This window comes from Perognathus longimembris, chromosome 12 (genome assembly GCF_023159225.1).
Source record: "Perognathus longimembris pacificus isolate PPM17 chromosome 12, ASM2315922v1, whole genome shotgun sequence".
NCBI classification, from domain to species: domain Eukaryota; kingdom Metazoa; phylum Chordata; class Mammalia; order Rodentia; family Heteromyidae; genus Perognathus; species Perognathus longimembris.
This window is the reverse complement of record NC_063172.1, coordinates 45,597,792-45,741,970: the sequence shown is the minus strand read 5'-3', so window position 1 is coordinate 45,741,970 and position 144,179 is coordinate 45,597,792. Positions and strand designations below refer to the sequence as shown.

At 36.2% G+C, this 144,179-nt stretch overlaps 2 protein-coding genes across 3 annotated transcripts; one reads left to right on the top strand and one right to left on the bottom strand.

The window, feature by feature from the left end:
- The first annotated feature begins 25,542 nt into the window (after positions 1 to 25,542).
- On the top strand, positions 25,543 to 58,268 carry Zc2hc1a (zinc finger C2HC-type containing 1A). 2 transcript variants are annotated; one of them, XM_048358914.1, is made up of 10 exons: positions 25,543 to 25,597; positions 31,626 to 31,699; positions 34,562 to 34,678; positions 38,767 to 38,908; positions 40,487 to 40,635; positions 43,535 to 43,634; positions 44,240 to 44,339; positions 50,392 to 50,508; positions 53,190 to 53,297; positions 56,042 to 58,268. In XM_048358914.1, exons 1-10 carry the CDS (start codon positions 25,582 to 25,584, stop codon positions 56,205 to 56,207), a joined length of 1,089 nt encoding a protein of 362 aa, XP_048214871.1. In that variant the 5' UTR covers positions 25,543 to 25,581; the 3' UTR covers positions 56,208 to 58,268. The 2 variants fall into 2 exon arrangements, with proteins under 2 accessions (XP_048214871.1, XP_048214873.1); XM_048358916.1 differs by lacking the exon at positions 50,392 to 50,508 and having other exon boundaries at positions 25,546 to 25,597.
- A 3,278-nt stretch (positions 58,269 to 61,546) lies between these two features.
- On the bottom strand, positions 61,547 to 92,640 carry Il7 (interleukin 7). The gene is made up of 5 exons (XM_048358748.1): positions 92,204 to 92,640; positions 86,607 to 86,752; positions 66,542 to 66,622; positions 65,366 to 65,500; positions 61,547 to 62,285 (listed from the first exon to the last, which is right to left on the bottom strand). The coding sequence occupies exons 1-5, from the start codon at positions 92,211 to 92,213 to the stop codon at positions 62,178 to 62,180; spliced, it is 480 nt and encodes a 159-aa protein (XP_048214705.1). The 5' UTR covers positions 92,214 to 92,640; the 3' UTR covers positions 61,547 to 62,177.
- Between the last annotated feature and the right edge of the window lie 51,539 nt (positions 92,641 to 144,179).

Sequence of the window (144,179 nt, the reverse complement as noted above, 5' to 3'; positions counted from 1 at the left end):
AGCCTGAAACTGAGTGGTAAGTGTTTGACAATATGCTAAAGGCAACAGATGAAAGTAGGTGATGACTTTTTTCTCAGTATTAAGAATTCAAGGGCTGGGAATTAAAAAAAAAAAAAAAAAGAATTCAAGAGCTAATCAAGCCAAAGAGCTGTCAGAAGAAAAATGAGATTCAGAAGAGTCTCTCTGGCAAAGTAGTTGTGATATTATTCATTTATCCCTATTATGTATCCATGGCTGACATCTTTCTTACATTTTTGTGCATTAAAATGCATTTATCAAGTAAATTCAAATTTAATGTTGTTAATATTGATTGTGTGGACATAATTAAAAAGTAGAAATTAATTAAAACATATCTAAATTTCACTTGACTTGAAAAAATAAGATTGAGACAGGGGAAAAATGAGGGAGAAGGTAACAAGTTGGATAAGAAATGCACTTACCTTAAATATGAAACTGGATAAGCCCTCGGTACTTCACTTTGACAATAAAGAAGAAAAAAAACGACTGAATTACCAAGTCTTCGGATATAATCTATCTCGACTAAAAATAATCTAAATGTATTATATACTCAGCAAAGTTTGGCCTGCCATTTGCTACAAGTAAAATTGCTTTACATCACTGTTTTAATTCTTTGCTCTGAGAACAGTGCCTTGTATATCCAGACCATACAAGAATATTTTTAGTGAATCTGACTTTGCAAAGAAAATACTTACAATTGAGAAAAGAAAACAAAGCCATCTGTTCCTCCATTCATGGTTCCATCTGACAACATCCTAATGCAGCTTTCTCTCCTTGATTTGTCTTCCTCCACCCAGCCCACTTGCCTGTTCTCTCAGTTTCTCACTTGAGCACAGTTGCTTTCAATATGTCTCTGTATTCTTCTCCTATTCATGCATCATTATTTCTCCTTATTTGATCTCTTCTTCACCACTCTTACAGTCCTCAAGAATACTTTGTTACTTGCCTTCTTCTTCCCAATTTCAGCTTCCTTCCTCAATCTTTCTGCTTTGCACTTTCTGCACACTCAGTACATTATTTTTTTATTTTTTTGTTTTTTTGTTTTGTTTTGTTTTTGGACAGTCCTGGGGCTTGGACTCAGGGCCTGAGCACTGTCCCTGGCTTCTTTTTGCTCAAGGCTAGCACTCTGCCACTTGAGCCACAGCGCCACTTCTGGCCATTTTCTGTATATGTGGTGCTGGGGAATCGAACCCAGGGCCTCATGTATATGAGGCAGGCACTCTTGTCACTAGGCCATATCCCCAGCCCCCTAGTACATTATTTTTATTCTTAACTAATACTTAAAATTATCTATGAGAAAGAAAAGGGAAAGGAGTTATATTCATAAGGGTTAGAAAAACAACTCAAATTTAAGTTTGTTAAAGTATGGCAATAATCCTTACGCAGAGAAGAACTGAGGTATAAGGCAAAGTGGGAGAGAGCAAATCTTTAAGTTACAAGGGTAGGAAGAGAAATCTTCACCTCTATTATTACAAATTTTCACTGAGGCACTCATCAAGTATAGCAGTTGTAGATGATAGATAACACCTACCATTACCTACAACCACCACAATTCAGAACTTATGTAAGTTCCCACCTTGATTTCTCATTTTGTCCAGTCAGTGGAACTCCACTGATAATTATAGTAAATACAGGGAATACTTGTCAATTATTTACTCAATGTTTAAATTAGTTTATAACAACAATAAAATGAAAAGTATTCCTCTAAGCCAAATCTATACAACTGATGTTGTTTTGTTGTTGTTGTTGTTGTTTTTGCCAGTCTTGGGGCTTGGACTCAAGGCCTGAGCACTGTCCCTGGCTTCTTTTTGCTCAAGGCTAGCACTCTGCCACTTGAGCCACAGGGCAACTTCTGGCCTTTTCTGTCGGGAGTGGAGCCAGCAGTTATTCTCACTTTGATCTCTGGCTGTGTTGCTATCACAAGGATATGCTAAGTGCAAGGACATTTGTTTACTAGTATCTCTGCCCCTACCTGGAATTGCTTTAATATGTCTGCTGGAGTACATTCCTATGTTAATGAATCTCATCCTGTGTTTGCTGCCATCAAATGTTGTGAACTTCAATGCCTCTTTGTGTTCTTGAATTTTAGCAACCCTGTGCTATTCCCTGCTTCCAAAACTGCATATAAGCTGGAAGTTAAGAATAAACCTGGCTGCAGTCTTGAGTCACAATCTTAAGTTGCAGACCTCCCGACCCCATCTTTGCCTCTTGTCTTTTTTCTCTTGTCTTGTATTTTTTCTTTTCTCTAATCCTCACCCCCCTCATTCAGGATTCCCTTTTCACTGTCAGTTGGCTCCGGCAGAGTGGCGCCTGAACAGGGACCTGTACACTTGGAACAAGGGCAGAGGACCCCGCTCAGGTAAGGACTTCTGATCACTTGGGAAGGAGAGCAGGAGAGAGAGAGAGATAGTCGGGAGTAAGAAATTATGGGACTAAATAAAGGCTGCATGCTATATGTGCAGGCCTCCAAAGGCATGCTTCATGCCTTGGGCAGTGAAAGTAGGCCAAAGTCACTTAGAACGTTTCTTTCACTTTATTGAGGAAGCATGCTCTCAGTTCCTGGAGGAAGGAACCAATAACTTAGACACCTGGCAGAAAATTGGAAAAAAGATTCAGGAACATTATGACGCAAATGGCCCTTAGAAAACCCCAGTGGATGCTATTATTCTTTGGTATCTAGTCTGAGATTGTTTAGATCCTAGACATGAATGGATTAGATTCAATCAGTCGATCAGAGAAACTGAACAGGGACCTGATGAATGTTGCCCAGCCACGGGAGCATATACAGCTGTCTGGGAAGAGAAGAGAAAATTAATAAGATCTGAACCCACTGGGCTAGATATTAAGGAGGACTCGGCTCAGATGCTGAGGAAAAATTATGCAATGAGCCTAAAGATAGATTGACCCATGTTGAGAATATGTTTAAATCAGTTATAGCCCTATTGTCACAGCTTCATCCAGAACAACAAACTCCTTTAAAGGTAGATACTGGTGAGCCACCACTGACAGTCCTGGAAGACTTACAGCTATCCTAGGTGCAGGCTGCTCGGAGAGGAGGGACCTGAGGCTAGGGAAATGCTAACACCACCGAGGTAATTTCTCCTGACCAAGCGCTCTACTTCCATCCACCACGACAACAACAGATTTGAAACCCCAACCAGGGTGAGTGACCATTACCAGGGGCTTGGATCAGAATTTCCAAATCTCTGCTCCAAGTTCCGAGCCCCACTCCCAAGGAAGGCCACCGGGCCGCCGACATTAAGCCACTGGACTAGGTCAAGGGGAACAGCAATTGTGGGTGTTTGGAGTCAACTGATCTCTAGTTCAGCTCTGCTGGTCACTCATCAAGTGGGAGACAGTCTAAATTACTTCAGAAAAGCTGCTCAATCTTGAGCCCAAACTTAGATATTTGGAATATTTTGCAGGACTTACCTAACTTCTATGAGTTCTCAGGCAGATGAAGTTCTCTCTGTCACTTTTTCTGCCTCTCTCTAAACTCGGCCTGCCTGCCTGTAACATAGGATGGGCTGGTGCTAGCTTCCAAAGGTACCAATATTTGTTTAACATCTGCTTAGAAAGACTCAAAGAAAGGTTTTCTATTCTTATTGATGTTAGGTTTGGAGACTCAGTTAAATTTTGCTTGTTTGGCTAAATCCTAAATTTTCTCTACCATAGAGCACATAGTCAACAATAGGATTGTTGGAGTGGAAGCCTGCCCATCCCCCAGGTAATAGGCATGCCAAATTCCTGGAGGCTGGGCAGGGACTTGGAGTCTCCAGCTCCTGGTAACCCTGCCCCCACTCTGAACTCTCTGTAACCGTGGCCTTGCATTTCAAAGGTGCCTTACAATTCAAATGCTGGAAGATGAAGGTGTCCTGCTGTGAGCTTGCTGTCTGTGTTCTGTTCATGTCCCCTCTCTCTTAAGCTCCCCATGGGAGCTGAAATGGTTTCTCAAAATGTGGCTTCTTGGATAATCTGTGAAAATTTTTGTTTGCTGGAAAAGTTTTGGGTTTTTTTGTTTACTATTTAACCACGTGGTTCTAGAATATAGGCAAAATAATATCATTTGCCACTGGAAGTCCAGAAAACTTACATGGCCAATTAAAGAACAAAGCTTGTGCACACTGTCTGTATGTGTATGTCTGTCTGTCTGTGTCTATCTGTTGGTAAAACTTAAAAACAAAACAAAAAACAGGTTTTAAACCCAAACTGATCATGTTTGGGTGCAAGCAAATGTGTCTAAGAAACACTCCAAAAGGTTCTAGTCAAGTGTATATCTAACCCTGACAATTCTTTGATATAGACTAAGATTTGGCTTCTCCATTTTTTTTTCTGTTTTTCCTTATGCTCTCATAAACTCTTTAAGATCAAGGGTCCAGAGTCATTTTGGAACAACTGCACAAATGTGACTATTAACCTAAATTTTCCTGACCCAAAATTAACATTTTGCTTTATAGGATGCAGGTTGACATGTGTGCTAGCTGAGTGGACCTGGCAGTGTGTGGCTACAGGAAGCTGCCTCCACAGTCGGCTCCCAAACTGCCTGGTTTGCTCAGGCTACCTAGGAGTCCTGTGAGAATTTTGACAGGCCCAGGCTGTCAAAGGCTACTACTCTGGCTCTGCCTGCCCCAAGATTAGAGTTGGGCCTATCATGACAGAGTTGCAACCGAGACTTATTCCAAGGTTAAAAGCATCAGAGTTGTGTTTGGCGACCACAGGGTTGCATTGGGGTAGCATTGGTGTCTTCTACCTCCATGACTCAGAAACTGTCCTGGCTGCTACAGGGAGCAGACTTGATTGGCCTTCAATCTGTGTGGATTTTGTGACTAGGAAGATGGTTAAAGGCCCAAGCCTTCTAAAATCTGTTTAAAAATGCCTTTAACCAGTCTGTGTAGAAATTTACAGGCAACCAGCAGGAAGTGTGACAGCCTGTCCAGAGGACTCTCTGAGATGCTACTACAGCCTTACCCAGATGCAAGCCATCTCTCCTGCTGGCCTGCTAATTTGGGATGGAAGACACAGGCACTTCAGATCCACTAAAGCTGAGACTTTTATTGTTATTCATTTGTTTTTGCTTTCACATGCCAGTAAGGTAAGGTTAAATAATATGATTTGATTTAATGGCACATGGATCTCATTCAGTCTGCTGTTCTCTAAGTGTTACAACAAAACTCTGGCAACTAGTTTTTGGTCAATTCTTAACAACTTACAGGTAAACTCTACTCCTTTTGTTCTCCTGTTGCTTCATTTGGAAACAAAAAGGGCTTTTATGGCTAACACTCCTTGGATTACAGTTCGAAGCCAGCCAAGATAGAGAAAAATAAAAATCCCTCTTGGTCATATTTGAGGTCCTTATTATTTTACTAGTCAGAAATTACAGATTAAGACTTCTCATTTGCATACTTTTCATGATTTTCAAAAAATTTCTGGGAGATATTAATTGGCTTCACCCTTCTCTTAAATTATCCACAGCTGAATTAAAACCCTTATTTTATCAATTAAAGGGGGACCCTGACCCTACATCTCCCAGACAAATGACAACTGAAGCAGCTAAAGCCTTAAGCATAGTAAATTCTGCCATTTCTTCCCAACATGTAAATTATATTGATTACTCAGCCCCTTGGGAAGCATATATTTTAACTACACCTCATTCTCCAACAGCAGTCCTCTGGCAGAAGGGACCCCTTTTATGGCTTTCCTTGACTGCTACTCCCTCAAAAGTGTTAACTCCTTATTATAAATTGGTGGCCAACTTAGTCCATATGTGCCATGTGGAAACTTGTATCTTGGACGAGATCCACAGGTTATTTATGTACCCTATACTTTACAACAGCAAGAATGGCTTTATATTCATTGTGACTCCTGGGCCATTGCTTGGGACAATTTTATGGGCACAATTTCACATCATTGTCCCTCCAACAAATTACTTTACTTTGCCTATTCTTACATTGAGGGAAATGCTGTTACGGATGAGGCTACTCGAATTTTTCTCACTCAAATTGACTTAGCAAAGCAATCACATGCTGCCCACCATCAAAACAGTTGTGCCTTACGTCAGCATTTTCATATCATTCATGAGGCGGCTTGTCAAATTGTAAAAACTTGTCCCAACTGTACTACCTTCCTACCTGTGCCCTCCAATGGCATTAACCCTCGAGGCTTAGTGGCCAACCATGTTTGGCAAATGGATGTTACCCACATTCCCACTTTTGGACGGCTCCGCTATGTCCATGTTACCATAGACACTTACTCTAATTTTATTATGGCTATTCCTCTTATTGGGGAAGCTAGCAAACAATGTATCTCCCATGCCTTATGCTGCTTTGCTACTATGGGACTTCCTAAACATATTAAAACTGATAATGGTCCAGGATATGTTGGATGAGCTTTTCAAACTTTTTGCAAATCTTACCCAATTGTTCACTCTACAGGAATTCCCTCTAATCTTCAAGGTCAAGAAATTGTTGAACGGGCCAACGTTTTGTTAAAACATCAAATTTCTAAATTAAAAGGGGGGGGCATTATACCCCCTCTCTCCTGTTATTATTCTTTCCCATGCTTTATTCATACTAAATTTTTAAAATTTGGACTGTAATGGCCTTTCCGAAGCACAGCGGTCTGGGAAAAGAGAGAACAAAGAGCTTTTGCCCAAGTTGAGTGGAAAGATCCTTTAACAGGTGCTTGGCACAGGCCCGATCAAATATTGACATGGGGTTGAGGACATGTTTGTGTTTTTTCACAGGATGAAAATGATGCCCGCTGGCTACCTGAGGGTTGCGTTCAGATTGTGGAAGCTCATCAGAATAGTACAAGCGCTGACCCACTGGGCTTACGTGCCAGATCCACTGATTGTGCACCCTGCGACTTGGGAAGGAGCTGAAGTGATCATCCATGCCAACAGATTAGCATACGGTACAACTGCAGATTCTTTTGTCCAACACCTTAAAATGGGAGACTTTGCAGCTTCTGGCGTTGGAATCCCTTTATGCTTTACAACTGACTCCAACAGTTATATTCCAGGCTGTACTGTAATGCAATCCATAAATCATAGAATTTGGATTACTGATAATAGTCAAGTATATAATATATGAATGACTCATTACCTACTGGGTTCCCTGTATATGCTAATTCTACACCATCCTTCATGATACCTCGCTGCATCAACTCTTCTAAAATTGTAGAATCCACAAGGGAACTGCACCCCATAAACTGTAGACATGAACATCCTTTTATTATCAATATTTAAGGAACTAATTCTCAGCTGATGGACTGGTCTGGAGCCAATCTCACCAACAAGTACAACCCAGGTATGTGGTGGATGAATGGACACACTCAACACCATGTCTGGATGTTAGTGGCTTCCCTAAATAATATCTCCTGGCGCACTTCTTCTTCTTTTTATTTTTTTTTCAAATTTTTATTAGCAAACTGATGGACAGAGAGGTTACAGTTTCAAACGTTAGACATTGGATACATTTCTTGTCCTGTTTGTTACCTTGTCCCTCATACCCCCCTCCATCCTCCCCCTTTCCCTTTCCCCCCCTGAGGTGTTCAGTTCACTTACACCAAACAGTTTTGCAAGTATTGCTTTTGTAGTTGTTTGTCTTTTTTTACCCTGTGTCTCTCAATTTTGGTATTCCCTTTCAATTTCCTACTTCTAATACCAGTATACACGGTTTCCAATATACTCAGATAAGATTACAGAGATAGTTTAGGTAAAACCACAGGAAGGTGATAAGAGAACATCATCAATAATAGAAGCTACAGATACACATGGGACGTTGAAAGTAGTAACAACTGTGATATAACAATCGTTTCCATAACATGGAGTTTATTTCACTTAGCATCATCTTACGTGATCATAAGGGTAGAGCTATTGGGCTCTTGTGATGCTCTGCTATGACTTGCCTAAACCTGTACTAATTATTCCCAATAAGGGAGACCATAGAGTCCATGTTTCTTTGGGTCTGGCTCACTTCACTTAGTTTAATTTTTTCCAAGTCCTTCCATTTCCTTACAAATGGGGCAATGTCATTCTTTCTGATAGAAACATAAAATTCTATTGTGTATATGTACCACATTTTCCTGATCCATTCTTCTACTGAGGGGCATCTGGGTTGGTTCCAGATCCTACCTATGACAAATTGTGCTGCAATGAACATTGTTGTGTTGGTGGCATTACTGTGATTTTGTTTGTGGTCTTTTGGATAGATACCCAAAAGTGGGGCTGCTAGGTTAAAAGGGAGTTCTATATTTAGCCTTCTGAGGAATCTCCATACTGCTTGCCAGAGTGGCTGAAACAGTTTATATTTCCACCAACAATGAAGTAGCGTTCCCTTTTGGCCACATCCCCTCCAACAGCTGATGTTGTTAGTTTTCTTGATATAGGACATTCTTACTGGGGTGAGATGGAATCTCAATGTTGTTTTGATTTGCATTTATTTTATGGCCAGTGACGTAGAGCACTTTTCCATATGTCTCTTGGCCATCCTCATTTCCTCATCAGAGAAGTCTCTTTGCAAGTCTTTATCCCACTTGATGAGGGTGCTATTGGTTTTTTGCGGTTTTGTTTTGGAAGAGGGTAATTTTTTTAGTTCTGCATATATTTTAGAGATGAGGCCTTTGTCCATTGAAGGGCTGGTAAAGATCTTCTCCCAGTCTGTGGGCTTTCTGTTTATCTTGCGAGCTATGTCCTTTGCGGTGCAGAAGCTCTGCAGTTTGATGCAGTCCCATTTGTCCAACCTTTCTTTGATTTGTAGCCTTTCTGGGTCATTGTTAAGAAAGTTCCGTCATGTGCCAACGAGCCCAAGTGTTTCTCCTACTCCTTCCTTTAGTGTTTTCAGGTGTCTGTTTTGATTTTGAGGTCTTTTATCCATTTGGAATTGATTTTGGTGCAGGGTGATATATAAGGATCTAGTTTTAGTTTGTTGCATGTGTTGAGCCAGTTTTGCCAGCACTGTTTGTTAAAGAGGCTATCTTTCTTCCAAACTATTGTTTTAGCTCCTTTATCAAAGATTAAGTAGGCGTAGTTTTGTGGGTTCATTTCTGGGTATTCAATTCTGTTCCATTTGTCTTCAGGCCTGTTCCGGTGCCAATACCAAGCTGTTTTTATTACTACAGCTTTATAATACAGCTTGAAGTTGGGTATTATAAGTCCTCTAGCACTCTTCTTTCTGCTTAAAATTGTTTTTGTTCTCTTATGCCTTTTATTGTTCCATATGTATTTCTGGATTGCTTCCTCTATTTCATTAAAAAATGGTGTTGGGATATTAATGGGTATTGCATTGAATTTGTAGATAGCCTTGGCAATATTGCCATTTTGATTATATTAATCCTCCAATCCAGGAGCATGGGAGGTTTTTCCATTTCCTTAGTTCTGACTTAATTTCATTTTTCAAGGTTTTAAAGTTCTCCTCAAAGAGTTCTTTCACTTCTTTGGTTAAGGTTATTCCTAGGTATTTTATGTTTTGGGGGCCTATTGCAAAAGGAGTTGCTTTCCTGATTTCAGCCTCGGTCTTCGGGTCGTTAGCATAGAGAAAGGCCGTTGTTTTTTGAGGGTTTATTTTATATCCTGCAACTTTGCCAAAGTTTTGGATCAGCTCTAGTAGCTTGGGGGTAGAGTCTATGGGATTCTTTAGGTATAGGATCATGTCATCTGCGAAGAGAGAAAGTTTAACTTCATCTTTTCCTATTTGGATCCCCTTTATATTTTCTTCTTGCCTAATTTCTCTGACTAGGAATTCTAGTACTATGTTGAAGAGCAGGGGAGAGAGTGGACATCCCTGCCTTGTTCCTGATTTTAAAGGGAATGGCTTTAGTTTTTCACCATTTAGAGTTATGCTTGCTGTTGGTTTGTCATAAACTGCCTTGATTATATTCTGGAATGTTCCCTGGAATCCCAGTTTTTCCAGGGCATAAATGGGTGCTGGATTTTATGAAACGCTTTTTCCGCATCCAGAGATAAAACCATGTGGTTCTTTACCTTGCTCCGTTTTTTGTGGTGGATTACATAAATTGACTTGCGTATATTAAACCAACTTTGCATCACTGGGATGAATCCAGTTTGATCGTGGTGTATGATGTTTTTGATGACCTGTTGAAGTCAATTGGCCAGAATTTTGTTGAGAATTTTTGCATCTATGTTCATCAGTGAAATCAGTCTATAGTCCTCTTTCTGTGATGAGTCCCTGCCTGGTTTTGGGATGAGGGTTATACTGGCTTCATAGAATGAGTCTGGTAGGGAACGTTCTCTTTCAATTTCATAGAAGAGTTTGAGAAATATTGGTGTGAGTTCTGTTTTGAAGGCCTTGTAGAATTCTGCACGAATCCATCTGGACCTGGGCTTTTTTTGGATGGGAGATCATTTATTGCCATTTCTATTTCAATACTGGATATGGGTCTGTTTAGAAGGTTTAAATCTTCATGCTTAAGTTTGGTGATATGAATTTTTTCTAGGAAATCATCCATTTCTTCCAATTTCTCGAGTTTGTTGACATAAAGGTTTGCAAAGTAGTCCCTTATTGTTTTCTGAATTTCGGTTTTTTCTCTGGTGATGTTACCTGTTTCATCTCTTATCTTGTTTATTTGAGTGTGCTGCCTTTGTTTTTTGGTCAGGTTTGCCAGAGGTCTGTCTATCTTGTTGATTTTTTCAAAGAACCAACTCTTTGTTTTGTTGATTCTTTCAGTGTTTTTTTCGTCTCTAATTGATTTATTTCTGATTTGATTTTAATTATTTGCTTCCGTCTATTGACTTGGGGTTTGGCTTGCTGTTCTCTCTCAAGGAAATTAATGTGCTTCCTTAAGTTGTTGAGTTGCTGTTTCTCCAGTTTGTTGATGTAAGCACTCAGAGATATAAATTTTCCTCAGAGTACTACCTTTGCTGTGTCCCAAAGGAGCTGATACTTTGTGTCCTCAACTTGGTTGAATTCCATAAACATTTCAATTTCCGTTTTAATTTCTTCAGTGACCCAGTGATGGTTCAGCAGTGCGTTGTTTAGTCTCCATGAATTGTAGGATTTTCTGTGGTGGCTGGTTGAGTTGAGCTCTAATTTTATTCCATTGTGGTCTGAGAGAATGCAGGCAATGGTTTTGATATGTCTGAATTTGTACAGATTTTCTTTGTGCCCTAACATGTGGTCTATTTTGGAGAAGGTTCCACGTGCTGTGGAGAAGAATGTGTATTTTGTTGTTGCTGGGTGGAATATTCTGTAGATGTTGGTTAAGTCTAGTTGGTCTATGCAATTATTTAGTTATGTGGTTTCTTTGTTCAGTTTTTGGCGTGTTGATCTGTCCAGAGGTGACAGTGGAGTGTTAAAGTCCCCAACTATCAATGTGTTTGGGTCTTTGAGTGTTTTTAGAGTCAGTAGTGTTTGTTTGATGATGTTGGGTGCTCCTGCATTTGGTGTGTAGATATTTAGAATGGTTATAACTTCCTGAGGAGAGATCCCTTTACTAGTATGTAGTAAACTTCTTTGTCTCTTCTTACTTTTTTTAATTTGAAGTCAATTTTGTCTGATACTAGGATTGCAACTCCAGCCTGCTTATGGGGGCCATTTGCTTGATAGATTTGTTTCCAACCTTTCACTTTTAGAAGATGTTTACTTTTGCTGGATAGATGTGTCTCTTAGAGGCAGAAGAAAGATGGATCTTGATTTTTGATCCAACTTATGAGCCTATGTCGTTTGACTGGAGAATTAAGTCCATTAATGTTGAGAGTTAGGATTGAGAGATAATTGTTTATTCCTGTCATTATCACTATCTTGTTTAAAGCTGTGTCTTCCCATTTCTTGATCTGATGTTTACTATTTAGGGTTCATTTCTCTGTCTGTATTGGGATCTTGATTATTTTCCCTGTATAGTACATCTTTGAGGATTTTCTGTAACGCTGGTTTGGTGGAGATATATTGTTTCAGTTTTTCCTCACTGTGGAAGACTTATTTGACCTTCGGCTGTGAATGAGAGTTTGGCTGGGTACAGAAGTCTTGGTTGATAGTTATTTTTATTTAGTGTTTGGTATACTTCATTCCAGGCTCTCCTTGCTTTCATGGTCTCTGCTGAGAAGTCTGGGGTAATTCTGATTGCTTTTCCTTTATATGTGATTGTTTTCTTCTCCTTAACAGCTTGAGTATTTTTTCCTTGGACTCTATTGATACTGCTTTGATCACAATGTGTCAGTAGGATGTCCCATTCTGGTCTGGTTGGTTTGGGGTTCTAAATGCTTCTTGTATCTGTATAGGCCTTTCCTTCTGGATATTTGGGAAGTTCTCAGCTAATATTCTGTTAAATAGGTTGCCTATCCCATTAACTTCTTTCTCCAAGTTTTCCTCCATACCTTTTATTCTTAAATTGGGCTTCCTGATTGTGTCTTGAATCTCCTGTGGCCATCTGTTTTGTTGATTAGACTGGACTTGTATTGATTTTTTTATCTTTCTCCATAGAATCTAAGGAATCTTCAGCTCCTGAGATTCGATCCTCTGCTTCAGTTAGTCGGGACTGTAGGCTAGCTACTTGATTTTGAATCTCTTTTCCTTCTGACTGGTCTTTCCTGATGATTTCCATGTCATTTCTTAGGTCTTGTATGGACTTCTTTACTTCATTAACTTCATTACTTTGGTTTTGAGTGTTGTCTCTCAAATCTTTAAGCTGGGTAGCTATCTTTTTATTTGACTCTTGAAGTTCACTTATCTTTCTATTTGCAGATGCCATGAAATTCTCCATTAATTTTTGCTTTGCTTCCTCACGCTCTAGAATAATTGACCGAAGAGATTCAGTCTTTTCATTTATCATGTTTATCAGTAGACTTTGTAGAGCATTTTGGGGGTTCTCTTCTATGTCTTTGATTGACTGCTCTGCTTCCTGCTTGTTTTGAGTGAGGGATAAGACTTCATTGTTTGCCATCTTTCTTGTGTTCCTTCTGCCCATTTGGATTGGGAATGCCATTCTACCAATACCTGTGAGCTCCGTTTAAGACTCAAAGCAGCCCTTACCAAGCACTGTTGTGTAAATCTTACAAGTTCACGAATATATACAGATACCTTGTATACCTGTCTATAAAATTAGATTTGGTGTTCCTAAAGAATACAATTTCAATATAACAACCGATCCTGGGCCCTGTATTCAGTAGTTACTTATTTACTGTTACAACTCCATACGCAATTCGTGTTTTTATTTTAAGTTCTTTCAGTACTGGCTTTCTGTATGAATCCCTTTGATTCACTTGGATTAAGCTGGGATACCCTCTATCCAATGGAAACTGGAGGTCCAGGCAGTAAATCAGGAGGGTAAGTAGGAGTTAGTAAAAAGAATAGAGTAAAATGTATTGGGGGTGGTGTGGTGATGATTTTGGTTTAGTTTCAGTGATATGGAAATGTGGAGAAGAGTAGAATCAGTAGAAAGAACAGGGTTAAAATGATAGACAATGGAGAGTTAGCAGAAAAGAGTGGATATGTTATTCATAGGAAAGTAATTTTTAAAGAAAGAGAACGCAAAGAGAGAAATAAAGTAAAAATAGTGGAAAACAGTTGCACAAAACAGAGAAAAATTATTTAAAAAAGAATAATAATAAAAAGGAAAAAAAAAACAGAAAATGAACAACCCAAACAAAAAATAAGAAAAAAAACTTGATAAAACAAACATGGAAAAATGGAAAAAAAACGAAAAAAAAAAAACCAACCACGTTTCAGAAGTGAAAAAAAATTTTTTTTTAAAGTTTAAAAAATGTTTGAAAAGAAAAAAAACATGGAGTCCTCCTTGTTTGTGTGGTCTTTCCCCAGTCTCTGGTTTCCTTGCGATGGTCTCCAGTCTATTTTCCTGATTGGCTGGGTTTGACTTGCTTTCAGTTTGCAGGGGGTGGATGTGTTCTGACCCTTCTCCCCTGTTGGTGCAATCCTGGGTCTTTGTGGTTCGCACAGCTTGCATGTAGGCCTTGGGCGTCCTCTGTAGATGGGGAGTTGAGCAATCTCATGAACCGTGGCTCCTCTGTCTGCTGTGGTGCCACTGCCTTTAACGCCTGGCTTTGAATAGGCTGTGGACTCAGCAGGCCGGGGAGCCTCTGGCCTATTTTACCCGGCTGAGAGTTGCTTGCCTAGGGGAGGCTCCTCCCTCCTGGGCGGGGTGGCCTCCTTGGTGGAGGTGGCTATGGAATGCAGCTCTGTTTCACGCTGGGAATTGGGCTTCCTCTGAGTCAGGACCGTTTAACTGTCTCAGGAACTGTTTGTTCCCCCGTCTTGTGTTTCGGTGCCTCTGGGAGCTGCTTGCCACTTTCGCTTTAAATTTAGAAATTCCGGTGGGCAGGGCACCTCTGGCTAAGCCGAGGCCCAGGACTTGCCTCCCGCCTGGGGGGGGTGTTCTCCTGGGCAGAGCTGGATCTCCCTGGTCGGTCCCTCTTGACCTTTTTAAAGATGGCTCCTTTGACCTTGCTTTCCCCAGGCCCGCTTTAGTTCCAATCTGTTCTGACCCTATGGCACTTTGCTCTGGCAGAGGGGAAGGGCTTCCAGAAGCTGCTCTGTGGGCGCGAGTGAAAATATCTTTCGTGGGGTACTCATGCTTTCTCTATGATTTCAGGTCGTCTGTGCTCAACTTCTGTCTGGAGGATTTCTCCATGGTCTATGCTGTGTGCTTTAGCCGCGCGGAGCGTGGGTTGCTGTGCCGGGCACTGTGCTGGCACCGGCACTGGCGTGGTGGTGGGATGTCGCCTGGAGCTCAAATCTGTGTTTTCAGACGAGCGAAGTCGATTTTTCCTTCCTGGTCAGAATCCCTGTACTGTTAGAACTTACTCTAGCTCTCTTTCTAGGAGTAAAAGTTTCTATGGGGTGAGAAAACTGCGATGTCGGAGGGAGCTCAGTTAGGGCTCTGCAGCTCCTCTGCTGTCTTCCCGGAAGTCCCACTTCTTCTTCTTTAAAAAATATTATGAGTTGTCTAACACCTCCCTATGGCATTATGTATGGACCTCTTAATATTTCTATAGGAGCCATGTATTTCAATGTTACTTGTACTAACTGTTCTTTTACAAATTGCTTGTATAGTGGTTTTACTGATTCTGTAATTGTTATTAAGCAGCCTCCCTTTGTCATGCTTCCTGTGAACATATCTGAAGCTTGGTATAAAGAAACAGGTATTCAAGTGTTAAAATATTTAAAAGAGCTCATGTGCCCTAAACTATTTATAGGGCTATTGATAGCAGGCATTGTAGCCTTTATTTCCTTAGCTGCCTTTGCTGCAGCAGCTACTGTGGCTTTAACACAAAGTGTGCGGACAGCTCATTATGTTAATCAGCTTGCTCATAATACTAGGCAAGCCCTGTACTTTCAAGGCAGAATTGATGATAAGGTAGAACAAAAATTAGAAGCATTGTATGAATCTGTGTTGTCTCTGGGAGAACAAATTCGTGCTTTACAAACTTTGCAATGGGTGTGCTGTCATGCTGGGTTTGACTTTATTTGTGTGACCCTCCATAAATATAATGGGTCGAGCTATCCATGGGAACAAGTTGTAGCACATCTAAATCATATTTGGCACCATAATAATTTGTCCTTAGATCTCTTTCAACTCCATAGGCAAATAGCTGGACTAGAACAAGCTCTGCCTCTGGACTCTGAAGTGGCAGAAACAGCAAAAAAACTGTTCGAACAACTTCAACAGTATATCCCTTCCTTGACTAATGTTAAGGGGCTGCTAATGACATTGCTTGACCCAGGGATACTTTTGCTGATGGTTTTCCTATGCCTTCCTTGCATTGTATGCATATTGCAAAACTCTTTCATGAGTTTAGCCAGTCAGCTGCATAAGGTCAAGTTCTATGTGAATGAATTATCCCCTGAGAGGAACCACAGCCAGAGACGGGTTCGAGGGTGTCTCATTCTGACCAACATATGACAGGGCCTTCAGCTTTGCTCTGAAGAAGATCCCGAGGATGGGTAAGACAGGCTAGGGGTCCCACTCAACCTAAGATGGGCGGGTTCACTGCTTTAAACAAAGAAGGAGGAGATGTCGGGAGTGGAGCCAGCAGTTATTCTCACTTTGATCTCTGGCGGTGTTGCTATCACACGGATATGCTAAGTGCAAGGACAATTGTTTACTAGTATCTCTGCCCCTACCTGGAATTGCTTTAATATGTCTGCTGGAGTACATTCCTATGTTAATGAATCTCATCCTGTGTTTGCTGCCATAAAATGTTGCGAACTTCAATGCCTCTTTGTGTTCTTGCATTTTAGCAACCCTATGCTATTCCCTGCTTCAAAAACTGCATATAAGCTGGAAGTTAAGAATAAACCTGACGGCAGTCTTGAGTCACAATCTTAAGTTGCAGACCTCCCGACCCCATCTTTGCCTCTTGTCTTTTTTCTCTTGTCTTGTATTTTTCCTTTTCTTTAATCCTGGCCCCCCTCATTCAGGATTCCCTTTTCACTGTTGGCTGGCTCCAGCCCTTTTCTATATATGTGGTGCTGAGGAATTGAACCCAGGGCTTCATGTATATGAGGCAGGCACTCTTGCCACTAGGCCATATACCCAGCCCCCACAACTGACATTTTAGTTAATCACATTTACTATATTTTTCCTTGAATAAAGGCTTATGTTTTCAGTAAGGTACATTTCTCAATTGGATGAGAAAAGTAAGTTATTTAACAATATTTGAACCAGTTTCTACATATCTTAAGTGAAAAAATAAAATAAACCTTTATGTTTTTGTTTCCATATATCTAATATCTAAGGGGTATTTTTTTATAAATATTGATGAAGAAAAAAATAATAGATACCTGCCTACTAGTGGCCACGTGTTTCATTGTGTTTTAAGGAACAAAAGACTTCTAGAAAACTGCTCACTTTGAAAAGGAATGAAACAGGACTTCTGGGAAGACGTCTGAGGAGCAGCAGAGCCCTAGCTTAGCTCCCTCTGACATGGCAGTTTTCCCACTCCAGAGAAAATTTGACTCCTAGAAAGACAGCCCAAGTAGTTATAATAGTACAGGGATTCTGGCCAGGAAGGAAAAAATCTACTTTCCTGACCTGAAAAACGCAGATTTGTGCTCCAGGTGGCATTCTGCTGCCACTCCAGTGCCAGCTCTGGCAAAGCACCCTGCACTCCATTCACCTAAAGCACACAGCGATGACCAGGGAGAAATCCTGCAGATGGCGGCAGACAGACGTGGATCACAGGCTGAGCACCGACGGGCTGAAATCGCAGAGAAAGCAGAGGGAAATTTATATCTCTGAGTGCCCACACCAACAAACTGGAGAAACAGCAACTCAACAACTTAAGGAAGCACCTTAATCTCCTTGAAAGAGAACAACAAGCCAAACCCCAAGTCAATCGACAGAAGCAAATAATTAAAATCAAATCAGAATTTAACAAATTAGAGACAAGAAAACCTATCGAAAGAATCAACAAAACAAAGAGCTGGTTCTTTGAAAAAATCAACAAGATAGACAGCCCCCTAGCAAACCTGACCAAAAAACAAAAGCAGCAAACCCAAATAAACAAGATTAGAGTTGAAACAGTTAATATCGCCACAGAAACAAACAAAATTCAGAACACAATAAGGGACTATTTTGCACACCTTTATGCCAACAAATTCGAGAACCTGGAAGAAATGATTTCCTAGAAAAAACTGATATTCCCAAACTCAACCATGAAGATTTAAACCTTCTGAACAGACCCATTTCCAGTATTGAAATCGAAATGGCAATAAGTGATCTCCCATCCAAGAAAAGCCCAGGTCCAGATGGATTCACAGCAGAATTCAAAAAGGCCTTCAAAACAGAACTCACACCAATATTTCTCAAACTCTCCAATGAAATTGAAAGAAAAAGTTCACTATCAGACACATTCTATGAAGCCAGAATAACCTTCATCCCAAAACCAGGCAAGGATTCATCACAGAAGGAGAACTATAGACTCATTTGCCTGATGAACATAGATGTAAAAGTTCTCAACAAAATTCTGGCCAATCAAATTCAACAGTTCATCAAAAAAAAATCATACACCACGATCAAACTAGATTCATCCCAGGGATGCAAAGTTGGTTCCATATACACAAGTCAATTAATGTAATTCCTCACATCAACTGGAGCAAGATAAAAAAAAACACATGGTTATATCTCTGGATGTGGAAAAGGCATTCTATAAAATCCAGCATCCATTTGTTCTAAAAACCCTGGAAAAACTGGGATTCCAGGGAACACTCCTGAATATAATAAAGGCAATCTATGACAAACCAACAGCACGCGTAATTCTAAATGGTGAAAAACTAAAGTCATTCCCTTTAAAATCAGGAGCAAGACAGGGATGTCTGCTCTCTCCCCTTCTCTTCAACATAGTATTAGAATTCCTAGCCTGAGCAATTAGGGAAGAAGAAAACATAAAGGGTATGCAAATAGGAAAAGATGAAGTTAAACTTTCTCTCTTCACAGACGACATGATCTTATACCTAAAGAACCCCATTGACTCCACTTCCAAGCTACTAGAGCTGATCCAAAACTTTGGCAAAGTTGCAGGATATAAAATAAACCTTCAAAAATCAATGGAATTTCTATATGCTAATGACCCAAACGCTGAGGTTGAAATCAGGAAAGCAACTCCTTTTGCAACAGCCTCAAAAAACATAAATGACCTAGGAATAACCTTAACCAAAGAAGTGAAAGACCTCTATGATGAGAACTTTATGAACATGAAAAACAAAATTAAGGCAGAACTAAGGAAATGGAAAAACCTCTCATGCTCCTGGATTGGGAGGATTAATATAATCAAAATGGCAATATTGCCAAAGGTTATCTACAAATTCAATGCAATACCCCTTAATATCCCAATACCATTTTTTAATGAAATAGAGGAAGCAATCCAGAAATTCATATGAAACAATAAAAGACCCAGAATAGCAAAAACAATCCTTAGCAGAATGAACAGTGCTGGAGGAATTACAATACCCAACTTCAAGCTGTATTATAAAGCTATAGTAATAAAAACAGCTTGGTATTGGCACCAGAACAGGCCTGAAGACCAATGGAACAGTATATAGTATCAAAGCCCTTTGAAAATTAAAGTTGTCTAAATTATATACAAATTGTTTCAATCAATGCCAATATTTGATTATTTAGAATTTCTTACTTATAAGGACATAAACTTTATTATGTTTTAGAAAATGAGCTACAAGTGATTATTATTTTTCTTTTGTTGATCATCTTTCAGCTGCTAAGAAACACAATGTACATAGGCTCCAGAAACTAAGTATCTTAGAAACAGCAGGCAAACAAATGTTGGATTCATGTGACTGAAATGAGAGAACATGCAAAATGTAGAACTTTGTTATACACAGAAAGAAGCAAACAGAACCACATATTTTCAATGGAAAAATTGTAAATGGGCTATTCATAAAGATAAGTTTGTAAGTGGAGATATTTTATTAAATATCTGAAGGTAGATAATTGTAGCTTCATATGTATCCACAATGAAAATTACAGCTTTCTCTTTCTTAGATTGTTTGTTCTTAAGGAAAAAAGCAAGTAGTCCTTTATATTAGTAATTAGAATCTATCTATAAAGTAAATTCTCAAATGTCACTTTGCATTAAAAGGCAGCTACAAAAATAATATTATCTAACAGATGTTTTAAGAAAGGAGCCAGAGCGTTTAAAACCATGAAGAAATGTCCATATACTCATTTTGGTGAGTAGTTAATGGAGTAGTTTTCCTTCTTATACCACCAGCATCACCACCACCATGAAAGATACTAGAACAATTTTTCTTTTCTTTTTTTTTTTTTGGCCAGTCCTGGGCCTTGGACTCAGGGCCTGAGCACTGTCCCTGGCTTCTTCCCGCTCAAGGCTAGCACTCTGCCACTTGAGCCACAGCGCCACTTCTGGCCGTTTTCTGTATATGTGGTGCTGGGGAATCGAACGTAGGGCCTCGTGTATCCGAGGCAGGCACTCTTGCCACTAGCTATATCCCCAGCCACAATTTTTATTTTCTAATTCTCTTCCTTTCTAAATCATTCTCTGTTTTGCAGATTAGTCTTGACAGCAAATACACAAGTCACCTGACTCTTTTCATACTCTCAAAAAAAGTATGCCAATGGATAAAGGAGACTATTTCAATTGATTGGCTTAACAGAATTAAACTGAAAAAATTCTTGTCAATAAATCACATCACAGACAAAATTACAAAGTGTTTGACAAACTGAGAAAAAAAATTAAATAATTATAATTAGCAAAGATTTAACATCTGGGAGATAAAGAATGTGCAATTCCTTAAGAAAAATGTGGGGAACAACTGATAAAACTGGGAAATATATAAAGTGAAATTTGAATTAACAAGTGTGTAAATAAATGAACAATCCTTAACTCTCAATAGACTGGAAAAATTTGGAAGTAAGCCAGATATTAAGGAAATATAGATAGGTATGTACCTTTTGTACTTCATGTGAGTGCATACTGGTATACTGTAGAGAGCAGTCTATCATACTTACTGAAAATAAATATGATTCAGTAATCTATTCCCGGATGCAGCCCAAAGGAACTCAAGGCAAAGTTCATAAGGGGATAGACACAAAGATGCTCATTGTGGCAGCAAGCAAGTTGCAAGAGGCAGTGGATGCTCTTTAGTACAGAAGTAGGGAATGAAAATACAATATGCATACAGTAAGATATCATCCACTCAGAAGCAGCAAATAGTATTGTTTACAATAACATGAGTATATCTCTGAATGGTAAAAATTAAATTTCAAAATTAAAATTCATTAAAATATAAAGATTACTAGTAGAGTGAAACCCATAATATATTAACTATTAAGAGTCAGTCTATCTATCTTTGCTTTCTGATTGTCCTAGAACATGATGAACTATCACTTGATTATCCTGAACACTAAAACAATTTTGGCTTTATTTCAGTCTAAAAAATAAAACCAGTAAAGCCAATACAAATTTATTACTTAATCTAGAACATCGCTCAACAGCCTTTCCCCTCAAATTTTAAGCCCAATATCTAATATACTGAGGGTTGCACTATACTTCTAATCTTTACATTTTAATGAATTTCAATTTTGAAATTTAATTTCCTTTCTTATTGAGGAATATTATCATGGGAATGGTGGTTGAAGAGAACATAATGGAAAGTAGAATGGACATGAGGAAATAAGAGAAAGGGCTACCTCAGTAGATGAATGAATCAGGAAAATGTGGTACATATACACAATGGAATTTTATGCCTCTATCAGAAAGAATGACATTGCCCATTCATAAGGAAATGGAAGAACTTGGAAAAAATTATACTAAGCGAAGTGAGCCAGACCCAAAGAAACATGGACTCTATGGTTTCCCGCATTGGGAATAATTAGCACAGGTTTAGGCTAGTCACAGCAGAGGATCACAAGAGCCCAATAGCTATGCCCCTTATGAACACATAAGATGATGCTAAGTGAAATGAACTCTATGTTATGGAAACGACTGTTATATCACTGTTGTCATTACTTTCAACATGCCATGTGAAATCGTAGCTTCTTTTTTTGATGATCCTCTTGTATCCCCTTCCTGTGGTTTTACCTGCACTATCACTGTATCTCATCTGAGTACATTGGAAACTGTATATACTGGTATTAGAACTAGGGAAGTGGAAGGGAATATCAAAATCGAGAGCCAAAGGATAAAAAGACAAACGACTCCAAAAGCAATACTTGCAAAACTATTTGGTGTAAACCAGCTGAACAACTCATGGAGGGCGAAGGAAAGGGGGAGGGAGGAGGGGGAAATGAGGGAGGACGTAACAAATAGTACAAGAAAGGTACCCATGGCATATCGTATGAAACTTAACCCCTCTGTATATCACTTTGACAATAAATAATTATTACTAAACAAACAAACAAAACTCAATCTCTGACACCTTCACCATAAAGCAAGCAATGACAAAAAACTCTTTTCTGTGAAATAAAGGAAAGAAATTTACTATTTTTTTTAAATAAAAGAGAGAGAGAGAGAAAGGGCTATCACATCTATTTCACCTATTTCCTAGTTTGGCATTCTAAATCATGACAGTAAACATTTAAGAAATCCTACTTTCCTTGTTGCATGATAAGAGGATGGGAATATCTGTTTATTGTCAACTAATAATATAACTCATGAGTTGAAATAAATTGTATACAGATAAATTATATGAAAGAAGAAAATGAATTTCATCCATTTTAGTACATGACTGGTGATGAAATAAACAGGAGGTATATATGGGAATTGCTGAGAAGTAGTTGTTGGAAGTTGTTAGAGAAAAGCACCAAGAAAAGTAACTCACTAGCCAGCCATTTAGGAACCAAACAAACAAAAAATGTATGAAAGCAGACTCCTCTCTATTCAGAAGTCTGTTCTTGTACCGTGCAGAAGGTTATGACATATAATGTTTTGAGCTTAATACCTCCAAAACATGAAAATGAACATGTTTTAAAGAATTAAGATTCACAGTAGAAATGCCTATTTAGATAAGTATTAAACAACATATCTGAACACATGAGTTTACATATAAGGCAACAGGAAGACAAAGCAAGAGAATAAGAACCACATTATACACAGCAGTTTAAAAGAAAACTATTATTCATTAATGATATAAATATTGGCAATAAAACCAAATCTGAGACATCTACAATATTAATATTTTAATTCCAAAAATGAAAAATGTAATATCTTGTTTGTGGAATGATTTTAAAGACTGAATAACTGAGTATTTTACGAACAACAACTAAACATGTCTAATATAATGTAGTCTTCACTATGTCATAATTATTGTTGTTACTATTGATTTTATGTCTAGTAAGGTTTCTTAATTTCAGTTCAAGTATTGTAATTTGGAGAGTTAATTGCTTATCTTATATTTCTTCTTTATATGCTCTTTTCTCCATAATGTTCCTTTTAGAAGCTTTTCCATTTTGTTAATTTGTTTTTAATCTTCATGCATTTTACTGTTATTATAAACAGAGGGGTTTACAGTTCTATAAGCAAAATATACAGTTATATGTCAGATAAAGAGTATATCTCTTTTTGAATGTCGAGTTTTTTTTCTAACTACCATATACATAGATATATACATATATATCTCTCTATATATATGACTTTGTCTTAGCACTAAAGAGGAAAAAGGACATTCTATATACTCAGCCCAGGTTAGTGATGTCATCTATACAACTATCATCTAGCCAGTAAGGCCCAAGGGCTCACAAAGCTGAAAAGCCAGAGTAAAACCAGGGAAAGTATAGAAAGATGCTATTATTCAGACATGGATGAAATTTTCCTCACCTCACTCCATACAACAGATGTACTATATCACAACCAAAGACACATAGCAACTTTTCCATAGAAAGGTAAGAACCCCCCCCTAAAGTTTGTTACTCATTTAAACAATACTTTCATTAAGAGTTGGTGGCTTTATGAGATGCAAAGCATTAACTAACCCAGATGCCCCTCAGTAGATGAATGGATCAACAAAACGGACCATATATATATATGAATTCTACACTTTCATCAGAAAGAATGACACCACCCTATCACCTTATTTGTATGGAAATGGAAAGATTGGGGGAAAATCATACTAAGAGCAGTGAGCCAGATCCAAAGAAACATAGATTCAATGGTTTCCCTCCTTGGTAATTGTTAGGTTTTTAAAGTAGGTAGCCGATAAAGGAGAACACCACGTGGTATTCAGGCAGGATAGAAAGTTTATTACCTAAATGCTGGCCCTTGGCCAAGATGATGCATGGCCAGTGAGAAGGGGCTACCCTCCCCTACATCTCCCCTTATGTAGGGCAGGGGCAGGGTGTCTGTGGCCAGGTAGATTAGGATGTGACCTCAGGGAAGGGGGAAGTAACTGCCTCCAGGTATACTGGTTACCCAGGTAACTGGGTAGAGACTTAACCAGGTGAGGGGCATCTGTAAAGAGCCCTCCCAAGGTAGACCTTAAATTAATGATATGTATATGTCTAGGATAGTCCTAGCAGAGGATCACAATAGCTCATAGCTATGTACATACGATCATATAAGATGATGCTAAGTGAAATGAACTCCAAGATATAGAAACGAGATTTTTCATTGTTGTTGTTTCTTTTAATGTACAATGTTACATTACTTTTTTCCCCCCTGTTTTTCTTTCCTATGGTTTCTCCCAGCACAGAGTTTGATTTTGGTACCCTAGGTATTGTAGATATGATTATCTGAATTATCTGATTATCTGAATGGAAGAGAAACACCAAAATGGTGAGACAAAGGACAAAGGATGAAGCAATGCAACAGGGATACTCACAAGACAATATGCTGGAAATTAACTGTACAACTGGAGGGGAGGGGAATGAGGGGGGGAAAGAGGGAGGGAGTAATAATTTGACAAGAAATGTACTCACTAGTTTATTTTTTTTAGCTTTTTAATGCAGGTAGTTTACTATTTATTTATTTTTATTTATTGTCAAAGTGATGTACAGAGAGGTTACAGTTTCATATGTTAGGCATTGGATACATTTCTTGTACTGTTTGTTAGCTCCTTACTTTATATATGTATCTGTAACCTCTGTACATTACCTTGATAATAAAATAAAAAATAATTTATAATTTTTGAATTACATAGATTAGTGTGAAAATTAAATTTTGTTATGACCATAACACTCTTGAGTCAAAGAACAGTACTGCTTGCCATGGATAAAGCAACTTTTCCAAGAAACTTAGTTCAGGTGAAATGTGTTAGACTGCTAATGAAAATAGCTTGAGTTGTTTCAAAATTATTTTCATTTCAAGAAGGCTTTGACTCTGAATCTGGCATTTCCTTGTGCTTTGGTCTCCTTCATCAAGCATAGTTTTGATATGACTTAATTACACAGCAGGCCACATTCATTAGACACCAGACTACTTGGGTTGGAGAGTGATGAAGTCTAGGGTAAGCCAAGATTAGAGGAAAATGCTGAGAGGACAGCGTTCCTGGTTTTATGCTGAGCAAATTGTTTCCCGGGCTTTAGAACAGTCTTAGTTTCACAATCCCAGATAGAAAAAAATAATGACTTTTTTCTAGGAAAACAATCTCAGTTAACTCATGACGCTGCGTGTGTAGAGAAAGTTATGGAAAAGTTCTGGTAAAGCTTGTGACCCAAGTGGGGCTAACGGGGTGTATAGAGGGCATGGGCCTGCTTCCTATGTTTGCTTTTGGGAACACACATACTTGTGTTCACTGGTTAATAAGAAGCTTCTAAGGTGCTGGAACACTCTATAAATAGGGGGAATGACCTGGCTGCAGGCGAACAAAGGCGCAGCTGGGTGGCCGAATGCGGTCTGAAGAGACTTGGGATTCCCGGGAGGGTGATCTGCACAGCCACCAAGAACCTGAGGGAGCCTGTCGAACACCACAAGAGGCGTGGCTGCGCCGCGGAAATAACGCCCACATGCAGCCCCGCCCCATTCCGGGAGGACCAATAGAAAGCCGCGATATTAGCGGGTGGGAGGCGCGGCCGGGTTGCTACAGCCAGAGCTGGGCGGTGGCGGCGGCGGCGGCGGCGACCGCATTGGCGCGGTGGCGGGCTCCAGCAGAGCAGAGTCGCAGATTCGGAGGCGGGGGCGCAATGCAGGGGCTGGAAGGTGAGGAGCTGAAGGGATGCAGGCCGGGCTGCATGGGGCCCGGAACAATTCGGGGATCCTGGACACCAGTGTTCTAGAGAGGTGAAGGGAGATCCGGAGCGGCAGACCCCACCTAGGCCTGAGTGGGTCGGAGCCGGACAGCCCCCGGACACAGTGAAGGGTTGACTCCGAGGCTGCCCCGCCCCAGACAGGCTTAGGCTGGGCTTCCTACCCTGCTTGTGTCCGCTCTAAACCACATGACCTTCCCTTCTACTTTTTGATCCTGCCCAACTCCTGAGTTCCCTCAGTTAATCAGTCTCAGCCAGGTTCCACCTTCCCCCCTCCCCCCCTTCTTCTTCCTGCACACTGGAGTCTAGGTCGTTGCCCACGGCCTCCCCACTGCCTGTCTTTGGTCCTTCGGGATACATCTCCCATTAAGCCAGTCACTGACACATTCCCTTGGCCAGTTTCCCCTGCATAACTGTTTTCACATTTCTGCAGCATCCTCCATCGGAAAGATGCCAGAGCATCCCCTAAGGAAGTGTCTGTCACACCCAAGCTGTCCAACTGGGACAATAGGTTACCAGATGGATTGGATGGTTTATTCACGAGGACTTGCAAGGGAGAGCTAGCCTTGGTCCTTCAGCTTTGGGTTTATCCTTGTGTTCAACTATGACTCCAGATTTTGCTTTGTTCCCAAATCCTTCACTTTTCCTCCATTCTCTTAACACATTCTGTTGAGAGACTACATTAGCTTTAAAAAAAGGAATGGAAGGGAAAGAAAACTAGCATTAACAAAAGCAGTTTGAAGATTTAAATTGTGGTTTATCCTTCTGATGAAGAACAAGTGTTCAGAATTGAAAGATCTTGTTAGTATTTAACCCTTTTTTCTCATTTTTTTATATTCAGTTGAGGAAATAAAGAGCGAGGTATTGAGCTCTGTGTATTGTTGCATGACGCAAAGGAAAATATTTCAGGTTTTGTTATGAAGGAAAAGTGATAACTGGTAACTTTTTCAGTGTTCTAAACTCACCAGAAAGCAAGTGGCGATAATATGAGTTTATTTCATATATTTGCTTTGAGGTAAAGCCTTCATGTTAAGCACCTTGAGGATGGCTGATAAACAATTCCAGTAATTTGCCATCACCGGGCAACTACAGTGTCCTTTTTCCTGTGAAGATCATATTTAAGAGTCCTAGTCTGTTTGTAGTGAAAGAGGATCATCTAGGTTTCCCTTACATATCCTAAGCACTTCTCTTTAGCTTTAGCCATTTCAGTACTCCTTTCATTTTAAGTTGTGTTGACATTACTAGTGAAACTGCACTTAAGAATGTTTGGAATAATGGAACCCTATTATAATATTCATTTACGTGGATGGAGCACACATAAATTCTAAAGTGATAGGCTATAGGCATTAAGAGCTCTAGTGAGGTATCATAGTAAACAATACTGAATTTTAACGTTTATAAATAAAACAATATTATCATTAATGATTGTGTGATTGGTTGTAATGAATTAGGTTGAAATATATGAAAATTGTTCTCTTTCTGGAAAACAGCACACATTTGAATTTTGGTAGTGGCAATTGCATGCAATCTTAATAAAGGCTTTGAGAGTTTAATATTGAATGAAGAATAGAGATTTTCTTCCCTCAGGTTCTCTTCCTGTTCCCTCTGTTCCCTTTCCTCCCTTTTTTTTTTTTTTTTAATAAGCTCTATTGCATCACATTTGGCAAAGTTGAAGAAAATTGTCCATGGTTTCTCATGCTATAGAAAGGTCCTATAAAATGAAGATGCAAGAGAACACTTTAAATTTGGCAATTATAGTAATATTTTGCAGTCATCACTATTTCTTAATATTGTTAATCTCTATTTTAGCACTTTCCCTGATCTACTTCCCAAAGATGTTGTTATGATGTTCTCTTTTGACCTATTTTCTTGCTTCATTGTGTTTATCAGTACTTGACATTTTATGTATTTTCTAAATACATGACCATGAAGCAAAAGATTTGAAGGTGATTATTGAGAAAAGAAACCACTAATAATGCTCAAATTGGTAATGAAAGAAATTCAACTAAGAACTGACTTCCAGTGCTGTTTGTTCCTTTATCTGTGGGTTATATAATCCAAGACCTTTAATGGATGCCTAAAACCACAGACAGTATTGAACCTTTTATGGACTATATGTTTCGTTATACATATATACTTATAAGAAATTTTAACTTATAAACTATGCTCAGTAAGAGATTGAAAACAATAATAAAATAGCAGTTATGATCATTGTAATAAGAGTTATGAGAATGGGGTCTCTTTTGAAAGAGTCAAGACAAGTAGTTGTATTTTTAACTGTAGTTGACCATCTGTAAATTAAAGCACAGAAATCAAAAGCATGGATGATGGGAGACTCTTTCATTAACAAAATGAAAGTAATATTGAGAGAGAGGTAGAAGTCTACAGAGAAAAGTGAATTTTGTTTGCTTGTTTTGCAGGATGAGAGTATTAACTTAGGGCCTGACTGGCACTCTACTGCTTACATCTCCAATATGCTTTTTGGTGGTTACTTTTTTCCCTAGGCTAACCTTGAATCTCTATCATCTAGATCTTAGTCTATTGAGTAGCTAGCATTTATAAGTGTGAGCCTTTAAAAGTCCATAGGGGGACTTTTTAAAGCTGTTTTGTCTGAGACTATTGTTTTGAACTAGAGTACCTGTAAATGGAGTAGAGGGTGAAGGTTAGGTGTTGTAATACTTGTAAACTATGCATGAAAGGTTTGTAAAGTTAGCTGAAAAGGAAAAATCCTTTACATTTTCAAGATTAGTATCAACAAATAGGTAGATTTTGTGAAAGATCTTGGGAAGAAAGTGGTATTGTGGATAATATATACTTTAAAAGAGAATTTTTCTTGAGTTATGTAAATGGTAAATTCAGAAGGTAAAACGAGCAGTAATTAAATAGACAAGCTTACAAGGGAAGAACTGTTCCTAGGTGTTAAGATGTCCTTTCTTTGGAGACGATACTCCCCCCACTTTTTTTTTCTTATATATGCATCTTTTAAATGTTACATCTATTTAATATACGAGCAAGTTCTTTCACATTACCTATATTGTAGAATACGTAGGAATAAAATGGCAAGTCTTATTCAAGTACTGAAATCAGTATTACCCATTTACAACAGAATCAAGGGCATGCTAGATAAATTTGTTAAAGACAAATTGGCTTCTCTACAGTACTAGAATGGTAAAGTCCTTTATTGATTGGATTTTTTTCCCATCAGGTTGTTCTTTTTGCTCTCTGCTATAATCTTCACTTCATTAAGTAAGAACTTGCAATTGTGTTTTTGTATGCTTCAGATTTGCTAATAATGGCCACTTAGGAGAGGTTGGTGAGATTTGTCCTCATACATTGCAAAGTAGAATATGTTTTATTATAAGGCTATGTACATTTCAATATATAACATGTTCTCTAAAATTTTAAGGTAGATTGAGCAGATAGTTCCTCATATAATAGAATTTTTTAAAGTAATTTATCTAATTTCTTTATTTTATAGAAGAGGAATCCGTATTTAGAAAGTTTTGATGTTTTTTCTTAGCCATAATTCAGAGTCTTCAATAAAGATGTTGAGGCTTGAAGTTAGATAATACAAGCCAAATTTCAATACTTTTCTACTATGTTGTCATATTGGTTAGTCAGTATCATTATAACAAAATGTACATTTGGGCTAATACCTAAGTTATTTATCATGAGCTCTTTTTTTTTTTTGGCCAGTCCTGGAGCTTGGACTCAGGGCCTGAGCACTGTCCCTGGTTTCTTTTTGCTCAAGGCTAGCACTCTGCCACTTGAGCCATAGCGCCACTTCTGGCCGTTTTCCATATATGTGGTGCTGGGGAATCGAACCCAGGGCTTCGTGTATATGAGGCAAGCACTCTTGCCACTAGGCCATATCCCCAGCCCTATCATGAACTCCTGATTTAAGTTTTTTAGTAGATCTTGTCATCAACACAAAGACAAATACAAATTATATTTTGTGAAATACAGGACTCCTGCTCTGTGACTAATTCAAGAGGAAATTAGAAGCTGGGCTTTATCTATTTAAAGTGAAATAATGACTTTTCAAAAATATTTTTATCTTTTTAATAAGATTATTGTATTATCTTTAAGCTGTGTATTCCAGGGTAAACTGGAACTCATGGTCCTATGCCTCACCCTTCAGAGTTCTGTGATTACAGGAATAATTAATATCTTTACATTTGTTCTTTTTGTGACATTGAATTAAAGGCATTTAATACCATTACGTGGCTAGAGAGAATTGATTCATATAATTGGATTTTATCACGTTAGTTTTCTGCTGCTGTTAAGTTGGAAGATTTTTTATAAAAATGGGAGATGATTTGATTCTTAGATTGAATATTTATATCAGATAGATTATGGTAGCTTTCTGGGAGCAATGATTGTATTGTTCTGTCTTTATGCTATTATTTACATGGTATATGCTTAGTTAGCAATTACTAGGTGGTCAGTAGGCAATTGGGTCATTTTAATGTACTGAACTGACTTTCTTAATATTTATTTTTAGTGCTCTAGATTGATCTAGGTCTTCATATATACCCAAAGTGCCTTACCACTGATTTATTCAATAGCTGTAGCCCTGGTAGTTAATTTTTATAAGTAGGTACTTAAATGTACTTTAAAAGAAGTAAACTATGTGATTTCTTTTAAACATTATGTTTGATGGACTTTTAAATCACTGCTTGGTATTTAAAGTATTACATGAAACCTGTAAGCAAGTCTAAGGTCTTATTTAGCATGCAGTGTCCACTTGGACCATCTTTTAAAGACAATCTTAGTGAAATTAATGGATTCCACATGGCAGGTACATCAGCTTTCTGAATTGTTGGTGAAGTTATGTGATCCTGATAAATGAGGCTTCTCTCCTTAAGTAACCTATCCCCTGCTATTAGAGAAGGACAAATCAGGTAGATCTTAACTTTGCCATTGTAATGCCCACTGTTAAACTGCTACTGTACTGCCTCCCATTTGAGATGACAAATAGCCACTATTTGCTAGTAAATAGGACACTGGAGTAATAGACAGTGAGAAAACAAAAAAAGGTTCTTCTGTTACTATATTTGAGTGTATTCGTGTATTCTTTAATATCTATTTTGGTTCACTTGATTAGTTTTCTGCAAGCTCAACAGATGGCATAGAATGTGTATTATGGAATCTGAAGTACATTTTCATATGTTCATGTTACTTATAAAAGAAAATGTTTTTCTATTTGTCTTTCATATGGTAAAAGAATTTGAACCAATGTAAATTATTCAGGGTATGGGAAAGTGTTACAGGTTTACAGATTGCTTTTGGAAATTAAAAGTATGAAAATAAATTTAGATTTGATATTTACCAAGTAAATAAAATGGCAGATTGATTCAGCTGAGTCCTGAGAAATGTAGGTTTCTGTTTCACTTGTGGTATTTGTTATATCCAAATATACCAGATGAATGTATTAATTTTAATTTAATACTTCAATTTTCTGGTCCAGTGAATCTTAATACTGTATTATATACATAACAGTAAACAATTATACACATGGGTGTATGTAGTTAATATAACTAGGTACTCTTCTTATGTTCAGAGCCTTATACTTCCTATTATCTGGCAATAAAAAGTGCAGGATTCTTTTTTTCCTAGATTCTCTGTATCATCTCAGGAAGTCACTTAAACAATGGTAATTCTTCACAGCTATTAGGATAAATGTACCTTCTAAAGTATAGTAATTTACATCAGAGATAGCTGATAAGATGAGACATAATTAATTTATTTGAATACATCTTTACAAGAAATGTTGATTTTCCAGTTATATCAAGTTTCATAATTACCATGGCCATGTTGATCATGTTGAACCAGTCATTTTTTAATAATTTTGTTTACTTTAGTATGAAACAAGATGCTTTTTGTAAGAACTGACAACTCATCTTTGAAGCCAAGAGAAAATATTAAAATTTGAGTTTACAATTTGATCTATAGAAATTATTTATTCTTTTCTGTTTCAGATAATGGAAGTGTCCAAGTTGGAGAATTACTGCCTTGCAAGATTTGTGGAAGAACATTCTTTCCAGTAGCATTAGTGAGTAGACTGATTGCGTGCCTTTTCCTTTATGGGTTTAATGTGATTATTTAGTAATTTAGGACAGCTTTTAAGAGAAGAATTTAATGTGGAATAATGTTTGAAGGGTTTCTACATAATATTCTTGTTCAAGAGTCTCAGTTTTATCTGCAGCATTCTTCCACAGTGTTCTCTTTAGAATTTCACTGGTCTTCTGAACACCTCCATTTAAGTACTAAATTCTTTACAGTAAGGGAAAAATATTACCAGAAAAAAACACACAGATAAAAACAAACAAAACACCTCTTAAGTACATGTAACAATATATTTACAGATACAAAAGGAGAATCCAAGAATACCTAAGATGTGCTTTCAAGTCATTCAGGGAAAAAAAAAAGCAGAGAACAATGGTTAAAATGTTTGTAATTGTTGGTTAGGGTGATAAGTAAATAGGAATTCATTATACTATTCTCAAGTTTGAAAAAAATCTAAAGAAAAAGGCTTTCTTCAATTAAAAATGCTAAAATTTATTACTCTTTAGATATTTGTAACTACTTGCCTATAAATAAAAGCATTTTAATTGATCTTAATTAAAAGTAGCCAGTCAAATAATGAATAATAAAAATTCTGCTTTTGTGCCAGGTTTCAGAGGCTTATGCCTGTAATCCTAGCTATTCAAGAGGCTGAGATCTGAGGATCACAGTTCAAAGCCAGTCCATGCAGGAAATAGTCCATGGGACTCTTCTCTCCAGTTAACCACTAAAAAGCCCAAGTGGAGCTGTGTCAAATTTATAGGGCATCATCTTTAGAAAAAGCTAAGGGACAGCACCCAGACTCTGAGCTGAAGCCCCAGTATAGGCATAAGTATATGTGTGTGTGTGTGTGTGTGTGTATGTATATATACATGTATATGTATATACTTATATTAAAGTACATGAGCATATATATGGCACATTAGTATATTTAAATTTTTAAATGTTATTTAAAATTTATTAAGATGATTTATTAGTATTTATAAATGACAAGCAATGTTTTAAAAATATGAATATGCTCATTAGTATTCTGGATCCACTTGTATTGTACTCTAAATTATTTTTACTCTAAATTATTTTACTCTAAATTATTTTGTTAAAGTGAAACTTTCTGCAACTACTTATAGATAATAAAACATTTAAATTGAAAAATGATATAAAGGTCTGAGGTCAGTGGCTCATACCTGTGATCCTACCTACTCAGGAAACAGATCTGAAGATCATGATTCAAGGCCAACACTTGTAGGAAATTCTTCAAGACTTATCTTTAATTAACCACTAAAAAGCTGAAAGTGAAACTGTGGTTCAAGTGGTACCATACGAACCTTGAGCAAAAAAGCTCAGGGACATTGCCCAGGCCATGAGTTCAAGCCCCAAAACTACCTTCCCCCTTTTAAAAAAATTGATAAAAGAGAAATTAATGATTGAAAATGTTCTTAACAGAAGATACCTTCTGTTGGCCTTTTTGTAATACTTTAGAAACATCTTTCCTACAAATCTTTGAGGTTTTTTAATCATTCATTATTTTTCAAAGCTTCCAGCTGAGTTTTTACCAGCAAATTGTTTAATATTTAAGTAATGTTACTGTAAATACTATACTTTGCTTAATGATTTGGAAATAAACATCACCTATTCTTGACATATATTACTAAACTCATTAAAATAGCCATATGGGATAATACTAAACGGGTCAGCTACTAATTTCATTTTTATTACTTGAAATTTTATTCAATTATAGTTCTGTGTTTTGAAATGCAACTAGGAAGTACATAAGACAGCTGACTATTGTCAGAATACTTTCTGTATAATGTACGAGGCCTTATGATACTAAGAAAACTAAGTGTGAAGTTTCCTTTATTCACAGAAAAAGTTCCAGGGTTCTGCAAAAGAAAAGATGCATAAAAAAGGAGAAAAGATGCATTTAGTTCACAGTCATTAGTCACTATGATTCATATAATGGAGTGAGAATTGTTTTATCCAGTTAATTAATTGGACAAACAAGAGAACTTTTTTTTTTTTTTTTTTTTTTTTTGGCCAGTCCTGGGCCTTGGACTCAGGGCCTAAGCACTGTCCCTGGCTTCTTCCCACTCAAGGCTAGCACTCTGCCACTTGAGCCACAGCGCCGCTTCTGGCCGTTTTCTGTATATGTGGTGCTGGGGAATCGAACCTAGGGCCTCGTGTATCCGAGGCAGGCACTCTTGCCACTAGGCTATATCCCCAGCCCCAAGAGAACTTTATATTGTTCTTAAAATGAATGTGCAAATACTTAAAAAAAAAAAAAGGAAAACCTATAGGAGTAGAAGACTAAGTAAGAAAATTCTAGGTGAAGAAAAGTAGAACATTTGAGCTCTAGAAGGAAGAAAGGATAATACAGAGGAAGGACACAAATCTTGCCACTTTGTCTTATTAGTTTGTGTTATTTTAATCTATTAATCTTATATTGCTTTTAGTAATCCAAAGTAGTCCTATTGTATTATCTTTTGTAGCCTCATTACAATGCACTCTTCTCCATTTACATCCTTTTTCTAATATTGTTGTATAGTATTTGGTGAAGACTTGTTTTCACTCTAGTAGCTTTCACTTGGTTACATTACTTTTCTTATACTTACCAATGTGAAAATGAGAAGTATACTTAACCTGTAATAAAATTTTGAAAGAGTAGTCTTTATAATTTATAGTGAGCAAGATAATTTATAATGAAAAATGTTATTAAGAGAAAACCAACCTTATTTATTTCATGTTCAGTTTTTTTAATTAGACATATTTTTTTAACTAATGTCAGCTTAAATAGTTTTATATTCTTGCCTGTGGTAATAATAAAATTATATGCTTCATTTCTCTATTTAAACAGAAAAAACATGGACCTATTTGCCAAAAAACTGCCACTAAAAAACGGAAGACCTTTGATTCAAGCAGACAGAGAGCTGAAGGAACTGATATTCCAACAGTGAAACCTCTTAAACCTAGGGTAACTATATATTTTAAACAGTATGAACCTTGCTGTTGTAAATATTGAAAAATTAGATAATTTTCCTTAATCTTATATTAAATTATTTTTTCAGTTTTTAAACTGTTAGAAATTTATAAACTGTATTTACAGTTTAAATTGCAAAGGTGAGACCAAAGTGCTCTTTCAGATTTCATCAATTACTTAGAGGTTTGTTTACCATTGAAAAGTCAGTTGCTTAGCTATAGATTGGAACTAATTCAAACAAGCATGTTAAATTGTTACTAATTATTTTGCTATAACTTTTGATTTATTGCTATATTTTTGTTGTTGTTGGTCATGGGACTAGAACTCTGGGCCTGGGTGCTGTTCCTGAGCTCTTCATCTCAAGGCTAGACTCTACCACTTTGAGCCATAGCACCACTTCCAATTTTCTGGTGGTTAATTAGAGATAAGAGTTTCACAGACTTTCCTTTCTGGACTGGCTTTGAATAGTGATCCTCAGATCTCAGCCTCCTGAGTAGCTAGGATTACAGGTGTGAGCCACTGGGCCCTGCTTTATTAATATCTTTAACCAGTAATATAAAATCTTAAATCTACAAAAAGGGAAGCTATTATTTACACACACTTAGCATAAAACACAATGATGTTTTCTGGAGATAAGTCTTATCCATTGTTCAGTTACTGTACTGTAGTTGTTTTCTTCTTTTTGTTGTTTTACAATTAAAGCTAAACCAAAGAACTTCTCTGATAACTAGTCCTTCTCCTTTTATGAATACATCATTTAAATACTTCATTAGATACAGTTTTAAAGAGTCATTCAGTCAAGGTAAGTACCTGTTTGAAGTTTTTAGGTAAATCCCTGCTTTCAGTGCTACTAAGTTCTTCCAGTAGTATAAGATAATCCTTTTCCTATAGAGGATTTAATCTTAATAAAATTATTTGATAATTAGAAAATTAGATGCTCGAGGGTGTTTTTTTTCTTTTCTTTTTCTCTTTTCAGGCTGTGAATACTTGTAGGAAAGATGGTGAAGTTTGAGTGAGGTTCATAAACCAGTAGTTAAAGTTTTACTCAGTAGCCTACCAGATAGGTGTTTGTTAGCTTAGTTAGGTAAACTGCCTATATCTGTGGAAACTGTAATTTCTGCATATGCAAACTAGCTAAGGAATCGGACTACATGGAAGTAACCCTGGTTATACAACATACTGTGCTGTTTGAGGCAAGTTACTTTATCTATGAAGGCTTCTTTTTAACCTGTAAATGGTGATAAAGAGTTGTCAGTCACAAATAATAGTTATTCTGTTCCTTTTTTTAGGGAAAAGAGAGTTAATAGTCTTCAAAATAATAAAGTATAAACCATTGTTTCACATCAGTTTATTCCTGTACTTCCTAAAGTATGTTCCTTAGAGAAATAGTATCAGCACTATTGGGGTACTTGTTTAAATGCTGGATCTTAGGTTCCACACAGACATACTGAGTTACATTATTTTTGCATGTGTATGTGCTAGTACCAGGGCATGAAGTAGGGACTCAGCCTACATGCTCACACTAGCACTTGATCTATCCTGCCTCCAGTCCAACTTTTAGGTGATTAAAGATAGAGATTCTTGCCTTTTCTGCATGTACTAGCTTAAAACTGCAGTCCTCTAGGTCTCTGGCTCTTATGTATCTAGGATTATGGATATGAGTCACCAAGTCCCAGCTTGTCCTGAATTAGATTCTGTTTTTAATAAAATCCTTAGATGAGTCATACACATTAAACCTTAATAATGTTTTAGATGATTTGAACATTGCCTGAGACTATTGTCTATAATCCAAAATATTCCAGAGGCAGTGATTGGGAATATACTTGCCAGCCTAGGACAAAAACGTTAAGACCCTATTGGGAAAAATAAAGCCAAAACAGTATACGTGCATGGCTCAAGTGATAGAAGATCTGTCTAGCAAGCACCATGCCACTAGGTCAAACTCCAGTATTGCTATAAAATGTGCAAACTAGAGGGGCAGGGCTGACGTTGACAAAGGCCAAAAGAGGAAATGGAAAAGGAGGAACAGAAAATTGAGCTGGCCCTGCAGCAGAGGCCCATAGAAACATTCCTAATGATGAGTCTGAATGACTCATGATGAATCTAAAAGTCCATATCCTTTGTTAAAGTGCTTGTGAAACTAGGAGCAGGGAGAGCTAGCCACAGTAGCCCTACTGGACTGATTATTCTTCCTGAGACGTAGAAGAGTCAAGCAAATATCCCACAGGCAGGCCTTATTGCATGAAGTACTTTGTATCTGGTCAAACAAAGAGAAGATACATATAACCTGGAAGATTTTCTGAGCCCAAACAGTCCTTATAAGTAACTGTCACAGGAAAACCTGTCATTCAGATGTGAGTAATAAGAAACCTGTTAGGTCACATTGATTAAAAAAAATATACTATGGGGAAAAAAAAGTAGAAAAGAGCAGCAATTCTTGCCAGTAGGTGAATAATAGTTGTTATGAAATAAATGAATGATATGATCACATATTTAGCTATAAAAGAAAGAACTTTTTAAGAATTTTTCTTTTATTTTTTTAATCTTTCCACAATGTCAGAATTTACTGAGGAACAATCAATTCACAAGTTATGTCCATTTTGTTGGCATTAATTTGCCAACTACTACTGATTTTCCTCAATAACAATGAGCTAATTGTCAACAGGGCTTTAATTTTTCTTTTATATACATGAGATGTAGGTTTGTCATTTTTCTTCTCATAAAGTTTTGTTGCTCTCACAAAATAGTTGGAGAGTTAGTTGCCATGTTTTCATTTTCTCCAAGAGTTTAATGAGGTTGATGTTTCTTCTTTAAATGTCAGCAAGAGTTTGACAGTAAAAACATCTAAGCCAAGATATTTTTTTTGTGTGTGTGGGGGGAAGGTTTTTTAATGACACATACACTTTTTCTGATATTTGTTTTGGGAAGTATGTGTAAGGATACTGCTAGTTTGAGCTCATCAAATTTATAAGCAACAGTTTCTTTATAGCAATTTATTATTTTCTATGTAAACTCCTCATTATGTTTTCATACTTCGGTATTTTTATCCTATTTTCTTTAGTTTTCACCTGGCATCTAAAAAAAAAACATGTTTTCACTTTGACTTTGTTGATTGAACGTATTTTATTTAAAGCCTAAGGACATATTAAGAATAGTTGAGTAATTTAATAATATAACAAATCAACTTTATTTGTGGCATATGAACCACCATCATATTTAATGGAAATAGAATTACTATGTTATAAAAATGTTCTCTTCAGTTCTCTCCAAAGGATGTGAAGTTAAGTGGCTGTGACTTCACTTGGTTCCTGTGTTAAAAACCAAAACTTAGTTGGGTTCATATGTCACATGATGTACTTGTAAATCATACAATATAATTACAAATAATAAAAACAATTAAAGTTTTGAAAGTGAATCCATGAAAGTTCTAGAAGGAAGTGTGGGAATTTTTTCATTTTATTATCGTATATAAATTTGGGCTCAGCTAACTATCTGCAAATATAGAGATCATAAAAGTAAGCAAATGAAATTTTAAAGTAATTGTTCAAAGAAGAACTTGTAAGGTCCTTCAACAGACTTGAAGGAAGAGAGGGTATACTGTACTATAAATGAGTTTTTTTTTTTAATTGTGTTTATTTTAGAGACCAATAGTCCAACAATTTAACCAAGGTTATATACAGTTCACAAAACAGTAAAAATGATTCAGAGTGATATGAAAAGCTATTTGTTAAGTCACACCCATTATAAGAAAAATACCTAGTTACATTCACAGAAAAGGGATACTTCTTTTAGTCAGTTAAAAGCACAAAATTTGGTCGTTTTTATTAGTGACATGATAGGAAATGTGAGAAGTAGCCTCTTAGTGTACATACAAACATAACACTTATAGAAGAACATTAGTCACTATCATTCACAATTAGAATTATATTTTTAAAGTCCCATACAATAAAATCGCACAAAAATTTAATTTGGCAATATCATAGATTTTTGTTAAGGAATTTGAGTAAACAATATAGCACTACCTCACACTTCTATTAAGTTTATTCAAAAAAAAGTCTTGAATTTTTTTTCTTTGCTTATAGCCAGAACCACCAAAGAAACCATCTAACTGGAGAAGAAAACATGAAGAATTTATTGCCACCATAAGAGCAGCTAAAGGCCTTGATCAGGCACTTAAAGAGGGTGGCAAACTCCCTCCTCCTCCTCCACCTTCTTATGATCCTGGTATATGAAATATTACTTGACAGAAAATAATGATAGAATTTTTATAAATTTTAAGGCATTATAAAATTCAACCTATTATTATGGGCCTAATTAAACATGATCTTTAAGTGCTTTGGTGTAAAATGTTAGTAAGAGTCCAGGCATCACGTCATTAAGAGTATAGAAATTTATTGTTTTTTTGTCACAATCTTTTTAAAACATAATGTAAATCATTACATCATTTTAATTGAATGTTAATATTTAAGGAAATATAGTCACTAAATAGGACTCTGTTTTATTGTTATCTACTAAGTTAACAACATTAAAATTGAATTAGCATGCTATACTATGGTTTATTTGCTAACACTAGAATGATGTTTAGAAAATGTTGATGTGATCATTTTTAATATTTTATTGAGGAGAGTTTTACCAAATAATAGAAGAAAAGGCCAGATAGTAAATATTTAAGTGTTTACATGCCAGAAAGTTCCTGTTATAACTACTGACCTCTTTCATTGTTGCAATGTCATGTCATATGTAAATGAATGGATATGATTATGTCTCAGTAAAACTTTTTATCAAACACAGGCAACAGGCACACTTGACATCTATTAAAATCTATAGTTTTCCAGTCCCTATTTTAGAGTATTGTTAGTTAACTTTAATAATGTAAGTGTTTCTTGGATAATCTAGTTTAGATCTTTTTCAGACTCCACCTGTGTGTTTTTTCATATAGCTGTCTGCTTAATATTTGGAATTATGCATCTTAATGCATATTGTTAACATTTTTCATGTGTACATAAATTTTTGAGAGTATGAATTTATTAGGATAATTAGACTTCATATTTTTTAAAATCTTACATACAAAACCTCAAATTTTATTCATATAAATTTAAAGTGCATACTCCCTATCAAAAGTAAACTTATTGAAATAAATGGAGATTATTTCAACAACTGCTGAATTTTGTCTTATTTCCACAGTCCCATTTAATTCAGCTCTTTTACAGTGCTAAAAATTTGATTCTGTGTTATAAGATTTAATTTTAAAACATTTAGAAACAATATTTAATCTTACGAACTTTATCTTTTAAAGTTGAGCTTATTATGTTAATGAAGTTATTTATTACTTCCAAGTTTTGGGAACTCTGAAAGAAAATAAGAGTGTTAGAAGTCCATTAAACTATTTTTTGACTATTTTCTCTAATGAAATGAAATACATAGATGTACTCATATTTCAAATTGTATTTTAATGTATTATTTACTGCCGTATAAAATTTGTATCTATAATCAAAACATATAGTAATATACAGGTAGAAAAGGAATTATAATTTTCTTTGCCTTGTCTTTTAATTTTTTTCCCATTAATTTTCCTCAGATTTGATAGAAAGCTAGCAAAAAGCTAGGATTTTTTAATTGGACTTTTTCTTTAAAGTCTATACTAACCATAGGTAAGTCAGGGTAAATGTTACACTATTTTTTATTATCAGGTGTTATTATTTATATTATGTATTTTAAATTACTCTGTTGAAACCAGTGATTCTTTATGTCTATTTCAGGTGTTAATAATAATTAATTTGTTTCCATGTGGATCTGTTTTAGATTATATTCAGTGTCCATATTGCCAGAGGAGATTCAATGAAAATGCAGCTGATAGACACATAAATTTCTGTAAAGAACAGGCAGCACGTATTAGTAATAAGGGCAAATATTCTACTGACACCAAAGGCAAACCAGCTCCTCGGGCACAGGTAAAATATTCAATTTAAATCATTTTTGCAAATCAATTAGAAAATGTCACTGTCACATATGTACTTGTAGATTATAGTGTCTTGATTTATAAGATACTAGGTTATACTTTTCTCATCTGCTAAATTAGATACATTAATGCTAAGAAATTTAGTAAGAAATATAAATGGCTAATTGAGAAAAATTACTCAATTAAATCCACTTGAAATATACTGGAATAAGTAAGAACTTGACAGTACTAGCATTAGACTAACTAAATCTTACAAGTCTATATGTTATAGTTATCCTGTTTATAATATTATCTGATTTGTAATCCTTTTAGTTTCATAGGCAATAATTTACCTCTAAAGAGTTGGGGGTTTCTAGGTATTTTGTTGTTTATAATTCACTTGTCTGAGAACCTACTGGACACAATTTCTACTTTATAAGATTTTTTATTGCCTATCATATGGTATTTGTTTTTGGATTTTACATGCTATCTGGAAAAAAGCTTGTGTTTTACAGTTTTACAGTTTTAGTGTTTTACAGGTGCCAAATTCTTGAAATCTCAGTTCAGGATGTCTGGTACTGGCTAACTTTTCTTCTGGGTGACCCATCAGTTATTGCAAGAAATGTGTTAAAATCTTCAGCTGTGATTCTGGTCTTTTCTCTACTATAAATTATATATTAATATTTTATAATTTATATTTCATAAATATAAACAGTGCTTACATTTATATTTTGTTATATTCCCAAAATAGAAAATCTAAAAATAATATATTTATATTTAAATTATATATATGTATAATTATATAATGTATAATTTTCTCATTATCCTTTTCTGTCTGCGGCTACATTCCTTTTATAAGAATATGACAGTTTCAACTTAGGCTGTTCTCTATTCTTTAAATACATTTTTGAATAGTTTGGAGACCAGCATGTATTTGGGTCTTATGTTTATTTCTTAAATACAATTTGACAGCCACTTCTTATTGGCTGAAGTGTTTTGCCACTTACATTTAATGTAATTCTTTTTGTGTGTGTGCCATAGTAGGGCTTGAACTCAAGGCCTGGGTGCCCTAAGCTTTTTATGCTCAAGACTAGTGCTCTACCTACCACTTAAGCAGCAACTCTACTTTAGCTTTTTTGGTAGATTGATTGGAGATAAATGTCTCATACTTTCCTATCCAGGCTGGTTTTGGACTGGGTCATCAGATCTCAGCCTTCTAAGTAGCTAGGATTATGGCCATGAGCCACCAGCTCTCAGCTAGTTAGTGTAACTTTTGATAAATTGTTTAGGTCTTCCATGCTCAATTTTTCAGCTTTCGAGTTCATATGTATAATTTTTTATTCTGTTACTCTTTTTTTTTCCCTCTGTCCTGGGGCTTGGACTCAGGGTCTGAGCACTGTCACTGACTTCTTTCTGTTCAAGGCTACACTCTACCTCTTGAGCCAGAGTGCCACTTTTAGCTTTTTTTGTTTATGTGGTGCTTAAGGAATCAAACCCAAGGCTTCGTGTATGCTAGGCATGTACTCTATTGCTAAGCCACATTCTCAGCCCCTCTTCTAATATTTATTTTCTTTATTGTTTTCATGAACAACATTTTTTACTCTTTTACTTTTTAAAACATTGTCACACTAAAAATAGCATATATCTTTGAGTTATTCCTTTCCTTTTATGGGTATTTCTATTTGCCTCTCATTGTCTTTATGCTAATATATGTGTAACTCTACATGCACTATAATACACATCAAGAGTAGGGATGTCTATTATCATGTAGTCTTTGTGTTACTGCTTTTTAGAAGTCATTTTTAAAGAAATGGGAAAAATAATGTTTATGCACATATGTATATCTATACATATACTTTAAGTTTTGTACTTATGTATTCATTATTTCTAAACTGTATCATTCTCTCTTGGAATTCTAAGTTAACATCTTCTATTTCTCATTAGGCTGAAGAATTTTCTTGAGTCAACAACCTAGCTATGCTGGCAGTGTTCTATTTCTGGTTTTTAAAATGCCTATCTTTTGTTTTCATTTCTTCATTAAGATCCTCTTCTATGTTCACTTACTGTTACTGTATTTATTATATTTACCTTTATTTTTATAAGCTTCTTGGACATAGTTACAATAACTAGTTTCTTGTTATTTTCAGATTTTTCTTTACGTACAATACAATTATTATTATTTTGTAATATCTGTCTGGTAATTGTAGTATTAGATTACCTTGTTTGTTCCTGCTGCCATTTCCCCCACTCATTCATGGTTTCTATGTACTTACTTCCATGACCATTATTAATTACTGCTGTTACCCTTAAAAAAATACAGTGTATTTACTCCAGTGAAGTGCCTTCTCCCAGAGAAGTGTTATCTTCCAGGTATCTAAGAGTGCTATCAATCTAGACACATTTTAATTTCAGTTGGTGGTTTTAGTTTGTGCTAGAGAAAATCCACATACTGATCAGATGATTATTGTCTCAAATGGGATTGTCCTGACAATATCTTTTCCTCTAGGCAAACTTTCAATGCTACAAAAAATGTTATTTTACATAATCATTATATTCTTTAATACATTCTTGGGCATTTATAGGTTTTTTTGTTAATGAATTAACCCAAATAGTCCATTCAACCATTTTGTCAGAAATAATTTTTTTTCAATTTCAGTAAAAATTTTATGAATACAAACATTTTGCTTATTTTTATCCATTTATCAGTCATATTAATTGTAGTCATTAGTATTGACCTTAGTATTAACCATAGTATTAAATGATTTTATAACATGTACCCATCAGTTCCATTCTTTTCCATACTTCTTGTGAAGGTAAATTTCTATACTTGGGGTATGTGAGCCTTTCAGTTACTAATTTGTAATTCATAATCAGAAATTATAGTAATAAAATTTTTATTTTCATTATTTTAGTATAAGGCTCCTGCACTTAAAAAGTCAAATTCTCCTGGAACCTTGTCATCAGGATCATCACGATTACCACAGCCAAGTAGCACTAGCAAAACTGGTGTAGGTAATGAAATCCACAATATAAATGTTTTGGTTTCTTTTTAACTATATTGGTAGAAAAGGAAATGAATGTACTATTAAAGTAGATTAGTAATATAGATTATATTATTATTTTTTTCTGGATAGAAATGAAGTAGCTGTCAATATCTTCTATATTTAGGTATTTTATTCTTTAATACACTTCCTTAAAATTTTTACTGATGTATTATCTGTTAAGAATATTCAAATTATTTTCATCATTGCTTGACTGTAATATTTTCCTTCATTCCTACCTTTGTTTCTCATTCTTGAACTTGAAACCTGTTACCAATAGGCAAATATTTAATGGCTCTAAGAACATATTGACCATTAAAATAGGCCTTTACTTATATGTAAATTATAAGATAGAATGACCATTAAAATAGACCTTTACTTATATGTAAATTATAAGATAGAAATTAGCATGGCAATGAGTATGTTGTTCTCTTGCAACTTTTTTTAAAGAGACCCTTTTTATTTAGTTATTTTAATATATAACTCCATTATTAATGCTTTTCATGTCAAATACTCTGCTTTATGTGATTTCCTTTATTAGAGTATTTTTAAAGCTGTTGCCTTTTTTATTATAAGGTGTACCTTTAGGTAAAGTGTCTTCAGTTAACAACTCTTTGGGAAACAAACTTCAGAACCTATCTCCTTCACATAAAGCAATAGCAGCCCCTCAGGCAGGGTAAGTCTACCTTGAATAAATTATTAATGGTACATATTTCAATGATACATTTTATTTTCTCTGGCTTTTTCATGAAGCTTGATTTTTTTCTAAGTCATTTGTTTTTTTTTTAACATAATGCTATTCAAATGTACCCTAACTCCTATTGAGAGAATTAGAATATGATTATTTTAAAGAAACACTCTGGCCTAGAGTCAGTGCCTTATAATCCTAGGTACTCAGAAGAAGGCTAAGATTGCAGTTCAAAGCCATCTTGGGGAAAAAAGTCTGTGAGACTTTTATCTCCATTTAACCAGCAAAACTAACACCTAGTAACTAGGGCTGTGGCTCAAATGGGAGAACACCAACCATGAACACAAAAGTTCAAGGACATCACATAGGTTGTGGGTTCAAGCCCAAGAACTGCCTCTTCTTCTTAAAAAAAAAAAATCTGGTGGCTTTTATCAAGAACCATAAAGTATTCATAATTTTGATTGAATATTTTTATTTAGTAATATGATTACTCAACCAATTCTCAATTTGTGATTTCCTTAGATTTAAGGAAATATCTTGAAATTCAGCTACTCTGGCAAGCAGTATGGAGATTCCTCAGAAGGCTAAATATAGAACTCCCCTATGACCCAGCAGCCCCACTTTTGGGTATCTATCCAAAAGACCACAAACAAAATCACAGTAATGCCACCAGCACAACAATGTTCATCGCAGCACAATTTGTCATAGGTAGAATCTGGAACCAACCCAGATGCCCCTCAGTAGAAGAATGGATCAGGAAAATGTGGTACATATACACAATGGAATTTTATGCCTCTATCAGAAAGAATGACATTGCCTCATTTATAAGGAAATGGAAGGACTTGGAAAAAATTATACTAAGTGAAGTGAGCCAGACCCAAAGAAACATGGACTCTATGGTCTCCCTTATTGGAAATATACAAGGGTTTTATGGTAACAATAATTTATTCATCTTTGTGTATCAGTCACTGTGCTGGGCATTTTGCTGAAATTTGCTCCATACTTAGAGAATAACATTGAGAGAAGCAAAGTGATTTGCTCAAAGCCACATAACTCTTAAGAGAAGCAGTAGGCTAATTGAGATCTATTTGACTCTAAAAATTGTATGCATACTTTTTTGTAATATAAAAAGATCAGATACCTAGATTTAATATAGTAAATTATGAAAATTGACAAAGGCATATTTTACCACCATAATGATATATAAATTTTAATTAAGATGATTTTGCTGTAGAAAAAATACACAAAGCTCCATATGGAATTTTACGTACTAACTACATACTGTATACTTGGTGTGTACACTTTAATAATGTATATTTTTGATGAAATAGTTTGAGAATATTATTTTATTGTGGGAAAATATTGGTAACACTAGAAATTTTAATATAGAGGCACCTGTTAATAAACTCACTTTCCCTTCCATTTTCATAGGTTATAAATAAAGAGATTATTTGAAACCTAATGGTTTATACTAATGCATAAAGGTTTGTTAGTCATCATATATATTAGTATAATTGGCTATGGAAAGTAGTCCATGTTTTCAAATGTAGTTTATCTATAGCTCACACTAACTTTAGCTGGTATGTAGGAAATATATACAAAGAAATTGCCATATGAGATTGCCTACATTCTGTTTACCAATGCAAGCCACATAGGAAATAAGAACTAAAAGGAGTTCATTGTAATTGTGTTTATAGAGCAAAGACAAAAATAATTTAGGAGATCTGATGATTTAAGTGGTTTTTCTTATTGCTGTGCTTCCAAAAAGAAGACAGGTTCTCTGTAAAAACACAGAGTTACAGTACATCCAGGTTTTGAAAACTAAAATAATTTCATCTTCCAGTGTGAAAAACAATTTCTTCTTCTTGACTTTTTTCTTCTCTACTTAGTTGACTCATTGATAAGTTATGGGAGGTACACACATAGCATTAACTCTATAGTCTTTTTCCCCATGTTAAAGAGAATTACTCTCAATTTTAGGTTATAGTTTGTACTGCTGTTTCATTTACAGTTGAGAATTAATTTTAAAGCAATACTTTTCAACACTACTGTCACACTGATAGTGTTTCATCAGTTGACAATACTAAGTTGTAACACTTTCTGAGTAGGACATGTGAAGCTCTCTGGTATCATAAAAGAAAGGGGGTCTACTGTCTTGGAATCTGAAAACTAGATCCATGTATTCTATACCATATGTGTCTAGGAGTGTTTCAGTTTTACAAAATTCTTTGCCTCTGCTTAGACCTCCACAATTGATACTATAGAATAGAGACTACTGAACATAATACTTTTGTGAGTTGTTATATAATTATAATTTTATTCAGTCATCTCTGTTCATATTCCAGTTATTCATTTTATATAATATATTTCCTACCACTTTCTAAAGAAAGTAATGTTTGTTTCTGGTAAGTGTGATCACTATATTAACTAGAACATTATTAGAGCCATTCCTGTCTCTTTTTTTTTTTTTTTTTTTTTTTTTTGCCAGTCCTGGGGCTTGGACTCAGGGCCTGAGCACTGTCCCTGGCTTCTTTTTGCTCAAGGCTAGCACTCTGCCACTTGAGCCACAGCGCCACTTCTGGCCATTTTCTGTATATGTGGTGCTGGGGAATCGAACCCAGGGCCTCATGTGTATGAGGCAGGCACTCTTGCCACTAGGCCATATCCCCAGCCCCCATTCCTGTCTCTTTAAGGCATATATTGTTCCTTTCTTACAATTAATGAAGTTAAAAATGGAACTGGTTTAAATAGTTTAGGAAGGAGAAAGGGACCTTGATAAATGGAGTGAAATTTTATTGAAATACATAGTATACACAAGTAGAAGTACCACAGTAAAAATCCTTCCTTTCTTATAGGATAACTAATATATGCTAATAGAGAAAACAAAAGAATTGTTGAGGTATTCATTTGTTTCCTTTGATAGACTGTAATAAGATCCATTTCAGAGACCAGTATGACAGATAACAAAGTAACTACAAAATCTAGCAGAAAGCCTAGCATGTAAACATCAATAAACTTTTAACAAATAGTGAGACAAATGAACTAGTAAATTTCTCAAATGTGATCCAGTTGCCAAATCATGTGGTCCTGCTGCAAACATTTGAAGTTTGTGTGGCAACTATTTTTTTTTATTTGCATAGTTGATTCAGGATTGAGTGAAGATGGAATTAAGTTATCTGGTTAACCATGACATTGAAGGAAATTGATAAATCACTTTAGTGTCTTGTGATTGTGTAAAGCATTGTGTGGCTTAATGTGATTTATTCTAATTAGATACACTGCTAATCTGTACTGGAGTACAGATATTAACCTGTACAGCATTAACCTGTACTGGAGTCATGACACAGGAAAAATAGTCTTAGCATTTGGAAACCATTTCAGATTTTAGTAATTAAATTTTTGACAACCTGTGAGCCACAGTTAGTAGACTTCTTTTAAGAGCAAACACACCCAAAGGAGAAATTTCCCTGTACTACAGAAGATAGTATTCTTTAATTCTAGGGAAAAATTGTAAAATATGAAAAAACTAAAGTTTTAAATATTACCACATTTGAATTGTGTCAAAGTTCATCACTTGTATCTTGAGAACTTTCTAATAATTACAAGTTTAATGTATATCTCAAATAATAGTTTTCAATAGCTAAAAGGTTACCTTTAAGATTTTATTACTGTGAAAAAAATCTGTTTACTGTAAAGATTAATGTAGTCAATGAGTTGAAATGAGCAAAAAAGGTAACTTTGGCATGGGACTGAGATTCTAAGTTATCTCAAATGGGTTAATACTTACAATCAAGGGTAGATACCTGACACATTTCACTACTTTGAATACCTCAGTGTGATATAACTACAGAGGTTCACAAGATACAAATGACACTTGGTAAATTTTTTCTCCATGATGATTTTGTAAATAATCTTTTGAGTATATCTAAATTTTACTCTGCTTGATATAGTCTAATTCTTACAAATTAGAGAATGAATGACATATTTCCTAAAATAACTCATTTGTTTTGGTCAGTCATGGGATCTCATGGACTGAGCTTTTGTGCTCAAGGCTACACACTACCACTTTGAGCCATAGTTCTACTTCCTAAAGTGTGTTTCAAGTCAGGAATACATTGATAGTATTGCTACATAGTTCTTAAATGACCATTCAGCAATGATTATTTCAAAATCTTTGAAAGTATTGTATGAAATTTTGATCTTTACTGAGATTTATTAGCTTTGTTTTTGATCATTTTTTTGAAATCTATAAATTTTGGTTTTTATATATAGCAGATTGTAACAAAACATAAGTTTAAGTGCGATTAGACCTGGAATACATTTAACCTAGGAAACAATTGAATTATGTAGGACTGGAGGCATGACTCAGGGTGCCAGCCTCACAAGCAGGAGGCCTTCAGTTGAAATCTCAGTACTACATTAAATAAAAAAAAAAAGAAAAAGGAAAGGAAAAAAGAACAGAACAAAGGAAGCATTTGAATTGGGAGCAGATGAATTTCATAACCAAAGTTTGAAGTACAAATGATCACTGGAACCTGCATCTAAATTGTGTTTCCAAAATCTGAAAATATAGGCGATTCTCCTTTAATAATGTGTATAACATTTCCATTAGGTATTTACCTTAAGACATTTATAAGATTCTACATATCTCCTTTCAAAGTTGAATTTTGTTGATTCATATGTAAGCCTGTACTACTTTTTACAATAATAGAAAAGGAAATCTGTTTTGAAAATTTAGTTTTGTAGTTTAAACTTTTATTTTGTTTGTGATGTTGGAGATCAAAACCAAGTCTAGGCAAAATTTTTCTTAATATTAATTTTAGTACCTTTCTCAATAAAGTTTTATACCTTATTCACAGAGCACATAGGCTTTTCAAAGATAACCACTATTTGAGAAAAATAATGCTTAATTCAAACTAGTAATTAAAATTACAAATAGATGACTTTTCTAGTAATTTTTCACAAAGTAAAAGGAAATAAAACCTTTCAGTCCCAAACATTTTAGAAACTGTTTGATGAATATTTAATAAATACAATTTTAAATATTTAATCACTGTATAAGTGCCATCTCCTGTTGAATAATCCTACTAGTCATTAGAAATAATTAACAATTAATAACATTTCTTCACTTTCAAGAAAATGCCTGTTAATATAGAGGCTACTGAAAGAACAGAATGTATGATCTAGGAAGATGAACAAACTCTTTTGGACACTGACTTCCATAAAAACAAGCATCAGTTCTGCCTTGTCGCTATGTTCCCAGAAATTAGCACAGTGTCTGACACGTGGTGGTACTCAGGATTTATTTAGTTACTGAATGAGTAAAGAATGAGAAAATACCTTTTTAAAAGAATGTAGTTTAATGTTAAGCAGTGATATAGTATTGAATAGTCATTTAAGACAGTTCTTGTTCCTTCATTTCCTCTATTCCCTGGTGATAAGGTTATATATGGTTCAATGCTTTGGTTGATACTGAACAAAGAAATATACTACATACCTGCAGTTTTTTCTGGTACCCTCTAGATGGAGCTGTGTAAATCAGTAAAAGAATTCACATGGCATGGTTAACATGTACATAAGATTTTTTTTTTTGAATGGATATTCACATTACTTTCACATGGGTAATATTTTAGTTTTTTCCTACATAAGTTTCAAATATAAATTCACTATTAGACAGGTAGCATAAAGATACAAACATTATTCACCCAATTCTTATTTTATATTTAGAATTTAAAAGTTATCAGGAAGACAAAATAACAGGGAGGAAAAAAATGACAAAGGTTCTGTGGCATTTGTTTAGATCTGCATCCGAATTGACAATGTAGCCTGAAGTTAGAATTTACAGATGTAATAATAGCCCTTTCATGAATTCTAAGAGTTCTTTTTGATGTTAGTTCTTACTCTGTCAGTCAGATAACTAAGGGATTTGGGTGGATTTATGAACAATCAATGTCTTTTTCTAAACAAGAAAAAAAAGTCTTTATGTAAAAAACAAGCAGTAGCAATCTCCTTATGGGTACACCTTTATATATTTTAATAGTAAGATGGACAAGTTAGGCCCTCCACTTCGAACTGGAAGACATGTGCAAAGGTTGTATGACAGTGATACAAAGTCAGACAGTGCCTTCAAAAGACATGAGTTATTACCCATTTACAAGTAAGTATTTGTAACGCAGCTTGGTTAATCTTTTTCAAATACTTAAAGGTTTTATATCACAGAATACTGTTAACTTTTAGCTTCCTATGCTTACAAAATATCTTAGCTTAATCATCTGTAAGCCAAAAACTAGAGAATACCTGACATAGGAAAGATTATAATTCCACAATTAAGCATCCCTTAATTATTTGATCTATAGCAAGCACATAGAAGAGGATGATACCTTTCAGACTCTGTCCAGGAAATAAAAAGTTTTCTTATTTTTATTTTTTATTATCTTTAAGTAGTTGTACAGAGGAGTTTCAGTTCAACATGTCAGTTCATGAGTATATGCATCTTGATCAATGTTTCCCTTCCAGAAAAATGTTTTAAGAATTGATAAAGTGTTCCCAATCTCTTAATAATGGTTCTTGACCAACTCTACTACATAGCAGATGTTACTAAAAGCAAATAATAGACATGTAGTATCACATTTTTATGTAAATAACTTTGTTTTCATCTAATCATAATTATGTTAAGCAACCTGATGTGATATGCTAAAAGTAGTTATGTGTATTCATGGGTGTTCATATCATCTATATACAACTGGTGAGATTTCTCTAATAGAATGATCTAAAGCCTAAAAGAAAAGAAAAATATTTTGAATGCCATTGTATGACTGATTTTTCTTTTAGAACTTAAACTCTAAGAAATATACATATGCATTTTGTATAATCTTGTGATACAAAAGTAGAATAGAGTAAACTTCATGAATGGACTTGAAATACAATTTGAAGGAGACTAGGGCATGTCATCCATACACAAAAGTGATCTTTTGTTTGTAGAATTAACTACTCAATGCAAACACTGTGAATTGAATATTAAATATGAAATGTGTAGCACAAACCATGAAGTTTAAGTACTAATAATGTTGCAATAAGTTTCTCCAATGTGGATTGGTAGTGCATATCTAATACCTATACTCCCTGCAACTCTATTGGTTGGGTTAGGAAGATCACTCTTGGCAATATATTGAGAACCCATCTTTAGTTTCTTAAATGGTTACTATAAAGGTGAGGCTCAGAAGGGTTACATTTACATAAGCCAGGTAGTGACTACTTTTTTTTCCATCTCGTCCCTACCCATAAGTTGTGTAGTTCATTGACCACAGTGTCTAATGAGTGCCACTGCTGCATTTGTTCACCCTTTGTTCCTCCATTTCTGTGCCTCCTTACCCTCTCAAAGAAAAATATAAGCAATCAAACAAAAGGAAAAAAAACAAAAACAACAACAAAGGAAAAAAAAACTTTTAAAACTCATCTTTAAAAAGTTTATACTTTTAAATGACAATAGTATCTAAGATTTGAGGGACAATTATATGTAATACCTAGAATTATACTTGCCATCTAATGAATATTTGAACAAGCTAGTTACTGTCTGCTTGTATTTTGGAAGTAGTTATTTAAACTTGTAAGAGAGCCTCCTCAACATTTTGTTTTAATGGGAAGAATTTCAAAATGAATTTCTGAATTTTGCAGTGCACTAGCTCTGTCACCTTAGGTAAGTTACTCAAGGTCAACCAAAGTAACTTGCATTTACTAACAATACTGTGATAATAAATGTCAATTAAAATAATTACATACGTTACACATTAAATTCATAAGTTAATCATTTTTGAAGGTCTTCCAGTTAAAAGTCCCTCAAAACACAGTTGTATTCTGTTATTACCATCCTAGATAGATGGTATGTGGTCCTAAAGAAATATTACCTAATCTTTTTTCTCTAATTCATCTCATCTGTTAAAAGAAACTATTCCTTCCTGTTTCTTAGGACTGTTAGGAAGAAATGAATTCAAATGTACAAAGTATTTAGAAATGTATTTGGTATTTAGTTTTAAGTGGTAGCTTATAGTAGTGGCAGTAACAGTAGTTAACAGTATTATCAACAATACTAAATATTGACAAAAATTTATATTGCATAAACTTTCTGTAAGTGATAATTTTATTAATCAGGTAATTCATATTCAGAGAAGTTGACTACAGTCACAGACCACAGTAGCAGTTAGGAGTTGAATCTAAATGTATATGAATCCCAAATCTTTAAATTCAAGTGCACTGTCATTATTCAGCTTTCTCAGTTGCTCTGGTTCCTGAGGTTTCTCTATAGGAATTCAGTGCTGATTCAACCTAAAGTCTCCCTGATACCAGATAGCCTAGGCTGTGCTAACAGGGAAATAAATCTTTAAACAAAGAATTATGCTAACTTTAGTTACTTTTTCCAAGAATTTTCCTAAATTGATTATCCTCTAAAGTGGGTTGGTAATATTTCTTTATGAAATTTATTTATTTATTTATTACCACATACCATATGCCTAGGATGGTAATAACAGAATACATCTGTGTTTTGAGGGACTTTTAACTGGAAGACCTTCAAAAAATGATTACCTTATGAATTTAATGTGAAACATATGTAACTTTTAATTGACATTTATTGTCAGAGTATTGTTAGTAAATCCAAGTACCTTTGGTTTACCTTGAGTATTAATGTCTACCACTTGTTTTCAGATTTAAAATAGTTTGGACTTTAATCTTTTGTACTCTACAGCCTCTAATTGCTTTTTTATTACACAAATAGGTAATTCAAGAAATAAATATATTTGATAGTTTTTCACCATGTCTCCCCTATTGCCTTCTCTCTTCTAGATCTAACATCAAACCTCGAAATTCTACACCACCTAGTTTGGCAAGAAATTCTGTGTCAGGTGTGCTTATGAGCAAAAGAAAAACATATACTGATAGCTCCATATCCAGGTATGTTTAGTTCTACCATCCTGATCACCGAAATTAAAAAGAGTATTCCAAGTCTTCTATGAAAAAAATAAGTAATCAGCTAAATTTACAATCTATTTTTTTTTGCTATCTGACTTAATATGGTTTATAAGTTGTACTATACAGAAGGAATGTTGGAAAATAAGTATTATTTCCTTATAGCTTGGAGTTATAGCATATTTTAAAAGCTTTAAACAGTTTAACAGTGCTACAAAATACTCCAAGGAGTATAATTTATAATCATTGAAGTTTTAGTATTATGTAAAATATTTCTTAATATTGGTATATTGGTATTGTGTTCATTTCCTGGGATGCGTATGCTGTGGTATTTAAATCTATTTTGAAGTAGTCTTATATTTGTTTATTCATTTGTTGGTGGTACTCAGGGCCTTGTCCTGCAAAAGCTGTACCACTTGAGCCACAACCCCAGCTGAAGTAATTCTTGTATATTTCACTGACAGTAAAGCTTGGCACTCTTTTTTGATTCGTGTTATGACGTAATACTTTGTAGTTCATATGAATTTACTGTAGTATGTAACAATTTGCTTTTTGGTTCAGAAAATTGTAGCAATTCTACAGTCTGTCAGAGAGAATATGAATTATACAAAAGGAATGACTGACATTTAGTTACTTGAATCTCTAACTTTTAAGTCCATAGTGCTTTTTTCATAGAAAATCCAGTGATACTTTATCAACTCTAACCTATCTGAATGAAAAAATATATCCAGATCTGAGTGCCCTTAGTGTTTTTAGTTCTACCTTTGTAGAAAGAACTATTATATATGTACATGTGTGTATGTATATATATATATGTATATGTACATATAAATATATATATTTATATGTGTGTGTCTATATATACATATACATACATATACATACATAGATATATATATATATACTTTTTTTTTTTTGGTCGGTCATGGGGCTTGAATGCTGGGCCTAGGCACTGTCCTTGAGCTCTTCATCTTAAGTCTAGCACTCTACCAATTTGAGCCATGCACCATTTACAGTTTTCTAGTGGTTAATTGGAGATATGAGTCTCACAGACTTTTCTGCTTGGTATGGCTTTGAACAGTGATCTTCAGAGCTCAGCTTCCTGAGTAGCTAGGATTACAGGCATGAGCCATCGGCACCCAGCTCAGTAATGTAATTTTTATCAGCTTATGATTTAAAATTTTCTTTCATGGCAATATTTAAAGTGAATGACATTTCTCAGAGTAGTGCCCAAGAGGGATTGTAAGGATGTCTTAAGATTTACCAAGTAGCTGTTTTCCCAATGAAATAATGAAAAAATAGTGTCTTTAGTAGTCTGAATTTCTTGACTGTCTGGCTTCTGTGATAAAACCCTTAGAAGCTCAAGAGTTTGGTTTAAACTTTGTTTGGATATGCAGTTCTTCAACCATGTATTTTACTATCACTGCTGTGTTTTGTTAATATCATGTTGCTTGGGCATGTAAGAACTTACTATTTATTTGACTCATACTAATTTAATATAATTCAATAATAAAATCAAAGTGGAAAAGGAGGGAGAACTGGAACCTTCATCTGTAGTCTTTGTTCTAGTCTGTCTGTCTGTCTGTCTCTTTTATCTCTGTCTCTCCCCCTTCTCCCCTTCTCCCCCTTTCCTTTTCATTCATGTGTGTATGTGTTTGTGTGTGTGTCCATGCTACTCCTGGGCTTGAACTCAGGGCCTGGGCACTGTCCACAAGTCTTTTTCCACTAGGCTAGTGCTCTACCACTTGAGCCACAGCTTCACTTTCAGGTTTATGGTGGTTAATTGGAGGTAAGAGTCTCACAGACTTTGCTGGCTGGGTTAAATTGCACTTTATTTTTTTTTTTTGTTTATTTAAAATTTTGGGGCTTGAGTTTTTCTTCTCTATGATAGTGCTCTACCACTTTGAGCCACAGCTCCACTGCCAGTTTTCTGATGTTTAATTGGATGTAAGAGTCTCACTGACTTTCCTTTGGTTTCTAGCTGAGTTCCTCAGATCTCATTCTACTGAGTAGCTGCCATTACAGACATGAGCCACCACCAGTCACAGCTGTGAACCACAATTTTTATATCTCCTCCTAAATACCTGGGATTACATGCAAGAGCTACTGGTGCCCAGCTCTAGTCTTCCTTAATAAGATGGTTTTTCAGGATATTGTAAATTTTCTTACTTTTCCCATTGTGTAGTAAACACCTATACATAGAACAGTATAGAAAGTGTGACTACATTTGGTCATTGCCATTTGTTCTAGTGGGTACAGATGTAATGTCAGAACGTTTGGAATTTATAGTGTTTCCAGCAAGTTGGGTTTTTTTTTGTTGTTGTTGTTGGTGGTGGTGGTGGTTTGCTTTCTTTCTGAAGGGGGAACAGGGGAAGGGGGCTGGTATTAGGGCTTAAACTTGGGTCCTCACATACTTGGTTGGCTTCCTTCTGAAGACTAAAAGACTAGTAGTACCTCTTAAGATATATCTCCACTTCTGGCTTTTTTTCCAGTTAATTAGAGAAAAGAGTCTCATGGACTCTGCCCAGGCTGGCTTTGAGCTACAATCCTCTGATCTTGCCTCCTGATTAGCTAGGATCACAGGTGTCATCTAACCACCAGTGCCAGGTGACCTTTTTTTGGTGAAACTAGAAGAATATTTTAGTTATTTTTATTATGACCTGTCCTTCAGTAATTGTGGTTAATTAACTACTGATGTGAATCTTTTTTTCCATCTTGTGCTTCTTCAGGCCAGATGGAGACCATGCATCTTCACTTAATGGCGGAAACATCAAAAGCACTGAAGGAAATTCATCTGGACTCTTACCTAAATTCTGCCATGAGTGTGGGACAAAGTACCCTGTAGAATGGGCAAAGTTCTGCTGTGAATGTGGCATTCGAAGAATGATTCTGTGAACAGAATCCCCAAAGAACAAAAGCCAGCTTCAGAGTTTTATAATTATTGCTGCTTGGACAGCTAGAGCACTTCCTCTAGTTATTTTGTGCTGAAACTGTTCAAAATACCTTTCTCCCATAATTTTTGAAGCATAATTCTTTGGTTGTAGATATATGTATATATGTTGTGCATAATAAATACCTAATATCCCAAGCTGTGCAATTCAAGAAAATACACACTTAAGCTATCAGAAAATAATTTCAACTAATTAACCTGGGTATTATTTCTCTTGTGTTATTAAAGCACATTCACTATACCTCTATAAATACACTTGGCCCTTCAAGCTTAAGGATAATCACACGTCAAGCAAAACATAGGATACACATTATTATTGTTCGTGCATGTCTTCAAATAGAAGGATCCTTGCACTACTCTGGATTTTGTAATTGAAGAGAATGTTTTAGTTATTATCAGTTGATAAGGTTTCCTACTCCTGTTGAACTCTTGTTCCACAGCTATGTTTATAATATACCTTAAGTTTATGTTATTCCAAACTTTGTATGTTTCCCTCACTCGGTGAAGTAATTATGGAATTATTTTTCAGAAACACAAGACTAAAATTACAAATGTATCTTATAACTGATTTTTTTCATTTCTTTGTTAGTTGAACATACATTCTTCTCCACATCCATTTTGGTTCCTATATGTTACTGTTTCTCTCTTTCATAATCTATCTGAAGATTACATTGACTTTATTATAACATATTTTGCAAAAAATATACACAAAAATTCTATTTTCTGTTCAACTTGTTGACTGAAATAATCTTGATCATTGTCACTTTTAGTGTAACATAAAGTTTCTTGCATGTTTCTTTGATGGCTTATCCTACCATAGTAATTCTGTAGTAGTTTATCAGACTTAAATTAGCTTTATCTTATTATAAAGATTACAAGCAAAATTTTTATGTTATATATTTCCTAAAAGATTTATGTTACATATTTTCTAGCTTCTTGTTTGTGATTGTGACTTCTATAAGCATCAGTGTAGAAATTTGTTGCTTGGAATTTTATTTCTCTGAAATGTACTTTGTTTTATTTTGTTAGTTTGGGCAGGAGTTATAAATCTAGTGGTATTATAACCATTTTACATAGAATTTTCTACTGTTTTTTAAAATTATTTTTTCTTAGTTATCCTGTTCATACATACTGACAAGATAATTCAGCAATTCAAATAAATTACAATGAGTTTAGAAGACTAATGTACATAATATATTTCCATTTAAATAACTTCTTTTTATCCTATTTGTTGTCAATCACATAAGAAAGAACTTTTGTGTGTAAGTGCACTAATAATGGGCTTGAACTCAGAGATCATCTCCTTGTTCTGCCCACTTAAACTCCTGGCTGCTGTTCAACCACTGGAGCCACTTCTCCTGTTTGGCATTTTGCTGATTAATTGGAGATGGAATTTTACAGTTTTCAGCCCTCCTAAGTAGCTAGAGTTATAACTAGAACTTTCATTCTTGTTTTATGTAGGAATGAACACTATCCTTTCAAGCATTTCCTCAACACATCGTAATCTTTTTCTGCTCAAAAGAGTAAGTAGATAAATCGTTTAAATAAGACAAATTGACATGATTCTTTCTCTGAATTTTACAGTAGCAAGCAAATGTTAGTGTGTACTACATGAAAATGGCTTGGTAAGGAATCATCTAATCCTAGAGCCCAGAGATTATTAAAGGCAGTAGTAAATATATTTACATCTTATGAAACATTATCACAATGTATTTAAATGCATTTTCTATTACATAATTTACTCACTTTGCTTTGTTGTGCAATAGTTCTTAAATAATCTTCCTATGTATCATCTATTTCCATTTGTATTTATTTACACATGTATTTGTTGATGTGATTGAAGTTTTAAAAATGATTGTAAGCTTAAAATGTAAAAGTGATTTCTAGATTATTCTGAACATTTTTAGCCCGAAAAAGTAGGATTATTGTGACTTGTTTTGTCCCTTATTATGTTTTTTATTACAAATACCTTCAATTTAAGCCAATAAAGACATGAAGACTAAAAATTCTTATTTATTAAAATCTTTTATACATACAGAGATAGGAACACACTCGAATGTTAATAAGATATTTGAAGTAAAAATGTCTTTTCAGAATGAAAACATGTCTTTGGGTTTGTATGCCATCAGGTTTTTAATTTTTGTTTCATTGAATTTTTTTACAACTTTAATCTTAAATGTTTTTCTTACAAGTTTTTGTTTTAGCCATAGAATCATTTTCTTCACACCCAATAAAATGTAGAAATTGAAAGTAGTAACGTTGTTGATTGGGAACATCAGTATTTCTAGGTAAGCTATGGTTTAATGTCAGATTTCTGTTTACTGTTAACATGAAATAACTTAGCCCATGTTTTGAGTTTTTATAAAGAACTTCTTTGTGTTGAAAACATAAACTATACATGTTTCATTTGTACTAGGTTTTACATAGTAGGAGTAAGAGGGAAGAGAATGAAAATATAGAAGAAATGCAGATACAAGTTAGTGTAGGTCCTTGGTATTTATTTGCCTTAGAGATCTAAGTATTTTCTATGCTTAATATTCTTAGTACAGTAAGTTAATTTTCTAACTAATTATGTTATTGAATAGAGCCATGACATGATTGCCACACATAATATTTTCATTTAAAAATATTTCACTTAAATTTTCAGGATGTTCATTGTGTTAAGTACAATTACTTAGTTTATGTGTGAATTGTTTTTGCCACGAGAGGGCGCTTTAGGATAATTGAATATTAATAGTCTTTAAAATAGCTACTTTAAATAATTTTATTATTTTAAATAGTTATTTTAGTAATGCTGCTGTAAATTTTTTTGATAATTTAATATTACTAGTCTTTTAAAAACTATATGTTTATTATCTTAAATAACTACTTAAATAGGTATTTTACCAATACAATTATAAACTTTTGGCTAGCTTATTACATTGATTTCAGAGAGGAAGCTTTCATTGTTACCTTTCCACACATTTACAGTGTATTCTGATCAATTCTTGACATGACATTTGAGATATTTACAAAAGTAATTTTATATTGTGATTTTAGTCATCTATGTTATTGATATTTTAGAAATATAACTCAGTCTGGTGATAACTTAACAGAAATATTTAATATTTATATCTCCCAGTGTTTTATTAGCAAACTTGAAGTGATATCACTAAACCATATTACCAAATACCTGAATATCACTTTAACATTTTATCTAGCTTATATACCAGTTCTGTTAGTAATGTTCTTTTTTTAAACCAAGTTCTTTCCTGATCCCCAATTATCTAGGCTAACACATGAAGTATCCTCTACTTAAGTGGGAGTCAGTAAATAATGGGTTTTTCTAACCAGTAAGTAAGATACATAAACTTTATACTTATAAATCCTGCTATTTCATATGTAGTTATGATAAAACATTTAGGATTGGCAACTCTATGTACACCTATTTTTTTTATCTTGTGCTTTAATAGTTCCAATAGTTTCCATAGATTACAAATGTTTTACAACAAAATTTAGAAATAGAGTTGGGGTGGGGGAGGGAAGTGGGAGAAAATGAGGGATGGTAACTCTTACTTATGTAACTAACCCTTCTGTACATCACCTTTATAATATAATTTTTTTTTTTTGCCAGTCCTGGGCCTTGGACTCAGGGCCTGAGCACTGTCCGTCCCTAGCTTCTTCCCGCTCAAGGCTAGCACTCTGCCACTTGAGCCACAGCGCCGCTTCTGGCCGTTTTCTGTATATATGGTGCTGGGGAATCGAACCTAGGGCCTCGTGTATCCGAGGCAGGCACTCTTGCCACTAGGCTATATCCCCAGCCCCCTATAATATAAATTTTTTTTAAAACAAAGAGTCATTCATAATCTCAGCAACTCAAAGGCAGAAAAATTAGAGAGTCACATTTTGAGGCCAGCTCAGGTGAAAAGTTAGGGAGACCTCATCTTAACTGATGAAAAGCTGGTGGTGGCAGTACACTTGTCATCCCAGGAAGCATAAAACAGTAAGATCCAATCATTCCTATGTATATTTTCAGCTTCCTGTCCCCCCCAAATAAGACAAAAGAGATGGGACATGATTTAAGTGGTAGAGTACATGTCTAGCAACTACAGCCCTTATACAATTAAAAACATTAGCAATCAGAAAATTTCACATTTTAAAACATTGTTCAGACTTTTTTCTTTTTTTTCTATTGTTATTATAAGTGTTAGATTACCATTTCTTAAGTCAGGAAGTAAGTACATTTCTTTTGGGGCAATGTCACAATACAGGACTCTAGTCATTCACATGTGGGAATACTCTTAGGGGAGGGACCTAAAGATGCAATGCCTCCATACCCTGAGCATGTAAAATAATATGTGTCAAAATGAATTCTAGGATATGGAAACAGGTTTTGTTTTTTTTTTTCTTTTCTTCTTAGAAATTCCATATTTTGGGGATCTCAGACCTACATCGTCATAACATTTTTATGTTGTGTGCACCTATCACATTATTCTTTGAGTAAATGCTTAAAGTAGAACTATTATTTGGGAATTACATGAATTTAATAAGATAATACAGTTAATCTTTACTAATTAGGTATCATATGTCTAGTTTTTTCCATAAACAATAGACAAAAAACATTATTTGAGGAAGGTAAACAGTTGAAAAATTTATTTAGATTATGATTTAAAGTAAGGTACAAAGATAAATCTGACATGTATAATACATGAGACCTATAATAAAGCAATGTACAACTAATTAGAAATTTTAACATCATCTAGAGTTACCACGAAAGTCACAGACACTAAGGAGAAAGGAATTGAGATGCAGATTGAAGTTACACCAGAATTTGGAAGTTTTCCAGGAAGTAAGAACTTAATTTTGAGAAGGCTACTTATAAAGAAAGCCTATTTGACATTCAGAACAGAGTATGTGTTTAGGGACCTGATTTCATGTTGATTCTTGTTAATAAAGTATGAGAAATCATATATTTAATAAAAATTGAACACCAAATGGCTGAGTATTAAAATTTTTCTTGTGATTAATTAAGTGAATCTCATAGTGTTCACACATAGGTCATTTATTGTCAAAGGAGAAATGTTATTGAAAGTAGGCAACTTGTTTGTAGTTTTACATGAAAATATTTTTAATATACAGATGCTTTGTCAAAATTAAACATATACAATCCATTAATTAAAAGGCTAACATATACTATCTCTTAGAAATATACTTCCAAATTTGAAAAGTCATTGTTTTATTATACATAAATGATAAAAGTAAGTACTGTTTAGCATTCTTAAATCAAGTATATTACTATTTTAAAAAATTTTTATTTTACATACTTTATCTTTTGTGAAAGGCACTGTGGTACAATTCACATTTGCTTACATCTCTTGATCTTTCTCTTATGTATCTTGTTTTTTATGTTACTTCTTTAAAGCATTTGACTAATTCTTGTGAACATTTTTCTGTACATCACTATTAACCCTAAAATATCTGTAGTGCAGAAGGTGGCAATTTCTACTCTTACTCCAAGTACTTGGATTGCAGTGGGCAAAAATATTACCTTCATAATAAAACTTATAATTTTGAGTGCTTTTATCCTTTTTATATACTTTATAGATTTTTATAGCTTCTGAAATATTGGAAGACGTTTAAGAAGTAGTATTGTAAATGATACCTTATGAGAATTGTTTTACAAAATCTGTATGGTTAAACCAAGTGCTATATATTCACATACATACAAAACAGTTGTTGACTGCAGCTAATCATTTTCCATTGTTTATGTTCATTTATAACAGTGTAGGTTTCTCATTTACTCAAATCATCTATTCTATGACACATGCAGCAGCTTATAGAGGGTTTCTTCTCCAACAACTGCAAAGGCAAATTGACTCTTGAAGAATGGAACTTCAGGACATAGACTCTGTATTGCCACTCCATAGTTTTCATTGTTATTTAATGTTCATCAAAATTTTATTCCAACAAGTTTTTATCTCTTCTAATAGTGTCTTAAGGAAACACGGGTCATTCTTTTTTTTGTCCTTTTTACCTTTTTCTTCCTGGAGAAATAAATTGTAATTGTTTCAATTTTATATTTTTAATAACACACTGTAAGGTGTTCAATCTTTAATTTCCACCATAATAGGGTATATTGAAATTTTCATCTAAAGAAGCTAGAAAAAAAAATATGCCATTTTACAGCTCAAGATTTCTGATCACATTTGTGACAACTGACCTTTGGGAAATTGAAGGTGGGTTTAAGACTAAGCTGTATTTTCACACTCCTATGACAGTGGACATAATGCCATTTAAACATGTTTAAGTAGATTTTTTAGACTATCCAGTTGGATATTTTAATATGGAAAAATCAACTTTTAGTAGAAGCTATAGTTAATATCTAAGTATTTAGATTATTTTGGAAAAAAATAGCTGATTGAACTTGTGCCCTAATGTCCAGACCAGACTTTGGCAGATATCTACCTCATAAACTAGTGTTTCCAAGCATCTGATAAGAACTTTTTAAAGAAATAAACTGAACAATTCTAGAAAGCATAGAAAGGAATCGTGGCACAGGCCTACAAGGGAATAACCCTGTAAAGGCTACTGCATTTCTCTGAAAGGGTAAGGCAGTTTCCCATTTAGATAACAAGCACTTGAGTATTTTCTAAGCCAGGTATTACATGTAGCACTTTACAAATATTACTGAATTTTTCTTTTCCCTTTGAAATTCATTAACAGATGAGGAAACTAAGCCACCAAAAGGATAGAAAAGTGCCAAGGTCATATATCAAATAACTACAGTGGCTAATCTGTACTCCATCTGTCCTGTTTGTATTTTAGCCACAAATTCAGATCTTTTTGTTACTATATTTAGTATATATGTTTTAACTAATATCAAACATAAGGCAACACACTTTGAAGATGTTAAAAATTTAATGTTCTTCTCAGTGAGTGTCGTGAAGCCTTTTTTAAGGTATGAATTTAAATTGGCTTGACCAAGTAGATGATCTTAACTAACAAATATGCTTGGCCTTCTGTGTCCACTCAGATTTAAACAACCACAAAATGAAACACTGAGAAAAAACAATTTCTATATATGTTTGATCTATATGTGCTTTAGGTGTTGTTTCCTAAGCAAAACAATATGCAACTCCTTGCAAAGCATATTATATTAGATATTATTAACCTACAGAACATGTAAAAATATAAGGTTGTGTAGTTATACATAGTTTACATGCAGATAGTATATCATTTTATATAAAAGGCTTGCGCATTTACAGAGTTAGGAACTTTGGGGAAATCCTGTACTCAGTCCATCATGTATTACAGAAGACAGTGTTATAGACATGTGAAAAAATCCCAAAGCCTTGATTTTAGCTCTGTAGTTGTGGAAACATTCTATTATCTTTTTTCTAAACTCTCCAAATTTTCTTTGTCAAAATCATTAAGTGTGTTTATATTGCTTCAAATTCAGGTCTCCTAACCTGAATGATATGTAAACTCACTCTACTTCTCTAAGAAGAGTACAGAATTTCCACCAACCAGCATAATAATAAACAAAATGAAGAAGAGCCATCATTCTCATGAACCAAGGTGCTCATCTTTTCAAGACCTACTCTAGTTAATTCATCTTTTTAATGTTGAATTAGATTCAATTAGGTAGTCTACCTTTACAATTTTTATTTTCCATATTGCTGTAAAATGTCTAATACATAATAAATAGGGCACAAAATTGTTAAGTGTGGCAAATACAAAACAAGAGGATACTGCTTTCCATCAAAAGAATAAAGCAGAAATAAAGGTGTTCGTTATATATCTATTTCCATTACTGTTAAAAGGGTTCAACAATATTAACATCCTGTTTTCATGTAGGAAACTGCTAATATTCAAAACAATTATTTTATAACAAATATATATATGTAGGGGCTAGGAATTTTTTCTAGCTCAGTGGTAGAGTGCTTGCCTAGAATGCATGAAGCCCTGGGTTTGATTCCTTCATATACCATATACACAGAAAAAGCCAGAAGTGGTGCTCTGGATCAAGTGGTACAGTGCTAGCCTGACAAGACCTAGACCTGAGTTCAAGCCCTAGTACTGACAAAAAAAAAAAGAAGGAAGAAGTAGGAGAAGAGGAAGAAGAGGAAGGAGAAGGAGGACGAAAAAGGAGGAAGAGGAGGAGGAGGAAGAAGAAGAACATATATATATATATATATATATATATATATATATATATATATATATATATATATATATTTGTAGAGCCTGGGTGCTATCTCTGAGCTTCTTTTCTTCAAGGCTAATGCTCTACCACTTGAGCCACAGTTTCACTTCCAACTTTTTCTGAGTAGTTTATTGGCTATAAGAGTGTCACAGACTTTTCTGCCAGGCCTGGCTTGGAACCACAGTTCCCAGGTTTCAGCCTCCCAAGGAGCTAGGATTACAGGCGTGAGCCACCAGCACTTGGTCATGTGTATATATATATATATATATATATATATATATGTATGTATGTATATATATGTATATATATGTATATGTATGTATATATATGTATGTGTGTATATATGTATATGTACATACATATATGCATATATATGTATATGTGTGTATGTACATATACATGTATACACATATATATACACACACATTGATGTTAAGTTGGCCACCAAGATTCGGAAACTTTTTTTACTTTGTGTATCATTTGGTTAAATCCCTAAAGTGCAAGATAACAATAATGATAAGCATTATAATACGCATATAAATCATTTTATCACTTTAAAATCTTTTCAACATCCTATAGGATGGATACTATATTCTTACTCATTTTAAAGATGAGGAAAACATTGCCTCTGGTCAAGATTGCAAATTCTATTGTATTTAGTGTATTACTTTTAATAGGAAAGTAATTAAAATTTAGCCCTGTAAATATCAAAACTATTACAGCAATACTGATTTCTCCTTGGAAACCAGATGAACAAGTATGATCCAAGTGGAGACTTTTGGGTGGAATAAATCCATCTCAACCATACTGACCATAATGCCTTAGACCTCTATAGTAAAGGGCATCATTATAAGAGAATGATAGCATGCAGCACAAGATTATTTTATATTTTGTTCACAGTTAACCGTCCCAGCTTACCTTACGGCTGGTGCAGTTCACCAGTGCTAATGTACCATCTGAAACTTTAGATAAGTGATCTCCAAAATCCTCAGTGAGATTCATTTTATGAAATTGCTTCAACTTGCCAGCAGCACGACTTAGAAAAGCAGCTTTCTAGTATGAGGGGGAAAATAACAGACTATGATCCAAATGAAATGTTAAGAAAGTAGAGCTTTCTTAAGGAGCTTAAGGCCAAAACTGTAGTGATAAGTAACACCCCAAACCTCCACCTCAGCTTTCTATTCCAATTAATCATGTGACTGAGAAGAAACAGGACTGAAACTGTTTAGCTCCTAGGCGACAGGTTGGACAACATGAAGTGCCTCCTCCTTGGTTTAATTATTGTCTGACTCTAAAAGTTTCATTATCATGTATGTGTGATCTTATCATTTAAGGGTGAACCTATTACAAGGACTATTTACATTTAAACAGGATTAACTGAAGGAAAAGGCTTCTTCAAGCAAAAATGAGTGAAGGTATGTGTGCTTTGGTTCTTAATGATTTCATATAGTGAATATTTTGAGTTATGGAGGAATAGCTGGTAATAAGAAAAGAGCCACAAGGCACTTAAAACATGTTTCCTTCTAAACAATCTTTAAGCAATGAAGAGTAAAGAATTTATAGTTCTGAAATGCAATAACATTAACTTTTCAATTGTGAGTATAAAACAAAAAAGAGCATCAAACAACAAATCATTTCTGCAGGAAGCTATGACACAAACTTTTGGAGATTTTACACATTAACTAATCAAAAGTAGTTACAGTTTAAACTAAAGCAAATAATAAAAGAAGTAAAGCAATTCCTATAACGTAGTGATACTCATGACTTATGTTTGTATGTATGCTAGCAATAATTTTAGCCAGTCTTTTCCTGAATAAGAAATTTAGAAAAAAATGTTATTTTACTTCTAGTACTTTTAGTATTATCTAGATGAGAGGGATATTGAAACAAAAGAAATTATTATGTGTTAAGAATAGAATTGTTTGTAAAATTCAAGAAAGAACATAATGTAACTTAATGGGTTAATGAGAAATATATGGTTAGAAAAAAAATTTTATTAATATAAAAATTTAACAGAGCCCAAAAAGTAGAAAGTTTAAAAAATAATGTTTAAATAAAAAATAAACTCCAGAAAAATAAACTCCAAATCTTTACCTTTGTATCATCACATGAATGCTTTTTAAAAAAGTTTGATTCATTATTCAGACAATCACTATCATTTCCTATTATTTTGACCTGTAATAAATATAAAATAATTTTGTTAAAATGAGGTCTCTTCTATTGTAAGTTAAAACAGTCTCATAGTATCTCATAGTTATGTGTGCTTGTTAAGGAAAGTAAGTTTTGAATTATTCTACTTATGGGCATACAAATAGTTTTCCATTTGAAGAATAACCATTACATATACAACTCCCACAAATTTATAAAGCACCTTTCAGACTCCTTAATTTAATAGTAGAATTTCCTAATAATCTGGTATATATAAAAAATAAAAGTTCTTATTTTAGAGGTAATACCAGATAGATAAAATATTGTACAATTTATATTCAAGTAGGGATGATTTTAAAGATTATTCCATCAAATGTCCTGCCACCCAACAAACAGAGAAATGAATTTACGTTAAAATGAAGCAAAAAAAATCTTGATGGTGAGAATTACTGAAATTAATTCTAAAGAATTTTGGACAATCTGATTTTTCGGTTGTGCTTGAGTCAGAAATTTGAATATAATTAGATATAGTGAAAACACAGACTGGTATGAACTCATTCTGTATTTAAGGAATGTTACAACAAAGTCAGAGTTATCTGAATCAAAAATTTCATTGGCAGTCTAGGAAGAACTTTCTAAAGATTCAGATTTTTATATAAACAAGGCTGTACTAGCTCTGTTCAACAAACTAGGAGTTCCACGCTCTCAGAGTTTCTAGGAGGACTTTAAGTAATCTTAAGTCTACCAGGCATGGGTAAACTTCTTTGCCAAGGACAATTGATGTATTTATGACATCATTTGTGGGTCATTCAAACTTATCAATACAGGCAGATGGCCATAGGCAGCCAACAAGATGTTTATGTGTTGGTCCTGTCTTGTACCAAATGATTTCTTAGCTCTTCCATGCCTCAAGGGACAAATGTTTCTATCATTGCCAGTCATTAAAGAAATGGAAGTAGAGGAAAGATAAGGGTTGCTTCTAATGCTCATGGGCCTTTCAGATAAGTATACAGAACTCTTTTCACATATTAAAAGCATGAATAGTCTCTGAGTTTATCCTGGCTTTAAGATACATGTACTATCTTACTTGTTTCATTTAAGAGTTCAATATTTTCTAAGTGCAAGTGTGAAAAGTCTTCTGCAAAACTATACTTGGAAATAAACTGAAGAAAACAGAGGTCTAGTTTCTATGCCATTAGATAGAAGGGACAGTCACTCTTACTCTAAAATACATTCACTTACCCTTAAATACAATCATTTCTTATCTTAGGAAAAGTATGTTTTTTTGGAAAGAAAGGATTAAGTAGTGCTAAACATCTGACTCATACTGGAAAGTATCAAGTGCAAAAGATACATTTTCTATAACTATCTTCAAGTTGCCATTGTAAACGTTCCTAAGACCACAGGGAAGAGCCCCTATGGTCTATTCATTTTCCTGTTGACTTCTCTTTAATCTGGAGAAAAGACAGTTAAATATAAAATTTCATTTGGTAAAGCACGTAGCACTTGATTTTCTGCTGTGCCATCTTTCACAAAATAGGCAGACTAATTTGTAGCTAACCTTCATGTTTTAACATTTACCAAAATACTGTTTGACAGTATGTCATGGAATTAAAAAATATTTATCATATATCATAATATCATGCCAGTTTTTAAAAATATTTCCATATATGGCTTAATACTTGGGTATTTGAAAAATATCATTGGTTAGCTTCAGGATATTAAGTTCACTTTTGTCAGATCTATAGAAAGGAAATGTTGTACCAATTGTTGTGTTTCCCTAACATTTGATGCAGATTATAAAGGCTTTACTATACCCTTAAAAGGTTGATCTCAGTAAAAGCCACAATGATTACTGGTTGACTTCAGTATAATTTATGAATACATTTAACATAGGCAAATGGAGGTATCAATTAAATTGACCCCTGAAATCACATTCACTCAAGCTCTAACAGAAGAGCCACTACAAGTAAAAATTCCTGGAATAGAAAAAAAAATCTTAAATACGTATCTCCTGATGTAACAAAAAGAAAAGACTTACCAAAGATAAAATAATATTGTTTAAGTTATCTTATGTGAAGATAAATTCCAGTATATTTTGAATCACAATAATTCATGCTAAGTTGTTCTTAAATTAATATCATTTGAAGAATTAGATCTTTCTTTGTAGCATAGTTTTCTTCTATCAATAAAATTTTATTTTATATTTTCTCTTCTTTAGAAACACTAAGTATATGTAAAATAAATCTTTTATTTTATTTTTGAAATATATATTTGTGATTCAAAGATGTTCATTTAGTGTGGATTATTCCATTATTTCTAACATATGTCTGTTTAATGGGTGATTTATTACAGATACATACATATATGTGCATACATATACATAGATGAATGGACAGATAGATAGATTATAGATAGATAGATAATCTTTTTTATGCCAGTCCTGAAGCTTGAACTCTGAGCCTGGGTGCTGTCCCTGAGCTTTTTTGTGCTTGAGGCTAGTGTTCTACCACTCAAGCCACAGCTCCACTTCTTGCTTTTCTTTTTTGTTTGTTTGATTGACTGATTGATGAATTTTGGGGAGGGGGTGGTAGTTTCTTAGAGATGAGACTCTAGAATTTTACTGCCCAAACTGCTTCAAAACACAATCTTCAGTCTCAGCCTCCAGGGTAAGAAGGTTTATGGACATGAATCACCAGCACCTGGCTTCTGATAAGAATTCATAATCATTTTTTACATTTGCTCTCCTCCAATAACTGCTCTTTTTGCTTTCTAAAAAAGTGTTGTGAAGAAAAATTTTGTCATTTTCTGTTGCTTTTGTAGTTTTTTATCTAAATTCTTCACTATTTTGCTTATAAATTTAAGAATTAGTGCATTTATTTTGGTACTATCACTATAGTCTTGCCTTTCAGATTTTCAGAAGGGAGGTGAGAATGGATTAGGTTGTTATTCAGCTAATATCTCCAGTGTCATAGAGAATAAACTTGATGGATCAAAGCAGAAATTTTAATCTATCACATTTTCTGAGGCCAGAAGTCTAAAATCTAGGAGGCTTTGGTAGGCCCCAGGGTTGGGGGAGGGGATTCTTCTTCTGGCTAATACTATTTTTTGGTGTTCTTTGGCTTGTGGCCAACCTGCCTGTTTCGACCTCCATGTATGTATCACTTTTTTTTCTGTGGGTCTGATCTCCCCATGGCTCTCTGCTACAAGGGTACTGGTGATAGCATTTAAGGTTCACCTGGATAATCCGAGATAATCTCCCCATATCAAAATTCTCTGATTTAATCCAATTTTTGGACTCCTAAATTTCAAAGGATTAGAAACTATTTTGTGTGTTAATTATTTAGCCAACAACAATGAAGTTTGTTTCTGTACTGATTAATGATGGGGTTGATAAAAGACCTAGTTTTGGCAGTGGCTCTTATTGGATTATACCCCAATAGAAGCTTGTAAAGTACTTAAGAAACTGAGAATATCTCCTGAACTCTACTATGAGTTTAAGCATCTTGTAGCAGTTTGGGTTCATTATTATTCATTATTATATGATAAATTGCATTACATAATTATTGTATTATGATAGCATATTACTATACAATTATAATTATTATGTTATAATATTATAATCACAAAATATTGTAATTATTCACTATTCATTATTGTGTTTATTTTATATCTATTATTACATAATAATCTGCCACTAAAGATAGCATAAAACAGTATTATTACAAAGTTTCTGTGGATTAAGAAATTGGGAAGAGCTCAAAGAAGAGAGTTTTCTATGAGAATAGTTAAGATGTTGGCATTGTCTGTAATCACTTAAGCCTGACTAGGATAGAGGATCCACTCCCAATGTGCTTCATTAATACAGCCAGGAGATCTCTCTAGATGAGCCTATTTCAAGTATCAATACAAGAATTTATGTCCTTTTCAGTCCCCATCTCAAAAGGGAGTAGGACTTAGTGATGCAAAACTGAGGCAGAAGGATCATGGTCTAAAGCCTACCTGAGCAAAAACACAAGACTATTCCTGAAAAATAAGTAAAGCATACATTTCCCTACCAAGCAGTATAACACTTACCTAGCAGGTATAAAGCCCTGAGTTCAAATAAGGAATAAGGAATTACTTATTTGTTCATAAGACACAGAAACTAAAAACAAAGTAGCATAAAACAATATACTAAGCATGCAGAAATTGAAAGTAAGAAGGGTTAGCTATACGAATCTCTGACAAAGCAGACTTCAAGATAAAATTAGTTGGAAGAGATCAAGATGATTAGCTCATGATGGGAAAGGAAGGGATACATCAAAAAGATATCTCAAGAGGGGTTGAACTCTACTACACTGTTGGTGGGAGTGTAAACTTGTTCAACCACTCTGGAAAGCAGTGTGGAGGTTCCTCAAAAGAGTTCCCCCATGACCCACCAACCCCACTTTTGGGCATTTACCCAAAGGATTACAAGCAAGATCACACTTAAACTACCACCACAACTATGTTTATTGCAGCACAGCTTACCATCATTAAAATGTGGAAACAACCCAGATGCCCCTCAGTAGATGAATGAATCAAGAAAATGGAATTCTATGCTTCTATTAGAAAGAATGACTTGTTCCCTTCATGAGGAAATGGAAAGACTTGGAAAAAATCCTACAAAGTGAAGTGAGCCAGACCCAAAGCAACATAAACTCTATGGTTTCACTTATTGGAAACAATTTGTATTTGTCTAGGATAGTCCTAGCAGAAGATCACAATAGCCCAATAGCAATGTACACATGTTCACATAAGACGATGCTAAGTGACATTAACTATAAGATTTGAAAATAAGTGGTTCATCTTTGTTGTTGATATTTTCAGTGTACCGTATAAAATTATGCCTTTTTCTTTTGTCTTTGTTCCACATGGGTTACCCTTGATATCACTGTAACTGACTTTGGTACACTGGATATTGTATGTACATTTATCAGAACTAGGGAAGGGGAACACCAAAATGGAGAGACAAAGGGTAAAAGGTGAACCAATGTAACATCAATACTTACAAGACAATATGCTGCAAACCAAATGTACAACTCAGGGGAGGGTGGGGAGGGAACCAGGAAAGTGGGAGAAAAATGGAGAAGGTTATGTATGTAACTATAATCCCTCTGTACATTACTTTGACAGTATTTTTAAAAAAATTATCTCAAGTTTAGGTGTGGTTTGATCTTTGATCATTCATATAATCCCAGCTACTCAGGAAGTAAATAAAGCAAAAAGGAATAGGGGCATGGCTCAAATGGTAAAGCACTTACCTACCAAACAGGAGGCTCTGAGTTCAGACTCTATTACAACCAAAATAAAAATATCATTGGTAAATACAAATAGGCTGAACATTGTTGACCCAATTTTAACAATACTACTGGACATAAGCAATTGTTTTGGTTCATAGGCAATACTAGTCAGTGACTTTAATACCTCACTCTCATCAATAGATCCTTCCAACAAAATTTATCTATCTAAGAGCACACTGCAACACATATCAAATGAACTTAACAGGCATCTACAGAACATTCCATTCAACAGCTGTTTAATATATATTCCTCTCATTTGCACATAGAAATTTCCCTGAATAGATTATATTTTAGATTACATGGGAAAAATAATACTTTTCTATCTTAACAAATCAGAATACAATAAAATTAGAAATTATTAGAGAAATGGGAAAGCTATGTGAACACATGAACATTGGACAACATACTTTAGAATGACCCATAAATAGTTGAGAGATGATGGATCCATAGATATATTGGAGAAAAAGTTTTAAAACTTCATAAAATCAAATGAAAATGAAGGCTAACCTACAAGATCTGTGAAATAAAGCAAAAGCAGTTCTGAGAAGGAAGTTTGAAGATACACATGCTTACATTAAAAATTCCTTAGCAAATAACCTAACAACGGATCTCACGCTACTAGAAAAACAAGAAAAATCCAAGCATAAATCAGAAGGAAATAAAGATCTGAAAAATTAATGAAATGGAGACAATTGCAATGATACAAAGTGTTAGGTCTACCCCTGGAAAGGCTCCATGCAGATGCTCTCTGCCTGTTTAAGTCTGTGCCCAGTACCTGTGTTACCTAGGTAATTGGCACACCTGGAGGCAGTTACCTTCCCCTTCTCTGCGGTCACATTCAATCCACCTGGCCATACCTCCTGCTTTTCCCTATATAATGTGGTTCAACCCAAGTCCCCTCTCTTTCCTTTTCTCTCTTTCTCTTCCTCTCTTGCTCTCTTCTCTCTTTTTCTCTTCTTCCTTCCCCTCTATCTCTAACTGCAGGCCACAGTTTGCTCTCCCCCAATATATTCCTTTCTGCCTGAATAATGTGGCAAGTTTCCTTTCAAGTGAAATGCAAAGAATCAATAAAATAGTTGGTAAACAAAATAGACGAAGAAGTAGCCAAAGAATGATAAGACCCAAACTAATAAAATTGAGATGAGAGTGAGGAGTGAGGATAAATGCCATTGAAATTTGGAGAAAATTAAGGCATATTTCAAAAGTATATTTCCATAAATCAGAAAATCTAGAAGAAGATAAATTTCTAGACACACATTAGATACAAACTTAGAGTGTATAAAAGTTTAAATGTATCTACAACAAGGAATGACATTGAAGAAGTACACTGAAGAAGTAATAGTCTTCCAGCAATTAAAAGTCTAGAACTAAACAGATTCATTGATGATTCCTACAAGGCTTTTAAAATAATCCTCAAACTGTTCTATAAAATAGGGGAAGGAATGCTGCTGAGCTCAGTCTATAAAAGCCATTATTAGATATCAAAACTAGGTAAGGACACAATAGAAACAAAACATTGTAATCTCCTTGATGATTATAAACCTATAGAACCTTAGTTAAATGATTGCAAACTGAGCACAACACATTTAAAAAATCATACACCATAAGTCAGTTTCATTTTAGTGATATAAAGATGGCTCAGAGTACCCAGAATGAAAAACATAGAGGAATACAAAATTAAGACATAGAATACAGGACAAAAGTCACATGATCTCAAGGAATGTTAGCAAAATTATTTGCCAAGTAACTAGAAATAGAGGGAGCATACACACCTCAAGAAAATAATATATATGACAAGTCTGTGCTTAAATGGGAAAAAATTAAACCATTCCCTTTAAAATGAGGAATAGTGTGTTCTCATGCTACGTTACATAATACTATTAGTCATTCACTCAATTTGGACAAAGTTGTGTAAACTTTGAGTTCTTTTTTCTAGGGGTGAATTGTCTTCTATTCAAGGATGCCTTTCCACTATTACCAATGAATGTTGCAATACACAATGTGGTATTTTGTGCTAGCTATGGTATAGTTATGCAAGCCTGGGGTTAAGAAATATTACAGGAATAACAATTGGCAGATTGCCCTAGATAGCACTGTTCAAGAGGAGTATAGACACATTACACAATTACTGAAAACTTGGTGTCATATCCACCTTCAGTGCCAGAGATCACAAAAGTATGTATGCCCTATTCATGGTTTATAAAAATATTGTTGTATACATAATATAGAAAATATAGAAATATTGTTGTATTTATGGGCACAGTGTATCTTTCACATCTTTCAACATCCTCACCCATCCCTTCCTTACCTACCCCTTTCCTTACTCTTCTTAATTTTGTAGGATATACATTGGATTTTTAACTGCGTTATCCCTCTCCTCTTAATTTGTCTGCTCCTTTCTCTTTGACCCCACCCCCAATTAAGTACCCATTTCCTGGTGTTTTATATGGCTAAACTTTGATTTATTTATTTATTTATTTTTTGCCCATCCTGGGGCTTTAACTCAGAGCCTGGGCACTATCCCTAAGCTTCTTTTGCTCAAAGCTGGCACTCTACCACTTGATTCATAGTGCCACTTCTGGCTTTTTCTGTGTATGTGATACTAAGGAATTGAATCCAGGGCTTCACGCATGCTAGGCAAGTTATCAACCACTAGGCCAAACTCCTGGCCCTAAACTTTGAATTTTGTCTTTATATGGAAATGCAGTATTTGAGTTCTCCCTTATATATGCCATATTTCAGTTAGTATATTTGTATAAATTTGCATATTACTCAATATAATTATTTACAAGTTTATAAGCTAAATATAGCTTCCATATATAGGGGAAAACATACATCCTTTTTTTCTCTGGGCCTGGCTAACTTCACTTAATATTTTTTCCAGGTCTTTCCATTTCTTTACAAATGGTACAATAGCATTATTTCTAATGGATAAGTAAAATTCCATTGTGTATCTGTATTTTCTTGGCTCATTTGTCTTTTGAGGAGATGGATGGTTCTGGGATGATTCCTTACCTTGGCTATAGCAATTTCACTCCTGGGCATTTATCCAAAATATTATCATTTTAATTATTTTATTGTATTGCAATTCTTTATTCAAGCATATAACTTTAAATATTGAGGATTTCACAGAATTAGAACTTGATATGATAAACTAGTCTTTTTATATTTTTGTACATTATTTAACCATTTACATACAACCACTTATAAGTATTTAATAAATGCACACACAGTTGCATTTCAAGTGCAGGATTCAAGGCTCTGATTCAAGTAACCCATTCTGAAGTAGAACTCTCCTTCATTTTGTCTCCTTAAAATCTATTGATGTTTCAGTGTCCTCTGAAAATTTTTCTTCTCCTCTTGTCACTGGAGTTCATAAAGTAGAACATAATCATCTTTGAATTGGCAGATTTCAATTAGTATATAATTAATAAGTGTTTCATTAAATGAGCCATTATATAATAGCAATTGAGATTTTTATATAGAGACCTGAAAAAACTGATTACAAAGCTTGACTCCTGTACCATGATAATTTCAAGAGATTTTAATCACTCATTAGTCTTAGGAACCAATGGCTATATACTGCTCTAAAGAGGCAATCTAATCAGGAGTTAGCAAATTTGCTAGAATTTCAGATCACCCAGAGCTGACATGATTTCTTTACTACCCTACATCTGTCCTGAAGTGTCATGCAGAATGAGAAGGCAGTTCATTGGTAAGAAAATATAGCTCTTAACATTTCTTCATCCAGGAACAAACAGCAAGCAAGGCAGTAGATAGGCTGCAAGGGTTTTATCAGTTGCAAATAACCCAACTTTGTGGAAAGTCACTGTTATAACTCACATAGGAGAAACTACAAGTCACATGATGAATTTACAGTGTTGCTGTTAGGATCTGTGTGATTGTGTCAATTTATACATTGAAATATTAACCCCAAATTTGTGGGATCAGGAAATAGGACTTTGGAGAAATGATAAATGATTTTAGGGGTAGGTCACTTAACAATAGAACTGGTACCTTTAAAACAAAAAGAAACACACCTCACCTGAGAGCCCTCTTTTCACATCATAATATGACAAATCAGCAGGTAGGAAGGTGAACTTCACTAAAATCTAACCATGCTGCCATCCTGATCTCATTTCTCTTGCTTATTAACCCATAGTCTCAGTTACCTTGATTTAGAAATCAGAAATAACCAAATAGCTCATTCAAGAATACCAAGATCTTTTCACTATAATTACAAAATAAGTATTTTTATGCAAGTGTTGTATATTAATTGAGTCAAAAATACATTTGAACTGGATGCTGGTGGGTCATGCTTGTAATCCTAGCTACTCAGGAGACTGAGATCTGAGGATCATGTTTCAAAGCCAGCAGGAAAGACTGTGAGACTTTTATCTCAAATTAACCACCAGAAAAGAGTAAGGGGAGCAGTGGCTCAAAGTGGTAGAGTGCTAGCCATAAGCAAAAAAGAACTTAGGGACAGTGTCCAGGTCCCAAGTTCAAGCCCTATGATGGACCACCCCCTCAAAGTAAAAACTTTGAAAAAAGCTTCACGTTCAAGCCCTATGACTGACCCTTCCCCCCAAAAAAAAACTTTGAAAAAGGCTTATCTATTCTAGATCATATCGTAGATATTGGGATATAGTGATAATACAGAGTATTAGCTATCATGAATAAAATAACTTCAGAGAGTAGTAAGAGTCGTGAGAGAAAAGAGTAGAATAAAGGGCAAAGAGAAGACAGGTCACTCTGGTTCTAAAAAGGGAACCCTTTATGCTTATACTTCATTTCTGCATTTTTCTCTAGCTTGTTTGCATTTGTCTAGTTTTTCTTGTCTTTTTTCTTTCTGTCCCTCTTCTTTCCTTTACTCCCTCCCACCCTTCCTTCCTTCTTTTCTTTCTGCCTCCCACCTTTGCTTTCCTCCCTCCTTCCCTCTGTCCCTTCCTCCCTCCCTCCCTCCTTTCCTCCTTCTCCTTTTCCTCTACTGTTCCTTTTTCTCCTTTTCCTTCCTTATTTCACAAAAAATGTGCAATTGTGTTCTATCCACTCCATTCTGACATGAAAAACTTTGTACCTGTGGTCTTTATGCTTGAACAACAGTTTCACTGGGTATCAGTTGTGAGTCACATTTATATTCTTCACAATGTGGTGATATTCCATCATCTTTTCCATTTAAATGTGGAAAATTGGAAGCATAATTTACCCTCAAATGACTTGCAAATTCTAACAGAAATATTCTTCCTTTATCTTGAAATTCAGTGAATGTTCCAGGATGTAAATGTATTAATCATTCTATATCAACCTTTTTAATCCATATTCCATTTATCCTATGATTCTTTTTCCTTCTTTTAGTTTACATGTTTCCTTAATCATAGGGTATTTTAATTTGCCATTTGATGAGTCATTTACAACTTGATTCTTTATTGTCTCTATTAACTTATTATTTTGGCAACTGTTTTATATTTGTTCCTTATTATGAATATAGTAAAACTATTTGATTTTACTTTATATGCTTCATATGACTATTAATGTATGTCATGAGTGAAATGAGGAAAGAGTATTGTTTTCTATTTCAGTATGTTTACTGGGTTTTATAAAACAGTTTAAATCTCATTCTATACCTTTATCATTTCATCTTTTGTTGAATCTAAATGAGCTTTTAAAAACTATGCTTAAAATATGAATCGGAGTTTAATTTCCTTTTTATAAATCTGTTCTCTTTCAGGGTGAATTCTCTTTTATGTTAAGTTTTTTTCATTCTTTTTTACCTTTACCACTGTGCATCTGTATGCCAACTTTCTTGTTTTTAAATATTGTCTTAATATTTGTCTCCATATTTCATAATGCTCTCCTTAACTCTCTGAGTCTTCTCTAAGTGGTAACTTTTAGTTTTATAAATAATGTTATATGTATTAATAATACATTCTAAACACATATACAATGATTAGCTAATTAATTATTGCATGACCTTCCACATTAATTTTTTGTGATGCATGTACTTAACATCCACTCTCTCGATTTTTCAAATATAGCTCTTTCACAGCGCAAAAGAAATACATGTATGTGAGAAATATTTCTGAGCTCCATTGGTTCATGCCTACAATCCTAGGTACTTGGAAGTCTGAGATTTGGAGGATTGAGTTTTGAAGTTCAGCCAAGGTAAAAAAGTCTTTGAAACTCCATCTGTAAAACAACCAGCCAAGAAGCCTGGAGGTGTGCCTCAAGTGTTAAAGTGCCAGCCCACCCAGTACACTGTGTAAACACAAGCCTGGAATCCTAATCTCAAGTACTAGAAATGATGATGATGATGATGATAGATAGATAGATAGATAGATAGATAGATAGATAGATAGATAGATAGATAGATAGATAGATACTGACTTGGTGAAGTTGGATTATAGAAACACAGTATATGAACAAATCCTCAAAATTAGCCTGGACTATTAATGTTGTGCCTAAAATAAAAGGGAAGTTGAACTGAGTGCTGGTGGCTCATGCCTACAATTCTAGCTAATGAAGAGGCTGAGGTCTGAGGATCACAGTTCAAAGGCAGTCCAAGCAGGAAAGACTATGAGATTCTTATCTCTAATTAACTATTCCCCAAAAGGCTGGAAGTGGAGCTGTGACTGAAGGGGTAGGAAAAAACAATTCAGCAGTGAAACCAACTAGACATTATGTTCCCTCCAAACAAATTAGGGGAGAGGGAAGTGGGGAGGGGAACAAACTGGGAGAGAATTGGGGGTGGGAGTGACACTGTTCAAAAGGAAATGTACTCATTAACAGTCATGTAACTGTAACTCCTCTGTACATCACCTTTACAATGAAAAAAAACACATAACTTCTCAGGATGGTTCCTGAGTTCAAGTCCTAGGAGCAGCTGTGCACACGCGTGCATACACAAACACACACACACACACTCACAGATTGGAATTTTTTCCTAGGTACCATTATGTCACTGCAGAATTTGTAAAGATGGCTCTGCCCCTTTGTTCACTGTGGTAGCCTGAGTGGCTGATTGGCTGAGAACTCTCAATAAATACTTGATTTTGAATTTGAATAAACAACAAAATGACATGATCTGATTTTTAATCTAACTATAATTTGTAAATGGTGGCCAATATGGAGAAAAAGGGGGATTCTAATTAAATGCTGGTAGACTTGTAAACTGATACCACCAGTTTGGAAAAAAAAAATTGCCAATGTTTAATGCTACTGTTGTATAGTTTAGACATTCTAACTGGTGTAATATTAGCTCATGTTTTAATTTCCAGTTCGTTAGTGAAATAATATTGATCAATTATATACTCATTGTCTATGTAAATTATTTGTGGGCAGAGTAACTTTCAGAAACTTTGTTCTCATTAGATTGTTTCTTTTGTAGATTAACAGTCATTCAGATAATTTTAATGTAAGTCCTCACTCAGATACCTTTTACAGACATTTTACCCCAGTCTTTAGCTTGTCTTTCATTCTATTAGCAGTAAGTTCAACTTCATGAATACTGAATTATCATGTGTTCTTTTTTTCTTTTAAGTGGACTGTGTACTATTTGACTCAATTTTTAAAGTCACCATAAAATTCAAGGAAAATTAGAATTTTTCCTCCTATATTTTTTCCTACTGGTTTTATAGTTTTGTGTTTTGCATTTGTTCAACTTGTGTGAAAAGTATAAGGTCTGATTTGTTTTATTTTGTTCTGTTTCTTTGGGATCATTTGTTTCAGCATCATTTTTGGAAAGTCAGTTAAGCATACTGGTATGTGTCTTTCTGAAGGCTACTTAGTTCTGTTGATCTGGCTATTTTTCATCAGTATCTCACAGCTTTATTACCTTTACTTGCTAAAAATTTTAACACTTATGTAGTAGACTTTTTGTTAATCAGTATTGTATTGGTTATTTTTTATATTCTACATTAACTTTTGAGTCCAATTATAAACATCAGGGAATAAATGTCTACCTTTGATTCAAACTGCAGTGAGTATACAGTTCAAGTGAGAAAAAACAGACACATTATCAGTATGGAATCTCCATGCATGTTAATATGCACTGCCTAACTCTTCATTTTCAATTTTATCTGTAATTGTATTGTGTTTTTTTTCTTCAGATGAATTTAGCCTTTTTACTTTCCTAAAGTGGAAGCCTAGATTTATGTCTTTCCTGATATATTCATTAAATGTTCTAAACACTATCCTCACTGAGTCCTTACAATACTTGTGACATATTTATTACGTTCAGTTCAACATGTTGTTTATTTTTTTGAGAATTTGTGTTTATTAATATATTATCTAAGGTTGTATATTATTTGATCTCCAGGCATGGGGAAGTTTTCACTCAGTCTTTCTTGTTTATTTCTTGTATAATTGTTCTCATTTGGGCACATGTCTTATATCTTTAAGATGTGTTTTATATCTCAGAATGTGTTCAAAGTTGGTGAATATTCCGTATGATTTTCAAAACACTTGTATTTTGCTATTGTTGGGTAAGTCACATTGAAAATAAAATCAGATCAGACTGATTCGTGTTGATTTTCACTTTAATTATACCCTTACTAATTTTCTGGTTGACAAATTTAGACTTAGTTACTGATAGAAGAAAACTGACATTTTAAAACCTTAATAGGAGATTTATTTATTTCTCCATGTAATTTATCAGTATTTGCTTACAGATTTTGGTGCCCTTAAAAGGCGTATACACACTAAGGCTTCTAATGCCTCTAGGGGAATTGATCATCTTATTATGCAATGCCTCTTTATCAATGGTAATCATCTTTGCCCTGAAGTCTGCTTTGTCTGAAATAAATACACCTGATTCAACTCTGATTTATTTGTATGTACATTTACATTTAAAGTAGGTTTCTTGCATATACACAGTTGCTGCCTTTTTTTTCTTAAGTCCCTCAGAGTTTTGCCATGTTCTGTATTCTTCTCTCATTTTTTATAACTTAAAATTTATTCACAAAACAAAAAAGTCTCAGCCCTAAGAAGCAACTTATTTTACTTAGCTTCAGATAATTCCATTACAGTTCTTTATTATGTGGGTAGGAAATGTATTTTGCACTGTAGTCTAGCTTGATATCATAAAAAGCTAGTTTTATTGTAGTCAATTTAAATAGTTTAAGCTAACTAGAGTAATTTAAACATAATATATGTAGACATAGTTTTAAAACCATATTTGACTAGAATTTGATCCTTTTTCAACCATTTCTGTTAGCAAAGCGTCCATTTGCAAGACCAAAATCCATAGGTACCAAGGGCGGAAGATATTAATGTCTTAACAAGATTTGTTTCTAAGAGGAAACAGTATTCAATCTGAATTTGGGAAGAACAACTCATGTCAGTTTGAAGAACAACTGAATCCTGGAGACTAGAAAATGTGTTAGGGGCCTACTGAGTGCTTTGAAAGTCATCCCAGGGAGCTCTGAAGACTATTTGTCATAAGACATGGTAATAAAAATAAGAGTGAATGACTTACAGAGGTGTTAAGAAAATAGACTATAGAATTAAATGATGGATAAGTTAAGAAATAGGAGTGTCAAGGACAATTCCATGCTTTCAGGATTGAAGGACTCTGTAAGAGCTAATACAATAAACTAAGGTAGAGAACAATGAAGCACAAACAGGATGAAAATGATAACTAAGTTACTATTATGCATGCTATGTCTTGGTACAGCTGAGTAGATATTTCCAGTTGATGTCTTAACTAAATGGTTATGGAATTCATGGGAGAAGTATAGAACTGAAGGTATTAGGAGCTTTAAGTGCAAACATTGAAACTGCATCTGTAAGAGTCCCTTCCCTGAAACCCAAACAGAGATGCCATCGAAGATACTGAAAGTCCAGCTAAGGGCAAAATTGACATGTAAAGAGTTTTCTTGAATACTTGAGGTCTTGAGTTCAATCTCTAAGTAGAAAAAATACAAAAAAAAATCTGCAGACAGAGGTGTCGAATTGTCTATTTTAATCTATTAGATTTAGTTCTTATAAGCTCATATATTGTAAGTAAAATGCAATTTTTGTATGGTTGTTATCACACTGAATCATTTTTCAAACATTGGTTGTTTCCAGTAGGCACTGCATTTTGCTCTATTTTTGTCACTGAGAATCTCACAATACAGGTTATTGGTAAAATTTAAGCAAAGTAAATTATTATGAATACAAAATTATTTATAATGATGTTTCATATTATCAGAGACAAAATAATATTATATAACCCTTCAAACTACTTCATATCAAAAAGCACCTAACACTTTAAAATGTGTACTTAAGCCACATATAGACTAGTGCGGAGAAGCAAGGTAAAGAAGTAAGTATTCAAGGATTATAGTTATTAATCATTAGTCATCCTAAATACTGAAATTAAGCAGGCAACTTCAGTATTGTCACTGATATAAAATACTTAGAAATAAATTCAATGAGAAAATCACATATAGTTTCAAAATCATAAAAAAATCTTGAAAGAAATAAAAGAAAAATCTAAATAAGTTGGAATCTAACCTGTGTTCTAACCTGTGTTCATGGATCTGAGAGTTTTAAACACTTTAAAGAAACCTGTACTCTTTATAGACATCCCAATTCATGGTTTGTAAATTGATTTTAATGCTTACTTGAATTGCCAGAGAATTATAATCAACAAAACTGTCCTACTCTACAAATTATCCACATCATTTTTTTTTTGGCCAGTCCTGGGGCTTGAACTCAGGGCCTGAGCACTGTCCCTGGCTTCTTTTTGCTCAAGGCTAGCACTCTGCCACTTGAGCCACAGCACCACTTCTGGACTTTTCTATATGTGGTGCTAAGGAATCGACCCAGGGCTTCATGTATACGAGGCAAGCACTCTTGCTACTAGGCCATATTCCCAGCCCATTATCTACATCCTTTTCACAAAAATCTAGGTGATTCACAAACCAATGAGTAATTTTTAGATGACTCATCAATTTCTTTCCTAAGCACTTGAAAACTTTCATACCAATATTCCTAACAGTGTAATTCCCAATAGCCCATAGTGTAAACCCCAAATGTCCAACAACTAATGAATAAGCAAGATGTTTATTAAAACATAAAGAGAATAAATTACTGATTCATACGACATGGACAAACTTTAGGAACAATATGTTGTCAAAAATGCCAATGTAAAGTTTACGTATTATGTAATTTCATTTATTGAAATGTTTAGAATAGGTAAGTCCACACTGACAAAGCAAATGAGTTTGCCAATGGGTGGAAAAGGGAAATAAAAAATAATACCAATGGGTTCAGAATTTCTTTAGTGGTGCTAAAACTAGTTTGGAATTAGAGAGCGATGATGAATGATCATGCCACTCTGAAATATATAAAAAGCCAGATGCCAGTGGTTCATGCCTGTAATCCCAGCTATGCAGGAGGCTGAGATCTGAGGATAGCAGTTCAAAGCCAGCCCAGGCAAAATCCCTATAAGACTCATCTCCAATTAACTATTCAAAAACAGGAAGTGGAGCTGTGGGTCAAAATCATACAGTGCTAGTGTTGAACAACAGAGCTCAGGGATAGCATCCACACCTTCACTAAGCTACAAGAGTAACAAAAGATGAAAGAATTCTTTCCTAACGTCAGATAACTTTAGAAAACATTATTGATGAACAAATATGAAGACATTTGTTGTCACAAGGAATTAAAGAAATGTACATCAAAATGTGATTTTTTTCTATTGCCTTTGCAGATGACCTTAAAAATAACAAAGTAAAATTATGTAAAGCAAACAAGAATGATCTCATACACTGATGGGAGAATTGCAAATAGATCAATCCTCTTCAGAAAATAATTTGCTAATTTGTATCCAGAAGCCTTATTAAAATAACACATCCAATTCAGTCACTCTAATTCTAGGTAACACATATTTGGGAAACTATATGTAGGGAGGCACGTTACAAATTCCTAAAAACCTATTCTTCCACTTGCATTAGAGTTAAAGAATAAAGTTATCTTAACTTGGGCTCCTTTTAGACTCTGGAGCTCTTAGCATATCTATTGATTGTATATCAACAATTCTACTTCATTTCTACTTGAAGGAGAAATGTTAGAAATTCTATCTAGTTTTAAACATCATACTTTGAAAAGTTTCAGTTTTTGAGCACATCATCATTTTCAGTCTATCATTATTAATGTATATAGAGGTTACTAAATGAATGTTATACAAATAAATATATATTCAAAGTATACTCTCAACAAATTTTACCAAAAGTATATACTGTTTAAAAATCATGGTGATCATTTGTATCCCACAACAAAGTCTCTTCTCAGTGTAATCTCTGCAGCTCCTAAAGCACAGTTAATGTTTCCTTTCTGAATTTGGCTCACAATCAATCTACTTGAAATGACAAGATGAAAGCCATCTGCCAAAACTTACCCATTATCCAATATAAGTTTCTTAAAAAGAAGGATCTATCATTGTATAGATCCATTGTGTATGTAATGATTTGTATATCATTGTATTTACACCCCAGTATCCGACATCTATATGAAAAAGTTTTTCGTAGTAACTTGTATATATCTGGCCCCAAATACAAGCTTAAAGAGTAAATAAACTGTCTTGCTATTGCAAGAATGAGAGTGGCTATAAAGATCACAGAGAGCCTGGCACTACCACTAGGTCAACATGTCTCAGATTCTTCCTTTGCAAGAAGGAGATGTCAGTAAGAAAGCAAAACGATATGACCACTTTCAAAGATAGAAGGACAGCTTCATAAAGATCTAAACAGAGAATTCAGCAATGTGCGAATAAGGATTTACCTAAATTAGCCCAAATCTAGTATTTCCATATGAATGTGTGCAGAAGCCTTTATTCATAATTGTGAAAAATTGAAAAAACACCTTACTTATATCTTTCAATAAGTGAATAAACTAGTACATTTACAGAATAGAATATTATTTTTACAATAAAAGAAATGAACTATCAAGTGACAGAATGTCATGAAAAAAAAATCTGAAGAAAACATCCCAGTAAGATTCTAGCAACATCACATTACAGAAAGGGTAAAACTAGAAAGACAAAAAGATCAGTGTTTTTCAGGGGCCCCAGGGGAAGAAAGGAAAGAATGCATGAATCAGTGGGATTGGGAATTTTAGAGCCGTGATACCATTCTGTTTTATGCCTTACCCATCAGTACATGACATTACACATTTATCAATACCCATGACAATGCACAGCAGTGTAAATTCTAATGTGAACTATGGGCTTTTTAACAACAATGAATCAATGCTGTCCCATAAGTTGCAAAAAATGCACTCCACCAATTCAAAATACAAAGGGGAAATCTTGCAGATAGAAGAGGGATACATGGAAATTCTCTACTTTTTGCTCCACTTTTCTGTAAATTATAATATGCTCTAAATCATAATACCCAGTATTAAAAAACCCTCTGTATACAAATTGTCTTTATTTTTGTTTAAACAATCTATTTTAATGGTATTTCTTTTCTTTTTTTATTGTCAAAGTGATGTACAGAGGGATTACAGTTTCATACATTAGGCTTTGGGTACATTTCTTGTACTGTTTGTTACCTCCTCCCTCACTCCCCCCTCCTCCTTCCCCATTTCCCTCTTCCTCCATGAATTATTCAGTTGGTTTACACCAAATGGTTTTGCAAGTATTGCTTTTGGAGTCGTTTGTCTTTTTATCCTTTGTCTCTCGATTTTGATATTCCCTTTCACTTCCCTAGACCCAAAGATACATGGATTCTATGGTTTCACTCATAGGGAATAATTATCAAAGGTTTAGGCTAGTCACAGCAGAGGGTCACAAGAACCTAATAGCTATGCCCCTATGAACGCATAGATTGATGCTAAGTGAAATGAACTCCATGTTATGGAAATTAGTGTTATATCCCTGTTGTAATTACTGTCAACATGCCATGTGAAACCATAGCTTCTTTTGTTGATGATCCTCTGTGGTTATACCCACGCTATCACTGTATCTCATCTGAAATCACTGGATACTGTATATACTGGTAAAAAAAATCTTTCTGTAGCAATAAATTATAGGATAGAAATATTATAATAATATATACACATGCCTATAAAGACTTAGGTGCACATTCAGTTAAAATAACTCATGTTTGCTTGCACCATAATTTTTAAATATAATACTCTTGTTATTGTACATTTCCTAAAGGATATATCTCAGAAGTAACACAGTATGTGGATAAGAAAACACATGTAGTGCTATAAGAAATTTGGTAGTAAAGAGGAATGTGTCTAACGTGGATATTGGGAGTCTTACAGGCTAGAAAATGTTTATTCTTAATGGACAAAATGAGGCCAAGTATAAATCATATTTGGTAGTTCATTACATTGCATTCTGTAGCTATTTCTCATCCTTGTGAAGAAATACAGATAGATAATGTATTACAGAACTACTTACCTGGATGAGCAATAGTGGCTCATGTCTGTAATCTTAGCTATTGTGGATGCTGAGATATAAGGATGGCAGTTCAAAGCCAACCTGAACAGGAAAGTCTGTGAGACTATTATGTCCCATTAACCACCCAACAGCCAGAAATAGAGCTGTGGATCAAGTAGTAGAGTATTAGCCTTGAGCAAAAAAGCTCAGGGACAGTGTCTAGGCCTGAGTTCAAATGCCAGGACCAGCACACACACACACTATATTTCCAATTTTCAAATAACCAAAAATGTAAAGAAAGTAAAACACCTACCAATTCTTTGACCAATTCATCGATGCTGATGACTATAACATTTTCAAATGCTTTACCATCTGTGTCTTTAATGTGACAATCAGAAGAAGTTACTGGCAACAGAACAAGGATCAAAGGAGGAATTCCAAAGATATACCTAAAAGAAACTAAATTCAACAATAAATAAGAATGGCTCAAATGTTCTATCAGGTTACATGTGACTAGAGTTTTACAATAAGCTTATTATTTGTTTCTTTGGATTTTTTTTCTTGTGGACTTGAGGGTTGAGCTCAGGACCTTGTGCTTTCTCAGTGAGTATTTTACCACTTCAGGGATACTTCCAGAACTTTATGAGTTAGTTTATTCCTCGGGTTGATTCTAGCTTTTTACCCAGATGGTCTGGGACCATGATCCATGTTCCATGTTTCCTGAGTAACTCAGATTACAGAAATGCGTCTCTTTTTTTTTTTTTTTTTTGGAAGTCTTCCTAACTTTTTTCCCAGGTTGGCCTCACATCATTTTCTTCTTGATTGTAACTCCTAAGTAACTGGGATTATAGGTGGTGGTCACTGGATACAGTGACTAAAAATTTTAATCGGATAATTTTCAAGTGCATCTTAGTTCTTGGATAGTGTAGGAAGAATCTTAAAAACTTGAAATTATGTAACAAAGTGGAATACCATTTGAGGGTTAGGTTTCATCCACTTCTTACATAGAAGTTATTCTTCAGGAAAATGAAGAATGTGTGTATTGAAATTTGTTAAATGCTCCAGAAAGACACATTAGAGGATAATGACAGCTTAGTCAATTTGATTTTATGTTGAACGTCTCTTTAAGAAAAACATAGTGACAGGTAAAGAGGGACAGTGCAGCTTTCAAAGTTACACTTTGTTGAAATTTTATGTTGCTATACAAAACCATAGTCCACTTGAAGGAATAGGCAGTTCCTTCCTGGAGGCAGTTCTGTGAGGTCTACTCCATGGCATTTCATTAGAATTATGGTCTTTCTTCCCAGTGATGCACCATAATGGATTTGCTCCCCCAAGTTCTTGCAAAGTCAACATTTTTGGGGGGATTATTCTCCTCTTTTCCCAATTTTTTAAAGTGGTCATAAACCCACTTTCTGTTTAACCTCACCTCTGTTCAGTTTGTTGCCATGTTAGGAATGATTTATATCTATTTTTGGTAAGTGTTTCCCAATGGGGACAGTTGTTAAATCAAGAATGAAACTTCTGGGGATTGGTAGGTAGCACTGCTTATAATCCTAATGACTCAGCAGGCTGAGAACTGAGAATCATAGTTTAAATCCAGCCTGGGAAGGAAAATTTGTGAAATTCTTACTTGCAATAAGGTGGAAATCAAGCTGTGTCTCAAGTGGTACAGTACTAGACTTGAGTGTAAAAGCTTACGGGACAGTGCCAATGCCCCAAGTTCAAGCCCTAGCATGGGAACACATGCACAAAAAGGATGAAATTGCATAGTGTATCATTTGGGGCAGTAAGTGTATACTAGATGAACAGCCAAGTAATGCATCTTTCTGTGAACTGAGTTCTGTTGACAATATATGGTCTGTGCCTTTTCCAAATTTTATTTATACTCTCACTGTTCAGTGGAAGACATTTCACATATAAGCCTTCTCTGATTGAAATCACAAACAAACTTGGTACCCATTGTCCTATCTACTCAGGAGGCTGAGGTATGAAGGATTGTGTTTCAAGGCCAGACTCCACAGAACAGTGTACAATCCATCTTCAATTAACATGAACAATGCTAAACTAGAGGCATGGTTCAAATTAGTAGAGTATCAGCTGAGTAAGTATGAAGCTCTGAGTTTAAATCTTGATTTGGCCTCCCATAATGTACATACAAAACATGTTCAAACCCAAGTAACTAATATTAGGACAATAGCTTAAAGCATGTTAATGATATCATAAGTATGTAAGGATGTCATTAATTCTATTGGTATCTATCATATAAAAATCACTACCACTACTCAGTCAATTATGATCTTTGGTGACCCATTTTTTTTTTAAACATAAAAAGTAGGCTAGCAGAGTTCAAGCACCATGACCAACAACAATAACAAAAAGTAGGCTGTGTAATAGTTATAGGGAAAATAATTTCATTTCTCATCTCTATATATGACTAACGACACAAATGTGTACATACAAATACACACATATTCAAAACATATAATTACATTGATCTTTTGAATGAACCATTTCCATATGGTATTCAGTTTTCCCTATTTTCTATTACCATTATTTTCCCTGTAGATCCACATCCTAAAATGATGATTAATTGTTAATTAATTGCATCAGAGCTACATAGATTTTATAGAAACATCACCTTGTTGTGTATTAAAGCTATGGGAGGAAGAGACAACAAAATAAATACCATAGGGCACTTACTTTGATGAAATTTAAGGACAATACCACATGTAATTAAATAAAAGAATGAAAGTAGATATTTTTACCATTGTAAGTGTTATTTTAGAGGTCAACTCTGTTTTTAATAACTGAGGTCATTTGGTTTTCGGTGACTACAAGCTATCTTCCTATCCAAGTTTTGAGTAATTACTTTTCCCCAAGGCCCAGAGGTGTGGCCCAATGGGAGAGAAGCTCTCTCGCAAGCATGAAGCCTTGAGTTTAAATGCCAATATCATTTTAAAAATGTATACGTGCATCCCAGACTTACGTCAATGTATTGGATAGTACTTTCTCACTTTGGTGAGTTGGTGGAAAATTCAGTCCTTTTGGGTAGTATGAATTATATTTCAATCTAAAACATAGGTTGCTTCTTTAGCACACTTCTGTTGCCAGTGATATTTATTAAGTAAGCTTCATATAGACAATAGCAATGCAAAGGAAGTGGGTTTGCAGTATAGAAGCTGTGTTTGGCATGACAAACAATTGTGTGATGGTACAGGAGTGTTTTAAGCTTCATTTACTTGATATATAAATGCAAATTTTAGCTCTCAAACTCTTCAATTCTGTGGTTTTTACCTGCCTACCCACAAAAACTATTTATGTTTGAAATTGCCTCTGGGACATTTCTATCAGCAAATCTATAATATAAAGGCCCCTAGCTTGCCTTAACAAGGTAAACTTTCTTCTGTAATTGAGGTCTTTCTTCCATACTACATGTAGAGTAACATATTAAGACTGTCTGGTTTGAAGGCACCATTGAAATGGTCACAATGAGATAAGAACTTATTTTACTGTGTTTGTTATTTCATACTGCATAGACAACTCCTCCTGACTTTCTATTAGGTCACAGGGAAGACAACACCATAGGAAACAATTTAGGACAAGTATGGGCTTGTGGAATTGTCTTTAAATCTCCTGAAGGGATTGAAACTGGAGAATTTGTTTTCAATAGGGAATTTGGTAAAACTAGAATGGTTGTTGTCTAAAAATTCTTGTTGGCTTTAATTTAAGCCAAATAATACATTCATTCTTCTGTTGCTTAAGTTATGGGGTCAAAGTGAACATAAATAAATTGTTTTTGCAAGTCCACTAAATCTATTCTATCATCAGTTTTAAGATCAATAAGTATTTACTGAATGTACATCACATAAAACCTAGTTTAACTGGGAATTTAATTCCATAACTACTTGATGTCACACTTACCTACAAGTTACTCATATGTAAGACAGGTGGAAAAGAGATCCAAAGAACTTTTCTCTTCACATTACTATGTATATGAAGAAGAGCCAGAATTCAAATATAGTTGGCTCAGAATAAGGAGTCTAGAATCTCTGTTTTTAATTACTGAGTTAGACTGCTTCCTATGAAAAATAATCATGTGTTTGTGTGAAATGTAAAAGCCCATTTTTTCCTCTGCATCATAGTCATGAAGGTACTTTCTGTCCAAGTTGTGAAACTATCACAGGCTCTTATTTTAGTGAAAAAGACACTATATAGTAGCTGCTCTTATTTATACTAACATATTTCCAGGTGAGGGGAAAAAGCTCTTAAAATGTATGTAAAGGTGATGTGTAATTTAATTCTATGGAAAAACCTTGCTGGATTTAAATATTCAAACACAGTTATGGTGCCAGTTTTTAATTCCGTGTTACTAATTATTCATAGTTCTCTTTCTTTATTACTACTATATTGTTTGGTCCTCACATAGAGTGAAATTAGCCTCACCAGACAGCATAGTTGGTGGACCTCATAGAGATTCTTTATGTACTTCAAGGTGGCCCCACCCCCAAAGACAAAATGTACAAGCTAACATTGATCCAACTTCTAGTGAAATCTCTAGGGATAAAAATGAAGAAAGATACTAATGGTTAACAATAATTATTAGCAGTTTAGAGTTTAATATATTGTGTATATTGATAATTCATGGTGCAAAACATATAGATATAATTCAGGAAATAAAAGCTCCGTATGAGAAATATATAGCTTTTCTTTCTTTCGTTCTTTTTTTAAAGATACGAGGTAGTACAAGGATGAGACCAAGCAGTGCATCAGAAAGAAATAAGTTCAGGAAAGTCATGAGTGTTACAAGGAAAACAGAATAGCCTTGATTTCAAATTCTGTATTAAACTACTAGAGGATATTCCTTACAAATCTTCCATAATTGGATATTGTTAGCATGCACTCCGCCTTCATATTATTACTGTGCAGGTCCTATTTAGTTTTTTTTTTTTTTGTCAGTTTGGGGATATTTGCTACCTATGAGGGGAAAAATGACTTGATCTGAATAGCCAGGAAACACACATTGCCGTCTGCCACTGCCCTCTTACTCTCGGAAATTCTAGAGTAAAACCTCCCAATTTTCCGCAGCAGATCCTCTCCTCACATCCCTTTCTCCTCTATTTTCTTCCTGTATTATTATTTTTTAAAACGAAATCCAGCCTATGCCAAGTTAGTGCTAGTGCAATTTAAACCGTTATTCTGCGCAAAGACAATGTATAAAATCTCATCGGGGTCTATAGACTTCAGACTCATGCCGATTTTAATCCTTCATCAAGTAGCCAATATGTTAGTTAAGTAAATAAATAAAACAAGTCTGGCTTCTCATAATGCCAAACCCCAGTACTCGGGTTCCCAGCAAAGGGCACAAGGTACAGTCCCCTTCGGAAACTCCCAACCTCCCAGAGGGGGAAAGACGGGGTTTTCCAGAGACTTGTCCCCAGGGATTTAAACTCGCGTCCCCAAGGGAGCTTTGCTTTCAGTTCTCTAGGAATTTCGGAGCAGCAAGGACTCCTGCACGCTGAACCCTGGCGGTCTGTGAGTAACCTGGCAAGACCAGGAGGGCGGGAGAGACAGACTAGGGAGCCCTGTGGGTACAGGGCAATCCTGGCTAGGGACGGACAGATAGACTGATATTGATAGTCCTTGATTACTCATCTGAGTGACCTGGCTACAGGTTATCACGGCCAGGACGCTTCCCGCAGCCGGGCGCAAGCGGCTTAGGGGGCCACAGTAGTCAGGCGCAGGTAGTGGCTGACCAGGGGAGCGGCTGTGCTCTCTGAGGGTCCAAAGTGCAAAGGCCCGGCGATTCCCGGACGTGCCTGGGCGCGGGGTAGGGGGAGCAGCGCTTCCCGGAGTCCCGGGGCGTGCCATGCGCGCGCTGACTGGCGCGCCAGGGAGAGGAGCCCTTACCATGGAACATGGTCTGCAGGAGGCGGGCGTAGTCATGATGACCGCAACTGCAGCAGGAGCGAGCTCTCACCACCCATAATCACTCCCAGGACTCCAGTCTTCCGCGGAATTGCCACAAGCGAAGCTGGGCAGTGCAGGAGCTGCCGCTGGTTCCTTTCATCCACACCGCGCCGGCTTGCATCCATCCCGGGAGGGGCGGCACTCATCACTGCCCGGCTCCGCGCAGTGCCTTTTCCATAACTTCCGTAGGATCAGTCTGCACTGTACTTTCAGTTTCTACTTGGTGCTTGGTCTGCAGGTTCAACCTTTGGGTTTATCCTCTGAGCCACTTCAGCGTGTATTTGAGACCAGGACCAGGGAACGGAGCAAATTTCCAAAACACTGCCAGAAGTAAACAGCTGTCTTCTGACTCAGGCCAAAGGTTTTTTGTTGTTGTTTTGTTTTGGGGTTGTTGTTGTTGTTGTGTGTGTGTGTGTGTGTGTGTGTGTGTCTTTTTTTTTTTTTTCTTAAAATTGACTCTTGGACGCCTTGGCAACACTAAGAATGGGAGCTTGAACCATCAGTTGTTCCTATGTTCATGGAAGTCACAAATGTGCAGGGCAAAAGCTGGGCTATGGCAAGCATAAGCCACTGAGGAGGCGTCGCTGCTTTCTGCGGATATGCTGCCAAGTCATCTTGTAAAAAAAAAAAAAAAGGAAGTGAAGAATGACATTAAGAGGGTCACGTCCTCTGCCCCTCCAACCTCTCTAATCAGCTTCTTCTCTGGGTCTTTGGTACTGTGCACCTTGCTCAGGTAGGATCTTAAAAAAAACAATTACAGGATCCCACCTAATCTGCTAGGTAAGTGCTACTTGAAGAATCAAGCCCCAAGTTCAGTAGAAGACATAGGAATTAACTATAATGATCACAGTCACCATAGGTGCACTTCATGTGACTTGGCTAATAAGTCAAACTCTCCATGTTACTCTGTGTCACTGAGGAATTAATCTTTCCCCCCAAGGACTGAGTTACCTAGGTGTTTCCTATTTTAGCTTGGCTTTTGATACTCCACATAAACCCTTCTTAGAACAGGTGAATAATGCAAACTAGTAATTCTTACATATCTAGCATTTTCACTGTGCCCATTAGTTTAGAAAGTATTTTGCATATATTGCCATGGGCAAGACTTCCTATTGAACTGACCATTTTCTGTTGTGCACTTTACATGAGAGAACAGAGACTTCCTTAAGTGACATGCTAGAGTTGACTTAGCAAAATTAGGACAACCGCCCCCAGTGTCTGACTCCCAAAGTCCATCCATGGACCCTCTGTATTAGAAGAGCCAGTGAATACCTCAGTCACTAGAACTTGGTGCCAGGAAGGCTGGGATGTCATGTGGGTGTGACTTTGCCCTGTTGTGAGGACCTCAGGAAAGGTTTCTGGAGTTCATGACCTCTAGCTTGGCACTTGATGGGAATGAACTTGGAGCTGCTGTAGAGAACCACATTGGGTTATAATATAACACTGAAGAGGCAAAAGGAAGGAAGGAGAAGAGAATAATGAATTATAGAGTAAGACAAAGAGGTTCAAGCCTGAAGCCTGCATATTGATTTCTTTTTAAATCTTGCTTCTAATCAGGAGACAAGTTTTGTCAATAATCCCTGCCACATGACTATGGAGACTGACTAAGGGATGTGTCAACTTTCCCTCAGCCCTTTAATCCCAGAACAGCCAGACAGCTGATCATACTTCTCAACCTTTGGCCACTCCCTATTGTGTACCAAGGCATCAAGAGCCTGTGTATGATCTGGGTCTCTGTCTCTCTCTCTCCCTCCCTCCCTCCCTCCCTCCCTCCCTCCCTCCCTCCCTCCCTCCCTCCCTCCCTCCCTCCCTCCTTTTCATTTCTCCCCCCTCCCTCCATTCCTCCCCCTCTCTCTTCCTCTCTCTCTCCCTCTGTCCCTCTATCTCTCCCTCCCTCTCTCTCTCCCTCCCTCTCTCTCTCCCTCTCCCTCTCCCCCTCCCCCCTCTCTCTGTAGTTATACAAAGGAAGTGCCATATAGCAAAGCAGTTAATGAATACCATATATCTTGATCAGTGTCATCCCTTCAACATTCTCACCCCCTTTTGACTCAAACTTTACCTTACCTTTCTTAATTTTGCAGAATATACAATGAGTTCTTCATTGCATTCTCTGCTCTCTCCCCACTGCCCCTTCATTCATCTTCCCCTCTCCTCTTGGCCCCACTCCGTCTCTTGGATGTACCCATTTCCTGCTGTTGATTTTGTTGGACTTTGACCTAGTCTTTCTAAAATATTGTACTGGGGTTGGGAATATGGCCTAGTGGTAGAGTGCTTTCCTTGTATACATGAAGCCCTAGGTTCCTCAGCACCACATATATAGAAAAATCCAGAAGTGGTGCTGTGGTTAAAGAGGTAGAGTGCTAGCCTTGAGCAAAAAGAAGCCAGGGACAGTGCTCAGGCCCTGAGTTCAAGACCGAGGACTGGCAAAAAGAAATCATAAGAAGATTATACTGTTTTAGTTCTCCATAGAGTCTATTATACCTCAATTAATACATCTGTAACCACTTGTATACTAGCCAGTTCATTTACTTATAGGTTTATAGGCACAATCTAGCTACCATAAATGAAAAAATTATGAAACTTTTGTTTCTCTAGGTCTGGCTTACTTCATTTAATATTATTTTTTGCAAGTGGTTCCATTACATTATGAATGGTATAATATTCTAATGAGTAATAAAATTCCATTGTTTATATACACCACATTTTCTTGGTTTATTTATCCACTGAAAGGCATCTGGGCTGATTCCACAGGTGAATAGTGCTACAATGAACATGGCCGTACTGGTGGCCTTACTGTGACCTTGTTTGTGTTCTGTTCGATAAATGTCATCTATCCTCTCTTGGTGAATCAAGTTCAATCAAGTTCACTACACTCTAACCATAGTGGCTCTTCTTCCATATGCCCATGCAAGCTTACTTCTATGTAGAAGATATATAGCACATGGTCGACATTCAGTATTGTTGAGTGGCAGGATGGGAGAAGATGATAGGGTAAAAATGCATGGAAGGCTATGTGTGCAAAAGAATGTATGTGAAAGCAGAAAGAAAATAGGAGAGAGAAAGATAACAAAGAAAGGTGACTCATTGGGCTGGGAATATGGCCTAGTGGCAAGAGTTCTTGCCTTGTATACATGAAGCCCTGGGTTCGATTCCTCAGCACCACATATATAGAAAATGGCAGAAGTGGCGCTGTGGCTCAAGTGGCAGAGTGCTAGCCCTGAGCAAAAAGAAGCCAGAGACAGTGCTCAGGCCCTGAGTTCAAGGCCCAGGGCTGGCCAAAAACAAACAAAAAACAGAAAGGCTACTCATTGAAACAGAATGGAGTGGGGAAAAATCAAGTACTTCCAAACATAAACTGCTGGGGTGAACGTGTTAAAGATAAATTCTTAATCAGGTTTTGACAGTATGATGGAAATAAGTTATTGTTTGTAGCTTGGACTCAGTTTATTTTATTTTTCTGTTGTTGGACTTTCAGGGGGCAGGGTTAAACACCATCCATCAAAAGTATTCAAGACAGGAAATCTGTCTTCCCTTTTGATGCAACCACAGAAAGCCTGGCAAAATAGGAGTGTGTGCCTAAGAAAACTTTGTGGAAGGGTGAAGAGTTCAGACATAGGATATAAACTCTTTGTTAGATTGTATCTAAATGTGGAGAACTTCATTGTGAGAGAAATTCAGAAGCATTGAGTAGTTTCTGGACATACAAAAATGGCCACATCTTAGCTACATGGAGTTGTAAGTGAATTCTATGAGAAAATATCACTTGGGAAAAAAAATCTTTCAGTGCTATTTCTTAAATTAAATGTTGCTGCTTTAGTAAACCAAGATATAATGTAAAATATTCAATATGTTTTCAAAATACTGATGACTGAGGATGAAAAGAAATAGAGTAGTTCTTCAAAATGAATTCTCCAGAAATGACCAAAAAGAGACTAGGCAGTATATGCATTCATGGGTTGTGTTCAATAAGTAAGGAAGAAACATCACCAGAATGATATATGTAGCTTAATAGAAAGAATGAAATAAAATAATACAAAATCAACAAAAGAGAAACCTATTGAAGTTAAAGATTTAATATTTTACAGCCATCAGTCAAAATAATCATTTATAATTAACTTGAAAGTATTTTCTTGACTATCATTATTTTACCCAACTATTCTTTATAATCTAAAATTTGAATTCTTCCTCAGTATCCATGGATATTTGCTGAAGTTCCTATTATTTATTTATTTATTTATTTATTTATTTATTTATTTGCTGGTCCTGGTACTTGAACTCAGGGTCTAAGTGCTGGCTCTAATCTTTTTTGTGTTCAAGGCTAGTGCTCTACCACTTGAGCCACAGCTCTACCTCTAGCTTTGGGGTGATTAAATGGAGATAAGAGCCTTATGAACTTTTCTGCTCATCTGGATTTGAACCATGATCCTCACATCTCAGTCCCTAAGTAGCTAGCATTATAGGTGTGAACTATTTTTAATCAAATCCCTATTTTTAATCAAAATACTTAACTCATACATCACATAAACTTGTGCACATACACATACACCTTATATAAACATATAATTTATGAAGCTGTACAGGGTCTTTGCTTTGAATGGCCCTACTTGGCTTAATACTGGACTGTGGCTGTCTTGAAATTCTGAATTACTTTTCGTCAAAGGAATTATCAAAGGAAATAAGAATTTCCACTTTTCACTGGGGTTCACAGACTCTATGTTGTTATCCATAAAAATATCAATACATAGCTTTAAGGTGGTTCTGATGTACTGATGAAAGCAGTCATTAAGTGTGCAATTTCAGAAATGAAGAATATGCTATTTAACTATGTCTCAAACTAGGGAATCAAGGAAATCTCAATCCAATGCATAGTGAAATGAGAGTCCAAAGGAAAAACAACTACATACATTAATGTTATGTGATTCTAAATTAGATCTGTTTGATTTTTCTAGTCTGAGCTTCTTCAGAATGAAGTTTGAATTTTATTAAATGATTAATATGCAATTATTTATATGGCATTTATTCTAGTTACATTTTCAAATAAAGCATAAAAATAAACAGAATGCTAAATTTAAGTTGCTACTATTTTACTTAGAATTTTATAGTTATGAACATAACTAGGTATATACTTGTCTTTTATGCTTATTCAACTGAGATCAAGTGCTGTCAGAGTTCTCAAGTATCATACATGGACTTGAGAACTACAATGTTTCAAAACTGTAGTGTTTAAGTATTCCATGAATTATTTGTTACTAGCGGACTTAGATCAACTCATACTTATTCCATAGAATGAATACCAGGCATGGGATTAGCACAACTCATACTTGTTCCATAGAATGAATTCCAGGCATGGGATAAAACTGTCAGTTCCTAGCATTATAAGCATGAACATAACATGTTTTGTTCTAAATGTTTAATCCAAATGTGAAGAACATTGCTGAGAAGTGTATGTCAGCATGTCAGAGACCTAGAGTCATGCAAAAATAATGAAATTACCCAGCCAGCATGCTAGAAGAGAGAAAAGAAAACTTCTGCCAGGAGGAAACTTGAGACGCAAGCACTGCAAAACCCACCAACAACCCAACACAGTGGCAACAAAATTGGAAAGTCAGCAGTCAGTATCCCAGAGGGCAGAAACGGTGGAATTTTAATAAATTAATAAGTACTTTCAACGGTCACAGAGATGTTGAGCAAGATAACGAAAATTTAGTGTCAATATAGTGGCAATATAGAAATTGTCCACAGTCCACATGACCAGGCTTTGAGAAAAAAGGTGTAGATATATTTGAGGCAGAGTGAGGCACATAAAGTGAGAGGTGAACATTTCAAAGATGTTTGGTAGTGATAAAAGAAATATACACATGGGCTGAAAACCAAGAAGGACTAACTTCAGCTTTAATTTTTGAGAAGGTCTTGAATATATTAATAAAATCAGATTCTACACAAGGAAACAGGGGTAGAATTTAAAAAGTAAAGATCCTTGTTATTTTTTTCCTTTTATACTCTCCATTTTGCTCTCCTCTTTAAGACTTTAAACTCTGTAATTTGAATTCATTATATATCCAGTGCCTAATTTTATGCTTCTGATTGAAAGGTCTTTTATGCCACTAGAAACATTGCTGAAATAAGTGTTGGCTTAAAAACTCTACTGTTTCTCAACTTGGTCTTAAGAGATAGCAGCTATAGCTTATCTGAGCTTTGTTTTATATGGTAGATTTTGAAGAGATGATGTTCTTAACCACATCCTTTACAGAAGATTAGTTCGAAATGTTACACATATAACACTTTTATTCATGCAAAGAATTTGAAGTAAATGGAAAAATGTTTTGCTGAAATCCATGTAATATCTGGTAACTTTGTGAGTCTACTGAGTTGTTATGAGCTCTTGAGCAGCAGTACTTATGTCTCTTTCAACCGAGAATTTTTGGCAATCAACAGAATGCCTGTTGGGTAATAGACTGTCCTGGTATAACCTAAGGAAAGGGAGCCACGGGTCTTGACTTGCTTTTCTTATAGCAACTCCACTCTCTCAGTAAAGCTGCATCAACAGCCAGAAATATATCAACACCAACTACTGACTGATATTGCTATGCCTATGGTTCTGATAGAAATTTAGAATGCTTTCCTAATGTGGAAGGCTGTCATGTTTAACTCTTTTCATTGTTACATTAGAAAATTAGTCCGGTCACTCATTCATTGCAGCCAGCAGGTTTGTTTGGGCATAGTTGTTATTGCCTTGGGCTCTTGAGAAACCAATAAAATTAGATAGAAGATATGGAATAACTAGGTGTTTTACAGTAGTAAAGTAAAGTTAATAAATGGTAATATATAAAGATCTTTTAGGTCTCTCCCCCAAGTTTTGAAGGTATTGCCTCATATTGAGTATTTGTTCTGTATAAGTTAGGAGCCAATGTGAGAAGAACAAGAAATTAGGATTTTCAAGGGACTGAGTTTGGCACACCAGATAATGATTTCTTAAAATAGTGGAGAAAAGAGTCATACGATTCTTGAGAATGTATTTTATATTCCTCTTAAGTTGAGGCTGCTTTGATTTCCTTGTATTTTATTTACTACGTTAACAGTGCTTCTGCCTATTTAAGAACCTTTTTGATTGTGTTTTTATTGTTAGAATAAGGCAGATACTGAGTATGTTTCTTTTTGAACTATGTCACCCCCTCCCTCATTTTCTCCGTTTTTTTTCCCACCCTACTCTCCTCCCCCGCGAAGTTTTATGACCATTTTTTCTGAGCTTCTTTGACAAGACATTGATTTAACCAATTAAATGGAAAATGTTCTATTTGCAATTGTATATTCCTTTAAAAATGGTATTATGTGTAATATTCATTCTCTGAGATCTAAATATGTAATTTGATTAGAAAAATGGGGCTTGGTTCTTATTCTAAACTAACGCAGTTTATAAATTTTCTGTTCTTCAATAAAATTATGAAGTTATGCCCTTTATCAAAAACAAATGTCTCTACAGATTAATATATTTGTATTTGAGTTTTTGTTTTTAAGCTTTTCAATATGTATTTCCCTTTTTTAGGTGTTTGTATGACCAAAAATAGTACCAAATCGTACAGTAAGACAAAAACAAATATTAGGTATACATGTGCACTGACTATTCAAGAATGATCTAACAGTTGAGACTAGAGATGTTTTGACAGGCATTTTCCATATAACCAAGTCTTAAAGCAGTGGCTTTAAAATAAAATCCAATTCTAGCCAAAAACGCCAAAAAATACCCTCAGTATTTTCAAGGATTTCAATGATCAGAAGTTTCAAAAAAATGATATCAAATGATGTTTATCAAAATGAATTCCAAGAAATGGAAACAAGAGGTGAGATTTTTGTTGTTGTTGTTACTTTGCTTTTCCCATTTGTTGCTGCTTTTTATTTCTGTACATTTTGTCTTGTATGTAAGCTTCTGTTTGGGGGAGGGTAAGGGGGATCACAGAAAAGGCGACACTCTTCAAAAAGAAAGATACTCATTACCTGACTTACGTAGCCATAACTTTTCTGTATATCACTTTCACAAAGATAAATAATGGCACTCTCCTTAGTGATAATTTTACTCTTTCATTAGTTTGTGAGGTTATTTAAAAATTTTCACCTACTTACCATGATACTACACATATCCTATGAAAGTACAAAGGAAAACTCATAGGACTTACTTTTATTTTCCTGAACTTTAATAAATAGTTTCAGCTTTATTCCTGGGTATATTTATGATTGACTTCTAAAAGCACTCAAGATTTTCCAAATTCTAAATAGTCTTTTAAATTCAACACATAGTCAGGTAATCCTATGAGCTATATACACTTTTCTAGGTGCTCAATCTCTATCAGTATTCAAAATAGTATAATAATTAGTGAAAGATATGTAATATATAATAAAGTAGAAACCATACAAAATATTAGACATTTATTAAATTATATGCAAAATATATAGGATAAGAGTAGGGGGGTTGCTTTTGGCAGTGTGAGTAGAGTACTGTGAGTTTAAAATGACCTCGGTGATCAGTAGAGCTTTTTAAAGATCTTAAATTGTTGTTTTAAGGTTATGTATGGAGGGGTTACCATAAGTCAGGTAATACATATTTCTTTTTGGGCAATGTTACCCCTTCCTTCACTTTCTCTCAGTTTTTCCCTGCTGTCCCTACCCATAAGCTGTATAGTTCATTTTCAACCTAGTACCTAGTGAGTACCATTGCTATATTTGTTCACCCTTTGTCCTTCCATTTCTATGTCCGCTCTTTCCCTCCCACAGACAGATAAACAAGACAAAAAGAAAAGAATACAAGCAAAGAAAAATCTTCTTGTTTCCATTTCCTAAAGTTCGTTGTATAAATATTATTTTATATGATCACATGCACATAGGCATGGGATCTTTGTGTTCTTCCCCTAAGAATACCCTTCTTCAGTTTTTGTGTGAATGCCTAGTCTTGTATAATTCATAATGTACTTTACGTCTAGCTTCCACATGTGAGAGAAATTGTGCCCTTTCTCTCTCTGAGCTTGGCCTATCTCACTTAACATGATTTGTTCCCTGAAAATGACATATTATCTTTTTAATAGATGTGTAAAATTTCATTGTGTATAGGTGCTGCAAGTTTTTTAACTACTCATTTATTTTAGGCATCTGGGCTGTTTGCATAAATTGGCTATTGTGGATAGTGCAGCAATAAACATGATTGTGCAAGTGTCTTTATAATGTCCTGGATTGTGATGTGGTGAGTAGGTGCCCAGGAGTGGTATATCTGGGTCACAGGAAAGATCTATGTTTAGTTTTTGTTTTTTTCTGAAGGACCTCCAGGTGAGCAAGAGAGCTTAAAGTCAAGATTATAAAAGCATGATTGAATTAGTCATGGGGATGTATGTAAGAAATACCTCCTGGGAGCTGAGCACTGGAGGCTCACACCTGTAATCCTAGCTACTGAGGAGGCTGAGTTTTGAGGATCACAGTTAGAAGCCAGCCCAGGCAGAAAAGACTGAGACTCTAATTAACCAACAAGAAAAAACTGGAATTGCAATTGTGGCTCAAATTTTAGAGCAACAACCTTGAGCAAAAAAGCCAAGTGAAAGTACAGGAAGGGCACAAATACCAGTAGTGGTGTGCTGGTACATACACACACACACACACATACACACACACACTCAGAGGAGAGAGAGAGAAGCCTTCTGGAGATAAGGAAGCAAGCTCAAAAGCTCTAGGACAGTCATGGAGATGTAGCTTTTCTGCTAATAATCAGTGGTTATTACTAAAAAATATGAATTATCATTGTATTTCCCATTTTGATAGGTTTCCTTTTCACATTTAATTATTTAAAATTCATGCTTTGATTTCTTATCTTTTCCAAAAAGTAAAAATAATTCCTAATGGCATGAACTTACCTCGTTATTTTTAACACTAGTTTTTTAACCAAGTTATTGTAAATTATAACCCCTACATCAAAAATAGAGCTTCTAGAGGAAGCTTAACCTGTCCCCAGAGTTCTTTCTGTTTCTTAGATTTTCCTTCTAAGAGCATAGCTGTTCTCTAAAGTCATTTTTCCATTAATGGTTATTTAACAAGTTTAATACATGGTTAGGCTTATTTGCTTCCACTTCTTTTCAATATTGTTTTTAAGATTTAGTTTTATAGAAATGCCAACAACAGGAAGTTTTGTGTGGAAAGTTTTATTTGTTGTTTTTATTTCGCCAATTGTTAAATGCTTTCTTTATAGTGGAATATGAAGTTCTTTTGGGGAATAGCTGTATAATTTATAAATGATTTATAGTTTTAAAGGCAAAATTCTACTACAAGTCACTTAACTTGGATGAACTTGTAAGTCTATTTTGGGTACGCTTTCACTTGACTTGTCATATCTGAATTATTTGTCACTTTTATTATTTTGTTATTTTCCTCTCCTATGTTCCCACAGACATCACTATGCTAATTTATTCTTATTTGGCAGATTTATTCATCCTAACCAATTCTCTGTCTGTCCTAATATTTCTGTTCTTCAGAGGGCCACCCTTGTCACTACCTTCCTATGATGCACTTTCTGTGTCACCTCATTCTCATGCTTTCACTGCAGCTTTACAAATGCATTAGCTACCTCCTATATTTCAAACCTAGTGAGACTTCAAGTTTCAACCTTGTTATCCATACTACCTAAATCTCTCAGAGATATCTCAAATTCAGCATATAAGAACTTGTGTTGATTTTCGACTTTATTCTCCCCACTTTGTATCTTTCCAGAATGTATACTTTACCATTCTATTCATCACCTATGCTCTAAACGTAGGAAAAATAGATATCCATTTTTTTTTTTTTTGGCCAGTCCTGGGCCTTGGACTCAGGGCCTGAGCACTGTCCCTGGCTTCTTCCCGCTCAAGGCTAGCGCTCTGCCACTTGAGCCACAGCGCCGCTTCTGGCCGTTTTCTGCATATGTGGCGCTGGGGAATCGAACCTAGGGCCTCGTGTATCCGAGGCAGGCACTCTTGCCACTAGGCTATATCCCCAGCCCAGATATCCATTTTTTGATAGTAACTACTGTATCCTCTTTTACTCAATCCTGCTACCTTTGTTTGGGTTTTGTTTTTCTATCTCCTTGATCCAAAACCTCCTTTCTGGATTTTCTTTGGAACAGTATTATCACTACCTGCTTACAATATTTCAATGAAAGTACATTTTTATTATGAGGGTATGGCTCATGGACATCTTACAGCATACAAAGTTCTTAGTAATCATTGCCTTTTCTTACTAGCCTCCATTACCTGATGTTTCATGGAGAGCCCTCAATATTCTCAAACTTTCAGATTGCCTTAATTCTTCTTAAGTTATCCTTGAGCCTAGAGAAATTTCTCACTTCAACCTTCAAGTTAAGCTCACATTTTATTTCCTCAGGGACATTCTATGTAATGTCACTTGTATTAAATAATTAGGTTTTATTTCTGTCAAATGCTTATTTGTTATGTTGCAATGACTTTAAACTTTTTATCCTTACATTGTAAGAAAATTGAAAGTACTTGCCGTTCTTCTGTTTGTGTTACCTTGAAAACCTAGCATCATGCTTGTTAGGTATTTGATGTATGAGGAACAAATGGATAATTTCTTCTATTTCACAATCACAAGATCAGACTTTTACAAGTTCCAAGACATCTATTTTGTTTGTGGTTTTACTCTTAAGTATTCTCACTGTATATGGACATTAAGGGACTCAGTAAGAAGATAACCAGCATCATATTGGAAGAAGATACATTGTTGATTCTGATATATTCAATGGGTGACTAGGATATAGGTTAATTGAATATCTCACTCTTCTGAAAGTCTAGGTAGACCAACTCCACCCTTTAGATGTATTTAATTTAGTCATATATTTGAAAAGCAAATCCACTATTATGACTGCTTTGTGTGTATATGATATCTAGAGTAGTAACAGTTGGTCTTTTAAAGACATAAGGCTACACAATTAATTCAGTATGGATTAATTACAGTAGAAACAGGAACAATAGTTTCTTTCAAAAAATTGCCTCCAGATGGCTTTAATGTCAAGCAAATACATATGAATGTTATATAAATGTCCTTTTGTGAAAAATAGACTTAGTAACATTGGACTGTGAAAGGAAGATAATTAAATGTCAAACAGACTATTATATGAATCCTTTACACATCTCCCTTTAAGTAATTTTATTAAATTGAACATGTTTTCATTTTATTGTAACATCAATGGTAGTTAATTTGTTCTCTATTTCTTCCCTTAAACCAGACATTTTAAATAGAAAAGAGTGGCTCTAGAAAGTATTTTACAATTTCTTGGGTTTTTTTTTTACACCATTTGATTTCTGGAGTTATTTGGTTATAGTAATATTTCTGATGACTAACAGTGGCTTCTAGATAGTCTTGTAAATAGAATTTTGTGAGTGTCTTGGCACATGGTGGGTTATATTGCATAAACTGAATCTAAAATATATGTTATAAACCTATGAAGGAGTTGTTTTTTCTGTTTATTTGAAGCTGTTGTTTTGGATAGATTTATAAAATATTCTATCTGAATTGTATGGGTAATCATTTCATAATATTCATAACATTCTCAACGATGAATGAGTAGTAGTATTTCTTTATAATTAATGTCCTTAAGCTCCCCTTTGGTGTCTTTTGTATTTAGAATCTTTCAAAGTATGCCATGTCATTGGTATTTAATGGTAGTGCTGATAGGGTAGATTGATCATAGCAATAAAAAATAAGTTTAGGTTGAGATGGTTACACAAACAATAAGACAAGATTCACGGATATTATTAGTATGAGGTATTACTAATACCTTACACACTGGAAATTTTATATCAATGATTTTATTTAATTACCTTTTAGTAGTTGGGCAAAAGGTATTTCAGCTAAATGTATCAATTTATAAATACAATGCATCTTGATCAATGTCACTCCTTCCAACATTCTTTACCCTAAAATTACTTCAAAACTATAAAGCTAGGTGGTGAATGGATCAGGAAAATGTGGTAAATATACACAATGGAATTTTATGCCTCTTTCAGAATGAAAGACATTGCCCCATTCGTAAGGAAATTTTTTATCATAAACTGAAATGCCAACAAATCCAGCCAGGTACTCCAGCTTTGTCTGATGGACAACAAATACAAACTCAACGTTGTCTGGCTTTTTGCTCTTTCAGGTTACCTACTGAGCCAGCCGGCAGCGAAAAGGAAATCCTGAATGAGGGGGGCGAAGATTAAAGAAAAGGAAAAAATACAAGACAAGAGAAAAAAGACAAGAGGCAAAGATGGGGTACGGGAGGTCTGCATCTTGAGATTGAAACTCAAGACTGCAGCCATGTTTATTCTTAAATTCCAGCTTATATACAGTTTGACAACCAGAAAATAGCATAGGATTAACTAAGGGTTAAGAAAACAGGAAGGCCCTGAAATTGGTAAATAACAACTGACAGTAAAACAAGATATGGTTGAATGGTTTACATAACAGACTCTTGTTGACATAATAAAACATCTCTGGATTAGTACTGTCCTTCAAGTAAACCATGTCCTTGCATGTCCTTGAGATAACAACATAGCCAGAGGTAAGGATGAACTTTGTTGTTGGCTCCCTAAGCCATGACCTTGCACGCCCTTGAGAGTAAGCCAGAAGTCAGGGTGAATTTCGCTGTTGGCTCCCGACATTTCCCCCATCTTTGTTTCAAAGAAGCGAACCCGCCTGTCTTAGGTTGGGGGGGATCGCCCTGCCTGCCTTACCCTTCCTGGGGATCTTCTTCAGAGCAAAGCTGAAAGCCCTGTCTTAGGTCGGTCAAGTTGGCCCTGCCCTCAAACCCGTCTCCAGATGCAGTTCCTCTCAGGGGGAAAATTCATTTACTTGGAGCTTGACCATATGCAGCTGACTGGCTAAACTCATGAAAGAGTTTTGCAATATGCGTATAATGCAAGGAAGGCATAGGAAAACCATCAGCAAAAGTATCCCTGGGCCAAGCAATGTCTTTAGCAGCCCCTTAACATTAGTTAAGGAAGGGACATACTGTTGAAGTTGCTCAAACAGTTCTTTTGCTGTTTCTGCCACTTTAGAGTCCAAAGGTGGAGCTTGTTCTAGACCAGCTATTTGCCTATGTAGTTGAAAGAGATCTAAGGACAAATTATAATGGTGCCAAATACCATTTAGATGTGCTACAACTTGTTCCCAAGGACATCTCAACCCATTATACTTATGGAGGGTCACACAAATAAAGTCAAACCCAGCATGACAGTGCACCCATTGCAATGTTTGCAAGGCACAAATTTGTTCTCCCAGTAACAACACAGATTCATACAATGCTTCTAATTTTTGGTCTACCTTATCATCAATCCTGCCTTGAAAGTGCAGGGCTTGCGTGGTATTATGCGCAAGCTGATTAACATAGTGAGCTGTCTGCACACTTTGTGTTAAAGCCACAGTAGCCGCTGCAGCAGAGGCAGCTAAGGAAATAAAGGCTACAATGCCTGCTATTAATAGCCCTACAAATTGTCTAGAGCGCATAAGCTCTTTTAAATGTTTTAACACTTGAATACCTGTTTCTTCATACCAAGCTTCAGATATGTTTACAGGAAGCATAACAAATGGTGGCTGCTTAATAATAATTACAGAAGAACAGTTAGTACAAGTAACATTGAAATACATGGCTCCTATAGAAATATTAAAAGGTCCATACATAATAGCATAAGGGGGTGTTACACAACTCATAGTATTTTTTAAAGAAGAAGAAGTGGGCCAGGAGATATTATTTAGTGCAGCCACTAACATCCAGACATGACGTTGAGTGTGTCCATTCATCCACCACAGACCTGGGTTGTACTTGTTGGTAAGATTGGCTCCGGACCAGTCCATCAGCTGAGAATTAGTTCCGGAAATATTGGTTATAAAAGGGTGATCATGTCTACACTTTGTGGGGTGCAGTTCTCCCGTGGATTCTACAATTTGAGAAGAGTTGATGCAGCGAGGTATCATGAAGGACGAGGTAGAATTGGCATGTACAGAAACTCCAGTAGGCAATGCAGTCATTTGTATATTATATACTTGACTATTATCAGGAATCCAAATTCTATGATTTATGGATCGCATTACAGTACAGCCTGGAATATAACTGTTGGAGTCAGTTGTAAAGCATAAAGGGGTTCCGATGCCAGAAGGTACAAAATTTCCCATCTTAACGTGTTGGACAAAACATGTGGACATGTGGTCCCATCTTAACGTGTGGTCTGGAGCTGTACCATACGCTGATCTGTTGACATGGATGAACACCTCAGCTCCTTCCCAGGTCACAGGGTGCACAATCGGTGGATCTGGCACATAAGCCCAGTGGGTCAGCGCTTGTACCGTTCTGATGAGTTTCCACAACCCGAACACAATGCTCAGGTAGCCAGTGGGCATCATTTTCATCCTGTGAAAAACCACAGACGTCCTCGACCCCATGTCCATATCAGATCGGGCCCGTGCCAAGCACTTGTTTAAAGGATCTTTCCACTCAACTTGGGCAAAAGCTCTTTGCTCTCTCTTTTCCCAGAACCGCTGTGCTGCGGAGTGGACATTACAGTCCAAATTTTAAAAATTTAGTATGAATAAAATATGAGAAAGTATATTAACAGGAGAGAAGGGGTATAATTCCCCCATTTTTAATTTAGAAATTTGGTGTTTTAACAAATCATTGGCTCGTTCAACAATTCCTTGACCACGAGGATTATACGGAATTCCTGTAGAGTGAACAATTTGATAAGATTTGCAAAACATTTGAAAAGCTCATCCAACATATCCTGGACCATTATCAGTTTTAATTTGTTTGGGAAGTCCCATAGTAGCAAAGCAACATAAGGCATGGGAGATACAATGTTTGCCAGCTTCCCCGCTAAGAGGAGTAGCCATAATAAAATTAGAGTAAGTGTCTATGGTAACATGGACATAGCAGAGCCGTCCAAAAGAGGGGATGTGGGTAACATCCATTTGCCAAACATGGTTGGCCACTAAGCCTCAAGGGTTAATGCCATTGGAGGGCACAAGCAGGAAGGTAGCACAGTTGGGACAAGTTTTTACAATTTGACGAGCCGCCTCACATGTGATATGAAATTGCTGACATAAGGCACGACTGTTTTGATGGTGGGCAGCATGTGATTGCTTTGCTAAGTCAATTTGAGTGAGAAAGATTTGGGTAGCCTCATCCGTAATAGCATTGCCTTCCCTTAATGGTAAGAAGAGGCAAAGTGAAGTAATTTGTTGGAGGGACAATGATGTGAAATTATGCCCATAAAATTGTTCCAAGCAATGGCCCAGGAATCACAAAGAATATAAAGCCATTCTTGCTGTTGTAAAGTATAGGGTATGTAAATAATCTGTGGATCTCATCCAAGATACTTACAAGATTCCACACCGCACATATGGACTAAGGTGGCTACCAATTTATAATAGGGAGTTAACACTTTTGAAGGAGTAGCAGTCAAGGAAAGCCATAAAAGGGGTCCCTTCTGCCAGAGGACCGCTGTTGGAGAATGAGGTATAGTTAAAATATATGCTTCCCAAGGGGCTGAGTAATCAATATAATTTACATGTTGGGAAGAAATGGCAGAATTTACTATGCTTAAGGCTTCAGCTGCTTCAACTGTCATTTCTCTGAGAGATGTAGGGTCAAGATTCCCCTTTAATAGATAAAATAAGGGTTTTAATTCAGCTGTGGATAATTTAAGATAAGGGTGAAGCCAATTAATATCTCCCCGAAATTTTTGAAAATCATACTAAGTACGCAAATGAGAAGTCTTAACCTGTAATTTCTGACTAGTAAAATAATAAGGACCAAAAATATTACCAAGAGGGATTTTTACTTTTCTCTATCTTGGCTGGCTTTGAACTGTCCAAGGAGTCTTAGCCATAAAAGCCCTTTTTATTTTCAATTAAAGCAACAGGAGAACAAAAGGAGTAGAGTTACCTGTCAGTTGTTAAGAATTGACCAAATGGGCTGGGGATATGGCCTAGTGGCAAGAGTGCCTGCCTCATATACATGAGGCCCTGGGTTTGATTCCCCAGCACCACATATACAGAAAATGGCCAGAAGTGGTGCTCAAGTGGCAGAGTGCTAGCCTTGAGCAAAAAAGAAGCCAGGGACAGTGCTCAGGCCCTGAGTTCACGGCCTAGGACTGGCAAAAAAAAAAAAAAAAAAAAAAAAGAATTGACCAAAAAATATTTACCAGAGTTTTGCTGTAACCCTTAAAGAACAGCAGACTGAATGGGATCCATGTGCCATTAAATCAAATCATATTATTTAACCTTACCTTACTGGCATGTGAAAGAGAAAACAAATGAATAACAATAAAAGTCTCAGCTTCAGTGGATCTCGAGCGGCTGTGTCTTCCATCCCAAATTAGCAGGCCAGCAGGAGAGATGGCTTGCATCTGGATAAGGCTGTAGTAGAGTTCCCTGGATAGGCTGTCACATTTCCTGCTTGTTGCCTGTAATTTCTACTCAGACTGGTTAAGGGCATTTTTAAACAGATTTTAGAAGGCGTGGGCCTTCAACCATCGTTCTAGTCACAAAATCCACACAGATTGAAGGCCAACCAAGTCTGCTCCCTATAGCAGCCAGGACAGTTTGTGAGTCATGGAGGGAGAAGACACCAGTGCTACCCCAATGCAACCCTGTGGTCGCCAAACACAACTCTGATGCTTTTAACCTTGGAATAAGTCTCGGTTGCAACTCTATCATGATAGACCTGTTATAAACCCAACTCTAATCGTGGGGCAGGCAGAGCCAGGGTAGTAGCCTTTGACAGTCTTGGCCTGTCAAAATCCTCACAGGACTCCTAGATGCCTGAGCAAACCAGGAAGTTTGGGAGCCGACTGTGGAGGCAGCTTTCTGTAGCCACAGACTGCCACGGTCCACTCAGCTAGCATACATGTCAACCTGTATCATATAAAGCAAAATGTTAATTTTGGGTCAGGAAAATTTAGGTTAATAGTCACATTTGTGCAGCTATTTCAAAATGACTCTGGTCCCTTGATCTCAAAGAGTTTATGAGAGCACAGAAAAAAATGGAGAAGCAAAATCTTAGTCTATACCAAAGAATTGTCAGGATTAGATGTACACTTGACTCTTAGCATAGATAGACATAAGGAATAACATACTGGTATTACATCATTGAACTTACATCACATGCTGTATATTAGAACCTTTTGGAGTTTTTTTTTTTTTTTTTTTTTAGACACATTTGTTTGCACCCAAACATATCAGTTTGGGTTTAAAACCTGTTTTTGTTTTGTTTTTAAGTTTTACCAACACATAGACATAGACAGACATACATACACATACAGAAAATGGGCACAAGCTTTGGGGTGCGCTTAGAATTGTTTTTTAATTGGCCATGTAAGTTTTCTGGAATTCCAGTGGCAAATGATATTATTTTGCCTATATTCTAGAACCACGTGGTTAGATGGTAAATGAGAAAAGAAAAAAAAAACCTTTTCAGCAAACAAAAATTTTCACAGATTATCCAAGAAGCCACATTTTGAGAAACCAGTTTAGCTCCCAAGGGGAGCTTATGGGAGATAGGACATGAACACAGAGAGTGAGCTCACAGAAAGACACCTTCATCTTCCAGCATTTGAATTGCAAGGCACCTTTGAAATGCAAGGCCACAGGACTGCAAGTCCCTGCCCAGCCTCCAGGAATTTGGCATGCTTGTCACCTGGGGGATGGGCAGGCTTTTACTCCAACCAATCCTATTGTGGACCATGTGATCAATGCTAGAGAAAGCTTATGATTTAGCCAAACAAGCAGAATTTAACTGAGTCTCCAAAGTTAACATCAATAACAATAATAGAAAACCTTTCTTTGAGTCTTTCAAAGCAGATGTTAAACAAATATCCATACCCATCCTATGTCACAGCCAGGCAGGCAGAGTTTAGAGGGAGGCAGAAAAAGAGACAGAACTTCATCTGCCTGAGCACTCATAGAAGTTAGGTAAGTCCTGCAAAATATTCCAAATATATAAGATTGGGCTCAAACTTGAGTAGCTTTCTTGAAGCAATTTAGACTTGATGAGCAAACAGCTGAGCTGAACTAGAGATCAGTTGTCTCCAAACACCCACAATTGCTGATTTTCTTGACCTAGCCCAGTGGCTTTATGGAAAATGTAAGCTCCAGGCTAATGGTCACTCACCCTGGTTGGGGTTTCAAATCTTTCGTTGTAGTGGTGGTAGGAAGTAAAGCACTTGGTCAGGAGAAGTTACCTCAGTGATGTTAGCATTTCCCTAGCCTCAGGTCCCTTCCCCCTGCTAGCAGCCTGCACCTAAGAGAGCTGTAAGTCTGCCAGGACTGTCTGTGGCGGCTCACCAGTATCTCCCTATAAAGGAGTTTGTTGTTCTGGATGAAGCTGTGACAATAGAGCTATACTGATTTCAACATATTCACAACATGGGTCAATCTATCTTTAGTAGGCTCATTGCATAATTTCTCCTCAGTGTCTGAGCCATCTGAGTCTTCCTTAATGTCTAGCCTAGTGGGTTCAGGTCTTGTTAATTTTCTCAGCTCTTCCCGGGCAGCAGAATACGCTCCCGGGGCTGGGCAACACTCATCAGGTCCCTGTTCAGTTTCTCCAATCTACTGATCGAACATAATCTGTTCATGTCTAGGATCTAAGCAATCTTGGTCCAGATACCAAAGAATAATAGCATCCACTGAGGTTTTCTCAGGGCCATTTGCATCATAATGTTCCTTTTTTTTTTTTTTTTTTTTTTCAATTTTCTAGCAAGTTTCTAAGTTATTGGTTCCTTCCTCCAGGAACTGGGGGCATGCTTCCTCAATAAAGTAAAAGAAACAGTCTAAGTTACTTTGGCCAACTTTCACTGCCCGGGCATTAAGCATGCCTTTGGGGGCCTGCAGGTGTAACATGCAGCCTATACTTTATCCCATAATTTCTTACTCCCGACAATACTCTCTCTCTCCTGCTCTCCTTCCCAAGTGATTGGACATCCTTACCTGAGCGGGGGTCCTCTGCCGTTATCCCAGGCGTTCAGGTCCCTGTTCCAGGCGCCACACCTGCCGAGCCAGCCAGCAATGAAAAGGAAATCCTAAATGAGGGGGGCGAGGATTAAAGAAAAGAAAAAATACAAGACAAGAGAAAAAAGACAAGAAGCAAAGATGGGGTATGGGAGGTCTGCATCTTGAGATTGAAACTCAAGACTGCAGCCATGTTTATTCTTAAATTCCAGCTTATATACAGTTTGACAACCAGAAAATAGCATAGGATTAACTAAGGGTTAAGAAAACAGGAAGGCCCTGAAATTGGTAAATAACAACAGACAGTAAAACAAGATATGGTTGAATGGTTTACATAACAGACTCTTGTTGACATAATAAAACATCTCAGGATTAGTACTGTCCTTCAAGTAAACCATGTCCTTGCATGTCCTTGAGATAACAACATAGCCAGAGGTTAGGATGAACTTTGTTGTTGGCTCCCTAAGCCATGACCTTGCACGCCCTTGAGAGTAAGCCAGAAGTAAGGGTGAATTTCACTGTTGGCTCCCGACAAGGTTGAATTGGAAAAAAATAAATGAGTACGTAGATGGTCCTTCCCAAGTTTTAAATGTTGGTTCAGGTTTTGTAAATATTTGATTTACATTCTGCTTGGTAATGACACCTCTTCATAGTGCTTTCACCCCAGCTGAGTGCTAATTGAACTTTTAACAAATTCAAATTTTTTGAACATTATGACAAAGAATGGGATAGTAGAAAATGTCTCCTAATCTTCCCCATAAAAAACAATTTCCCTCACCTTAGCTTTTATTGATATTGCACTTATTATGTATTTACTGACATGTTCATTGTCTTTTTCTCACAACTGTAATATAGGAAAGATATATTTTTTCCACCAACGTTTCTTTAGTTTGTAAACTATTTGTGGTCAAATGAAAGGCTATTAATATATACCAACAAAATGAATTGATGTCCCATAGGTAGCCTGTTGTGCCAAGTCGCAAGACCACCCCCAAGAACACCACCGAGATTCAGACACTCCGAAATGCAAAAGCAAGGCAAGGCTTTATTTAACGAGCTGCCAACTCGGGCCTCGTCCCACCCACCGACACAGCGGAGGTTAGGAGGAAGCCCCGAGCTGTGATTACACAGGGCTTATAAAGGCAAAGAACAAGGTTACAACAATCAGCTGTGCAAGCAAGATTAGAACACAGGTACAAATCTGATTGGCTCAGGGTTCGATTCTAAAATGGGGTTCACGTGGTGGGGCCTGACTTCAAAGTCTGGCACCTCATTTCCCCCTTTTTCTTTTTGGTACCTTGGGAGCCAATCATGGCTCCATTCTGTCCATTTCAATGGCTTGCATGTCTAGGGGATGATATAGAGGTAAGGCATGGGCCAGTAGGGCCAAAAGTAGTATCCGAAAATAACTCTGGTCCCTCGGTTTTAAAGGGGGGCTGATGGGTGAAGATCATCCATCTTCTGTAACTTCTTCAGGCTGACTCAGGGGCGTTGACCTCACCCAGCCAGGAACCTATAACCCTAGTCTACTTTACCAAGGGACTGCAGGATTCACCTCACTTTGGAGTGAGCTGCCAAAATAACATTAACACCAGCCAGGGTAGTAAGGAAAGAAGGCAAAAAGAAAATTATAACAATATTCAGTCTAACTTTCTTTTCTTGAGGCGAAGGCGAAGCGGCTGAGTTGGGTGCTTGGAGACCTCCCATGTTCCACCACGGTAGTTGTCATCCAGGGCAAAGGGGTCAGCTGGCCTGGCGTGGAAGCAATGAACCCAAGTGGCGATGCCGTCCAGGGTCCCCTCCACCGTGGTTAATCTGTTGATTGGGGGCATTGGCAAGCTGACAGGCCTTTAACAGATCTCAATAAGGACACAACACAATCTCAGGTCTACAAGCTTTCTTTCCTAAACAGATGTATCAACTTAAAATTCTTACTGCCAATCAGAGCTTTTGAGTAAATGCGGGGGGGAGGGTGAGATTTTAATCTATTCTCTCATTTGACAAACTTCCCCTTACTAACCACTATCACAGATGACTGGTAAATTCCTGCCCAGTAGACAGACATGGGCATTGGAAAGGCATGCTTATGAACTATTCTTCTAGGACTTCCAGGCTTTAACTTTTGAAAGGCCAACAGTAGTGACTCTAGGATCTGACACCATCTCTGCCATCCAAGCAGTGGCTTACTGCCTCTGGATGCTCCATCACTTTTGTCCCAGGAGGAGTGACTTCCACACCACTCCGTTACATTTTCAAAAGATCTTAAAGCACGCAGAATAAGCATCGGCCATACATTTTCCAGTGGCAAGACTTAGCGCACCAAACAATTTTCTGCTTAAGAAGGCTGGGTGGGGGTCCCCCTAGAGTTCTTTCTGTGGACATTCTCACTGATTGACTGATTGTGGGCTGTCACCTGTACATCTTTCCATCAGTCCAAAAGGCTACAAAAAACAAAACAATTAATACAAAAGGAGGAAAACACACAGGCCTGAGAACAAGAAAAGCTACGAGTTGGAGATCTCCCAAGCTGGCCCACAACCTCCTACAAGGGTGCAGAAGGAATGGACCCGAGTTGGCCCACAACCTCCTGCAAGAAGGAGTGGACCCGAGTTGGCCCACAACCTCCTGCAAGGGTGCAGAAGGAGTGGACCCGAGTTGGCCCACAACCTCCTGCAAGGGTGCAGAAGGAGTGGACCCGAGTTACGAGTTGGAGATCTCCCAAGTTGGCCCACAACCTCCTACAAGGGTGCAGAAGGAATGGACCCGAGTTGGCCCACAACCTCCTGCAAGAAGGAGTGGACCCGAGTTGGCCCACAACCTCCTGCAAGGGTGCAGAAGGAGTGGACCCGAGTTACGAGTTGGAGATCTCCCAAGTTGGCCCACAACCTCCTGCCAGGGTACAGGAGGAGTGGACCCAAGTTGGCCCACAACCTCCTGCCAGATAAGCAGAAGGAGCAGACCCAAGTACAAGGTGGGCGGGTTGAGTCTCGTTTAGGAGGCCCTCCTGGTCAGTTCCGGCCAAAAACCAAACTGACTCGCGCCCTACAAGCAAAAGCAAAACAGACAAATTACAGGACAAGACAAATGAACAGTGCTGTTTTCTTACCTTCGGAGTCTGGGATCTCGGGGTCTCTGGGGCTATCCCGGACGAAACCCCAAATGTTGTGCCAAGTCGCAAGACCACCCCCAAGAACACCACCGAGATTCAGACACTCCGAAATGCAAAAGCAAGGCAAGGCTTTATTTAACGAGCTGCCAACTCGGGCCTCGTCCCACCCACCGACACAGCGGAGGTTAGGAGGAAGCCCCGAGCTGTGATTACACAGGGCTTATAAAGGCAAAGAACAAGGTTACAACAATCAGCTGTGCAAGCAAGATTAGAACACAGGTACAAATCTGATTGGCTCAGGGTTCGATTCTAAAATGGGGTTCACGTGGTGGGGCCTGACTTCAAAGTCTGGCACCTCAGCCAATGCCTTAGCGGGAATAACTAAAGAACTGGGACATTGAACTTTGTTCCGAAAAGACAGCAGCAATACACCTCACAGTGTGCTGGACTTGGCTCATCCTGGCCTTTGGATGTAGTAATGCTCATTCTTTCACATTTGTGCTTTAAAAATGTCCCACTCATATCTTAAAATTGGTCATGGTGTGGTTCTTTAATAAAATAAATCATCAAATGATACAAATATTGCACCATTTATCAGCATGTCAGATGTGAGACAATTTTCATAGGATCACTATTTGATATTAAGAGCTTTCCAATAATAGAATGGCCTATCTCACTAAGTACTTAGTATTATGTTAGAGATTAACATTTTTAGGTGTGTTTGTGCCTGTCCTGAGGTTTGAATTTAGGGCATAGGCACTGTGCCTTGAGGGATTTTGCTTAAAGCGTACACAATACCACTTAAGCTACAACTGTTCTTTGAGCTTTTTGGTGGTTAATTGGAGATAAAAGGCTCACAAACTTTAATTCCCAGGTTGGCTTTGAACCATGAACCTCAAATATTAGCCTTCTGACTACCTAGAATTACAGGCATGAGCCACAATTGCCCAGTTTAGATTAATATTTTGAGATTCAACACCATAGAATCATATAATTTCTATGACATAGGTTATGTTTCTCCTTTAAAAATTCTGTCTTTTTCCCCATGGCTGCTTAATTTTTTTATGAGTATCTTTAAGTACTGAATTGCCAGACTTTGAAGTCAGGCCCCACTTTACCACGCGAACCCCACTTTACCACGTGAACCTGAAAATAAGCAGGCCCTGTGAGCAAACCCAGGACAAGCTTATTAAGGCCCAGCCGGTCGAGAACTCTAACGACTGGAAATGCTTAACTCTAACCACCACTAGAATACCTCAAGCCCTGAGCCAATCAGATTTGTACCTGTTATCTTGCTTGCTTAAACACCTGATTGCTGTAACTTTGTTTTTTCCTTTATAAGCTCTGTATAATTGCAGCTCGAGGCTGCCTCCTAACCTCCACTGTGTTGGTGTGTAGGACAAGGCCCGGGCCGCAGCCCTACTTGAATAAAGTCTTGCCTTGCTATTGAATTTCGGAATATCTGAGTCTCGGTGTGAAGTGCCAGACTTTGAAGTCAAGCCCCACTTTACCACGTGAACCCCACTTTACCACGTGAACCTGAGATAAGCAGGCCCTGTGAGCAGACCCAGGACAAGCCCATTAGGGCTCAGTCAGTCTAGAACTCTAACCGCTGGGAATGCTTAACTCTAACCACCCCTAGAATTGAACCCTGAGTCAATCAGATTTGTATCTGTATCCTAATCTTGCTTGCTTGAACACCTGATTGTTGTAATGTTGTTCTTTGCCTTTATAAATTCAGTTTAATCTCAGCTCGAGGCTCCCTCCTAACCTCTGCTGTGTCGGTGGGTAGGACGAGGCCCGAGTTGCAGCTCGCTTAAATAAAGCCTGGCCTTGGTTTTGCATTTCGGAATGTCTGAGTCTCAGTGGTCTTCTTGGTGGTGGTTTCGTGACTTGGCACAACAGGTGGTCTTCTTGGTGGTGGTCTTGCGACTTGGCACAACATTTGGGCTTTCGTCCGGGATGGCCCCAGAGACCCCCGAGACCCCAGACTCCGAAGGTAAGAAAATAGCACTGTTCATTCTGTGTGTCTGTGTCTGTGTGATTTGTAGTTTTGTTTTCTGTTTTGGCCAGCTGCCTGAATCTGAACCTGTAGGTAGTGAAGGACCAGCCAGAGTGGACACGCTTATATGGGAAGTCCTAGAGGACTTGGGGGACACCTCAAGCCCTCCACAGGGGGCTCAGGTTTCCCACTACCACCCTGAACCTGAAGGACTGGACCAGGAGGCCCTTCTAACGGGTGCCCGTACAGTCCACTCTATATTCGGGGTTGTCTGGTCCGCTCCTACACAGGAACAGGAGAGAGAGAGCCTCAAGACTGTGTGGTCTGCCCCCTCACAGGGGCAGGAGAGACAGAGTGAGACAGTGTGGTCTGCCCCCTCACAGGGGCAGGAGAGACACAGTGAGACTGTATGGTCTGCCTCCTCACAGAGGAAGGAGAGACACAGTCGAACCTGTAAGCCACAGCTCCCTAAGTCTGTCTGTAAGTGTTGTCTTGTCTTTGTGCCTGTGTTTATTTTTGTGTGTTTATTTCTTGTGCTGTGCCTGACTGACAAACGGATGATGGGGAACGTTCTTTCTACTCCCCTGGACTTGACTTTAGCTCACTGGAAAGATGTACAGGTGACAGCCCACAATCAGTCAATCAGTGAGAGTGTCCACAAAAAAGAACTCTAGGGGGACCCCCACCCAGCCTTCTTAAGCAGAAAATTTTTTGGTGTGCTAAAATGTTTTACTAAGACTAAAAATGTTTTACTAAAACTATCAAGACCTGGAAAATGAGGCTGGAGAATGCTAAAATCATTTGTTAAAGGTTTTTGTCTTAAAATGTACGGCCGATGCTTATTCAGCGGGCTTTAAGATCTTTTGAAAATGTATGTGTGTGTGCATGTGTGAGTGTGAACATGTTCAAGACTGCAGTATAATGCAAAACTAAGTTTAAGTTTAAATTCAAATGGTCATCAAATTTGGGCATTACCAAATGCTTTAAAGGTATTATTGCATTGTTTTAAAGAGGAACTAGAGTTAAAAAAGGATTTCTCAGGGTTCTTTAATTAAAATAAAAAAAAATCAGAGTTAAGTGTCAGAAATTTGGATTTAAAAGGATATATATATATATATATATATATATATATATATGCATATATTGCATCTATGTTTGTAGGAAGAAATGGCAAAATGGGCCAATGTTTCTCACTAATATATTGGAAAGCTGAATGGATAAGTATTTATAATTTTAATTTTTGCATTAAGGAAAAATTCAAAGGTCTTCATGCCATGCAGTAACTGGGACTGAAAAAAAAAAAAAGAGGCTCTTTTGAAACAAGCAGCCCGTAGGCAAAGGGCGGCACCTGGTTTCAGAATGCATGTGAGTTTCAGTTTTTCCGATGCAGATAAAAGCTAAAGCATTGTGCTAGTGTTAAAAGGGCTTTGGAAATCAAGAATACATTTCTAGATAAGAAATTTGGAAGTAAAATTGTCCTAAATAATTATTGCAAAGTGAGAAAAGGAGAATTATGGCTACCATAATGTTTAATTGCCATTCCAGCTTCTTTGTAGGTTTTTTGTAACAGTTTCCAGCAGGCCCACAGAGAAGCACAGGTGATTCCTACAAGTTTGTCAAGATCTAACATTGGCCCTTAATAAGTTCCAGGTAAGAACATGCTTAAAAACTACTTCTGTGTGAACCATCTTGTTACTTTTAATTGGAGTAAAGTGGACTATTGTAAGACTCACTGATCTGAAATCTTCAGTTCGAAGCCAGCCCGGGCAGATAAAGGTCCCTGTGAGAGTCTTCATCTCTAGTTGGCCAGCAGAAGTGCTGTGAACAGAGTCATGAGTCGCTTTGAGGCTCAATGCTAGTCTTGAGCTGGAGAGCTGAGGGACAGCACTCAGGCCCTGAGTCCAAGTCTAGTGAAAAGTCACTCTTGGGACAAAAGTGATGGAACATCCAGAGGCAGTAAGCCCCTGCTTGGATGGCAGAGAAGGTGTCAGATCCTAGAATCATACCTGTTTGGCCTTTCAAAAGTTAATCAAAGCCGGGAGGTCCTAGAAGAATAGTTTGTAAGCATGCCTTTCCAATGCCCATGTCTGTCTACTGGGCAGGAACTTGCCAGTCATCTGTGATAGTGCGTAGAAAGGGTAAGTTTGTCAAATGAGAGGATAGTTTAAAATCCCAACCCCCGCATCTACTCAAAGCCCTGACTTGTGGTGAGAATTTTAAGCTGATACATCTGTTCAGGAAAGAAAGCTTGTAGACCTGAGATTGTGTCCTTACTGAGATCTGTTAAAGGCCTGCAAAGGTAATGTAGGCATATTTTTAGGTCATCAGAGATCAGTTCCCCAGCCAGTCAGGAAAAAGCTTTTACAAACTAGAATGTTAAAAGGCTACACTGAGGTACCCCCAAAAGAAGTTTGTATAGTTGAAAGTTAAAATGTTGACTGTAATTTCCAGTTTGGAGTAAAGCTCCTAATGGACATCTGATCCTGCAGCCCCTTGGTAAAGTAGACTAAGGTTATAGGTTCCTGGCTCGGTAAGGTCAATGCCCCTGAGTCAGCCTGAAGAAGTTATAGAAGATGGATGATCTTTGCCCATCAGCCTCCCCTTTTAGGACCAAGGGACCAGGGTTGTTTTTGGAAAGATGAGGCAGGATAAACTAGAGGCATGGAAAACAGAGGTAACAGTATACAGAGACTGCACTTGTGAAAAATGGTTACAGGCCAAGCCGCCTATATTGGCTTTAAAGAAAAAAAAATCCTAGCCTTATTGGAAATATCTGATTTAAACTTATTGCCCTGGCAAAATGACCCAAGGCCCATTGATTGCCTGAAGCTGTCTTGAATTTCAGTAATGTGCCAGCCTGCAAAGCTAGTGTGCTTAAGAAGGAATCAGGAAAATACTAGGAAATTTGACTAAAGTTAGGCTTTAGGTTAACTTAAGTTAAACTTCTCTAACCAGTCTATGGAGAAATTTGCAGGTAACCCAGAAGGTGTGACATTCTACTGTAACCACTGGGAGCCACTGCTGCCTGACACCATGGCCCCTGCCCATTGCATTTGAGTGAGGATCAAGGAGAGAGTCAACAGTCATCTGGAAGAATCTACATCTTCAGATGAGACTCTTATCACACGCAGCTGATTTCTGCTGGAAAGTGTTTTGGATCTGCTAAAACTTATTGTAAGAAATTTTCGAGCAGACTGGCCTGCTGCTAAATTCAAAGCATGTATGACAGGCTGGAGAGTCACTTCCAGGCAATGCCTGGGGTGGGAGGTATGTCCAAGAGTGTTGGAGTGTGTCCAGATGGATTGGGGTGTGGCCTGGGAGAAGAGAGGGAGGTGGCTGCCATCGGGTGTGCCAGGTACCAGGGTGGCTGGACAGAGATTTAAACTAGCTGGGGGCATCTTCATGGAGCCCTCCTGGGGGTGGATCTTGCAGATGCCACTGGCCAACCTTAGGCACTTGGAGGAACTGGAAACTGGAGAAATCTACTCTAGAACAGTTGGCTCATGATATAGAATATAGATATAGAATATAGATATAGAATATAGATATTGAATATAGATATAGAATATAGACATAAAATATAGATATAGAATAGTTGGCTAATGATAGTTGACTCTGGTCTGGCTTCTTAGGAGCAGCCTGTGCGTGGAGTCACAGTAAATTGCCTTGATGTAGTTGAGATAAACCGGAAAATGTAGACAGTTTAAAACTCTAGCAGCAAAGAAGCCCCAGGAAATGTAAAGAGGAAGGTTAGTATAGAAAGCCTTGGAGAAAGGGATAGAGAAAGGGTTTCCTCTGGATAAGAAAGGGATTTAAGAAGTAAATTGTCACAGAATGTTCCAGTAAGTCACTGATGGTGTGAGGAAGTAAAGAATGATGTGAGTGGGGATATGTTAAATTTTATAAGACACAGATTATAAAACTATATAAGGAAAGACTCTAGAGAGAAAACAAAAATGTTTCCTTTAGATAAAAAGATTTTGGCACACTAAAATGAGAAAGACAATCCCTAAAGTGAGTATGTAACAAATGGTAAAGTTGGTCTGTAATCAAATTGGCTATAATATAAATAGGGTCAGAATTGGGGCTTCCGTGTAAAACTATATTTTTATCTGTCGCATTTGTTATGAGTTTTTATGGTATTGCGGGCACAATGCCAATCTATCCCTACGGATTCTCAGTCAGAATCAGACTAAGCAAGGAGAACCACGATTGGTTCTCGAGTTACCTATCAGAAGGGGGGAAATGAAGTGCCAGACTTTGAAGTCAGGCCCCACTTTACCACACGAACCCCACTTTACCACGTGAACCTGAAAATAAGCAGGCCCTGTGAGCAAACCCAGGACAAGCTTATTAGGGCCCAGCCAGTTGAGAACTCTAATGACTGGGAATGCTTAACTCTAACTGCCCCTAGAATACCCTGAGCCCTGAGCCAATCAGATTTGTACCCGTAATCTTGCTTGCTTAAACACCTGATTGCTGTAACTTTGTCTTTTGCCTTTATAAGCTCTGTATAATTGCAGCTCAAGGCTGCCTCCTAACCTCCACTGTGTCGGTGGGTAGGACAAGGCCCGTGCCGCGGCCCCACTTGAATAAAGTCTTGCCTTGCTATTGCATTTCGGAATGTCTGAGTCTCTGGTCTTCTTGGTGGTGGTCTTGCGACTTGGCACAACAGTACAAGTTGTACAAGAGAGCTGCCATTTAGCAAAGCATTTTATGAATATAATATATCTTGATGAATGTCACTCCTTTCAACATTTTCACCAGTCCCTCCCCCCTCAACCCTTCCCTCACTCTTCTTAATTTTGTAGAATATACACTGGATTCCTATGGCTGCTCCTGAGAGGTTTTTTTTTTTTTTTTAATTGTCATAATGTTCTAAATTTTTTCTTGCATGTGTCTATCGATTTCTTTTTATTTAGATTTGTGGATTTTCTTGCACTTGTGGTTTGGTATCTTTTAACAGTTGCAGAAAAACCTCAGCAATTCGAATAATATCCCTTCTAAAATGTATTCTATACATGAGATCTTCTACTTTCTCATTGCACTTCAAACATCTCTTACCAATTCCATCAAATTTCTATCCTGTCGTCTTTTGTTATGAAGCACCCAAAGTAGTTTACTACTAGTAGTTTAATTATTTCTATTCTTTCTATCAGTTTATTAATAATTCATTAAGTTATTCAAATGATAAATCCTACTGAAGTAGAGATTTCTTCTGAGATTTCTTCTGTTTGTCGGAAGTAGTTAGTTTAAGACTGGATAACCAGAGTCTAGAGGTCTAACTCATCAGCACGCAGAATCACCCACAAGGACCATAGTTTCTGCTCTTTTCCACTGTTCTTTTTTCATCTTCTGGGGATTTCAAAATTCCCTCCTTCAGACAATACAGGGTCAGACATTTGTGCCCAGATGGGAAGTTGAATGGCAACAGTGACAGACCATCTCTGTGTTTTAGAGCTTGGAGCTGGAATCAAGCTTAGCTGCACAGACATTTGTATCCAGGGTCTTGAAAGGCTTTCTATATGTGGCAGCTCATGTTTTTCCAATTTATATTACCTCATTAGGCTTTTCAAAACTGCTTTCTTCCCTCTGCTAAACTCAGTTACCATACCTATGTATTTCAGAAAGACATGTCTCATCTGGCGTATTTCCTCCTCTTCTTATTTTATTAAAATATTATCATTTTTATTCCTTTAAAATTTGGCAAGTTTCTAGGCATAACAGAAATAAATGTGTGTTTAAATCTGCCCTGGTTTAAAAAGCAAGTGAAATAAGGTCATTAACAGACTTTCTAAGCAATCCCATTCATCTCCTGTCATGTTTTGCATGATTGCTTTTATGCTTCTCACATGAATGTTTTTTGTTTTTTTTTTTGGTCAGTCCTGGGCCTTGGACTCAGGGCCTGAGCACCATCCCTGGCTTCTTCCCATTCAAGGCTAGTACTCTGCCACCTGAGCCACAGCGCCCCTTCTGGCCGTTTTCCATATATGTGGTGCTGGGGAATTGAACCCAGAACTTCATGTGTAGGAGGCAAGCACTCTTGCCACTAGGCCATATTCCCAGCCCTAAGATGAATGTTTTGAATCCAATGTCTATACTACTATTACTACTATAAGTAATATTAAAAATAAACATTTAAATAACTTACAGTTAGTTAGAATTTGGCATATTTTCTTTTTTTTCATATTTTCTTATTTAAAGTATTACCTTGTGATAGTGCTGTATAATAAGTTAATCTGAAACTTAAAATAAATACTTAAAGAGTGCTGTTTAATTAACCATGTCCGGATATAATTATTTGTCTTTTGCTATTGATTGGATCCACTTGTAGATTTATAGACATATTCTAGTTATTACAAATGAGGGAAGCCATGTAGCCTATGTTCCTTTGGGTCTGGCTTACATCACTTAATACACTTTTTCCCCAAGTCTTTCCATTTCTTTAGAATGGGGCAATGTCATTCTTTCTGATGAAAGCATAGAATTACATTCTCTCTCTCTCTCTCTCTCTCTCTCTCTCTCTCTCTCTCTCTCTCTCTCTCTCTCTCTCTCTATATATATATATATATATATATATATATAAATGTGTATTTTCCTTGATCCATTCACCTACTGAGTACCATCTGTGTTGATTCTATATCTTTGCTATGGTAAATAATTCTGCAATGAAATGAACATGGTTGTGCTGGTAACATTAGTGCAGACTGGTTGAGGGTCATTTGTTTAAATGCTCAGGAATGGAATTTCTGGGTCATAGGAAAGCTCTATGTTTAGTCTTTTGAGGAACAGCACACTGCTTTCCAGAGTGGTTGAATACGTTTACATTCCCACCAAATGTGTGGTACCATTCCCTTTAGGCCACATCCCTGATATTTGTTTTCTTGATAATGGCAATTCTAACTGGGGTGAGGTGGAATCTCAATGTTGTCTTGGTTAGGTCTACTCCTGGGGAAGAATGCCCTTTTCCCCATTGTTCTTCCTGGATGCGTACGTGGTTCCTTCCCTAGAAACCCCAGCATTTGTAACTCAGGTACTGGTGTACCTGGGATTAGTGGAGGTCCCCCTGGCTCTGATGTTTTACCTGGGGCCACACTTCCTCCCTGTCCTCTCCCTATATATTAGTCTCTGTGGTTAGTTTCACTTCTTGTTTTGCCCCAACCCCTTGCCCATTGCCCCTTGTCTCCCTTCCCTTTCCCTTCTCTTGCATCCCTTGCATCTCTTGCATGCTTTCATCTTGTGCAGGCCGGAAGTATTCCCTCTGAACAATAGCCTCTTTTGTGCCTGAACCATGTGGTGGTCTCCATCTGGCCGAATCTTATAGTCTTGATTTACATTTCTTTTATGGCCAGAGATGTTGAACATTTCTCTGTGTGTCTATTGGCCATTCTTATTTCTTCTTCAGGGAAGTCTCTTTCTAAATCTTTAGCCCACTTATTGATGAGATTTTTGTTTCTCTGAGGATTTCTTTGAGGATTTTTTTGAGGTTTTGGGGGGATAATTTTTTGAACTCTACATATATTTTAGATATGAGTCCCTTATCTGGTGTGTAGCTAGTAAAGATTTTCTCTAAATCTGTGGGTTTTCTATTTACCCTACTATCTATATCCTTTGCCTATGTAGAGTCTCTTCAGTTTGATGCAATCCCATTTAGCCAGCCTTTCTTTGACTTGTTGTGTTTCTGGATCTTTACTTAGGAAGTTTTGACCTGTGCCAAGGAGCCCTAGTGTTTCCCCTATCCCCTCCTGTAATATTTTCAGTATATCTCGTCTTACATTGAGGTCTCTGATATATTTGGAAAAGATTCTGGTGCAGGGAGATATATAAAGATCTAAGACAATTCTGCCAGCACCATATGTCTTTCTTCTATCCTGTGTTTTTGGCTCCCTTATCAAAGATTGGGTGGCTATAGGTCTATGAGTTCATTTCTGGGTCTTCATTTCTGTTCCATTTTTTCTCAGGCCCATTCACATGCCAGTATTAAGTTGTTTTTTTTTTTTTAATAATTACAGCTTTGTAATAGAGTTTTAAGTTTGGTATTGATATTCCTCTAGCACTGTTCTTCCTGCTAAGGATTGTTTTTTATTTTTTCTATTTAGGTCTCTATTATTGCATATGAATTTTTGGTTTGCATCTGCTATATCATTGAAGAATGTCATTGGGATTTTGATGAGTATTGCAATGAATTTGTAGGTAGCTTTGGGCAGTGTTACCATTTTCAAGATGTTAATCCTCCCAATCCTAGGAAGGTTTAAAGAGAGAAGTATGCTATAAAAGATTTTCAGCTTGCCAGAAGCTGTGGTAACTACTCTTAATCTCAGTTTCTGGAAGGAGGTCAAAGAATTAAGGACAACAAAAAATGACAACAATTCCTCCCTCTCAGTCACAGGAAGGACAAAGTCTTGGTGATATAAATAATTGGGAAAATACTTTTTGAAACTGGGCCCAGTGGCTCACACCTGTAATCCTAGATACTCAGGAAGCTGAGACCTGAGGATTGTAGTTCAAAGCCAGCTTGTATAGTAATTTTGTGACTCTTATCTTCAATTAGTCACCAAAAATCCAGAAGTGGAGTTGTGGCTCAAGTTGTAGAGTGCTAGCATTGAACAGAAAAGCCTTGACTTCAAGCCCAATGACCCACAAAAAAAACAAAACCAGGTTTTTACAATCAGGTGAAGGAGTTTAAATTTTGTAGTGTAATTGATTAAGTTTGTTCATGAAACTAAGTTTGCCTAATATATATAATATCTACATGAGAAAGTCATCACTCCTAGGTTGTTTGGTTGACATTGTTCTAGGTTTTTGTTTGTTTGTTTTAAGTTCTGAGGATCCAATTTATGGAGTCAAGCTTTCTAGGCAAGTGCTTTATCACTGAGCTGCAACTCCAGCCCCTGTAAATGGCATGCTTAATTTTTTACTTACACTTTCATTATCTCCTGAAATTTCTTTCTTGATTCCCCCAGTTATCAGTTTTGCTACACAAGACTTGTCTACAAAAATAGTGCTATTCAGTTTAAAAATTTTCAGTAATTCACATTCTATTCAGAAACTAACCTTAATTTCTTAAGATTTATTACATGACTTCTCTTTATCATCTTCAATCCACCCAGCATTTATCTTCCAGCTAAATTGTAAAATTCCAGGTGCATCATACACTTTCACATCTCTAATATATCTTAACACAGATGTCTTCCTCTTCCCCTTCCCTCCCTCCCACCATAATTCCTTTTCTTCCTCCCTCCTTCCTTCCTTCTTTCCTCTTACTCTCCCTCCAACTCTCCCATTCTCCCTCCCTTCCCCCCTCTCTCTCCCTCTCCCTCTGTGGGTGTGGGTGTTTCTTGCTCTCTATCTTTCTCTTGCCAGTTTGGGAGATGGGCAGTGCTGGAATTGGAAGGACATGTGACAAATACTAGTCAGGTAACAGTGAATAGAAGTGGTGAGTTTTTTTTTTTTCTACAGCAAGGGAGAACAAACACTATGTGATACTTCAGCCTTCTCTTATAACTTTTCTTATAACTTGTCTAAGAAGGGCACAGGTTCCATGCTTAGCACTTTTAAATTGGGAGGCACTTATTAGTCTAGATGCCTAAGCAACTGTATGAAACAATCTCCCTTCTAGAAATTCTGAATTAAGCATAATTTGTGAATAATAAATAATTTTTTGTGTTAATTTACTAAGATGAGAAACCATGTAGTACCATACACACCACAACTTAAGCTTCCATAAAAATATTTATTTGTACCATTATTAGTGAATTCAAATTTTCTTCTACTTATTGGGCATTTATGTTATTAACTACAGTTTTTATTTGATATAATTTCTTCAAGTATTTTGTTTACATTTTTATGATGCTGTACAAATTAATATGTAAAGTATTTCTATATGCAGGTTACATTACTTTTTATATATCATTGCTGGTGAATGTGTCTACAATTCATTAATTGCTTTTAAATGTTGCATTTTTAATAATGGACAATGTTTTCTTAATACATTTATTTATTTCTTAATACATTTATAACATCATTATAAACATAGAGAAGCAATAACTGAATAATAGATGTCAACATGAATTATTATCGATATCTTGCCAATTGTTTCATCTATTCACTGCCGCAAAATTTTGTTATCATTAAAAGCAAAGAACTGTCAGAATAGTATCAATGAAGTCATACTCAATTTAAAGACAAAATTAACAATATTCTCCATATTATCTGGCAACATATTTTTTCTGACTTAAAATTGCTTCATTTGTTTCACTCAAGACAAAATACAAGTTTCATGATTTACATCCATTGGTCATGATGTCTTTCTTTAATCCTTTAGGTACTGAAACATGACCTACCTACATGTTTCATGCTACTCTTAACATGTCAGCAAGTATTTTCTACAATAGAGTACATATTGGACACTTTTGGCATTGTGGCCCAAACAATCTCTGTAATTTCTCTGAAATGGGAAACTCTGGTTTATTCAAAGTATATAAATAGTCATATAGAATAAATAGTCATATATAGTAGAGTGGGTATTTCTAATTAGAATTTTATTTACACAAATACCAGGGAAGATTAAGTCCATTACATGATTTACAAATGAACCTGTTACCACTTGTTGGAAGATAACTTGAGGAAATTAAGCAGGCATAGCGATTTTACAGTTTGTATAGAAATTAGCCCTCAGAGTTAGAACAATTAGTAAATTCCCTTTCTCAACTTTCTCAACTGATATATACTACTGACTTTTAATCCAGGACTACCTGAGTCTCACAGTAAGAATTCATTACTATTGAACTGAAAACAATCCTACCATTCTCTGTTCTGGAGAACAATAGCAGGGACTGAATACTGATCCATCATTCACTTGTGTGGACATGCAGATACATTAGGGAGCATCAGGACCATTTAATAGCAGAACTCTCAGTGAATCCCAAATAATGACATACACTTGAGAAATGGTAGAACCCACAATTTCCAGTGGTTTTCATAATGGAACTCTCATACAAGTAATTATTAATGCCTCATAGATCAAATGTTAACATGTCACCCCCTGAAAACTAGATTGAATCCAAAAGAAAGCAATCTAGGTATTGATGTTTAAGTTAAAAAAATTCCCATTTCCTTTAAGAGCAAGTTGTTGGATAGTATCCATATTTGCTGAAAAATATATACCTGGGAAAATTCTTCACATTGCACAACAATCTTACAAATGGTTTCTATATGTTGAATGATACCCACACTTTCTTCTTTGATTTATATATTCTGATGTTATTTCTTTCATTAAAAAAACATTTCCTAGAAGTTTGAGAAAAAAATGCAGCTACATGCATTTATTTATTTATTAAATTGTCAAAGTGATGTACAGAGGGGTTACAGTTTCATACAATAGGCCTTGGGTACATTTCTTGTACTGTTTGTTTCCTCCTCCATCATCCACCTTCCCCTCTCCCCCATTCGCTCTCCCCTCAGGAGTTGTTAAGTTGTTTTACACCAAATGGTGCTGCAAGTATTGCCTTTGTAGTCATTTGTCTTTTTATCCTTTGTTTCTCCATTTTGATATTCCCTTTCACCTCCCTAGTTCTAATACCAGCATATACAATATCCAGTGTACTCAGATGAGATACAGTGATAGTGCGGGTACAACCACAGGAAGGGATACAAGAGGTTCATCAACAATAGAAGCTACAGTTTCACACAGCATGTTGAAAGTGATTATAACAGTGATATAACAGTTGTATCAATAACATGGAGTTCATTTCACTTAGCATCATCTTATGTGTTCATAAGGGCATAGCTATTAGGCTCTTGTGATTCTCTGCTGTGACTAGCCTAAACCTGTGCTAATTATTGCCTATGAGGGAGACCATAGAGTCCATGTTTCTTTGGGTCTGGCTCACTTCACTTAGTATAATTTTTCCAAATCCTTCCATTTCCTTATGAATGGGGCAATGTCATTCTTTTTGATAGAGGCATAAAATTCCATTGTGTATGTGTACCACATTTTCCTGACCCATTCATCTACTGAGGGGCATCTGGGTTGGTTCCATATTTTAGCTCTGACAAATTGTGCTGCGATGAATATTGTTGTGCAGGTGGCTTTAGTGTGTTCTTGTTTGTGGTCTTTTGGGTAGATGCCCAAAAGTGGGGCTGCTGCGTCATAGGGGAGCTCTATGTTTAGCCTTCTGAGGAATCTCCATACCGCTTTCCAGAGTGGCTGAACAAGTTTACGTTCCCACCAACAATGAAGTTGGGTTCCCTTTTGGCCACATCCCCTCTAACATTTGTTATTGTTAGTTTTCTTGATAAAGGATATTCTTATTCAGGTGAGGTGGAATCTCGATGTTGTTTTGATTTGCATTTCTTTTATGGCCAGTGGTGTACAATACTTTTTCATATGTCTCTTGGCCATTCTCATTTCCTCATCAGAGAATCTCTTTTTAAGTCTTTAGCTCACTTGTTGAGGGGGCTGTTCAATCTTTGCGGTTTTGTTTTGGGGGAATTTTTTTTTTTTAGTTTGCCATATAATTTAGATATGAGGCCTTTGTCTGTTGTATGGCCAGTAAAGATCTTTTCCCAATCTGTGGGCTTTCTATTTATCTTGAGAGCTATGTCCTTTGCCCTGCAGAAGCTCTGCAGTTTGATGCAGTCCCATTTGTCCATTAATATCCCAACAACATTTTTTTTAATGAAATAGAGGAAGCAATCCAGAAATTCATATGGAACAATAAAAGACCCAGAATAGCAAAAACAATCCTAAGCAGAAAGAACAGTACTGGAGGAATTACAATACCAAACTTCAAGCTGTATTATAAAGCTATAGTAATAAAAACAGCTTGGTATTGGCACCAGAACAAGCCTGAAGACCAATGGAACAGAATTGAAGATTCAGAAATGAACCCACAGAACTATGCCTACTTAATATTTGATAAAGGAGCTAAAAAAATAGTCTGGAAGAAAGATAGCCTCTTTCACAAATGGTGCTGACAAAACTGGTTCAACACATGCAACCAACTAAAAATAGATCCTTATATATCACCCTGCACCAAAATCAATTCCAAATGGACCAAAGACCTCGAAATTAAAACAGATAATGTGGAAAACACTAAAGGAAGAAGTAGGAGAAACACTTGGGCTCCTTGGCACAGGATGGAACTTCCTTAACAAAGACCCAGAAATGCTTTTATTCTTCTTGAACCCAGTATTTCACGGGTAGATGTGTCTCAGTTGCTATTTAGTGCTGTTCCGGTTTATTTTAAAGCATTAAAATCCAGGTAAAAATTCTTTTTTTTTAACTTTGATATTTATTTATTTTTATTTTTATTTTTTTAAGTTTTTATTGTAAAACTGATGTACAGAGAGGTTACAGTTTCATACGTTAGGCATTGGATACATTTCTTGTACTGTTTGTTACCTTGTCCCTCATACCCCCCTCCCCCAGGTAAAAATTCTTGATTCTGCCAAACTGCAATCAACTATGAAGCTTGCTCAAATATATTACAGCCTCCAATTTTCCATTATCATTTATAACATACATATAATTCACAATATGCCCCATTCGCAAAAGTGAAAAATAAAGATTCAAATGTAGCTTTGTACTTATAACTGAAACCCAGCATTGAAACCCAGCATGGATTCTTTCTAAAGGCTTTTCATTTTTTTCATCCTGTGAATCCTGGCCCATCTGGAGCAAAAGATAAAGCTCTTCATAGATGATATAAATGACATACCTGAGTTCTATTCCCACAGTGTTGTTAAAGTCTTCTAACAAGTGATATTCATGGACATCCAAAGTTTGACCCTACTCTGAGATTCCTTGGAAAATTAAATTAAATCTGAGGAGCTCAATAAAACAGTGTTAAATTAATACCTTTGCTTTTACTTAGGTTTGTCAAAAGGAAGATTAATGTGCACATTTTCTGCACTCAGTACAGCTTTTCTTATACGCATGTAAGAAATGAAAAGAAGGTGGTTACTGTACAATGATGACCTTCTTGTTTCTCCTTTGATGCCCACTCTTCATTTTATTTTTTTAGTAAGCATTTACTCTTGATTTACCCCTCCTCTTCTGTACCTTTCCCAATATTGGGGTGTCAAATACTATAATCTTAGTCTCACTGCATAATATAGACCAAAAATAAATACTCTACCAAGGTGAAAGCTAAGATAGAAACACCTATAGGGTCATTTTACACATGGGTTCACTAAAAAGAAGTGCTGAGTAATAGCACAGAACTTCTGTTTTTTTTTTTTTTTTTTTTTTTTTTTTTTTTTTTTTTTTTTTTTTTTGCCAGTCCTAGGCTTTGGACTCAGGGCCTGAGCACTGTCCCTGGCTTCTCTTTGCTCAAGGCTAGCACTCTGCCACTTGAGCCACAGCGCCACCTCTGGCCATTTTCTATATATGTGGTACTGGGGAATCGAACCCAGGGCTTCATGTATACGCGTCAAGCACTCTTGCCACTAGGCCATATTCCCAGCCCAGCACAGAACTTCTAAATCATAGAAATTAGTGACTGGAGACCCACAAGGTCACCTTGCCCACCTCTGATAGCCGCTTTCTGTATTTCACATGAACTGACATGAGCAGTGTAGCATTTATAGCAGCCTTGTGGAGGCTCAACTCTTCAGTAATAGATCTCCCTTTTGAGAAAATGTCCCAGGGAGAAGTCCAGCTTTTCTTTTGCCTAATTTCATATTGTTCTGCTCCTCCGGGTCCTTTTGAAATGCAGCCCCTCTACCTTTAAAACCTGCTGTCCAGTAATACTAAATGATTATTGTCTTTTTCTTGTAATTATTTGAAGCAAGCTATACAACTTTGCATCTTAAAATTTGCCCATATGCATTAACCCTATTGTTGAAGATAGGAGTTTGGTATGAATGTGAAATATACCCTAAAAGGCTCATGTGTTAATGGCTAGGTCCACAGCTGATGCGCCCAATCTGAGAGAAAGCTGAATCATGGGGCTCCAACCTAATCAGTGTATTGATCTACTAATGATTTCATAAATTGATGACATTATTATGAAGTGATGGAAACTTTAGGGGATGGTTCTAATTGGAGGAAGTAGATTGCTGGAGGAATGTCCTGGTGGAAATACCTTGTTCCATGCCCTTCTATGCCTATGTCTGCTCCCTGGCTGCCATGAAATGAGAAGCTCCTTGATTACTTTCCTCCCGTTATGTTCAACTTCACCTCTGGCCAACCTGACACATTCCCTTCTGTGATGTTTAGACCCCAAGTGATGAGGTTCAGAGAATATGGAGTGAAATACCAAAAATTATTAGCCAAAATCACTCTTTTAAGTTTCCATTCTTTAAGTTGCTTTTCTAAGGTATTTTGTTCCAGCAGTGAATAACAGAGATCCAGACATGTCCATGAATATTAATATAAAATTCTATGAATCTTTTTCCCAGAGGCAAATAAAATAATTTCAAGCCAATAGGAAAACAACAACAAAAGAATTGGTGTGATTGCTGTCTTCTAGAATAAGGGGAGAGAGCATTTGATAAGCAGCAGGAAATAAGATGGATTGAAAGATGAATGGCTGGTGGGTAGAAAGATAGACATAAAGAGAATCACACACAGATGCTTCTGTGCTGCAATGTGCTTCCTTCATGCACACTATCTCTTTTATTTGTTACCTAAATGACTTCCAGATAGGTAAAAGGGAAGCATGTATGACTCCCTCTGGCTCATGATCTTCAATCCACATGCACAGCACTATTTTTCAAAGACACGAGAATTAGTGAGACAATAACGTTGGTTAACTCTTCTAATTTTCTTTGAGAAAAAGAGCTGTAAAATTTTATTGTTATTGTTACTCTTATTATTGAAGTTCAATGAATGCTTTAGTAATGCAATTGGCATAACTAATATTACTCTAATTTAGAGAAATAAAGTCCAAAACGTCGAACAGATTTATTAGGTCTTGTTTTTAGCTGGTTTTCTCTCATGCAACATTGAAAATGAGGACCTTAAGAACTGTATCAACAACTAAATCTGTAGAGGAGTTTGGAGGGCAAAAGTGGGAATTGTGATCTAGAAGGCACCCTTCCTCTCTCTCATGTTTCTCACCTAAAGGGTGAGAAAAGATAAAGGAGTGGATTAAATTGAAAGATCCCATTCACTGAAGAAGGCTGAGATCTAAGAATGGTGGTTCAAAACCAGTTGGGGTAGGAAAAGTCTGTGAGACTCTTATCTCCAATTAAGCTCTCTTTCTCTCTTTCTCTCTCTCTCTCTCGCATGCACATGCACATACACACACACACACACACACACACACACACACACACACACACACACCAAAAACAAAAACAAACAAACCCTGGAAGTGGAGCTACAGCTCTAACCTTGAACACAAAAGCTCAGAAACAGTGCCTAGCAAGCACGAGCACACACACACACATACACACACACATTTCATCTGACAAGATCATCATTGTAAGTGGCAAAAGATGGTATAAAATGTAATAATAGTCTAAAACTTCCTGTATGTTATCCAGAAGACTGAATTTTATTCTATGGAGGTCAGGCATACAACAGAGATTTTGGACTTAGAAAGCAACATGCTTCATCTTTTTTTTTTCTTTCTTTAAGAAAAGAACCTGGGCTCAGAATGTGGCTTAGTGGTAGAGTGCTTGACTAGTGTGCATGAAGCCCTGCATTAAATTCCTCAGTACCATACAAGCAAGAAAATCCAGAAGTGGTGCTGTGGCTCAAGTGGTAGAGTTCTAGCCTTGAGCAAAAGAAGATCAGGGACAGTGCCCAGGCCCTGAGTTAAAGCCCCAGGACTAGGAAAGTAGGAAGGAAAGAAAGAGAAAAGAACCCTAGACAAAATATCAATAAATCTTCTCAGGAAAACCAGTTATGGGCAATTCAGTAACTCAAGGAAGATATTGTATTAGTTCAGAGCACTTTAATAATATACCACAGCTTGAGTAATTTATAAATAAGAGAAATTTATTTTTTTACATCCAGGACTCTGGAGTCTTGAGATTAGGATGGTGGTATGGTAGGGTTTTAGAGAGGGCCTTCTGCTTGCAGATCACTTCTCAAGTGACAGAATAAAGATAGATGAGTCCTCTGATCTCTCATTATAGGGACTCTAATTCTATTCATGAAGTCTCTGAGCTCCGGCCTAATAATCTCTCCCAAACCCAATCACCAGCTACTATTATACTGGGTAGAGGGTTTTGACATAGAGAACTTGGTAAATATTAAATCCATGTCACATGTAAACACCACATTTCCAGTTCTCAGATGCAATGAAAATGGTGGTGCAAGGGTATTTAAAATTGGCTCAACAGATTGCAGTAACTGTTTGGGGGAGGGATTTGGCAGTACATTTTCTCATAATGGTATTTCAATAAATTGGGAACACAGGATACAGGTAAGATTTACTGCAACTTCCATGTATCAAGAGGTATATATGGTCTAGGATGAGATATGTGAGAAATATATGCTCCTATTAAGTTAGAGCTATAAAATAATAAAATTTATTACCTTCAAGTAAAAAAAGAAGGCATTGGCTAGGTGGCAGACCATCAGTCATAAAAAAGCCAAATGAGAATGCAAATGGCTCAAGTCAGCTATGAGCACATGGGTATGCACACACACACAAGCATTTATGCAGAAATTTGAAATTACATGAAAGATTATAAAAAGAATATTCTTCAACTCTGCATAGAATTAAAGAGATTGTAGAGTATCTCCAAGCCAGAATATTTGGCTCAAGATTTAGAAGTCCTAAATGCAGTGATTGACAATTTATGTTTGAGAAAGGTAATTTTAAGAACAAAAATAAGTTATAGTCTGTGGATACCTGATTATCAAAGAGAATTTGAGAAATAGAATGGTAAAATAAGAGACAGAATAAATCATTCTTACACAGCTCTCATTCTTACAAAACAGCCTAAGAAATAGGCATTCTATGGAAAAGATGTGGCCAATCAATATGATGTTACCTGTACTTCAGCCTCCCCATAGCACTTTGGCAGTGTAAACATAATACTGCCTCATTCATTCTCCCATGTTTACCTTTTTATTTTCATCATTAAATGACACAGGGAATGCTTTGTCCACAGACTGTACATGTGCAAATATTTGTCCATTTTTATGGGATGGAAGAGGACATAGAGAGGCTTTTAGGCATCATTATCAACATTATAAAGCTAGGTAGAGAAAAAAGATAATTTTACTAAATTATGTGAAATACAACAGGGCTAGAGTATATGGGGGTAGTAGGCCACATTGTCATTTTTGGCAGGAACAAGAAAGTCTAAAACAAAAGCTGAGAGTAGAGGAGTAATTTGAATCTGTATCTGTGTAATGTTAAAATGATGTACCTTTGTAAAAATGTGAAGTTTCAAAGTGGGATGAGTGGAAGTCAGGAGAGGTCTAGAGAGAAAGGAAAGGGAAATGCTGGCAAATAAGGTGGCAAGAAGTGTGGTAGAAGAGCCTCATTATAATTGGCATCAGAACTACACATCAGTTGAGTTCTAAGTGCTTATTTCATTTCTGGTTTTTCTACTGTGACACACTGTTAATCTGTTGCACACATACTGTGTTACTTCCTTGTGAAATCCTTTGCTTTATAAAGACAGAAAGAAAAAAGCATTCATCATTTGCCATTGGACAATCAACACAAAACAGACAATTAATACAGAACTTTCATCTTCTTTGCCCCATGGATAGGTTTGTTGATTGTGAAATGGAAATTGTCCCAAGAAATGTAAAGGAGCAGGGAAGTGACATGCTTTTTCATCTCAGAAACCCCTGGATTTACTTGGAAATGTGAAAGATGATGTCTCTGAAACACATAAATGTCATGAGAATTTTAAATGGAGCATGGTGTAGCATATCATGTTTTCCTGTGGTTGAGAACACTGAACAACAGTCACTGCAGCTCCTAACATGGTTAGTTTGATGATAAGTAAGAAGGACCCATTAGGAGCAGTTTTGAATGCAACAGTGGTGGAATGGTGGAGAGGGAAGAATCCTTAAGAAGACTCCCTTGAGAAGGCTGAAAGAGAAACACTTCAGGAAGAGATGCAGAAGCTGAAGGTTCTGTGACTATTGCAACTTGCCAGAAAACTGAAAGAGGCATTTTAAGCACCAGAAAATTGTAATCAGATGCCCCTGCAGAGACAGAGATTATGAAGAATTTCATGAAAAGAATTTTAGGAGAGAAAGAGCCAGAGAAACAGACTGAAGTCCTGCTAGCTTTAAAAAACAAACAACTTGTTCTACCCCTTACTCCTTTGTGCTACCCCAATTTGTTCATTCTAATCAGGTCAGAAATCTGAGCAAGTAGAAGAGAAACAAGTTCTGAATTACAGAATGAAGACGTTTCTAATTACAGAAAATTGTTTTCCTGATGGACTTTGAATGTCACATTAATAATTATATTATTTGATAGCTAGTATTAATGGCAGAAGAGAAAACAAAATCACTGTGATTTATTTTTAACCAAGCTCACTTTATAAGGCAATAAGTTAGTATTCTCATAATTGAAAGTACATTATCATGAATGTGAAAGATAAAGAGAGAGCTGTAATGGAGAGTGCTTTCAAATTCTTTAAACATGAACAAGTGACTAGGGGTTGAGTATCATATCACTTATCATCTCTACTTCTCTGAGACTTAATTTTCTTGTATGTAAAACAAAATTGCAGCTGCTCTATTGTACCTATTTTCCTTAATTTCTATTTTTCCCCTGTACTATTGTATGTTAGAACACAAACATATTTCTCTCTGTGACACCATTTTAGTTGTTAAAATTCTTTGCTACATGTTCTTATCCATGCAGCTAGCTCATCCTTTATGTCTTATATGTGTTCTCCTCATTCACGAGCCCACTGCACATGAATTCCTTGATGTTAGACCATACTTCATCCTTGCTCTCTTTCTGTGTCAACTTGATATCTTGAGATCCTAACTTTTAAACTCTAGAAATTTAACCACTTATGGAAGGAATTCTCAAAATGAAATTTTAATTATGTGTCTATCTATCATTTCTTTCATTCTGTTTATCATCTATCCCTCTATCTATCTATCTATCTATCTATCTATCTATCTATCTATCTATCTATCTATCTATCTACCTATCTATCTATCTGTCATCATCATCATCAACATCACCACCATCATCATCATCTATGTACTTGATTGTATGTCTACTCGAATGTATTAATCACTATATCATCTATTTCTTTCTATTTCTTCCTTCCCTTTGTCTTTGCCTTCTCTAACTCTCTCATCTTTCCAGATTCTTGACCTCTTGTGATGCTCAATATCATCTTTAAAAGGATATTGAGAGTCATTTGGAAAGATTTGATTTCCTCAATCACTTCGTGTCCTACTCCTTTTCAATGAATTCTGATTTTCCTTCAAAATGATTGTGTAATCTCCCTACCCTTTTACTACACTATGCCAGTTATTCATCTTTCACCTAAATTGTTATCAAAATTCCTAATGCACATTTTCATCCTTGGGTTTTCACACCCTAATCTATGTTGCTAACTATGTAGTTTCTAAAATGCACATCTTGTCCTGTCATTTCCTCATTTAAAATTATCATATTCCTCCAAACATAGGAAAGATTGCCAGTTTCTAACTTAGCATGGCATTGAAGGCTGTTTATAATGTTAACCTAATTTGTCTCTCATGTCATCCTTTATTTTCTATATTATGGTTAGAATTTGTGTGTGTGTGTGTGTGTGTGTGTGTGTGTGTGTGTGTGTGTGTGTGCCAATATAGATCTTGAACTCAGATCCCTGAAATATCTTTGCTTTCTTTCTCATATCTGGATCTGTATTACTTAAGCAACAACTCCAGCTTAGCCAATTTTTGTTCTTTTATGTCTATAATCACATGGCTTCACATCTCTTAGCTTACACAAATACAGTTCTTCCTGGTTAGATGGCCCTGCTCTTTTTTATCTAATCAAATCACTTGCTTACATTTTCTACTGACAATCAAATATTAAATACACTTTTCAATGCAGTTTCTATAGGACTCTAAGCCACATTGTGCTTCCATCTATTTTTCACTGTGCATTTTCTTTAGTTTTTAGTTTCTAACTTCCCACAAAGTATCTTAGTAAATATTGAACTACCCTCCATTTAAATCCTTATGGGTAAAGGGGATATTCTTTCTTTATTAAAGCAACTAATGCATTTTCAGAGTTGGGCATGTGTGGGCTTTACATATATGCACCTTATTTGTACTGAACAACATTTCATTGAATTTTCTTGAAAGGAGAAAAGGGAACTCTGGTAGACACGCAAAAACTTCGTGTTGTTCTATTTGATAAACTAATAAATAAGCCAGCAGTTTTTTGACCAACGGATTATCACAAAAGCTGTAGGAGAAGTAGGAAGCATGGAAGATATGAAGTTGATCATTTTCACTGTCATCCATAAAAATCATGGTTACTGAATCATGCCAGCTATCAACATGAGTTACACATTGTAAGCACTAATACAATACTTCCCTATCCAGTGTCACTCTATATAAATATGTATAGGTAATCTGTGAAAAAATAGCAGCACACAAATTAGTCTCTACACAAATGTAACTAATAACATTATCAACAACAGAAGACCACAGAACTATTGACAATACTTTTTGTCTGAAATGTCAGTACTACAAGGAATTTAAAGTCAATTTAACTAACACCTGTATTACCAAAGTGAGTGGAATTTTATACACATATCTCAATATGTACTGATGCTTTCCATCTCTGAACATGTGAACAGGGTCTGTGTGAAGGGAAAGATAAGTATCTTCATGGAAGCCATTGAGCTCTTCATTGCAGTGGAAATATATGGAATTATATAAATATATGGAATTATATAACAAACAAAAAAAAGACATACCTAATCATGACCTACACAGCTTAGCACTGGTAGCTCATGCATGTATTCCTGGCTACTCAGAGAGTTGAGAGCTGAGGATGGCCTTTCAAAGTGAACCAAGACAGGAAAGGCCATGAGCCTCTTATCTCCAATTAACCACCAGACAAGTGGAAGTGGCTCCAAGTGGTAGGGTGCCAGCCTTGATCTGAAGAGCTCAGGAACAATGCCCATATACTGAGTCCAAGCCCCATGGCTGACCAAAATAAATAAATAATAACCATACATACTTTATTATATTCTTCACATAGTAAGGTCTTAGAGTGGACTGATGGGAATCCAACCTAAAACTATTATCTTTTAAAAGTAGAGCGTATCTTACTTTCATAAGGATAAAACACAGATGCTATGATTTCCCTCATTGGTAATAATTAGTACATGTTTAGGATAGTCCTAGCACAAAATCACAATGGCTCCATAGCTGTGTCCATATGAACACATAAGATGATGCTAAGTGAAATGAACTTCAAGTTATAGAATAAGTGATTTAGCATTGTTGCTGTTATTTTTAACATACTGTGTGAAATTGTGCCTTTTTCTCTTGTTTTTCTTCCCTATGGTTTTCCTCTGATATCTTTGTAATTTATGTTGGTACTCTGGGTATTGTATATATGTTTATTGGAACAAGGGAAGGGAAGGGGAACGTCAAAAAGGAGAGACATAGGGTAAAAGGTGAACCAATGCAACAGCAAAACTTACAAGACAATATGCTATAAACCAACTGTACAACTCAGGGTGGGATGGGGTGGAGGTAATTGGAGGCAACAAGTTTGATAAGAAATGTACTCACGGGCTGGGGATATGGCCTAGTGGCAAGAGTGCTTGCCCCATATACATGAGGCCCTGGGTTCAATTCCCCAGCACCACATATACAGAAAATGGCCAGAAGTGGCGCTGTGACTCAAGTGGCAGAGTGCTAGCCTTGAGCAAAAAGAAGCCAGGGACAGTGCTCAGGCCCTGAATCCAAGTCCCAGGACTGGCAAAAAAAAAAAAAAAAAAAAAAAAAAAAGAAATGTACTCACTGCATTATGGAAACTGTAACCCCTCTGTATATCATAAATTTAAAAATAAATTTAAAAAAGGACAAAAAAAGGATTTGCACTTTTCAAAGTTATGTGCCATGAAAATGAATTGAATTGGGGAGAACAGTCATAAAAGTTAATACATATGCTACAAAATTAAGAAAACTAAGAGATAAGGTTGTGAGTGACAGGGAAAAATACGAAATGGTAACTCTTTTGAACAATACATAAAGAAAAGAAAAAGTTATTTGAAACTTCTCAGAAACTGTGGAAACTCTAAGTGGCTATCTGTAATCAGTAAAATGGTCTCCATAAAAAAAAAACCTGTAAAAACAAGAAGAAAATGAACTGTTTGGCTACTGACATTCCTACAAAGTCTCTGGAAGTACCCGTTTTATCATGCTCTTTGAAACTTATTTGTGTTCTTAATGGAATGGTGGGATGATTGAGAACACATAGAGCTTCTGCCTCAGGCTTCTTCAGTTCAAATCATAGTTCAACTGCTTACTAGCTAGCTGCATCATTGTGGGAAAGTCATTAAACCTGGTGCCGCACTTTACTCATTTGTGTAGAAGCAAGAGTACCTGATGACATCATGAAAGTATATTATAATTTAAATGATGTAGAATAGTGTCTGTCACTTGAATCCAGTTAATACATTTAACTATTATTGCTTATAAAGGAATGAAATTGTCAGAAAAAAATAAAGAAATGCAGTTTTTAAAACTTAATTTTATTGTTGAGGTGATGTACAGAATGGTTACAGTTACATGTGTAAGGTAATGAGTACATTTCTTTTCAAACTTATTACCCCTTCTCTCGTTTTTCTTCCTTCCCTCTCCCTAACCCCCTCCCCTAACCTGAGCTGTATTTAGTTTACAACATATTGACTTGTAAGTATCCCTGTTGCACTGGTTTACCCTTTGTCCTTTGTCTCACCATTTTGATGTTCCCCTTCCCTTCCCTAATTCAGATAAACGTATATACAATACCCAGGGCACCAAAATCAGATACAGTGACAACAGGGGCTAAACAATAGGGAAGAAAAAAAAGAAATAATTTCACTAAATTTCATTTAAAATAATAACAATGAAAAACTACTTGTTTCCATATCTTGTAGTTCATTTCACTTAGCATCATTTTATATGATCATATGTACATAGCTATTGAGCTATTGTGATCCTCTGCTAAGGCACTCCTAGATGTATACTAATTATTACCAATGAGGGACAACATAGAGTCTATGTTTCTTTGGGTCTGGCTCACTTCACTTAGCATGATTTTTTCCCAAGGCTTTCCATTTCCTCACAACTAGAGCAATGCCATTCTTACAGACAGATCCATAGAATTACATTGTGTATTTATACCACATTTTGTTGATCCATTCATCTACTGAGGAGCATCTAGGTTGGCTCTATATTTTAGCTTTGGTAAATAATACTTCAATGAACATGGTTGTGTTGATAACTTTAGTAGAGCCTTCTTTATGATCCTTTAGATAAATGCCCAGACGTAGCATTGCTGGGTCATAGGGGAGCTCTATGTTTAGCCTTTTGAGGAACCGCCATACTGCTTTCCAGAGTGGTTGAACAAGACTACACTCCCATCAACAGTGTAGTAGTGTTCTTTATGGGCCACATCCCTGACAGCATCTGCTTTTATTAGTTTTCTTTTTTGTTTTTGTTGTTGTTTTGTTTTGTTTTCAACTTCTTTGTTTTCCTTTAATGTAAAAGTGAAGTACAAAGGGGTTACACTTTCATATGTAAGGCAGTGAGTTGAACTTTTTTTTGATAATGGCCATTCTTACCGAGGTGAGATGGAATTTCAATGTTGTTTTGATTTGCATTTATTTTATGGCGAGAGATGTTGAATACTTCTTCATGTGTCTATTGTCCTTCTTATTTCATCTTCAGAGAAATCTATCTTTATGTCTTTAGCACATTTATTAAGTGGTCAGTTGTTTCTTTCAGAATTTGTTTTGGGGAACTTAATTTTTTGAGTTCTAAGTATATTTTAGGCATCAGGCCCTCATCTGTTATATGGCCAGTGCAGATCTTCAGTGAAGATCTGTGGGCTATCCATTTATCTTGAAAGCTATGCCCGTTGCCTATGCAGAAGATCTGCAGTTTCATGCAATCCTATTTGTCCAACCTTTCTTTGATTTGTTGTGTTCTGGGTCTTTATTAAGAAAGTTTCAACCTGTGCCAAGGAGCCCTAGTATTTCTCATGTTTTTTCCTATGATGTTTTCATGGAATCTCCTTTTTCCTTGAAGTCTTTTATCCATTTGGTGCAGGGTGATATATAAAGATTTAACATTTGTTTTTTACAGGTGTCTAACCAGTTTTGCCAGCACTATTTGCTGAAGAGGTTATCTTTCTTTCATGCTATTTGTTAGCTTCCTTATCAAAGATTAAGTGACCAGGCGTCTCCAGGTTCATTTCTGTGTCTTCAGTTCTGTTCCATTGGGCCTCAGGCCTGTGCTTGTGCCAGTATCCAGCTGTTTGATATTATTATTCTCCAAGCATTGTTCTTCCTGTTAAGGACTTTTTTTTTGGCATTTGGAGTCTTTTATTGTTCCATATAAATTTCTGGATTGCTTCCTCATTTCATTAAAGAATGGCGTTGAGATATTGAAGGGTATTGCATTGAATTTGTAGCTAGCCTTTGGAAGAATTGTCATTTTCATGTTGTTAATCCTCCCAATCCAAAAGCATGGGAAGTTTTTCCATTTTCTTAGTTCTGCTTTAATTTCCCTTCTCAGGTATTTAAAGTTTTCATCATAGAGGTCTTTCACTTTCTTGGTTAAGTTTATTCCTGGATATTTTTTGTCAAGGATCCACAGAGGAATCTCCTTTTTTTTTTTTTTTTTTTTTGCTCAGGGCTAGCACTATACCACTTGAGCCTCAGCACCACTTCTGGCTGTTTCCTATATAGGTGGTTCTGGGGAATCGAACCCAGGGTTTCATGTATACAAGGCAAGCACTCTTACCACTAGGCCATATTCCCAGCCCCACGGATATTTTTTATACTATTTCAAAAGAAGTTGCTTTCCTGATTTCAGCCTCACTCTCTTCATTGTTGGCATACAGAAAAGCAATTTATTTTTTAGGATTAATTTTATACCCAGCTACTTTGTCAAATTTTTGGATTAAGTACCTTGGAGGTAGAGTCTATGGGGTTCTTTAAATATAGGATCATGTCATCTGCAAAGAGAGAGTTTTACTTCATCTTTCCCTATTTGGATCCCCTTTATAAGAAGAAATGCAGGCCTTATGACACTCCATATACCAATCTCTGATTTTACTTATTCAGATCTCTTTGAATATTAATTAGTGAGGTAACTTTGAGGAAAGCTCATGGAACGCTTACATGTGAGAATGTGGAAAGAATGGGCCTTGATCTCGAATGACAAGCCATACAGAAGCAAAAATCTGTGAGAAAATGAGCACCTGATGTGGATAGGATTGTAACTGTTTATAAAACCCTCCATGAAATTCTGTCTACTGAAATGGAAATAGCATTTCATTAATTTGGATAAAACTGAACCTTCTCCCATATGCAACGTCATTGTGATGGAAAGGATATGTATTATACCTGCTGTTGGCATTGTTCTTATCCAACACACATCTCCCCCCAAAAAGGGGCACTTAGCCAACTCTTAGAAAGCATTTAGGAGCTAATCCCCAAACCAGCTTTCTCTTACTGGGCAGTACAGAGGGAGAACTTGGTACTTTAACTTCATGTCATAGGATTTCAGTGCTATAGTATGTTCTGTGATGGTCCAGTTTGAGAACTTCTTATTTTTTGGCAATAACTAAGAGTTTAACTCAGGGCCTTGTGCTTATCATGCAAGTCCTCTACCA

Coding starts and splice junctions, on each gene's coding strand:
- Il7 (XM_048358748.1), bottom strand. Junction 66,623..86,606: donor ATGAATTGGTCAAAGAATTG/GTAGGTGTTTTA, acceptor TATTTATTACAG/GTCAAAATAATAGGAAATGA. Junction 65,501..66,541: donor ATTCATGTGATGATACAAAG/GTAAAGATTTGG, acceptor CCCTCATACTAG/AAAGCTGCTTTTCTAAGTCG.
- Zc2hc1a (XM_048358914.1), top strand. Junction 31,700..34,561: donor CATTCTTTCCAGTAGCATTA/GTGAGTAGACTG, acceptor CTATTTAAACAG/AAAAAACATGGACCTATTTG. Junction 40,636..43,534: donor AACCAGCTCCTCGGGCACAG/GTAAAATATTCA, acceptor TCATTATTTTAG/TATAAGGCTCCTGCACTTAA.